The sequence below is a fragment of the Aegilops tauschii genome, chromosome 3 (assembly GCF_002575655.3).
Source record: "Aegilops tauschii subsp. strangulata cultivar AL8/78 chromosome 3, Aet v6.0, whole genome shotgun sequence".
NCBI lineage: Eukaryota > Viridiplantae > Streptophyta > Magnoliopsida > Poales > Poaceae > Aegilops > Aegilops tauschii.
The window spans coordinates 191,853,833-191,998,011 of record NC_053037.3 but is presented as its reverse complement, the minus strand read 5'-3'; positions in this window follow the sequence as shown (position 1 = coordinate 191,998,011).

Below are 144,179 nucleotides of genomic sequence, written 5' to 3'. Positions count from 1 at the left end.
TTGTAATCAGTGAAGAATACATGCTCGCCAAAGAAGGCATCAGTCTTGAATTTTTGCTTCCTGGAGAATGGATCCTTTGGCTTGGGCAGAGGAGTGTCAGTGAGTTGCATCACAACCTCAGGAATCGCAATCTCAGGTTCTTCAGGCTGAGGAATTTCTGGTTCCTCTTCAGTGGCAGCCTGGTTCTTGAATTCTTCATATTCATTTTCTTCAGCACTAGCAGCTGGAATGTCTTCATGAGCTTCATCAGATCCCATTTGAACTGTAGTGACTGGGGACTGAGGAATTTGCTGAAGTGGAGTGAAGAGTGAGAATTGGGGTGCTGACTTTCCCAAAAGCCATCATTCATCACAGGTGTGGTACAGCCAATGTCCACATCTTCATCTTCAATTTCTTCAACGCCAGCCTCTTCAGTAGTGAACTAAGGCATAGGCGAGGAAACAACTGGTGTTGAAGGGATTTGATCCGCTTCAATTTCTTCATCCATCTGCTCTGACGAAGCAGCAGAAGGATTATCTTCATCGGATCTGCTAGGGATCTCATATTCTTCATCAAAAGGGATGGTTTCCTTTGATGGCATGGAGGAAACTGGAACAACATCAATTGGATTAGCAAATGAGCTTGTCAATTTCTTCATCTTCTTCGGTGTAGAAGAATCTGAAGGAGCTCATGCTTTCCTTTTCTTCACAGCTGCACGCTCTGCAGCCTTCGTCTTCTTCACATCTGATGCTGATGGAAGGATTGGAGTTGGAGTAGGTGCAGAAGGAGCAGAGGAATGCGGTTCATTTTCTTCAGGCACAACTGATGCAGTTGCCCTGACCTCCTCATTTTCTTCAGGAGCACCACTAGTGTGTGCCCTGGGAATTTCTTCAGTGGCTGGAATGCAGTCATCAGCCTTGGAACTCACATTGTCTTCAGCAGCCTGATTGTCATCAGCGGTGCTGGCATGTTCTTCAGTTGGCTGAGCAGATGCTTCAGCCGGAGTGACTTCAATATGCACAGCGCCAGCGGCACTTGAAGTGAATGTCTTCGTCAGATTGACGAACCTGACCTTGGCTCCTTTCAATTCAGCATAGTAAGCGTTGAAATCATCGCTGAGGACTTTGATTTCAGACTAGATCTTTACAAGTTCGTCAGTTGTCATAGAGACAACGTTGTTCTTCAGGAACTTCTCCTTCCTGTACTGTGCTTTCTTGAGCTGCCTGGCCTTCTCATATTTCCATTTTTCTTCTTGGATGAAATGGGTCAGCATGTGACTTTGGCCAGGTGTCAACTTGAAATCAGGCATAGGAGTGTTTGGGTCCTTGTGCCAGAGATCAATATAGTCGAGGATCAACTTTGGATCCAAAAGCAGTGGCACATCTATGCCCTTGGCTCTAGCGGCCCTGACTTGCCTATCTCTGATGATCTCAGCAAGTTCTTCATCATTAGCTTTGTCTTCTTCAGACGGCACTTGGAAGGCGACCTGCTTCTTGTGAGGACTTGGGCGAGAGCCTCGTCCAGCAGTGGTCTTTGTCTTCAGCAGAGAGGGTCCTATTGAAGAATTTGGTGCAGCTGAGGAACTAGCTGAAGCTCCTGAGGCAATAGAGATGCCTGTAGTCCTTTGGCACGTGGCGAGATGCACAGGTGCTGAGGATTTTGTCGGAGCAGCTGAGAACTTTGGAGGAGCAGGTGCAGCTTGAGGAATTTGCCGTGAGGGCTCAGCTGAGGAAATTGGCCATGAGGGCATTGAAGAAGAGGCACTTGGCTTGCGCATGTTTCTTTGCCATGGATTTCTTCGGCCTTACAGAGGCCTCAGTAGCAGCAGCAGTGGAATCTTCGTTGAATTTCTTCACTGCATCTTTTGCCTGTTTGGCCAACTTGGCCTGGCGCTTGGCCCATTCTTCAAGAAAATCCTCACCGCGCTTGATGCTAGTGGGATCTGCCTCTTGGCCAGGTGCCAATGGAGGACTTGAGCATGGAGGAGTAACAGTGAATTTCTTCATGTATTTTGGAGTCACATACCTGTACTCCCTCCACTCTTTTGCCCATCTCCTTTCTATCCTCTGACTGTGCACCTTGCGCTGATTCTTATCTTCCTCAGGGGGTGTGCAGTACCCAGCATAAATGTCCTCAGGGATTTCAAAGGCAGTATTGACCTCAGGCCTCTTTCCTCCTTTCTGTGGCTTCTTTCCATCAACCATTTTCTTTAGTTGAGGAATTTGAACAATTGAACTTTCTGAAGAAGTATGCAACTTTTCTTTGAGGAACGTTGCAAATGAGTTAAGTTGATGAGAACCTAGTGATTCAGCAGTGGACATGAGTACCTGTGAACAGAGTATAGTTGCGAGGAATTTTGGAGAGGTCATATGCGTTCTCAGAAGGTTTTTCAAAAAGAACAAGTTTGAGGAATTGACCAGTTGAGTCTTGAAGAATTTCACTAAGCGTTCTTTGTCTTAGGTTCTAGAGTTGTATAGATCGAAGATCCAAACAATTGAGGAATCTTGAAGAAAAATGATGCTTAGGGAAACGAATCAAGAACAGATGAGATGTGAGGTGTTTTGTGTGTGAAAAATTTGAAGAATAAACACCTTTGAAGATTTTGTAGGAATCATTTGAATCAAAAGGGGCAGTAAAAGTAACTTTTAATTACCCTGAACGAAGAACACGACGAACTGGGATGTGGAGAAGTGAAGCTCGTCTGTGCAGATCTTCCACGCCCTAACTTGGCGGAGGAAGACGGCTACGGCGGCGGCGGAGTGAAGATTTCCGCGACTGGCGCGAGTACGGCGGCGACGAGGTCGAGGCAGTGAAGCTCTTCCTCACCGGCGACGATGATGTAGCGGCGGCGCTAGGGTTTGAGAAGCTCGAGCTCGAGAGAGGTCGAGCGGAGTAAAAGAAGTGAGGAAGGGGAGAGGGGGTATTTATAGCCACGGTGAAAAACTGTTTGCCCAAAGATTTTGGACGAACGTGCCCCTGAACCTTCTCATTCGCATGACATGTGTCACCCACGTACTGAGAAGTGGAGATCGTGTTAGCGGAACGGTTTGAGCGGCAAAGCCGAAAATTTGGATAAGATCAGTTAAAAGTTCCGTTCGCAAATTCTTCAGCTGACAAGGACACAGTGAAGATTTTGAACGAGTTTCAAATAGAACGCACATGAAGAATTTGTGAATAGATTGGGTTGAGTATAGCATAGAGGGGGAAGGGTCCGATCACATTGACTTAGCAGAAAAACCAACTTGAAGAATTAGCCATAAGTGAATGATGTAGAGGACATAAACTCATATATCTATATAGCCAATATACCTGGGGGTTGAGCAACATATACTTCTTCCTCAAGCTTACCATTGAGGAATGCACTTTTCGCATCCATTTGATATAAAGTGATATCATGATGGTTAGCATAAGCAAGTAATATGCGAAAAGCTTCAAGTCTAGCAACAGATGCAAAAGTTTCATCGAAATCAATTCCTTCAACCTATGTGTAGCCTTGAGCTACAAGCCGTCCCTTATTCCTCATCACAAGGCCATTTTCATCTTGCTTGTTGCGGTAGATCCACTTTGTGCCAATGATATCGTGTTTGCGAGGATCTGGACGATTGACCAGTTCCCAAACATTGTTGAGCTCGAACGGATGTAATTCTTCTTGCATGGCCTGAATCCACTCAGGCTCCAGAAATGCTTCATCTACCTTACTGGGCTCTGTGATAAAGACAAAAGCATAGTGCCCACAAAAGTTAGATAAATGTGAAGCTTTTGAGCGTGTGAGAGGACCTGGTGCTTCAATGTCATCGATGGTCTTCTCAACTTGCACTTCTTTTGCAACGTGAGGATGAGTTGGTTGTCGTCGAGGAATTTGATCAGCATTTTCTTCAGCACCATTTTCTTCTGCAATTTCTTCAGGTGCATTAGCTCGACGTTCTTCACGTTTTGGAATGAATTCTTCAGCAGATTCTTCGGTAGGAATGACATCCTCAGTAGCCTTGAACTTGATAGTTTCCTCAGGTGCTGGTTCATCTATCACAGAGGGTAGGTGCTCTCTTTGCGAGCCATTAGTTTTATCGAACCGCACATCTACAGTTTCAACAACCTTGTGAAGAACGGTGTTGAAGACTCTGTAGGTGTGTGAGTCCTTTCCATAACCAAGCATAAGACCTTCATGTCCTTTCGGTGCAAATTTAGCATTGTGATGAGGATCTCTAATCCAACATTTAGCACCGAAGACTTTGAAATAACTCACATTGGGTTTCTTGTCAGTGAGGAGTTCATAGGCAGTCTTCTTGAAGAATTTGTGAAGATATACCCTGTTGATGATGTGGCACGTAGTATAAATTGCCTCAATCTAGATGATGAGGCGTCTTTTACTCATCAAGCATAGTGCGAGCCATCTCAACAAGAGTTCTGTTCTTGCGCTCGACGACGCCATTTTGCTGAGGAGTATAAGGAGCAGATAACTCATGAGTACTACCAAGTTCATCAAGATAGTCATCAAGACCAGAATTCTTGAACTCAGTTCCATTGTCACTTCTGATGTGCTTGATCTTCACACCAAAGTTGGTTGAAGCCCTCGAGGAAAATCGTTTTAAGACTTCCTGCACTTCATTTTTGTAAGTAACAATGTGTACCCATGTGTAACAAGAGCAATCATCAACAATAACAAGCCCATAGAGAGATGCGTCATTTGTGACAGCTGAGTAATGGTTAGGACCAAAGAGGTCCGTGTGAAGCAATTGGAATGGTCGAGTAGTGGTCCTGATAGTCTTCGTTGGATGCTTAGCCTTGGTCATCTTTCCAGCTCCACAAGCTCCACACAAGTGATCCTTGAGGAATTCGACATTCTCAATGCCAATGACATGCTTCTCCTTTGCAAGCGTGTGCAAATTCCTCATGCCTGCATGACCAAGTCGTCGATGCCATAGCCAACCTTCTGAAGCTTTTGCAAGTAGGCACACGGCTGGTTGCGGTCCTGTAGAGAAATCAACAATATACAAGTCTCCTCTCCTAAAGCCTTCGAAGACTTTGGAATTGTCAGCTTCCATAACCACAACACAATGATACTTGCCAAAGACAGCTACCATATCAAGATCACAATTGTACATCCACTATCGAGGACCCACTCAGTGGCTTTGGGTTGATCATCCTGCAGATGAATTAGTGCAGCTTACGAACTTCATATACTTCATCAGAGAAGAATATGACATCACAATTCATCAGACCAATTTCATCAAGCAATGCAACAGTTAAAACAATATGAGGACGTGAGATATGAAAGTTCATTTCTTCATGATTAGCCTGCGTCCTTTCAGGCACTCTTCAGGTCTCCAGCAAATTCCTCAGACGTGCAAGCACGTCTGGAGACCTGACCCTGCAGAAGAGATTAGTTCTTTTTCTTCACCACCCACATCTGAAGGGGTGGCAAAGAGTTCATCACTCTGCGAGCTCCATATGAGAAAGGTGGCATAGAAGCCAATCCATTTTGTTTCACATAAGAGAAGTTAGGGTAAGCATATGAATAAGCAGAGAAATTCTTCGAGGACTTATGAACATAATGATTAGAAGAATAATGCTCATATTCATAGCCCTTGGCTCCTCCCTGCGAAACAGAGTTGTTAGCACGATGATGTTCATATGAGGACTTTGATCCTTTTGAGGAATATGATCCATGTGAGGAATTTGGTACGTATGAGGACTTGGATCCATATGAAGAATTTGGTCCATATGAAGAATTTGATCTGGGGTTCCTATTCTTCACAGGTGGTGTCATGAGGACATTCACCTGAAGACTTTCAAGGCACTTTTTGGGAACCCAGATTTTCTTCATAGGGGAACCGTTCCTGCAGTTAGTGCCAACATATCTAGCAAATACTTCACCATTCCGATTTTTGTACAATTTATAGTTGGAGTCAAATGACTCATCAGAAGAATGAGGAGATTCACATATAAAGCCAGATAAGTTAGATGGATCAACTGGAGGTCCCTTTGCAGCAACCCATGAGGTTTTGGGGTACTTCTCATGCTTCCAATATGTACCATCAGCATTGAGTTTCCTCTCAAAGGCAATACCCTCTTTCCTAGGGTTCTTGTTGAGGATCTGCTTTTTAAGCACATCACAAAGAGTCTGATGCCCTTTGAGGCTTTTGTACATGCCTGTCATGTACAATTCCTTCAGCCCTGCATCTTTAGTGATAATAGCAATGTCCTCACATGAGGAATTAATGATAGCAGAGACAGTTGAGGAATTTGTAGCATTAGAAGCATTTGAACATTCAGGTGAAGAATTAGCAGATTCACGTTCAATGCATTTCAAACATGGAGGAACAAATTCTTCCTAAGCAGCGCTGATTTGTTGAGCAAGTAATGAATCGGGCTCCTTTTGAAGATCTTCATAACTCACTTTTAGCTTCTCAAGATCTTGCTTTCTTTGAAGAAATTCATAAGAAAGCTTCTCATGATTAGATAAGAGAGTGTTATGTTGATCTTGAAGGGTGTCATACTTAGTATGAAGTCTCTGAAGACTTTCAGCCAAAGCTTTTGACTGATCCATTTCTTCACCCAACATATCATCGCTCTTACTAAGCATGTTTTGAACCTTTTCCAAAGCTCTTTGTTGTTTAGCGGCAAGGGAAACAAGTTTGACATAACTGGGTCCTAATTCATCATCACTAGATTCAGACAGATAGCATTCAGTTACCTTTTCACCATCTGCCATAAGGCATGGTGAGGAGGATGATGATTCTGGTTCGAATGTCATTGATTTGAGAGATTCCTTGAAGTCCTCAAACCAAGGATCATGACGGGTTCGATGACCTTCATAGACATCAGAGAGACGGTCCCAGATAAGCTTCGCATGATCGAGATGCATGACGTTCCTGAACTGATTTTGAGACAGACAGGAGCAGATGACGCCCTTCGCCGTGAGGTTGAGAAGAGTGTACTTGCGAATGTCATCAGCTTCCGCCGTCTTGCACAGATTGGTAAGACCAATCTCAGTGACGGTCCACAGTGCGCTGTTCATCGCCATGAGGCGCTTCTTCATCATGGCCTTCCACTTGGGATAATCATGACCGTCAAAGATGGGACATGTCACTTTTTTCATACCTGCGGTCGACAAAACTAAAACTCCAGGCGGTTAAACCAAAATCACACAGAACAAGGGAGTACCTTGCTCTAATACCAATTGAAAGTGCATTATATCGACTAGAGGGGGGTGAATAGACGATTTTTATGAATTCTTCACTGAGGAATTTGTGGGTGAGGAAATTCCTTAGCGAAGAACTACTTGCAGCGGAATAAGTACTCAAAAGTATGCATAGCAGAGCACAAGCATAGTCATCACGATGAAATGAAAACAAGCACAGAGTACAGAAAGCGTAAACACAGGATAACACAGGATGAAGACAAACAGACTGAGGAAATTGAACTGAGGAAATTGAGAAAGTCTTCAGTCAAAGTCTTCAAACACAGATATGAACAAGTGCACAACACAGTAATGAGGAAATGAAAGAGTTGAGGAAATAGAACCAGTAAGCTGGGTGAAGACAATGATTTGGTAGACCAGTTCCAACTGCTGTCTCAGTTGTATGTCTGGTTGGAGCGGCTAGGTATTTAAACCTGAGGACACATAGTCCTCACCGTATTCTCCTTGAACTAAGGTCACACAGACCTCGTCCAATCACTCGTGGTAAGTCTTCAGGTGACTTCCAAACCTTCACAAACTCGGTCACTCGGCGATCCACAATTTCCTCTTGGATGCTCTACACCATGACGCCTAACTGTCTGGAAGAAGCATAGTCTTCAAAGGTAACAAGCGTCGGATCCACGCAAGATCAATCTCTTCAGTGATGCTCAATCACTTTGGGTTTGTAGGTGTTTGGGTTTGGGGTTTTCCTCACTTGATGGTTTTCGCTCAAAGTCCTCGGAGGATGGGATGCTCTCAAATGACTAGTGTCAGTTTCTCTCAGAGCAGCCAACCAGGTAGTGGTTGTAGGGTGCGGCTATTTATAGCCTAGGGAGCAGCCCGACATGATAAGACATAAATGCCCTTCAATGATATGAGCGTTAGGTGGGTAGATATTTTGGGACAGCTGGCGCAATGCACAACAACGGTCGGAAATTTGAGTATCAAATTCCTCAGGGCTATCATGTTCCTCATTGTGTAGGCAATCCGCACTGGCGAATTCCTAACTCCTCAGTCAGAACAAATTCCTCAGCGACCAGAAGAACTTCGTCCCTGTCACTGAAGAATATGACTGAACTGTATGAGATTTCCAATGGCTTCACTCGAAGGGATTGGTAGGTGTAGGATTTTGAGTTGAGCATCACATGGAAATTTTTCCTTAGTATTTCCTCGACCCCCTTTAACAGTACGGTGTTTCCTATGACTCAAGAAAGAGAAAATGAAACTACGAAAACAAAAGTCTTCACACTTCATGTTCCTCAAATGAATACCAAGTCTTCAAGGTCACACCAATTTCTTCACTTTCAAAGTCTTCAGAAATACCAAAGTCTTCAGTCGAAGAACTTCATTTTTAGGGGTCCACTTTCTCTGTAAATATCAAACTCCTCATAGACTTATAGACCTGTGTACACTCATAAACACATTAGTCCCTTAACCTATAAGTCTTCAATACACCAAAATCACTAAGGGGCACTAGATGCACTTACAGGTGTGCGCATGCATGCGTGCGTGTGTGCATGTGAGTGTTGCATGCGTGCATGGCTGCGTGTGTACGTGTGAGTGTTGCGTGCGTGCGTGGCTGCATGTGTTCGTGTGAGTGTTGTGTTCATGCAGTTCGTGTGCATGTGTGCGTGTGTGTATAATCACCACACCAGCTCATGTGTGTTAAAATAGACGGCTCATCATACCAATACAAGGCCACCTTGTCCGCTGTGATCGCGATCATGACTTCGAACCACCGTCCAATATATTTTTGGCGTTTGTTTTCATTCTTACTAGCAAGATGCCCATGCGTTGCACGTAATATCAAGATGCATTTGTATGACTAGTTTATCTTGCGAGAGAAAAGGATGAACATGGGAAGGCCTTATTTGCAAATGTGGAGAGGTGTGTGGGTACCTTTTTGCAAAATTGCCATAGTTTCCTTCCTATCCATCAGATATAAATCGGACGACCTATATTGCAGGATGGCAGGCACGCCATCATCACCAACTCTGTTTTTTATAAGAGTGTAGAGTAGATACAAGCCGACAGGTGGGCCCAATGGTAGTGAGATAATGTGATGCAACACTAGAGGTGCCATGTGGAGCGTTTAACTGGTCAACTAGTCGTGTCTTGAGCAAATACAGAGGTGTACGGTGAGCCCGTGACTGTATAATAACCACAAAACGTAAATGGTGACCGTAATGAGTGGATGCTAAAGTCCAATGTACGTATCGTGCTTTCGCTTCAAATACAATGATCTTCATTGTATATATCGCGAGATAAAGATGAAACATGCGTGAATGTGCTGGGGGCGTACTTTTAGAGGACCTGGAGATAGTTTGTGTGCGTACGTGAAAGGGGCGTAGAGGGGGTGTATGCGATGGAGAGAGAGAGATGCTCTTCGTTTCTCTTTATTATGACTAACTTTATATATAGTATAAAAATATAAAAAATCACAATGCGGAATAAATATGGTTGTGGGCACCATGCAATGCAAATTAACGTTCATAATCCTCGATATAACTTTGTAATGTTGTATATATGTAGAAATTCTAAAATAATTTTTTGGCCACACTTTATTCAAAAGGAATGTTGTATGCGAAATAAACGTGGAGAGAGGGATTTTTAGATCAATGGGGTACGTGATGTAAAATGTGTGAATGTGTAGTTGATGTATTTGGCAGGGCCTAGAGAGGTATGTGTGTGTATTACGTATTCGAGCGAGGCATGGATAGAGGGGCCGGCGGGGGGAGGGGGCATGGGAAAGATAGCACGACAAATGAGAGAGGTTTGGAGAGAGAGACGAATATGATGTCACTGCGAGAGATTCCCTTGAGTGTGTATATGCATGGGGGGGATAGAGGCACAAGGAGAATTTGTTTGTGTGGTGTCTGCGTTGGTGTGTGCGGGTGTGAGAAGATAACGAGACCTGGGGGCAGAGGGTGTGTCACCGCGTGAGGTCCGTTGGGCCGAGGTGAGGCCCTTGGTTCGGTTCTGTCCTGCGCCACATTTTTCGGCCCGTGACGCATTTAGGGAGACCCATGGATGACTAGTCGTACAAGACAAAGATAGCAGAATCGTGAAGGACTCTGTGTCCACTGACAAAGCCGGCTAGGATTTGTAACCCTAGTCCTCGGACAAAGGTAACCCCTTATCTCTGTTACTATTCATCCAACCTAACTTTAAGGGGCATCCTACATAATGCTCTGCTAGAATCATACTCGTCGATTAGAAAGAGAGGTGTGAGACAATGCGTGAGAGACGGGCCTAAAGATAATGTGCGTATAGGAGACACATAGGCAGGTCTATGTATATAGAAATGGGTCGATGGGGACTTTGTGAGAGGAAGAGTGCTTGTGATAAAGGTTAGTTAAAACAGTCATAAATGGTTAGGAGACGGAGGGAGGGTTATATCGAGAGCATGTCTACGAGAAAGACATCTCGGGAGAGTGTGTGTGAGCATGTGTGAGAGACCACCAATGGAGAGTGAAACTACACATAAAATACTGTGCACACATTGATTAATGATATAAATTGTATCCAAATATTAGGATGGGATCATGATATTTGCAATTCGCGTAAGGAACGGTCATTGATCCATGAGACATCTAGATTCTATCAAATTTGAGCATGTCTATGTTATTATTTGACATAATTGATCCACATAGTTAGTATTTTGAACTCCAGACAATGCATCGCTTTAGCAATCGAATATAAATGTGACTATAGTTCATGTTGTGTGTGTAAAGCACATTATACGTACGGAAGTTACACAATGAACATTATAAATAGCTATGAAAGTGCGTTATATCGACTAGAGGGGGGTGAATAGGCGATTTTTATGAACTCTTCACTGAGGATTTTGTGGGTGAGGAAATTCCTTAGCGAAGAACTACTTGCAGCGGAATAAGTACTCAAAAGTATGCATAGCAGAACACAAGCATAGTCATCATGATGAAATGAAAACAAGCACAGAGTACAGAAAGCGTAAACACAGGATAACACAGGATGAAGACAAACAGACTGAAGAAATTGAACTGAGGAAATTGAGAAAGTCTTCAGTCAAAGTCTTCAAACACAGATATGAACAAGTGCACAACACAGTAATGAGGAAATGAAAGAGTTGAGGAAATAGAACCAGTTGGCTTGGTGAAGACAATGATTTGGTAGACCAGTTCCAACTACTGTCTCAGTTGTACGTCTGGTTGGAGCGGCTAGGTATATAAACCTGAGGACACCCAGTCCCGGACACACAGTCCTCACCGTATTCTCCTTGAACTAAGGTCACACAGACCTCGTCCAATCACTCGTGGTAAGTCTTCAGGTGACTTCCAAACCTTCACAAACTCGGTCACTTGGCGATCCACAATTTCCTCTTGGTTGCTCTAGACCATGATGCCTAACCGTCTGGAAGAAGCACAGTCTTCAAAGGTAACAAGCATCGGATCCATGCAGGATCAATCTCTTCAGTGATGCTCAATCACTTTGGGTTTGTAGGTGTTTGGGTTTGGGGTTTTCCTCTCTTGATGATTTTCGCTCAAAGTCCTCGGAGGATGGGATGCTCTCAAATGACAAGTGTCAGTTTCTCTCGGAGCAGCCAACCAGCTAGTGGTTGTAGGGGGCAGCTATTTATAGCCTAGGGAGCAGCCCGCATGATAAGACATAAATGCCCTTCAATGATATGACCGTTAGGTGGGTAGATATTTTGGGACAGTTTGCGCATAGCACAACAACGGTCGGAAATTTGACTATCAAATTCCTCAGGGCTATCATGTTCCTCACTGTGTAGGCAATCCGCACTGGCGAATTCCGAACTCCTCAGTCAGAACAAATTCCTCAGCGACCAGAAGAACTTCGTCTCTGTCACTGAAGAATATGACTGAACTGTATGAGATTTCCAATGGCTTCACTCGAAGGGATTGGTAGGTGTAGGATTTTGAGTTGAGCATCACATGGAGATTTTTCCTTAGTATTTCCTCGACCCCCTTTAATAGTACGGTGTTTCCTATGACTCAAGAAAGAGAAAATGAAACTACGAAAACAAAAGTCTCCACGCTTCATGTTCCTCAAATGAATACCAAGTCTTCAAGGTCACACCAATTTCTTCACTTTCAAAGTCTTCAGAAAGTCTTCAGAAATCCAAAGTCTTCAGTCGAAGAACTTCATTTTTAGGGGTCGACTTTCTCTGTAAATATCAAACTCCTCATAGACTTATAGACCTGTGTACACTCACAAACGTATTAGTCCCTCAACCTATAAGTCTTCAATACACCAAAATCACTAAGGGGCACTAGATGCACTTACAATCTCCCCCTTTTTGGTGATTGATGACAATATAGGTTAAGTTTTCAATGGGGATAAACATACGAAGTGTAAATATTGATATTGAGGAATTTGATTGCAAGATATAGAAGAACTCCCCCTGAAGATGTGCATAGTGAGGAATTTGCTTTTGAAGCAATGCCCACTTGAAGAGTTGAATCATGGAGATCTCCCCCTATATCTTGTAATTCATACACGCATTTGACATAATACATGAAGAATTTGAAATGCATGATGAAATATGGTGACTGATGTAATTCAGCATGCGTGCAATAATATTAACGAGGAATAAGCATGCAGAAGAAACAACAAAAGTATCAGGCCACCATAGAGTTTAAGTTTACAACTCGATCGAGCAAAGTCTTCAAAAGAACGAGAGTCGCAACTTTGAAAAAACGCCCATATAAGATAGAGACCCGCTTGAAGACTAACTCAAATTTCTCCCCCTTTGTCATCAAATGACCAAAAGGGTCGAAAATGAGGACTAACGCCCCTAAAGAATATCAAGGTGATGAAGGAGCGTCAGCGTTGTTGGGGTCGTTTGTCGGAGTAGGGCATGCCGGAGTGTCGTCCAAATCTTCATGTTCATTAGTGTCATGTGATGAAGAATAGGAGCTGGCCACCAAGGAAGGAACCTTGACCTTCTTGTACTTCTTCGGAGGAGGTGCAGCCCAGTCAAGATCTTCCTTGAGACCCATTTTCTTCATCTTCTTCACTATAGACGTGAGACAGAATAGCCCAGGTGTGGTTGAGGGTTTCATGAAGGTAGTAGTGGTTTTTCTTCACTGCATTATGGGTAGCAGTCATGTTGTGAAGAATTGAACCAAACTGACGCTTGACCCATTTATGATTGCGATCAACCTTCTGGTGAAGACTGGGGAGAAGCTCACGGTCAGTCATCACCCTGGGTGATGTGCCTTGAGGATTTTGCTTGGGTGCGTTGGCGGCAGAGTCATGGGTGGCAGAGTCATCATTGGTGGAGTAGGATGCAGCCTTGCGAAATTGTCCATCCAATGGACGAATGCCTTCATCAATTACAGCCGTAGCCTTGCCCTTTTCATCACCTAAGGAAAATGTCCGTTTGGGGACTTCGATCGTGGGCAAGTAGCTGCAATGGTTCAGCGTATCAGCTTTATAGTTGAGTGAAGACCTTGTCCTGATGAATCTCATAATCCAAGGTGCATAAGGCTTCAGCTCAAACGGTGACATAGCGACATTGGCCAGAGTCCTGATGAAGAAATCATGGAAGTTGACGGGAACGCCATGAATGATATTGAAAAGCAGATTCTTCATGAGGCCAATGACTTCTTCTTCATTTGAGTCGTGGCCCTTGATAGGACTCAATGTCTTCGTCAGTATGCGATAGACAGTCCGAGGCACATACAACAATTCCTTCACAAGGAATTTTGTTCTTGGGGCCTGACCTGGCTTCAAAGGCTTCATCAACACTTGCATGTAGTGATCGGTAAGTTCAGGTTCATTGTAGACGCAACAAGCACCTTCAAGGGGCGGACTAAGTGGTAAGGCACGAAGCAATTCAGTAGCTGGTGCCTTGTAGTGAGTGTTTTCAGACATCCAGTCCAGCACCCATGAATTCACATCTTCAGAATTTCTGGTGATGTGCAGTGTTGCATAAAATTGAAGAATTAGTTCTTCGTTCCAATCACATATGTCAGTGCAGAAGTTTAACAATCCATCGTCGTGAAGAACACTGAGGACTGGCTCGAAGCACGGCAGAGATTCCATATCCACGTGAGGAATGTGCTCATGATCAAAGACTTTGTGTTTGTTGAACAGCACCGAGGAATAGAAATTTGCCTGGCTGGCAGTCCAGAAATGCCTCTTCCTTATGCGAGCAGAGTCATAAGGGTTGTAATCAGTGAAGAATACGTGCTCGCCAAAGAAGGCATCAGTCTTGAATTTTTGCTTCCTAGAGAATGGATCCTTTGGCTTGGGCAGAGGAGTGTCAGTGAGTTGCATCACAACCTCAGGAATCGCAATCTCAGGTTCTTCAGGCTGAGGAATTTCTGGTTCCTCTTCAGTGGCAGCCTGGTTCTTGAATTCTTCATTTTCATTTTCTTCAGCACTAGCGGCTGGAATGTCTTCATGAGCTTCATCAGATCCCATTTGAACTGTAGTGACTGGGGACTGAGGAATTTGCTGCAGTGGAGTGAAGAGTGGAGAATTGGGGTGCTGACTTTCCCAATAGTCATCATTCATCACTGGTGTGGTACAGCCAATGTCCACATCTTCATCTTCATTTTCTTCAACGCCAGCCTCTTCAGCAGTGAACTAAGGCATATGCGAGGAAACAACTGGGGTTGAAGGGATTTCATCCACTTCAATTTCTTCATCCATCTGCTCTGACGTAGCAGCAGAAAGAGTTTCTTCATCAGATCCGGTAGGGATCACATATTCTTCATCAAAAGGAATGATTTCCTTTTATGGCATGGAGGAAACTGGAACAGCATCAATTGGATTTGGAAACGAGCTGGTCAATTTCTTCATCTTCTTCGGTGCTGAAGAATCTGAAGGAGTTGATGCTTTCCTTTTCTTCACAGCTGCACGCTCTGTAGCCTTGGTCTTCTTCACATCTGATGCAGATGGAAGGATTGGAGTTGGAATAGGTGCAGGAGGAGCAGAGGAATTTGGTTCAGTTTCTTCAGGCACAACTGATGTAGTTGCCCTGACCTCTTCATTTTCTTTAGGCGCACCACTAGTGGGTGCCCTGGCAATTTCATCAGCGGCTGGAATGCAGTCATCAGCCCTGGAACTCACATTATCTTCAGCAGCCTGATTGTCATCAGCGGTGCTGGCATATTGTTCAGTTTGCTGAGCAGATGCTTCAGCCGGAGTGACTTCAATATGCACAAGGGCAGCGGCACTTGAAGTGAGTGTATTCGTCAGATTTACGAACCTAACCTTGGCTCCTTTCCAATAAGCATAGTAAGCGTTGAAATCATCGCTGAGGACTTTGATTTCAGACTGGAGCTTTACAAGTTCATCAGTTGTCATAGAGACAACGTTGTTCTTTAGGAACTTCTCCTTCCTGTACTGTGCTTTCTTGAGCTGCCTGGCCTTCTCATATTTCCATTTTTCTTCACTGATGAAATGGGTCAGCATGTGACTTTGGCCAGGTGTCAACTTGAAATCAGGCATAGGAGTGTTTGGGTCCTTGTGCCAGAGATCAATATAGTCGAGGATCAACTTAGGATACAAAAGCAGTGGCACATTTGTGCCCTTGGCTCCAGCGGCCCTGACTTGACTGTCTTTGATGATTTCAGCAAGTTCTTCATCATCAGCTTTGTCTTCTTTAGACGGTACTTGGAAGGCGACCTACTTCTTCTGAGGACTTGGGCGAGTGCCTCGTCCAGCAGTGGTCTTTGTCTTCAGCAGTGAGGGTCCTGTTGAAGAGTTTGGTGCAGCTGAGGAACTAGCTGAAGCTCCTGAGGCAATGGAGATGCCTGCAGTCCTTTGGCACGTGGCAAGATGCACAGGTGCTGAGGATTTTGTCGGAGCAGCTGAGGACCTTGGAGGAGCAGGAGCGGCTTGAGGAATTGGCCGTGAGGGCTTAGTTGAGGAAATTGGCCGCGAGGGCATTGAAGAAGAGGCACTTGGCTTGTGCGCATGCTTCGTTTCCATGGATTTCTTCGGCCTTACAGAGGCCTCACCAGCAGCAGCAGTGGAATCTTCGTTGAATTTCTTCACTGCATCTTTTGCCTGTTTGGCCAACTTGGCCTGGCGCTTGGCCCATTCTTCAGGAAATTCCTCACCGCGCTTGATGCTAGTGGGATCTGCCTCTTGGCCAGGTGCCAATGGAGGTCTTGAGCATGGAGGAGTAACAGCGAATTTCTTCATGTATTTTGGAGTCACATACCTGTACTCCCTCCACTCTTTTGCCCATCGCCTTTCTATCCTCTGAATGTGCACCTTGTGCTGATTTTTATCTTCCTCAGGAGGTGTGCAGTACCCAGTATAAATGTCCTCAGGGATTTCAAAGGCAGTATTGACCTCAGGCCTCTTTCCACCTTTCTGTGGCTTCTTTCCATCAGCCATTTTCTTCGGTTGAGGAATTTGAACAATTGAACTCTTTGAAGAAGTATGCAACTTTTCTTCAAGGAATGCTGCAAATGAGTTAAGTTGATGAGAACCTAGTGATTCAGCAGCGGAAATGAGTACCTGTGAACAGAGTATTGTTGCGAGGAATTTGGAGAGGTCATATCCGTTCTCAGAAGGTTTTTCAAAAAGAACAAGTTTGGGGAATTTGACCAGATGAGTCTTGAAGAATTTCACTAAGCGTTCTTTGTCTTAGGGTCCAGAGTTGTATAGATCGAAGATCCACACAATTGAGGAATCTTGCAGAAAAATGATGCTTAGAGAAACGAATCAAGAATAGATGACAAGTGAGGTGTTCAATGTGTGAAAAATTTGAGGAATAAACACCTTTGAAGATTTTGTAGAAGTCATTTGAATCAAAGAGGGCAGTAAAACTAACTTTTAATTACCCTGAATGAAGAACACGACGAACTGGGATGTGGAGAGGTGAAGCTCGTCTGTCCAGATCTTCCACGCCCTAACTTGGCGGAGGAAGACGGCTACGGCGGCGGCGGACTGAAGAATTCCGCGGCCGGCGTGAGTACGGCGGCGACGAGGTCGAGGCAGTGAAGCTCTTCCTCACCGGCGACGATGATGTAGCGGCAGCGCTAGGGTTTGAGAAGCTCGAGCAGGAGAGAGGTCGAGCGGAGTAAAGGAAGTGAGGAAGGGGAGAGGGGGTATTTATAGCCACGGTGAAAAACGGTTCGCCCGAAGAAATTGGACGAACGTGCCCCTGACCCTTCTCATTCGCTTGACATGTGTCACCCACGTACTGAGAAGTGGAGATCGTGTTAGATCGTGGGTGAATAGATGAGTATATCGTGGGAAGCGGAACGGTTTGAGCGGCAAAGCCAAAAATTTGGATAAGATAAGTTAAAAGTACCGTTCGCAAATTCTTCAGCTGACACGGACACAGTGAAGATTTTGAATGAGTTTCAAATAGAACGCACATGAAGAATTTGTGAATAGATTGGATTGAGTATAGCATAGAGGGGGAAGGGTTCGATCACATTCACTTAGCAGAAAAACCAAATTGAAGAATTAGCCATAAGTGAATGCTGTAGAGGACATAAACTTATATATATATATATATATAGCCAATGAAGAAAAACGACAGAAACAGTGAAGATTTTGCAAAGTTGAAGAATATGAACAACTGAGGAATTTCAAAAACTGAGGAAAAACTCAAATTGAAGATTTTCAACTTTTGTGGTGGCGTGACCCACCGTATAAGAATGATGATTTCAGACACCGCGTACAATTGTCGTAGGGTTCTGAGAATCAAATTCTTCATTAATTTCTTCACACTTAGAGTGTTATTCTTCATTGATTGAAGAAAAACGTTTCTTCATGTGTTGCACATCTAAGTCATCAATTTTGCATAAGTGTTAGGATGAGTGTCCTTTTCAAAGAACATTCGAAGATTCTAAGATATTTAGCTCACACCGCAACTTGCTAAATCTCCTCTCATCCAAGGGCTTTGTGAAGATATCGGCTAGCTGTTCTTCAGTCTTCACATGCGCAATAGAAATATCGCCCTTCGACACATGATCGCGAAGAAATGATGACGAATCTGAATGTGCTTTGTCTTCGAGTGCTGAACTGGGTTGTGAGCAATCTTGATGGCTCTCTCATTGTCACAGAAGAGAGGCACATTCTTCACGTTGACGCCGTAGTCCTTGAGAGTTTGCTTCATCCACAACAATTGAGCACAGCAAGAACCAGCAGCAATGTACTCAGCTTCAGCAGTAGACAGTAATACGCAGTTCTGCTTCTTCGAGGACCAACCGACCAAAGATCGTCCGAGGAAATGGCATGTACCAGATGTTGAATTGTGATCCACACGATCACCAGCATAGTCAAAGTCAGAATATCCAACGAGATCAAAAGCCAAGCCCTTGGGGTACCATAATCCTAGTGTTGGTGTGAGCTAGATATCGAAGAATATGTTTCACAACCTTATGGTGTGATTCCTTCGGTGTAGCTTGAAAATGGGCACACATGCAAACACTAAGCATAATATCTGGCCTAGATGCACATAAATACAATAAAGAACCAATCATGGAGTGGTATACCTTTTGATCGAAGTCAATACCATTTTCATCAGTGCACAGATGGCCATTTGTGGGCATCAGAATTTTGACGCCTTTGCAATCTTGCATGCCGAATTTCCTCAGTACATCCTTGAGGTATTTCTCCTGAGACATGAATATGCTATTGTGCTGTTGACGAATTTGAAGACCTAAGAAGAATTTCAACTCTCCCATCATAGACATTTGATATTCTTCACTCATCATATAGGCAAATTCATCACTGTAACATTGGTCAGTACAGCCAAAGATGATATCATCAACATATATTTGGCATACAAACAATTCATCATCATATGATTTAGTGAAAAGAGTAGGGTCAAGTGAACCGGGTTTGAAGCCTTTCTTCATGAGGAATTCCTGCAAAGTATCATACCACGCCCGAGGGGCCTGCTTGAGGCCATAGAGGCCTTATTTAGTCTGAAGACTTTGTCAGGATGCTTAGGATCTTCAAAACCTGGGGTTGAGCAACATATACTTCATCCTCAAGCTTACCATTGAGGAATGCACTTTTCACATCCATTTGATATAAAGTGATATCATGATGATTAGCATAAGCAAGTGATATGCGAATTGCTTCAAGTCTAGCAACAGGTGCAAAAGTTTCATCGAAATCAATTCCTTCAACCTGTGTGTAGCCTTGAGCTACTAGCCGTGCCTTATTCCTCACGACAAGGCCATTTTCATCTTGCTTGTTGCGGTAGATCCACTTTGTGCCAATGATATTGTGTTTGCTAGGATCTGGACGATTGACCAGTTCCCAAACGTTGTTGAGCTCGAACTGATGTATCTACCTTAATCCACTCAGGCTCCAGAAATGCTTCATCTACCTTAGCGGGCTTTGTGATAGAGACAAAAGCATAGTGCCCACAAAAGTTAGATAAATGTGAAGATTTTGAGCGTGTGAGAGGACCTGGTGCTTCAATGTCATCGATAATCTTCTCAACTTGCACTTCTTTTGCAACACGAGGGTGAGTAGGTTGTCGTCGAGGAATTTGATCAGCATTTTCTTCAGCACCATTTTCTTCAGCAATTTCTTCAGGTGCATTAGCTCGACGTTCTTCACGTTCTGGAATGAATTCTTCAGCAGATTCTTTGGTAGGAATGACATCCTCAGTAGCCTTGAACTTGATAGTTTCCTCAGGTGATGGTTCATCTATCACAGAGGGTAGGTGCTCTCTTTGTGAGCCATTAGTTTCATCGAACCGCACATCTACAGTTTCAACAACCTTGTGAAGAACGGTGTTTAAGACTCTGTAGGTGTGCGAGTCCTTTCCGTAACCAAGCATAAAACCTTCATGTGCTTTCGGTGCAAATTTAGCAGTGTGATGAGGATCTCTAATCCAACATTTAGCACCGAAGACTTTGAAATAACTCACATTGGGTTTCTTGTCAGTGAGGAGTTCATAGGCAGTCTTCTTGAAGAATTTGTGAAGATATACCCAGTTGATGATGTGGCACGCAGTATAAATTGCCTCAATCCACAAGTGACGAGGCGTCTTGTACTCATCAAGCATAGTGTGAGCCATCTCAACAAGAGTCCTGTTCTTGCGCTCCACGACGCCATTCTGCTGAGGAGTGTAAGGAGCAGATAACTCATGAGTAATACCAAGTTCATCAAGATAGTCATCAAGACCAGAATTCTTGAACTCAGTTCCATTGTCACTTCTGATGTGCTTGATCTTCACACCAAAGTTGGTTGAAGCCCTCGAGGAAAATCGTTTGAAGACTTCCTGCACTTCATGTTTGTAAGTAACAATGTGTACCCATGTGTAACGAGAGTAATCATCAACAATAACAAGCCCATAGAGAGATGCGTCATTTGTGATGGCTGAGTAATGGTTAGGACCAAAGAGGTCCATGTGAAGCAATTCGAATGGTCGAGTAGTGGTCATGATAGTCTTCGCTGGATGCTTAGCCTTGGTCATCTTTCCAGCTTCACAAGCTCCACATAGGTGATCCTTGAGGAATTTGACATTTTCAATGCCAATGACATGCTTCTTCTTTGCAAGCGTGTGCAAATTCCTCATGCCTGCATGACCAAGTCGTCGATGCCATAGCCAACCTTCTGAAGCTTTTGCAAGTGGGCACACGGCTGGTTGCGGTCCTGTTGAGAAATCAACAATATACAAGTCTCCTCTCCTAAAGTCTTCGAAGACTTTGGAATTGTCAGTTTCCATAACCACAACACAATGATACTTGCCAAAGACAACTACCATATCAAGATCACAAAGCATTGAGACAGACATGAGGTTGTATCCTAAGGACTCGACAAGCATGACTTTGTCCATGTGTCGATCCTTTGTGATCGCAACCTTACCTAGACCCAATACCTGACTTTTGCCTTTGTCAGCGAAGATGATATGCTTCAGATGCGATGGTGATAATGGAGCATCAATCAATAGATTCTTGTCACCAGTCATGTGATTTGTACATCCACTATCGAGGATCCACTCAGTGGCTTTGGGTTGATCATCCTTGGCACCCTTTGCCATGAAGCAATAGGTGGGAGCGTAGTCATTATTGCCTTCATCAGCCTTGTTGGTGAGGTCATTTTCTTCAGTGTTGAAGATAGACTTGTTGACGAATGCAGTAGCGAGGGCTAGGCTCGCCACACCATATTCGGAATCCTCAGATGCCTCCTCTTCCTCATTTTCTTCAGATTCAGCCTCAAAGTCCATTTCCTTGCCAATGAATGCCCGAGCCTTCTTGGAGCTGCTCTTCTTGTGAGATGAAGACTTTGAGGATTTTGATGATGAAGATTTTGAGGATTTCTTCTTTTTCTTCGCATCATCAGAACTGTAATCCTTGTACTTCTTCTTCTTTGATTCCTTTTCCCACTGAGGACAATCTTGAATGTAGTGTCCTGGTTTCTTGCATTTGAGACAAAGCCTCTTCTTGTAGTCACTGGATGAGGAATCACTGCTCCTTGAGGGTCTTCCAAAGCGACCACGTCTTGAGAACTTCTGGAATTTCTTCACGAGCAGTGCTAGATCATGGCTCAATTCTTCAAGATCACCAAGGCTACTGTCAGAGTCTTCATCTTCAGACTCAGAAACTGCCTTGGCCTTCAGTGCACGTGATTTGCCATAGCTCGAACCATAGAGATCTCTCTTTTCATCAAGCTGGAACTCATGAGTGTTTAGCCTCTCGAGGATATCAGCGGGATCAAGTGACTTGTAATCAGCACGCTCTTGTATCATCAATGCCAGAGTGTCAAATGATAAATCAAGCGATCTCAGCAGTTTCTTCACCACCTCGTGGACGGTGATGTCAGTGGCACCAAGTGCTTGAAGCTCATTTGAGATGTCAGTGAGGCAATCAAAGGTTTGTTGAACATTTTCATTGTCGAGTCTTTTGAAGCGGTTGAAGAGATTGCGAAGAACATCAACTCGAGAGTCACGCTGAGTTGAGACTCCTTCATTCACTTTGGACAGCCTATCCGAGATAAGCTTAGCAGTTTCCAAAGCACTCACTCTTCCATACTGTCCTTTGCTCAGATGGCCACATATGATATTCTTTGCTTGAGAATCGAGTTGCTTGAATCTCTTCACATCGGCAGCGTTCAGTGAGGGTGAGACAGAGGGAACACCTTTTTCCACAACATACCAGAGATCGTTATCAATTGCCTCAACATGCATTCGCATCTTATTCTTCCAGTAGGGGTAGTCTGTCCCATCAAAGGTAGGACACCCAGCAGAGACCTTGATCATACCTGCGGTCGACATAACTAAAACTCCAGGCGGTTAAACCAAAATCACACAGAACAAGGGAGTACCTTGCTCTGATACCAATTGAAAGTGCGTTATATCGACCAGAGGGGGGTGAATAGGCGATTTTTATGAATTCTTCACCGAGGAATTTGTTGGTGAGGAGATTCCTTCGCGAAGAACTACTTGCAGTGGAATAGGTACTCAAAAGTATGCATAGCAGAACACAAGCATAGTCATCATGATGAAATGAAAACAAGCACAGAGTACAGAAAGCGTAAACACAGGATAACACTTGATGAAGACAAACAGACTAAAGAAATTGAACTGAGGAAATTGAGAAAGTCTTCAGTCAAAGTCTTCAAACACAGATATGAACAAGTGCACAACATAGTAATGAGGAAATTAAAGAGTTGAGGAAATAGAACCAGTTGGCTTGGTGAAGACAATGATTTGGTAGACCAGTTCCAACTGCCGTCTCAGTTGTACGTCTGGTTGGAGCGGCTAGGTATTTAAACCTGAGGACACCCAGTCCCGGACACACAGTCCTCACCATATTCTCCTTGAACTAAGGTCACACAGACCTCGTCCAATCACTCGTGGTAAGTCTTCAGGTGACTTCCAAACCTTCACAAACTCGGTCACCGGCGATCCACAATTTCCTCTTGGATGCTCTAGACCATGACGCCTAACTGTCTGGAAGAAGCACAGTCTTCAAAGGTAACAAGCGTCGGATCCACGCAGGATCAACCTGTTCAGTGATGCTCAATCACTTTGGGTTTGTCGGTGTTTTGGTTTGGGGTTTTCCTCACTTGATGATTTTCACTCAAAGTCCTCGGAGGATGGGATGCTCTCAAATGACAAGTGTCAGTTTCTCTCGGAGCAGCCAACCAGCTAGTGGTTGTAGGGGGCGGCTATTTATAGCCTAGGGAGCAGCCCGCATGATAAAACATAAATGCCCTTCAATGATATGACCGTTAGGTGGGTAGATATTTTGGGACAGCTGGCGCATAGCACAGCAACGGTCGGAAATTTGAGTATCAAATTCCTCAGGGCTATCATGTTCCTCACTATGTAGGCAATCTGCACTGGCGAATTCCTAACTCCTCAGTCAGAACAAATTCCTCAGAGACCAGAAGAATTTCGTCTCTGTCACTGAAGAATATGACTGAACTGTATGAGATTTCCAATGGCTTCACTCGAAGGGATTGGTAGGTGTAGGATTTTGAGTTGAGCATCACATGGAAATTTTTCCTTAGTATTTCCTCGACCCCCTTTAACAGTACGGTGTTTCCTATGACTCAAGAAAGAGAAAATGAAACTACGAAAACAAAAGTCTTCACTCTTCATGTTCCTCAAATGAATACCAAGTCTTCAAGGTCACACCAATTTCTTCACTTTCAAAGTGTTCAGAAAGTCTTCAGAAATCCAAAGTCTTCAGTCGAAGAACTTCATTTTTAGGGGTCGACTTTCTCTGTAAATATCAAACTCCTCATAGACTTATAGACATGTGTACACTCACAAATGCATTAGTCCCTTAACCTATAAGTCTTCAATACACCAAAATCACTAAGGGGCACTAGATGCACTTACAAGCTAGCTATGAACTAGCATACATTTGAATTCAACTTAAGGTGGTTTAAAAAATTTGAATTCAACACGAAGTCCATTCAATTATTTGAATTCCTATATCATGGCATTTGTAAATCATACCTAAATTATGGGGGCACCAATCTTTGTTCTGCTTTTGTACATAATAGCATATATAGTCGTGTACAAAATAGATTCAAATTTAGCTCCTCCATTCCAAAATAATCGTAGTTATTAGGATTTTCAAGTGTCAAAATTTCAAAAAGAAGTGGATAATTTAATGAGGTTTTCAACCCACAAGGTCAAATTTAACGTTGTCTATTTAGGTCATTCCTCAAAGTTCAAGAGTACTCTAAACGTGAATGCTTCTGTTTCAAAATTTTGAACGAAGCACCAAAAGAGCCTCTACTCGCCCAAAACCACGTGAGACCCATGTTTGGTAGAAGGAAATTACTTTTCTAACTCCGACCCGTGAAACCTACTGGCCCGACGTCCCAAGGTCTAAACCGGGGTAGGTTTGTAGCTTCTTCTAGACGCCAAACAACCGCCTCCGAAAGACATTCATACACAATGGCCGCCTAAGCACACATGCGCGCGGCCGAAATCGCTCCTGCCCACTATTTGGGACACCTGGGATTACCATCCTACCCCTGACCCGCAGTAGGTCCGAAATTTAAGAGGGGGCCAAGTTTGTACTTTCCCCAGATTTCAAACAAGCGCGTCCCATCTGTTTAAAAAAACAAAAACAAGCGCATCCCAGACCGAAACATGGTTCTCCCTTAGCTCCCCCACTCCCCCCGTCCGATTCCCTATTCATACTCCGTGGGCGCCAAAACTACCTCTCCACCAGCCGCGAAACCTCGGCGTCCTCCGTCCGCCACCCCATCCCACCCATCAATCGCCGCCCTCCTCCATCACGCGGGAGCCGATACCCCGACGTCGTCGTCTACCACAACCTCAAGCGCAATGCCATCCACGACTAGTAGTTGAAGCCGAGGCCGAGCTGTCCGTACCCGAGCCAGTTCAACCATGCCGTCCTGTGCCTCACCGCTCCCGCTCCAACTTTTCCATCGTCCACCGCACCGGAGTTGTTCCTTCTATGCCGTCCTTCGCCGCCTCGGATCTGCTTCCCCTCCGCCGACATGCGGCCACGGCAACATAGTCAAAAATTTGGCCATGGGTTCGTCCAAGGCCGCACCCTCCTCCAAAATTTCGGTTCCCCCGGCAAAAAGAAGAACATCGCCGCGACATATGAAGGACACAACACTGGCTACCGGAAATGGTACACCTCTTCCCTTATTCGTGCAAATCTTACGTGTCTGCTTGCACGGTATTCATCCCACAGAAGACATTAGTTGACCGCTTCTTCTTGATACTAGATGTTCCTAGTAACTCGCGATGCACTAGGTTTCTCCTCATATACTATTTCACCTTAGCTAGAGGTTCGTCGCCCCCTTGGATTTCAATTCCTGGTTAGTTGATTCCCAATTAACGGAAGCATTCTACGGCGTAACAGGCGCTAGTCCACCTATTACGCCGGGGAAGCAGCGCCTCGGTGTTTATCTTAGGGGCGTGTGGGGCCTACAGCTACCGGCGCCCGATCTGGAGGTCGGCCAGGATTAAAGGGATGGCCTAGGGGCGCTTCCAAGCACGACGGTGGTGTGAGGTCGAGGGGAGGGCCTGGCGGCGGAGGCAGGGATCTATGCCGGTGGTCGCTGGCGGTTTGAGAAAGATCGTCAACAGTGACTGACGGGAGGTAGACGAAGGCCATCTGCCCGTTCCTTATAGATCTGACAGTTGATAAAAAAATTGACTGACCTATTTATTTTCAGTCGACTGTTATTTTGATAGGACCACATGTGGTGGTGTGCTGGAAGAGTACCTGCATTTCCCAGCCATCCCTGTGCTCATATATTACAAAATCATACGGAGTAGAATCTAATTTTGTTTGCCATGCAATGTTGTAGAGCTATCATATGTCGCTTGTCATTTATTTTTCAGCCGCCTGCTATTTGCTACTTTTACAGTGCACTAGTTCTGCACACACTTCACCCATACTCTCACTATTTTGTTTTTATGCAAGGGTATTTCAGACCCTACTGCCGAAGCAGAAAAGAAAAGAGAGAAGTCGCTCCAGCATGGTACGCGGCTAGGCGAGACTCGTTATAGCCTTATAAAGGGTGCAGTGTCAGCAGATGGAGACGGTAAATGTAGCTCTGGAGTTGATGACCTCGCTTGCGATGAACCACCATCCCAGGTGCTTGCTTTAATTTCGCGGTGTCATATGTGGTTGCATGTTGCATATGGTGTCTAGCTTGTATTTGAAAGGCCGAGGTCGGTCTTTATTAAGATAAGGAAAGATATTTTTTACATGAACCACCATCCCGGGAGCACCAGAAGACAAATAGCTAGTCAGGGCACTGGCCGAGCCAGTGACAAGCCCAGCACAGACAGGCATCACCTGGAAGCCAAATAAAAAGCCAATATGGTGGCGAAGCAGCCCGCCTCCCACTAGGCTCTCATGTCCTCGACGATCATGCTCACCACTCCAGCCGGATGTCTAGCTTGTATTGCTTCCAATTTGGTTAAATTGCATCTACTTAGCTTACACATTATACCTTTGAATATGACATGCCTTCCTGTTTTTGGTACATACTAGTACATTTTTATATTAACCATGTTCTTACATCAAACTAATGTTCTTGTGTATCCCTCATCAATCACTTATGATGAGATAGTCACCCCAGTCGGTTACTTTGAGAAAAGATCCTCTTTTGAAGAATCCAATGTCAGCCTCCCCACATGATTCTCAAGAAATAGCAAGGCTAGATGAAGATAGTGAACATAGCTCTATAGATGATGACCGCATTTCCCCTACACCAGCATCGCATGTGCTTTCTCTAACTTGGCAGCGTGATATGTGGTTGCATGTTGCATATGGTGTCTAGATTGTAATTCTTCCAATATGGTTAAATTGCATGTGCTATTCTGCTTAGTTTATACATTATACCTGTTAATATGACATGCCTTCCTGTTTTTAGTACATAGTACATCTGTCTATTAAGCATGTCCTTACATAAAACTATTGTTTTTTGTATCCCGCATGAATCAATATGACGAGACACCTTTAGTATATGCAGTGTAATATTAGTTGCATCTTTCATATGATTTATAGCATGCACTGCTTCTAATTTGTTGAAACGCCATTTATGATGGGACGCTTTTAACTTGGCAGAGTCATATTGGTTGCATATTTCATGTGGTGTCTAGCTTGCATTGCTTCTTATTTGTTGAAATGGCTTCTGCTTAGTTTACACAAACAATTGTTAATATGCCATGTTGTCCTGTTTTCGTACATATTCAAAGTAGTGATTGTCAGTACCATGCACGAATGAGTTCTAAAGAGTGAATTTTATTTCTTTTTCTTATCGGTTTTACTTGACAATTCAAAATCAATAAAGCGGAAGGAAAGTAGCAAGGCAGCAGATATAGGTGCGCCTTCCAAACAGAGGGCCTCGATAGATTCTACTCCGCCACCCCCCCAAGAAGATTTGCAAGACAACACATGCATAGACACTCAATGTAGCTGTGTTGATGATGAGCACGTCTCCCCTAGTGCACCATCACAGGTGCTCCCTCTAACTTGGCATTGTTGTATGTGGTTGCATGTTATGTATGATGTCTAGCTTGTATTGCTTCTAATTTTGTTGAATTCCATCTGCTTACTTTACACATTATACTTGTGAATAAGACACATGTTCCTATTTCTAGAACATACAATATTTGTCTATCACACCATGTTGTTACATCAAAGTACTACTGTTGTGTAACCTGCAACAATCACTTATCATAAGACACGTTGGTCTTGGGAGTGTGATATAGGTTACATCTCGCATTCTTTTCTAGCTTGTACTACTTCTAATTTGTTGAAATGACACTTATGACGAGACCGTTTTAACTTGGTAGAGTGATATTCGTTGCATCTTTCATATGGTGTCTCGCTTTCATTGCTTCTAATTTTTTGAAATGCCTTCTCCTTAGTTTACACATCATAAGTTGTGAATATGCAATGCTGTGAATATGCAATGACACTAATGAGGAGAGACCTTTAACTTGGTAGTGTGATGTTGTTTGCATCTTGCATATGATTTATTTCTTGTACTGCTTCACATTTGTTTAAACGCCATTTATGACGAGACATTGTTAACTTGGTAGAGGGATATTTGTAGCATCTTTCATATGGTGTCTACCTTCCATTGCATTGCTTCTAATTTAGTCAAATGTCTTCTGCTTAGTTTACACATCATAGTTCTGGTTAGCTCATGCCGTCCTGTTTTTTGTACATATTACATCCTCCTATCATGTGGTTGTCTAACATCAAAGTTCAGTTCGTCTATATCACGCATCAATTTGTTCTGAAGAACTAAATTGTTATTCGTTTTTCTTGTCGGCTTGACTTAACATGGCACAGAGAAAGAGGAAGGAACACAGAATGACAGGGAAAAGGAAGCGGAAGAATCCCGCAGATTCTGCTAGTACTGATGGTGCAATAGAAGGTCAAAGTCCAGCGGAAAATTGTACAAATAGGGTATCCCGTGCTACATGAGCTATAGAACAAGCCAAACAGAAACCAATAGCTGCCACCAAACAAGCAGAGACATCCCTAGTTGTTGCAACACCTTCCACAGTACTACCAGCTGCACGAGTTACTCGTTGGTCAACTCAGCTAGCAGCACGTTCCCAAGCTCCCTTGCCACTGGACACTACTTTGGAAGCACTCTTGACACAAGAGGAGTTGGCAAGATCAGATGAACTTTGTAAGCTTAATCAGCAAGAAGGTAGTTGCTGGAGTCAAGTTACAGCTGCATGCTTCTTTATATGTAGTCTCACTGTTTGATGTACACTAACACTTCCTATGTTCGTTGTTGGAATAGCACCTATGCGCAAGAAGAAACAAACATCAGGGATAATGCTCGATAGGTTAACTAAATCTAGAGGAGGAAGAATGGAAATCCGTTTTGAGGCAGGTTTAAAAAGGCCACGTGATGCTACAGAGTCAGCCAAGTTAGTATCAGAGGCAGCGGTTGCCGTTAGGTGTCATGTACGTATCCTCCCAACATGGATTCAGTACAGGAATGAAAAAGACGAAACCCAGTTCAACACCTTCCTCGACCATTTATCTGTAAGTATGGTTATGTATGGAAACTAGTAATATCGTGTTGCTATGTCCCATACTTTCTAGGTTGCTGATAATGAGACTCCCATAATTTTCAACATATGAGGTTCAAGTTGGATAGCCAAGATGATGCAACCAGACAAGCTTGCACCCATGTTTTCAAGTCTGCTCTGCGATAGTATTGATATAACTTGAGGAAAACTCACTTTGAAGGCAAAGCTAACAGTGAACTTGCCCAAACATCTCCAGTGGAAAATATATCGGATGAAGACTGGAGAGGCCTCGTTAAACACTGATCTGATCCAAATTATCAGGTACATTATATATATGTGATCAGATCACATGTTGAAGTCCTATTTACTCATGTGCCTCACAAATCTATCTTCTTGTAGGTGAACTGTTCAAATAACAAGGCCAACCGTACGAAAGTGAAATTCCAACAGACGATAGGATCTAGTAGCTATATTGCACACTGGGAGGCTCTTGTAATTAGCTGCCACTACTGCAGGATGGTCCAAACGCGACACTACGATCAGAGACCCTTCGACGAAACTGTGTGCGATGCCATAATCGCAAACGATGGTGTAAAAGAACCGTCAAAAAGGTGCAAAACGTTCTCGATGGCGGATCCATCAAAAACGGTTCAGATTTTAGTTGCGTGTGCGATCAAGGGCATACGGTTCAGCTCAATGAACTGTTTGCGATGAGGCGGCACAAAGGAAATGGGCAGCCTGATGAAGGCGTGTGCGATATAGAGCATACAGTTCACTCGGATGAACTGTTTGTGATTAGGAAACACAAAAGAAACGGTCAGCCAGATCAAGCTGTGTGTGATTGACGGGAAACAGGTCCGTAATCAGAAATGTGTGCGAAGACCAATAATAACACAGACAATTGCTGCGAATAAGCCATGTGAATTGCTCTGTCTACAGTAGAATAACATGTATATATCTATATATATAACTGAAATAAATATCCAATTACATAAGTGACTATACAGATCATTCGCACACACCTCAATAAACAATTGCATGCATTCTAAAGTAGGAGAAACGATCGTCTAGTCATCTACTTCTTGTGACGCTCCTGCCACTGCTATGTGGCTCGATCCCTCATCTGGGTCAGGAAGAAGATAGTTCCTCATGTCAATGATTCGCCTGTACATCTCGTAGGTTGTGTACGCGTCCATGGCCGCGTACTTGACATGTTGTTCATCCAGTATCTCATGCCACACACTGTGCCAGGCGTTCTTGTCCTTATTGCTCTCTTCCTTCATCTTCGCGTAGTAGGGGTCGATGATGGCCGAGGCGAGGTCAACCAGGGAGTTTAGTTTGGTTTTGTCGCTGCCCCAGACCTTGTAGTGCTGCTGGATGTTGACAATCGGGCATTTCAAGTCGAAACCTTGAGCGCTTTTAGATCGTTGGTGGTGTCCACCATAGCGAAACTGTAGTCAGAGCTGTTGATAAACCTGGAGAAATGCTCGCAAGGCCTTGTGGCAACGTGGTAGTGGTAAACGAGGACGTCATGTCGCACGCACAACTGGGCGACGGCAACCTTCTGCTCGTGCCCGGCACGACCGATGGTGTACTCGAGGTCGAAGCCGACCACTCGGTACTTGTCCTCGGCAAGGAACTGCTCCATAGTTTGGATGGAGCTCTCCACCAAGACCGGATCGTTCGTGTACACCACCGAGAGGGCCTTTCCCCTCACGTGGGTGTCCACTACGTGATGCATGGTGAACTGCCCACCGTTGTCGTTGTCGGCCGCTAGGAGTGCCATTGGAGCCACGGGGAGCGCCATTGGAACCGCTAGATTCCCTCTCTATATGTGTCCCCGTGGGTGTTCTTATTGTGTCATGTGAGACGAGAGATGAAGGTAAATGGCCGCAGGAATAAAAGGGGGCCGGGCAGCATGGATTCTCGGCGCGTCCGCATGGCAGCTTTTGCACCGGGTAACTGCATCGTCGCGCCGCGCCCGACGCAACCGCTTGCACACAAACGTGCGTGATCGTGCGCCGGCCCCAAACACTGGCAGCGCACGTGGAGGGACGAGGGTAGAGCACCCGGAGGGACGCGAGAGCAGAGCGCGCGCGGCAGGACGCGAGCAGAGCGTGCTGTGGCCGCCTGAACCGCAAGCAACCACACGCATAGAGCAGTTGAACATGCAGGAAATGGTCGCCTACAAGCCAACCGACAGTTGCATCGCTGCGCAGAGAGCGGCAGTGTGCTACCACCTCCGTCTAGTCTATAGTCTCCTTTATATTCTGTGCCATACTTTGCCCTCAAATTTAACCAACAAAATGTTAATGCATGTTTTAAAAATTATATAATTGGAAACTATGTTCAAATACAAATCCAACTATATAATCTTTGGCGACATGCATTCGTATTTTATTAGTTAAATCATACTTATAAACTAGGATGGTGGTATGGTAGGTAATTAAATCGCAAACATTTTTTTATTGACCGTATGTGTACATGGCCTTTCGTCCTCCTCTCGCACGTCTTGTCACCCCGCTGCCGCAGACGGCTTACAGCGCAAGCTTGCGCAGCGCGCGGGGGCGTTCTTTTGGCCAAACGGTGGCGCCAATGAATTGTCGGTGAGCCCGTTCCCATGCACCCTCGCAGGTTCCCGCGCAAGCTTCCCGCCCGACTCGGTGAAATCCCCCAAAATCCCAATGCTTACCGGCCTGCTGTAAAAACCCTGACGCCCGGCGAGTCATGCGTCGCATTTTCCCCTCCCTCCCTGTAGCTTATCTCGTCTGCTTCTCTCACAATCGCTAATGGCACCGGTCCATCGTCGTCGCTCAGCCACTCCGCCATCATCAGAGGACAGCTCCAACTGGGAGGCTACACCGCGGCAGCGGCGCAGTCCCAAGCATAGTGTAGTGCGCGTGGCGCCCCTTTTGGGTGTGTGCGGAACACCCACCACACGCTCCGCTGCCGGTGCCCGTCGGCAGCTGTTGCCGGCCGCCGTTGCCGCCACACCACCGTTGAAAGCCAGGGCCATCGCCCGCTCCGCCGCCACGGCCCGAAGGCAGGAGGTGGCTGTCGTGGCCGCCACCCCACTGCCGGCCACTGTGGCCATCACCCGCTCCGCCACCACGGCCCGAAGGCGAGAGGTGGTGGTCGTGGCCGCCACCCCGTCGTCGGCTGCCATGGCCGCCAGCCCACCGTCGACCGCCGGGGTCATCACCCACTCCGCCACCGCTGCCCTAAGGCGGGACGCGGAGGTGGATGCCCGCACGTGCGTCAGCAACCTTGCGCGCTACACCGAGTTACTGCGGGAGGAGGAGGAGCGCCTCGTCGAGCATGGAAAGAGCCTTACCGCCGCCGTGGCCGCGGCACACGACGCCTCAGAGGTGAGGAATCAGGAGATCTACGAGGAGAACCACCACTTCGAGAGGGGTCGTCTGGAGCGGCAGAGGGCGTTCGAGGTGAGCGTCACTGAAGCCGCAACATCGGCAGGCACCGTATTGCGGTTGCCCAGCTCGTCAGTAGGATCCTCCTCCTCTGCCTCTTACTGAGCGCACTCGGCAGAGGAGAGGCAGCTAGAAGTAGTACAAAGCCCCTCCGCAGTAGTAGTAGTATTTAGGGGCTATGTTGTTCAGTTCATCTGACTATAGATGTGGTGGAACTGTACAACGTACTTAAAATTAGCTAGTATATATAGTTGAACTAGCTATTTCAGTACGTGGTTGGCAACAATTGGGGAAAAGTTTGGTCGGTTCAGCTGTCGAGTTGAACTATTTGTATAAATTAAGAACGACTGCTTAATCTATGAATGAAGTCAATGCTTAATTACTGAATTTTAGTTGCGAAAATTAGATACAGCTAGTGATTTTTAGCTTCATATTTTGAAAAATCGTAGTGTTACAAGGATTGACAAATCTTACCAAATTGTTTGTACGTGGTTGCACACGGGTCATCCAAAACAACCGTTTGCGTTGAAGGGATGCACAAATCCTGCGCTGCTCTCAGTTTGCATACGTGTGTTCTATCTAAAATGTTTGCGATCAAGAGCTGGAGAAATCCTGCTCGGCATATTTTCTCTTGGCTTCCTGGGGAAGCTGTCGGTTTACATATGGGTGTTCTACCTAAAACGTTTGCGATGAGTGTTTTATATTAAAAAAATGAATTAAACTGCGACTTGGGCGCCATTAATGGAGATGATGCGAGCAAGGCGGGCAGCCATGGAAGTCAAAGGGCTCGCTTCCCAGTGAGCCTGCGCAGCGTACAGCTCGCACGCTTCCCGGTGAGCCTGTGCATTTGAGGACAACTTGCACGCCTCTCGGTCAGCCTGCGCACCGGACAGCGCTCGCACGCCTCCCGTTCAGTCAAGGTCAAGTAGCTGTCCGCACGGCACCTCCTACATCCATTAAAACGAAGACGCGTGGCGTCACGTGAATGGTTAACAGAACGCACACGGTTTGAATTATACAAACGTTTGAGATATTAAATAGGCAGCTATTTTTTCAAAATGCCTTTGTTGGCGGTCATTATTCTAGTGCGCCTTCTCTCAAAATGGACACGAAAAATACCACAACATGTCGGGTGCCATTCCATGATAGCATGCCAAGTTTCATGAATTTCAGATGAGTTTTGGATTTACTAGAATTTAAAAACCAGGCATCTCAATGTTTTGCCGGCAATCAATGATGCCCCGGTGTTTGAAATTCATTCCCATTTCTTGCATGGGACCTAAGCACGCACCCAAGGACATAGATTTGATTTTTCAACCAATTTATATGCACTAGAGCATGTGCATGTAGTTCAAATTTGAATTATGCACATAAATTCATTGAAAACTCACTTAATGCATAAAAATGTCCAAACGAACCCCGAAAAATCACAAAAATTCACACAACACTCCTGTTGTTCTATGTTGACATGAGAAAAAAATTGAAAGCAATAAGAGGCAATGGATATCATTTCGTCCCCAAAGGTGGGATGTTCCCTACCGAAAACCATCATGCTTGTTGTGAGAATCTCCGCTTTTTGAGAAGCATATACCCAAACCTGCCCCAAATGGGACAAAAAATTTACCACGGCATGTTGATGCCGCTCCATGATAGCATGCCAAGTTTCATGAATTTCAGACAAGTTTTGGATTTACTAGAATTTAAAAACCAGGCATCTCAATGTTTTGCCGGCAATCAATGATGCCCCGGTGTTTGAAATTCATTCCCATTTCTTGCATGGGACCTAAGCACGCACCCAAGGACATAGATTTGATTTTTCAACCAATTTATATGCACTAGAGCATGTGCATGTAGTTCAAATTTGAATTATGCACATAAATTCATTGAAAACTCACTTAATGCATAAAAATGTCCAAACGAACCCCGAAAAATCACAAAAATTCACACAACACTCCTGTTGTTCTATGTTGACATGAGAAAAAAATTGAAAGCAATAAGAGGCAATGGATATCATTTCGTCCCCAAAGGTGGGATGTTCCCTACCGAAAACCATCATGCTTGTTGTGAGAATCTCCGCTTTGTGAGAAGCATATACCCAAACCTGCCCCAAATGGGACAAAAAATTTACCACGGCATGTTGATGCCGCTCCATGATAGCATGCCAAGTTTCATGAATTTCAGACAAGTTTTGGATTTACTAGAATTTAAAAACCAGGCATCTCAATGTTTTGCCGGCAATCAACGGTGCCCTGGTGTTTGAAAGTCATTCCCATTTCTTGCATGGGACCTAAGCATGCACCCAAGGACAAAAATTTGATTTTTCAACCAATTTATATGCACTGGAGCATGTGCATGTAGTTCACATTCGAATTATGCACATAAATGCATTGTAAACTCAGTTAATGCATAAAAATGTCCAAACGAACCCTGAAAAATCACAAAAATTCACACAACACTCCTATTGTTCTATGTTGACACGAGAAAAATATTTGAAAACAATAAGAGGCAATGGATATCGTTTCGTCTCCAAAGGTGGGACGTTCCCTACCGAAAACCATCATGCTTGTTGTGAGAAGCTCCGGCTTGTGAGAAGCATATACCCAAACCTGCCCCAAATGGGACAAAAAATTTACCACGGCATGTTGATCCAGCTCCATGATAGCATGCCAAGTTTCATGAATTTCAGACGGGTTTTGGATTTACTAGAATTTATAAACCAGGCATCTCAATGTTTTGCCGGCAATCAATGGTGCCCTGGTGTTTGAAATTCATTCCCATTTTTTCCATGGGACCTAAGCATGCACCCAAGGAAACAGATTTGATTTTTTAACCAATTTATATGCACTGGAGTATGTGCATGTAGTTCAAATTGAATTATGCACATAAATGCATTGAAACTCAGTTAATGCATAAAAATGTCCAAAGGAACCCCGAAAAATCACAAAAATTCACACAACACTCCTGTTGTTCTATGTTGACACGAGACAAAATTTGAAAGCAATAAGAGGCAATGGATATCATTTCTTCCCCAAAGGTGGGACGTTCCCTACCGAAAACCATCATGCTTGTTGTGAGAAGCTCCGGTTTGTGAGAAGCATATACCCAAACCTGCCCCAAATGGGACAAATTTTGTACCAGGGCATGTTGATGCCGCTCCATGATAGCATGCCAAGTTTCATGAATTTCAGACGGGTTTTGGATTTACTAGAATTTAAAAACCAGGCATCTCAATGTTTTGCAGGCAATCAACGGTGCCCTGGTGTTTGAAATTCATTCGCATTTCTTGCATGGCACCTAAGCATGCACCCAAAGACACATATTTGATTTTTCAACCAATTTATATGCACTGGAGCATGTGTATGTAGTTTAATTTTGAATTGTGCACCTGAAATGGCTAGAAAACCAATTTAATGTATAAAATATTCAAGCAAACCCTGATAATTCCAATTCTTTTACGACATACATATAGTTGCATGTTCACTCCAGATAAAAGGTCTAGCAATTCAAACACCGTCCATTGCCACTGTGACCCCATTCTGTAATTCAAATCAAGATGAAAAATCAAGTAGATTGCACACAGTTTGTTATCAGTAACCGTGTGAGATGCAGCTCAAAATATCCTGGAGCACCGTCGGTGTATAGTACGCCTATGGCTTACGCGAGAAGGTGTGTCGGCTACAGTCCACAGCCGGCGTCTCAAGCACACTAGCTCGCTCCCCAAATATCATCTCACTATTCAATCATCGCCGGTGAAAGATGGGCACGTGGACCCGTGTCGTGAGGGCAACTTCGGTGGCTCACTCCAGTGAGAGGGCGGCCGCAGCCGCCATGCGCGTGCTAACAAGGTGCATGAGCACAGCCGCAATCTATGACCGGGCGGCAAAGGCAGCCCAAATGGCCGATGTTGCTTCTCAGGTGGCGGCAGCAACATCTACCTCGGGGATAGCAACTGGTGAGAGTGGCACAACAGCTGTCCATTCCGCATCGGCGGCCTTAGCCCTGATGGAGGCCGCCCACAACCATGTCGAGGCCGCCCACGCCCAGCTCCTGGCGGTCACCGCACAAAATCGAATGAAGCTTCTCCAACAACGGTCGGCAACCGACGGCTGAAGAGCTGGCAATCGCCGAGAGCGTTCGAGCAGCCGTCCGTTCCTTCGCCGCATACCATGCGACGATGGAGCCCGTCCCAGCCCAGATCGCGTTCGCCCACACCCAGCTCATGGCGGCCTTTTCCAAAGAGATGGCGGACGTGGATGGCGAGATGCTTGCCGAGTATGGTGCCCCAGGAGACCGTCGGGTGTGAGCTAGACATGGAGGCGGCGGCGGAGATCGACGAGCACCAGCCGTAGTAGTACTCTTTGTTTTGTTTAATTAAGAGCGTCGGTCTTTAATTTGTTAGAGTCATGTTTAGGTCAGCTAGCTCTGTTTAACTGCTGAACTTGCTCGATTAAGAAGTGTGGGTGTGCTATAGTCTCCTTTGTGTACCCAAATTATGCAATGATGTGGATGACCATTGTAACCATGGAAATTCAAACCAAAACTTTTGACATTCAAACTCATCACACACGGGTTAAGCTCTCTGCATCGTTTGTGATATCCACATATCGTACACAGTTCTGAATAAGGGACCGTGTCTGATGACACTTTGCACGCCATTTTTTTGGCTGAAGCGATTCCAAATTTTCGGCTTCCGCAGAAATATCTACCTCCCCGCCCCCCTACCAAAAGCCACATTTCCCCTCTTTCCGCCTTCCTTTCCAAGTTGAAACCTTCACTCCTTGCTTGCAGCGCCGCCTCCTCGTCGGCGACCCTCCTTCATGCTGCTCGGCCTCGTCTATCCAGGTAGGTAATCCACACCCGACCCCCATCCTCCTCCTCCTTCCACATCCCTCATGCCCTGACCGCTGGCGCGAGCGCGACACCTTCCACCCAAATCACCGACCCCTCCACCAAATAAGCGCCGCCCTAAGCCATGGTGCACGCAGTATAGCCAGGATCTCAAGGAGCATTTGGCAGCGGAGAAGCAAATCGCGGCCGCACGCGCAGATGAGGTCGCGATGGCTGCCATTCGTGCCGACCCCTAGATCTTGAAGGAGCACCTTGCCATTTGCTAGCTACGCCGGTTAAGCATGCTCGGTTACCCGTTGCGTGTGCTGCTCCTGCCTTTCCTTCACTAATTCTAGTGAATTGTGCTATCTAATTTTACCATGCAATATGTTGCTCTAGTGTATATGTTCTATATGTCGTGCAGTGTGGTGCTCACTTATTAACTGTTTTGTTAATTAGTTGTCGTCTTCAGTTAACTATTTGGTTCAATTTTACAAATGTGATGTTCAATTCTTCAGGCTGCAATTTTGTATTGTCTTCCATGTGAGAAATAAATCAAATTTATCTTTACAAAATACATGAGAACGAATACAATTGCTATATTTCCAAGTTGTCAAGCATGCATGGTTTGGTTATACATTGTGCAATGTGGTGCTTAGTTAACGTTTGGTTCATTTGCGTTGTGGTGTTTAGTTAACTGTTTGGGTCAGTTCTGCAATCCGATGTTCAGTAGTTGTGGGTGCATTATGTTATTGTATACCATGTGAGGAATAAATTTAATTTGGTTGGAGTAAATACATGAGAAATAAATACAATTGCTACAATTGGCTGTAGTTAACTGTTTGGTTAACTGTCTGATCTTCTATTAGGAGTATGTTATATTGTGCAATGTGGTGCTCAGTTAATGTTTGGTTCATTTGTTGTGGTGTTTAGTTAACTGCTCGGTTCAATTCTGCAATGCGATGTCCAATTGTCGTTGGTAGAATTTTGTATTGTTGTGCATGTGAGGAATAAATTGAATTTGGCTGCACTTAATACATGAGAAACATATGCAAGTGCTATATTTCCTAGTTCTTAATCATGCTTGGTTTGGGTAAATGGGTTTCCGTGTGGCTTGAATTAATCTGATGAATCTGCAATGTGCTTATTTTTCATCAACATGTTTTACTGATAGCTTGCGAACCCTTACTTAACCTGATGACTAACTACCTTATATGTGTTGCAGGGAAACAATGGGAAGCACTAAGGTTTACAGTCGAGGTTAGCACGTGCATGGTCCGTTCTCTAATGGCACATTATTGTGCAATTGCAGGAACCATTCTAATATTTTGGTTTTTAACAATTTGGTCTTGCACATGTAGGTCCTGCTGTCAGAGGTTTTGACCCACTGTTCGACCCTTTTTGCATATGGGGAAATGAGTTGTCCATGAATATCAATCAAATCAAGAAACTTAGAAAGATTGTTAGGATAAAGAAATTAGCGACATAAAACAACAAGATCTTTGTCTGCACAATGAAGAAGACATTAGTTCACTACAAGATGGTACTAACTATTATACCTTTCCTTTTTTATTCCTTTGCCCCATTTCCAATATAGAAAAGATCTTTATGCACATCCTTGTTTTCAGGCCTTTCCAAAGCAGTTCACTGATGATTACCTCTCAAACCACCTCTATAGTCAGGAGGCGAGGAAGGTTTTCATACAACACCCACGGTTCAATATTGAAGTGTTCCTGAAGAGGACGAAGGATGGACGGTCAATCATCCATAGGCACTGGCCTAAAGTTGCAAAGACCTTCAACATGAATGAAGGCTCAATATTCCCCTTCCGCTTCAGCAGTTTTCCAGATGAGATGCATCTGTCTATATACCGTCTATGATGCTAATTTCGAAAGGTTTCTACATGTTGCATGTGGAACTTGCTGCTGGTGCAGTTGTCTAATGGGGTAGCTGAGTGCTGAAGCTATATCATGTTGTACTCTGGTGTATTTCAATTATGAAATTCTGCTTCCTTACTGTGGAAATGAAATATATTGTGTGCTTAATATGAAATGTCAATTAGATTAATAAATGGATTATGAATAATCGGATAATTAGGTTGCTAATGGCGAATTAGCCCACTAATTGGATTTTGCTATTGCAAACGGTTGTTGAAAAAATACCATGGGCGATGACCTCAGGCAACGCACACAGTTTCTAGGAATAAACCTCGTTGGATCAATGAACAATCACACACGACTTTCTCTTGAAAACTGTTTGTGTTAGGCCACCTTACACAAACATTTTCGACATAAAACCTATGTGTGATGGACATCCTTTGCCACACAGTTTCTTCTACGGGCCGTGTGTGATATATTCAATAATGCAAATGATTTAACTGGAAAAATTGTGTGTGATGTACCAGTGAACGGAAACGTTTTCCTTGGAGCGACTGTGTGGGATGTACATACAAGCAGAAATGTTTAGCGGGGACTGGCTGTGTGGGATGTACTTGCGACCGGAAACAATTTTGCCACATAATTGTATTTTTTTAGCTCTACTGTACGTATTTCCGTATTTGAGCGCTCGTCGGTCGCACACGACCTCACTTTGCCGAGCGTGTGTGCCAGTAGGGCATATCCCCGACGGTTTCTGGGTCGTGTGGGAAGGATCCCCCTATCTCCCACACTCACTTGGCGACGGTTCGAAATGCTGTTGCGGAAAGGGGTTAAAAACCGTTTGTCTAGGACCGACGCGTACCAGTGTGCTGTTTCACTCTTTTCGCTGTTCCATATTATCATATCTATATTGACTTGTTCCAAATGCAGAGGAAAGCCTGCAAGGACCAAAAAGTACCTGAACCAAATGCCGTGGAAATCTTCAAGGACTGTCACACCGGCAAGACGAAGGGCATGACTACACCAGTCAAAGCCGCTATTGTAAGTCCTTAATCCTTATGCCTTTTAACTACTACTTACTCTGACTTGTGCCTTGAACTGCATGGTTTGTAGCCAATGTCTATTACTCCTTTCAATTTTATACACAATTGTCTTAGCGTATCATTGCACCTTACAAGGTTTAAAAGAGAGGAGTGATGTTCCTTTGATCTTGATCTGTAATCTAGTTCCGTGCTGGACTTGCCCACACAATGTTACAATTGTCTGTTTGTCTGTTCTCAGTTGTTTTGAGATATGAATGATGTCATACTATGCTTACCGTATTATAAACTTTGTCTCTTTATCCTTAGCTGTCAATACAGTGTGAAGAAATAGCAATACATTAGCCATGATACATGGTCATATGTTTGGAACCTGGTTTTATTATGTACTTTGCAGTAAAATACAACTAATGTTTTACATGGGTTCACCAGAATAAGTTCTGTATATAGACCAAAGCTATTTTGTTTGGTTTTGTTGCCTCCTTAGTATCTTCTGTTCTGGAACTACTAATGTAAAAACTCAACTTTTCAGCAAGCTATGGGAAAAATGGTGGAACCGCCACCTTCTGAAGGTGGCAAGGCAACTATAACCACTACAAAAAATGCACTTTTGTGATGATACGTGTTTGTCACAGTAGGTCACGTTTTCTGTCATGCATGTACATCCATGACGATTTTATGACAGAATCAAGATAGTCATACATGTGTTGTTGTAGAAGTGTTCCATGACATTACTAAAATTATCATCACGGAAGTCTCCACTTCCATGAGAATAAATCGCGCGCCATAGAAGTGCTGTCGTCAAGGGTGACCGACACATGGCATCGACCGTAACGTGTCGCCGTTAAGCTATCGGGTCCGGTTTTGGATCCGATAACCCGTTAACAGCCTGGACCGATGGGGATTTTCCACGTGTAAAATTCTCATTGGCCGGAGGAAACACGTGTTGGCTCACCGTTGGGACAGATGTCATCCACTCATTGGACAGGAGGCGCCTATGATACGTCTACACGTGGCACGGCCCAACAGAGGCTCATTCCGGTGAAAAGGCCGGCCCAGCTAAAGGCCCACCATGTTTTTTCACAACTAGTGGGCTGGCCCGTTAACAGCCTGCCATGTTTTGGGTCAAATTGAGGCCCATACCAGATCAGGCCCGTTCACAGCCTGCCGTGTTTTGGGCAAATTACGGCCCATAACGGATCTGACCCATTAACAGGCCACTGTTCTTTTGGGCCCATTCTAAGACAGGTTTGTATTTCAACCTGTTAAATGCCCGTTACCAGTTCGGCCCGATAATAGTTTCGGCCTGTTAGCGGCCCGTGGTGCATCTGGGACGTTGTCGGCCCGGTTTAACTTTAGGCCATTTAATGGCCCATGCAGAAACTGGGCTATTTCTTGTCGAAAGTAACTTTAGGCCTCTTAACGGCCAGTAGTCTTCGTGGATAAATTTCAGCCCAACTGGCCTATCGGCCTGTTAATGGCCCGTGTAATAGTTGGGCCTAATTACAACCCGCGTTGAATCCGGTCTGCTTACAGCCCATTTGATAATGGCCTGTGACACTTTTAGGCCTATGGCCCGCGTAGATACCTTCCTGCTTAAAGCCCATAATTTTATTGGGCCAAACAGGCCTGAGATATATTTTGGCCTGTTAACTGCTCGTCCTATTTGGGCCAAACATGGGCCTTAGGCAGTTTCGGCCTGTATTGGCCCATGAATTTTTCGGCTCAACGCTAGCCCAATATAGGTTTTAGCCTGTTAAAAACCCATGGTATTCTCTGGCCCAGCTAGCTAGAACTTTACTCGGCCTGTTAAAGGCGGGAAACTACTATAGGTTTAGACCTGCTAATGGCCCAAGATGATTATAGGCCAACGTTTTGGCCCATATGTGTAAAGGGCCGGCCTGAAGACCGACAACACTGAGATCCACTAAACGTTCCAGCCTAAATTACAGCATACCGAACAAAGAATAAACCTAGACTATACAATAAACAAATTACAGCATATTACATCCACTGGGAATCAAAGTTCGCTACCGGTGATAATAAAGTGCAACATCACCGCGGATTACGTACACTAGGCATCAAAGGTCGCCACCAGTGCATATAAACACGCCGACAAAAGAATATACAAAACTAAGAGCACTTCAGAAGGCACTAGGCCTGTCCAGGACGGGCCCCGCAAGCAGCCGAACAAGCTGATGAGACCTCAGTTGTGTCAAAGATATATGCTCCATCCCTAGTTGTATTGCACCATACTGCGCAAGGCAGTCCTCTAACATCTTCATTGCAACTTTGACTTCAAGTTGGAGCTGACCTGAAGCAAGCCTTTCCGCTTTAGGTTGAGACTGAAGAAGTCGAACTAATTGAGGCAGCAACTGCACAGAGGTTGTCTCACACCTGCTGGTGAGTAGCTTCAACTCACTGTCTTCATCAAGACAGGACCTTGGGGTCATCTCGATGTCCTCAATATGGTTTGGCTCACTATCTTCCCTAAAGTTCTGCTTGGCATAAGAGATATGACTCTGAAAGAGAAACAAGGAGACGGTAACAGGTTTCACAATTATATAAGCAAATAAATGGATCTGTTCTTCATAAGGAACATGTTTTCATAACTACAATTTAAAACTGGTAGTTGTTGCAAACATCCAATCAGATGTAAACAGCAAAGTAAACAGCAGTGGAGGAAATGATGCGTATCCAAATCTATACTAGAACAAATTTTGAAGGCTTGAGAAGGATGAACTTACATTACATGTTAGCACGGGCTGGACAAAGCTCTTCTCCATGTTGATGGTAGGATAATTCAATAAATTCCCCAAAGAAAATTCTTTATAAGCGTTGCCATTATTCTACATTTTGCAAAGAGTAAATATAGATCAAATAATATTGGAAGAAACAGAGGATAATGAAGCTCAGGTGCAGACTGATGATACATAATCAAATATCAATTAGTCAAGTATAGGGCTACAAGGCAAAAGGTACTGACAAGAGGAATGCAGACATCAACGTGTGAAGTGGCATTGGCTTTATTCAACATTTTGGTAAGAGTAAATGTAGATATGATAATTTGGAGAAAGTGGAGGGCAGGGCAGATAAGATGCAGAGTAATGCTAGACAATCAACTATCTCGCGATGCAAGTATAGTAATACCACCATCGTCCGTTATTACTTTTCGCTCAAATGGATGTATCTAGCACTATTAAGTTCTAAATACATCCAATTGATCAACAATTAATTCGATACAGAGGGAGTACATGACAACAGGTACTTACATGAGCAATCCAAAACTTCATAACCATTGTGTTAATTCTACATTTATCTAAGAGTAAATATAGATCTTATAATTTCAAGCAAAGGGAGGATAAAGAAGCGAACATTTGCAGTGATGCTACATAATCAAACAGCAGTGAGTGTAAGTATGCTGACAAAGGGCAAGAGGTACTGACAAGAGCAATGCAGAGCCCAGTATTGTTGTGAGATCCTATGATCCTTTGAGCAAGGATATTCATATGAAATTAGTTTTAATACAAGAGAGAAGGTAAGGCACATGCAGAAATTTAGGAGTTCAAATTTTGAATTGATATCATAGACAGTACCAGACGCTGGGCTCTCAGCAGTTCTAATAGGGGTTTGGCCAAGGGATGGGTGTAGGATCGAAAGTATGTCTAGAGGGGGGGTGATTACACTACTTGACCAAATAAAAATCTAGCCTTTTCCCAATTTTAAGTCTTGGCAAATTTTAGCAACTTTGCACAAGTCAAGCAATCAACCTACACATGCAATTCTAAGAGTATAGTAGCGGAAAGTAAAACAATTGCACATGAAAGTAAAGGGAGGAGTTTGAGGGAGCAAACGCAATGTAGACTCAGATATTTTTTATCCGTGGTTCCGATAGGTGGTGCTATCTTACATCCACGTTGATGGAGACTTCAACCCACGAAGGGTAACGGTTGCATGAGTCCACGGAGGGCTCCACCCACGAAGGGTCCACGAAGAAGCAACCTTGGCTATCCCACCATGGCCGTCGCCCACGAAGGACTTGCCTCACTAGGGTAGATCTTCACGAAGTAGGCGATCTCCTTGCCCATACAAACTCCTTGGTTCAACTCCACAATCTTGACAGAGGCTCCCAAGTGACACCTAACCAATCTAGGAGACACCACTCTCCAAAAGGTAATAGATGGTGTGTTGATGATGAAATCCTTGCTCTTGTGCTTCAAAATGATAGTCTCCCCAACACTCAACTCTGTCTAATAGGATAGGATTTGGTGGAAAGATGATTTGAGTGGAAATTAACTTGGGGAAGGCTAGAGATAAAGATTTATGTGGTTGGAATGGAATATCTTGACCTCAACACAATTGTAGGTGGTTCTCTCTCAGAAAGTGTATGTTGGAAGTGTAGGCATGTTCTGATGGCTCTCTCCACGAATGAAGAGTGGGTGGAGGGGTATATATAGCCTCCACACAAAATCTAACCGTTACACACAAATCACCAAACTCGGTGGGACCGAATAATGAAACTCGGTTAGACCGATTTAGTTCAAAATGTGAACGTTAGGGTTTTTCGGTGGGACTGACATGTCAACTCGGAGGGGTCGATTTCATTAGGGTTAGGGCATAACATAATATTGGTGAGACCGATTACACAAACTCAGTGACGATTTTGGTAATAGGATAAGAGAGAGTTGGTCAGGCAAACTCGGTGGGACTGATTCGCTCATCTCGGTTGGACCGAAACGTTACGAAGGGGAAACAGAGAGTTTGCATTGCGAACTCGGTGGGACCGATCACTCATCTCGGGTTGACTGAAACGTTACGAAGGGAAACAGAGAGTTTCTAATCCCATCTCGGTGAGACCGAGATCCCTATCGGTGAAACCGAAGTGACTAGGGTTTGTGGCAATGGCTATGTCAGCTGAACTCGGTGGCGTTGGATAGAAAGTTTTGGTGGGGCCGAGTTTGACTTTTGGTTTGCGACATGTGTGGATGTGAGAAAGTGGTTGAGGGTTTTGGAGCATATCACTAAGCATTTTGAGCGAGAAACCCATTAAGCAACACCTCATCCCCTTTTAATAGTATTGGCTTTTCCTATGGACTCAATTGATCTTGGATCACTAAAAGTAAAATGTAGAGTCTTGAGCTTTAGAGCTTGAGCCAATATTTTGTCCTTAGTATTTTGAGGGGTCCACATTTCTAATCCATGCCATGCCAATCATTGAGCTTTCCTGAAATATTCATCTTGAAATAGCATTAGCTCAATGAGCTATATGTTGTTAATAATTACAAAAACCACCCAGGGATAGTTGCACTTTCAATCTCCCCCTTTTTGTAATTGATGACAACATATAGATCAAAGCTTCGACAAATGATAATAAGATTGAAGTACCTCATCGCTTTGAGAAGAATGTGATAAGCAAGAGCTCCCCCTAAATTTGTGCATTATTTAAGATTTGCTTTTGAATGCAAATGCACAATCGATTAGGATCATGGGTTACTCTTCCATGTTACATACATCTTGGTGGAGCGCTCAAAATGTACAAATTAGAAGCATGCACTCATCTCCAAGCAAAGTGAATGATCATACATGGATATAAAGGATAATTTTATCCAAGCAAGCATTAAAGTAGCATATGATCAAACACATGATCATACAAGTATCTCACACAAGGACATAAAGTATAAACCAAGCACACAATAAAGTTCAACCGAAAGCAAGAGAGATAAAAGACAAAACACTCTCTTTCGAAGCCTACGATCTATACATATTTCTCCCCCTTTGGCAACAAGTTACCAAAAAGTTCGAAAATGCATAGTGCTATGCGTCTCTCAGGCTTGGTCTTCGGGAGGTGGTGTAGAGAGAACTCCAAGGACGAAGGCATCAGTTGATGCTGTTGGAGCTGGTGGAGTGGCTGTTGGAGGTGGCACTAAAGCTGTGGCTGCTGGTGCTGATGTGGTGGCTCTAGTGTCAGCCATGGGTACTGCAGCAGACCTCTGACCTCTAGGCACTCGCTGAAAAGCATTAGTAGTTGCCTTCCCTTTCCTCTCTTCTGCTTCCTCCTAGAGATGCTCAACTGCTGTTTGGATCTCAGTTACCTTCAGATCAAGATCATAAAATTTTGTCTCTATGATCCTCTCCAGACTCTCATGATTCTGAGTCAGGGTGGCCAATCCCTTCTCAATCCTCAAAGTAGCTTGAATCAGATATCCAAGCTGGTCTTGTTTGCTCTTTAGGAAAACTTGAGATGCTTCCTCAACACTAGGCATCTTGGCAGCTTTCTCTGCTTTACCTTTTGATCTCTTCTCTTGTGCTTGAGCTGATGAAGGTTCATTCTCATTCATGACAAACTCATTATCTTCAAACTCAGGGAGCAAGGTAAGTGCTCTTTGTCCAACAAGTATATTCCTGTGCCCATCTTAGCATTGATGAGCTCCTGAATATGTGGAGCATACCCACAACTCCTCTTTTGATCAGCAGCTGTCCTCTTGATTGTCTCTACAATCAGGCTCATGACTTTAAACTTTTGAGGGACATCAAAAATTTGCAACATGTTGATGGAATGTCCTCTGATCATCTTGTGATCTCCTGACTTTGGCAGCAATGTGTGCCTTAGAATGGTGTTGATGGTAGGCAAACCAGACAACAAATAATGTACAGACCCAAGCTTGTGTGTCTCCAAAGCTTTATCAGGGATCTCTTTGTACATGTTAGCCATAGTGTTGTGGTCTTTCTTCTTTGTTGCATACACATCGAATTCATCTTCATGTTCCTCTGGGGCATTGATCAGCTTGGCCCATTCTTCAACAGTGGATTGGTACCTAGTACCTTCAGACATCCAAATGATCTTCCCATTTGGGTAAAAGTGAGCAGTAGAGTAAAACTGCATGATCAACTCATCATTCCATTTTGTGAGCTTCTGCCCAACAAATTTGTCAACTCCACATGCTTTGAAGCTGTCATAAACTCCTGGGAAGTAATCTTCATTCTCCTTGATGTATTCCCAATCAATCCATCCCATGTCATAGACAATTGGCTTCTTATCAAGTAGAATGGTCTCATAAAAGTCTTGTTGTTCCTTTGTATGAAACCTATAGTCAACTGCAGTCCTCCTCCTCACAGCATAGGGATCAGACTGTCTCCACAATCTCAGTCCAGCATCCTTTCTGATATGCATGTCCTCAGCCACTAGATGAGCATCATTGTGGTCTGGAATCTTGGGTTTCATCTTTCTCAAAACAAGAGACTCTTCATCCTCTTCTTCAGCTTGAGGCACTGAGACCTCGTTCTTCTCTCCCGTAGGAATACTTCTAGTGTTTCTCTTGGGCTTTGGGGGTTTCTCAGCTTGAGCTTTGGGAGCAGACTTGGGCTTAGATGGAACAGCCCCTGACTTAATTGCATCTCCCATAAGCTTCTGAGCTTTGGGTGCTGGTGCAACATCCTCTTCCTCTTCTGACTCTCTAACCATAGTTGACTTTCCAAGAACTTTTGTAGTAGTTGTTCTTGCCCTTTTCTTTTTCTTGTCATCTCCTGCTGCTTCACCATCATCTGATTCTATGGTGAACTTCATTGTCTCTCCTGTTGCAACCTTCCTTGGCTTTGACATTGGGATTCTTCTGGCAGGTGCCTTCTTGTTCAAGCCTGACTTTGTTGTAGCAGTTGTGCCATACTCCTTCTTCAGCACTTTCTTCTTTGTGGTGTCCTCATCCTCAACAGCCACATAATCTTTATCCTCAGAGTCTGAGGTTCTCTTCTTCATTGCTCTAGTGGCTGCCTAGGGCAAGTTACTAGGTGTGCTTCTACTGCCCTCATCATAGCTGCTTGAGGGATCTGAACCCTCACTCAATTGCACTTGTTCCTCAGATCTGTTCTGACTGTCACTCTGGTTAGACATCTTGGCAAATACACTGACAGCAGACCCTGTGAATAGATGTAGATGAGGTAGAGTGGATGAGCATCACAAAGTGCAGAGGTTTTGTAAAACAGATGACATAAAAACTTAGTTTTAGTTATCCACATAAAGCATTTCGGAGCTACCGATTTGATAAATTCGGTGATACCGAAGCAATTTTTGGAGCCTAAACATGTGAACTCAGTCAGACCGAGTCACAGTTCGGTGGCACTGAGACTGCTAGGGTTTCACAGAGAATTGAACTCGGTCACACCGATGTGCAGTTTTTGGTCAGACCGAAAATGCATGTGCTATGGCCTAAGCCAAATCGGTGAGACTGATTTCTACAACTCGGTCGGTCCGAGATGAGTTCGGCGGAGGTCTAACCCTAAATTTTCAAATCAAATCTAACATAAGGGATGTTTTCAGTGGATAGATTGTTTTCATACTGGTAAAGATCATAGCAAAGCAATGTGCTATGAATCAGAGTTAAAGGAACAGCACACAGAGTCGAACCCATACCCTAGTTCGCCGGAGGTTCGCTATGGCGACAACGGCGGAGCAGATTTCCGTTGACGGCAATGGAAACTAGCGGCGGGAGGTAGCTGGCGGCGAGCAGATGACCCGGAGACCCGAGGAGGCAGAGAAGGACACACGCGCGGGCGAAGGGTTTTGGAGGAATTTCCAAAATTCAACCCGTCGGTATATATATCCCGACCTTGTCGGTGTGATCGAGTGGAACAACTCGGTGTGACTGAAAGGTTCAAATCGGTTGCACCGAGATAGAAAACCTAGATCAACTTAGTGAACTCGGTGTGACCGAAGTGGATGACTCGGTCATACCAAAATGCACAAAGAGGTTTTTGAAGTTTAAGTCTATGACGAATCGGGGACTCCGAGTGCTCCTCACACAGAGTGGTTCGAATCTGACTTGATCAAACTTTGTGATGTAGCATGAATAGAGTTTGAGACGAGAAAAGCATAGATAGCTAGAGGGAGTTCTTAGGCATTCTTGTCCATCCATTTGGCAAAAGAGAAAAAGCCAAACAATCAAAGCAACAAATGGATGTCCTCGAATGAGTAAAATATGCAATCAACATGCTCACACAATAAAATGGCAAATGAAGTATGTGACAAAGCATGCACAAACACTCTAGCATCTATCAAGCAATTGGCGATGACTAGGTCATCTATATATGAGTATATTGACTTAGGAGTCAAATGAGAACATTTGATCATAGCTCATACTCATCGTTTAAGCACAAGTGGGGTTGCCACTTTTACATAAAGCATTGTTGTGTTCACATCATTAGAGTTGCCTTAGCTCAATTGATTAAAGTAAAGGTCCCCCTAGATGTGATATCCCCCCCTAAGAGGGATGAACTAACCTTGGGTTTTGTAGATGATGACTTCATGTAGGTGTTGAAGATGTGGACGCTCAATGTTGATGTAGATCATTTGGAGCAATCCATTGGAGTGAGTTGCACATTCAATACCTACACGGGTTAGTCCCACAAGGAACAAACAAGGATATCCATAGACATAGAGTGATGTACACATAGATGATGTCCATGAAAGCATTAGGTTACCTTGTACCTTGTCTTACCAACAAGAGGGTTTGTGACTCCTTGAACTAGTGCATGATTTGGAAGTTGTTTGCACTTGTCCTTGCCAAAATGATATGAGTGAAATATGTTGGCGGAGTCACCCTCAAGAACTCTCTAGTTCTTCTTCTTCGGGATCCACACCATCTTGATGGGAATCCTTGGAGTTGTGGTTGTACTTGATGAAGTAGAACTTGATGTAGTCTTGGGAACCCACTTGACCAAGGCCTTGGGAGCTTCTTCAAATGCATCAATTTCCTCTTGAAGCTTATCCTTGCCTTTTTGCTTGTGGTCTTGTGGTGGAAGATCATCTTGAGCTTGTGTTCCTTGGAAGGAAGTAGGATCATACTTCTCTTGTTTAGGAACAAACTTTGTCTTGGGGTATTGATCTTCTTCCCACTCAACTCCATTGGCATTGAACTTTCGTTCAAAACCAACACCTTGATTCTTCCGGTGTCTTCCATGCTTGCGTACAATTTCCTCAAATTGCTTACTTCCGGCAAGGCTCTTGTAAACACCTTTCTCTATAATTCCCTTCAATAAGCTATTTTCTTGCTCAAGTGTAACCTGGCTAAGAGAATCATTAGTGGAATCAAGAGAACTACTAGAAGCAACAATATTTGATTTAGCATGATTATTGTTACTACTAGATGAAGAATGTTTCTTACTCTTGTTGCTAGATATTACTTGTGGCATGTAAGTGGACAAGAGTAAACGTTTGGCCATGTAAGAAGAGCTTTTCTTGCGAAGATCATCATTGATTGCTTTTAATAACTCATGCTCTTGCTCAAGGTTGAGCTTTTCAAAGCGTAGCTTCTCATGAGTCTTTAAAAGTTCTCGATGATCTTCCAAGGTAGTTTCATGAGCTAACTTAAGAGTGTTTAGTTCTTTAGTTAGTCGCTCAATCTCTTTCTTATCATCGCCATTCGTTTTATCTTGATTAGCATGATTAATAGCAAGTTCATCATAGTTTTCATCACTAGAGTTGTCAACAAGTAAATCATCATCACCTAGCAAATCATCTTCATCACTTGAAATCAACGTACTGGGGGTGTGATACCTTTGGGCCTTTAGCCATGAAGCATCTTCCAATTTCTTCATTTGGTGATTCAAATATGTCATAGGAGTTGGTGGACACAAGTGGTAGACCGGAAACACCTTCATCTTGAGTATATTCGGAGTCGGAGTGATAACTTATTTCGTAGTGATTATCGGAGTCGGAGTCGGATACCCATTCACCAACATGAGCTTGATGTCTTCATTTTGTGTAGCTCTTTCATGATTTGTCCTTCCTTTCCGAATCCTTGCTTCTCCGAGAGGTTCCTCGTTCATAACAATCATCTCTACTCCTTCTCTCTCTTGGTGGTGATTCTTCTCTTCTACTTCTTTTGGGAGAATCTTCTCTTCTTTTGTAGGGAGCCGTACACTCATTGGAGTAGTGTCCGGGTCTTCCACAATTGTAGTAAATATGTTCACGACTTGAAGATCTTTTGTCATTGTAGGATCTTGACTTGGAACTTCTCTCCTTGCTTCTACTCTTGTAGAGCTTGTTGAAGTTCTTCACCATTAGGCTCAATTCTTCATTAAAGGTTTGTTTCTCACTTGAAGATGTGGGAGCATCACATGAGGCTTTGTAAGCACCACTTGACTTGTTGTGAAGCTCTTCCTTATCCTTGAGTGACATCTCATGAGCAACAATTCTTCCAATGACTTCCATAGGCTTGAGTCTTTGTAATTGGGCATCATTTGGATCAATGTGCACACGGTATGATATTTTCCGTCCAAGGCTCTTAGGATCTTCTTGATGATGAATCTATCGGTCATTTCTTCACTTCCTAAGCCGGCAATCTCATTTGTGATGATAGCAAGCCTAGAGTACATTTCAGCAACACCTTCAGCATCCTTCATTTTGAACTTGTCAAGCTGACTTTGAAGCACATCCAATTTGGATTCCTTGACGGAGTCGGTACCCTCGTGCATATCAATCAAAGTATCCCAAATTTCCTTTGCATTCTCAAGATGGCTAATTTTGTTGAATTCTTCGGGGAACAATCTGTTGAAGAGAATATCACAAGCTTGAGCATTGTATTGCAGCATCTTCAACTCTTCCGCGGTAGCTTCACGGTTTGGTTCTCTCCCATCAAAGAATTCACCTTGCAAGCCAATACACACAATAGCCCAAACAGCGGGGTTATGTCCAAGAGTATGCATTTTCAACTTATTCTTCCAACTAGCAAAATTAGTACCATCAAAGTAAGGACCTCTATGGTGGTAATTTCCCTCGCTAGACGCCATACTCTCCTAGGTTATGAGACCAAGGATATGATCACCAAAAGCTATGGAAATCAAGGCAAATGGAGACCTTAGCTCTGATAACACTTGTACGATTGAAAGTATGTCTAGAGGGGGTGTGATTAGACTACTTGACCAAATAAAAATCTAGCCTTTTCCCAATTTTAAGTCTTGGCAGATTTTAGCAACTTTGCACAAGTCAAGCAATCAACCTACACATGCAATTCTAAGAGTATAGCAACGGAAAGTAAAACAATTGCACATGAAAGTAAGGGGAGGAGTTTGAGGGATGATACGTCTCCAACATATCTATAATTTTTTATTGTTCCATTGTATTATATTATCTGTTTTGGATGTTAATGGGCTTATTTATACACTTTTATATTATTTTTGGGACTAACCTACTAACCCAAGGCCAAGTGCAAATTGCTGTTTTTTTGCCTATTTCAGTGTTTCGCAGAAAAAGATATCAAACGGAGTCCAAACGGAATGAAACCTTTGGGAGAGTTATTTTTGGAACAAACGTGATCTAGAGGACTTGGAGTGGATGTCAAGAAATCAACGAGGAGGCCACGAGGCAGGGAGGCGCGCCTGCCCCCTGGGCGCGCCCCCCACCCTCGTGGGCCCCTCGTAGCTCCACCGACCTACTTCTTCCTCCTATATATACCCATGTACCCCGAAACCAACCAGGAGCACCACGAAACCCTATTTCCACCGCCGCAACCTTCTGTACGCGTGAGATCCCTTCTTGGGGCCTTTTCCGGCGCTCCGCCAAAGGGGGAATCGATCACAGAGGGCTTCTACATCAACACCATAGCCTCTCCGATGATGTGTGAGTAGTTTACCTCAGACCTTCGGGTCCATATTTATTAGCTAGATGGCTTCTTCTCTCTCTTTGGATCTCAATACAAAGTTCTCCTCGATCTTCTTGGAGATCTATTCGATGTAACTCTTTTTGCGGTGTGTATGTCGAAATCCGATGAATTGTGGGTTTATGATCAAGATTATCTATGAACAATATTTGAATCTCCTCTGAATTCTTTTATGTATGATGTGTTATCTTTGCAAGTCTCTTCGAATTATCAGTTTGGTTTGGCCTACTAGATTGATCTTTCTTGCAATGGGAGAAGTGCTTAGCTTTGGGTTCAATCTTGCGTTGCTCGATCCCAGTGACAGAAGGGGAAACGGCACGTATTGTATTGTTGCCATCGAGGATAAAAAGATGGGGTTTATATCATATTGCTTGAGTTTATCCCTCTACATCATGTCATCCTGCCTAATGCGTTACTCTGTTCTTATGAACTTAATACTCTAGATGCATGCTGGATAGCGGTTGATCTGTGGAGTAATAGTAGTAGATGCAGGCAGGAGTCGGTCTACTTGTCACGGACGTGATGCCTATATACATGATCATGCCTAGATATTCTCATAATTATGCACTTTTCTATCAATAGCTCGACAGTAATTTGTTCACCCACCATAATACTTCTGCTATCTTGAGAGAAGCCACTAGTGAAACCTATGGCCCCCGGGTCTATTCTCCATCATATTAATCTCCCATCAACAAGTTATTTCTGCCGCCGTTTATTTTGCAATCTTTACTTTTAATCTTTATCATAAAATACCAAAAATATTATCTTATCATCTCTATCAGATCTCACTTTTGCAAGTGGCCGTGAAGGGATTGACAACCTCTTTATCGCGTTGGTTGCAAGGTTCTTATTTGTTTGTGTAGGTATGAGGGACTTGCGTGTGGCCTCCTACTGGATTCATACCTTGGTTCTAAAAAACTGAGGGAAATACTTACGCTACTTTGCTGCATCACCCTTTCCTCTTCAAGGGAAAACCAACGCATGCTCAAGAGGTAGAAAGGGGGCAAATGCAATGTAGACATGGAGATTTTTTATCCATGGTTCCGATAGGTGGTGCTATCATACATCCATGTTGATGGAGACTTCAACCCACGAAGGGTAACGGTTGCGCGAGCCCACGGAGGGCTCCACCCACGAAGGGTCCACGAAGAAGCAACCTTGTCTATCCCACCATGGCCGTCGCCCACGAAGGACTTGCCTCACTAGGGTAGATCTTCACGAAGTAGGCGATCTCCTTGCCCGTACAAACTCCTTGGTTCAACTCCACAATCTTGACGGAAGCTCCCAAGTGACACCTAACCAATCTAGGAGACACCACTCTCCAAAAGGTAATAGATGGTGTGTTGATAATGAACTCCTTGCTCTTGTGCTTCAAAATGATAGTCTCCCCAACACTCAACTCTCTCTCATAGGATAGGATTTGGTGGAAAGATGATTTGAGTGGCAAGCAACTTGGGGAAGGCTAGAGATCAAGATTTATGTGGTTGGAATGGAATATCTTGACCTCAACACAAGTGTAGGTGGTTCTCTCTCAGAAAATGTATGTTGGAAGTGTAGGCATGTTCTGATGGCTCTCTCCACGGATGAAGAGTGGGTGCAGGGGTATATATAGCCTCCACACAAAATCTAACCGTTACACACAAATCACCAAACTCGGTGGGACCGAATAATGAAACTCGGTCAGACCAATTTAGTTCAAAATGTGAACGTTAGGGTTTTTCGATGGGACTGACATGTCAACTCGGTGGAACGATTTCATTAGGGTTAGGGCATAACGTAATCTCAGTGAGACCGATTACACAAACTCGGTGAGACCGATTTCGGTAACAGGCTAACAGAGAGTTGGTCAGGAAAACTCGGTGGGACTGATTCGCTCATCTCGGTTGGACTGAAACGTTGCGAAGGGGAAACAGAGAGTTTGCATTGCGAACTCGATGGGACCGATCGCTCAACTCAGTTGGACCAAAACAATACTGTAGGTGCATCTAGTGCCCCTTAGTGATTTTGGTGTATTGAAGACTTATAGGTTAAGGGACTGATGCATTTGTGAGTGTACACAGGTCTATAAGTCTATGAGGAGTTTGATATTTACAGAGAAAGTCGACCCCTAAAAATGAAGTTCTTCGACTGAAGACTTTGCATTTCTGAAGACTTTCTGAAGACTTTGAAAGTGAAGAAATTGGTGTGACCTTGAAGACTAGGTATCCATTCGAGGACAATGAAGCGTGAAGACTTTTGTTTTCGTAGTTTCATTTTCTCTTTCTTGAGTCATAGGAAACACCGTACTGTTAAAGGGGGTCGAGGAAATACTAAGGAAAAATTTCCATGTGATGCTCAACTCAAAATCCTACACCTACCAATCGCTTCGAGTGAAGCCATTGGAAATTTCATACAGTTCAGTCAATTTCTTCAGTAACAGAGACGAAGTTCTTATGGTCGCTGAGGAATTTGTTCTGACTGAGGAGTTAGGAATTCGCCAGTGCGGATTGCCTACAAGTGAGGAACATGATAGCCCTGAGGAATTTGTGCCTCAAAATTCCGACCGTTGTTGTGCTATGCGCCAGCTGTTCCAAAATATCTACCCACCTAACGGTCATAACATTGAAGGGCATTTATGTCTTGTCATGTCGGGCTGCTCCCTAGGCTATAAATAGCCGCCCCCTACAACCACTAGCTGGTTAGCTGCTCCGAGAGAAACTGACACTTGTCATTTGAGAGCATCCCATCCTCCGAGGACTTTGAGCGAAAATCATCAAGTGAGGAAAACCCAAACCCACACACCTAAAAACCCAAAGTGATTGAGCATCACTGAAGAGATTGATCCTGCGTGGATCCGACGCTTGTTACCTTTAAAGACTGTGCTTCTTCCAGACGGTTAGGCGTCATGGTCTAGAGCATCCAAGAGGAATTGTGGATCGCCGAGTGACCGAGTTTGTGAAGGTTTGAAAGTCACCTGAAGACTTACCACGAGTGTTTGGGCGAGGTCTGTGTGACCTTAGCTCAAGGAGAATACGGTGAGGACTGTGTGTCCTCAGGTTTAAATACCTAGCCGCTCCTACTAGACGTACAACTGAGACAGCAGTTGGAACTGGTCTACCAAATCATTGTCTTCACCAAGCGTACTGGTTCTATTTCCTCAACTCTTTCATTTCCTCATTACTGTGTTGTGTGCTTGTTCATATCTGTTTGAAGACTTTGACTAAAGACTTTCTCAATTTCCTCAGTTCAATTTCTTCTGTCTATTTGTCTTCATCCTGTGCTATCCTGTGTTTACGCTTTCTGTACTCTGTGTTTGTCTTCATTTCATCATGATGACCATGATTGTGTTTTGTTACATTTATATGTGAGTACTTATTCCGCTGCAAGTAGTTCTTCGCTAAGGAATTTCCTCACCCGCAAATTCCTCAGTGAAGAATTCATAAAAATCGCCTATTCACCCCCCTCTAGTCGATATAACGCACTTTTAGTTATGAAGGGAAACAGAGAGTTTGAAATCCCATCTCAGTGAGACCGAGATCCCTATCGGTGAAACCGAAGTGACTAGGGTTTGTGGCAATGGCTATGTCAGCTGAACTCGGTGGCGCCGGATAGAAAGTTTCGGTGGGGCCGAGTTTGACTTTTGGTTAGGGACATGTGTGGATGTGAAATAGTGGTTGAGGGTTTTGGAGCATATCACTAAGCATTTTGAGCAAGAAACCCATTAAGCAACACCTCATCCCCTCTTAATAGTATTGGCTTTTCCTATGGACTCAATGTGATCTTAGATCACTAAAAGTAAAATGTAGAGTCTTGAGCTTTAGAGCTTGAGCCAATCCTTTGCCCTTAGTATTTTGAGGGGTCCACATTTCTAATCCATGCCATGCCAATCATTTAACTTTCCTGAAATATTCATCTTGAAATAGCATTAGCTCAGTGAGATATATGTTGTTAATAATTACCAAAACCACCCAGGGATAGTTGCACTTTCAAGTAGGGGTAAAGTGTGGTACAGTTGGGCCTGTGTTTTCTGTGGCTGCTGATCTATCTGATTTAACAGGTATCACTACCTTTTTTAAATACCTAGTTTGTACTCCTTGAGGATCTGCACTCACCCTCTTCCTTTTGGACATCTATTACGAAAGAACAACATTTGACTGGAAAAACATAGTATGACAACGCACGGAATAGGTACAGAAAATGGATAGGTATGGCATATACTCATATATGATGCTTAAACTAAGCAGATGGTGTAACAATGTAGAAGTAATGCAAGAGGTCAGATGCAAAATATGTGAGACCAATACAACCTTGCCAAGTTAGAGCAAGCACCTTGATGGGTGAATAAGATAGGCCATCCTCCACCATGCCAAATTTGTTAGCCAGTGGATTGTTCCGCAATATTCCTCTCGTGCGCCCATTCTCATATTCATTTTGATAATGTTCAATACCTGACATGCATGAAAACATAAAAACAAGTGAGATTATCTTTGTAATGCAGAAGTGATTCGAATCCAATACTACCTCCCTGTAAAGCCCTTTGTGCTATCTCTGCAATTCTTCTGAGAGATGCCATGCATGCTATAATTTGGTGTGTGCATTAATATAATGTGGCCTACTACTCAAAATATGAGAGCTCCAGAAGTGCTGATACTTCGCAGATGACAGCTTCAACATATAGTAAAGAAGAACAAGTCGACCTGACCTGAGACATTCAAAATATACTAAGGGAGAACAACTTGACCTGACCAGTCGACCGCAAATGTCTCTGGTACTCTTCCCAACAAGGAACATACTTATTAAAGAAGAGAAGAGGATCGTCTTAAAGAAGAGCAGAAGAGCAAGCAGATTGAAGATATTACAAGTCTTTCTATACATATGTGGCTCACATGCATTTTGAAACTAAAGTAGGAACATTTAGCTGACCAATTAAACATCTCTCAGTTTTATTAATATCAGCATAATATCATATTTGAATTTGTACAACTAAGCTTGTTTAGCTCGATGGGTGGAGCAGTGCTATTACGACACGAACCATGTAGGCTGATTGTGGTCATCATAAAATGGGGAAACCGTAAGCATGATGAGTATAGTGTTGACCGTGGCAGTGGGATGGCAGATCTGAAGCTGCAAACCGCGCAAAGGGTAGTTAGCAACTGATGTTTGCTTTGAAATAAAAACTAAGATTTGGTATGGACAAGAAAGTACAGTCAACAAGTGACTAAGATTTGGTATGGACTTTAGATGGCAAACGGCGGGGTCAGAGGATAAATCTTGTTGCTGTGGATGAGGCGGTCGTAGGAGCGGCAACGTCAAGGTGGACGACGACGCCGATGAAGCGAGAGGACACGATGAAAGGATCCTGGGCCGGCGTCGTGGATAAGAGACGTCCATTTCTTGCAGTGGACGATGGGGTAGGGGTAGGGGTAGCGGCTCCAGCAAGGTGGAGGATGGGGAGGCGGATGGAGGAGGCTGGCCGCAGTGGGGAGGTTGTTGTGGCTCCGACGGTGTATGAATGGGGAAATGGAGGGGGAGGGGGGATCCCAAACTTTGGGACACGCTTGTCTAAACTGTGGGGAAGTTACGAACTTATCCCCTGTTTAAAATTTCGGACATCACGTCGGTTGGGGATAGGACGGTAATCTCGCATCTCCCAAATATTTGCCGGTAGCGATTTCGGGCGAGAGAGGGTGTTTTTCCGCCCACGGTTGCCGCCCACGATGTATGAACAGGGCTGACAGGTAGGGCGGTTATGTCACGTCTGAGGGAAGTTACACATCTGCCCTTATTTAAAATATTTGCCTACATCGATTTCGGATGAGGAGAGTTTGTTTTGCCGCCCATTGTGTATGAATAGGAAATGGAGGGAGAGACACATGTCTTTTGGACGAGCTTGAATCAAATGTGTTTTGCCGCCCATGTTTGGCGCGCACCATGTCTGAATGGGCTCAGAGGCGGTCATGTCACGTCTGATTGAAGTTACTAGTCTACCCCTATCGACAATAGTGTAAATCTGGTCGATAAGGATGTCAAGTGTCAGGGGTAGACAGTATTTTCCATCTCGCAAACACTTGCTTCGGGCAGCCCACAAATGATAGTGGGTGTTTAGCCGCTTCATTCAAAACTTGGGAGAATTAGCATTCACGTTTACCCTGGGCTCTGGCAACTAAATTCAAATCCAATTTGTATTCGATTACGAATATCCACAGATAATTATACGTTTTGTTATTTATTTCCTCAAAACAACAACAAAGATTTATTCCACCTTTATATATGATTATGATTTAGAAATGCTGTGATCTTCGAATTCAGTAGGCTGGATACACTTTGAGTCAAACAGTTATTTCATCCAATACAATATGCTCACACGAAAAACAGTACACCTTATGTCAATTATACAAGTACTGAGGGTTACCTCGCCTAAACAATTCAGATCAGTACAACACATGGACAACATAGGGGGTCTTACAACATAATCCATTCAGAGACATGACACAACATGCAAGTACAATAATCTAATGACAATTTCAACTGGTATCTAAAGAAGAACTGGGATTACCCTGGGCTTTAGATAGCAGAAACAACAGGACCTCCTCCGTCTTCAAATGCAACATTCTTACTTCCTCTAATTCTTTGGTTGCTTGCATAATGCGCGTAGCTAATTGCATAATTTCCAGCCTCAAGATCAAGATTACCTCATTCATGGCAGCCACACCATCTCTTTCTGCCTCTATTAGAGCCTCAAGAACTATAATATCTGTGCTCAGACTGCTCTCCGGCGGTGTTGCCTCTGAACTGCTACCATCTGGTAACATGGATGGCGCACTGCTTCCACAAATAGATTCTGGGGTTGTACATTGTGTCCTAGTGCGAACGGCATCCTGAAAGGTTTCCGCTGGACATAAGTAAGAGATAGTTATCGCATGATCCAGGCAGTAAGCTTACATGGTAAATGGCATACGAATTATTGCCGAGTATGGCAAGCTATATTTAAATGGTCCGAAGCAGCATCAGCCGAAAAGAAATTAAAATGGTAAGATGAAACTAGGGATGTAAGTGGCAAATAAACAACATCCGCCAGTCCCATCTAGTTAGTTTTTGCTAGCTCCCTAGTTCATTTTCCTCAAAAAACAAAAACTCTTTTGAACTATCATACCACTAGTGGACTTTAATCGGGATTAAACGGGACCCAGTTGACATCCCTAGTTGAAAGGGAGTGTACCACCGCTATATTTAAGTCGCCAAGGTATCTAAGCAGTTGAAATAATCTAAGAAAGCACTTAATGGTGTGGCCTCATCTAAACTACGAAGACAGTCTTGTGATGAAGTTCAGAGGAAAAGTTAAGGACTCAAAGGAACTAGGCATGCATTTGTTTACGATAGTACAACAGGCACTGCTGACATATTGGCCAACTCAGGTATAGCCTAACAAGTAACAAACAAGCATTCGAATCAAGCAATAAAGCAAAGCAGACAACTGAACTATTTGTAATTCTATAGGATTACAGGTTGAGGGCACAAGCCAAGAAAGCAGCCCACATGCATTACATTTCACATGTACTAAAACACACTGGCTTACCATATGTTGTTGTGAAGCCTCGCTGCTGTTGCAATGTTCTTTGAAGATATCGTCAGCATCCCGTGGTTGCAAATCTAGTTGTTGTATTTTATTCTGCACCCTCTATTTAGGTAAAATTAATTTTAATCGCATGCATTGGTTCGAATTGATCATCAATGGTTCATCTAAACTAATGAAAGAAGGCTGTGTGCTTACACGACAATATATCTGCTTCACTCTATTTTTATGCTTGTTCGAGGTGCTAGCCCCAAAAAACAAATATTTTGCTTGATGGGGTTGGCAGCTCCATAATTAATAGATGCATCAAATTAGTCATGCAACTTGGGAAGATAAAGAACACACAAAAAAAGTAATGAACAGAGGCTCGGAGCAGTGATGTAATAGCTAGCATCAGAAAATGTAGGGTAAAACGAACAAAAAGCAGCAGAACCACATGCTAGTTTGCTGATGTGTAATTACGCATAGAGAACATGAAGCAGTCTGATGGAACCAATAGGTGGCATCAAAGAAACACCATTATCATAAATATAGCATGCAAGAAGTAAAATAGTAGGCAGTGATATATAGGAAGTACACTAATACTTAGGACAAAACGAAAGCATATTAACTATATGTGCACTGGTATGTAATTTAGCACATGTGGCATGTTCACTGCCAGAAGTATGGCCCTACAGGTGCAAGCGGAATAACGCGTCTCATGAAAAATTGAATGATGCCCTGAAGAAATTCAAAGGTGCGGTGCTTTTGCTAAGAAAGTGAACGTAGGCACCGGCCGTTGGATAATAGTACCTGATTCTCGGCGGCGTATGGGTATCGTTGTCATACTTGATACCTAAGGATCGTCGATGGTGCTCGTGTTGCGGTTGAGTTTGGGCCGGCTGTCGCCGTCGCTGAAGCGGCTCCAGTGCTTTGGTTGCGGGGCCTATTGACATACAAGAAAGCTCATCCGTGGTAAGTGAACAGTTGCACGACAAAGAAGAGAAAAACTGAAGGAGTACAAATCGAAATAACCTGATGAGGCTGAGGCGTCAGTAAAGCAGGGCCAGTGGAGTTGAATATGGCGTCCATGGAGCAGGTCCGGTGAAGTGGACGAAGGCTTTGGCGGGCGCGCTGTACAGTGCTTTCATTGAGGTGGATCTGTTGCGGTGGATGAGGGCTTGTATGAAGGGCCAGCAATGGGGCGGACGAGGGATTCAGTGAAGGGCCTACACTGTGGTGCACGAGGGTGCCGGTTAAGCAGCTCTAGTGCAGTGGACCATGATGGCGGTCAAGGAGATCTGGAGCGGTGGACAAGCCAGTCGCTGAAGCGGCTCCGGTGAAGTGGTGAGTTGGCAGTTGGGGGTTCCAAGGTGCGGAAGGTAGATCCGGCGGGGTGTGAGGTCCACCGCTGCGGCGGATAATTAGATTCGGCGGCCGTGGTCAGGGGGGTCGGGGAGGGGAAGGGGAGGGGCTCTAGGGAAGAATGTTGGGGGCAAAGAGGGGAAAACAATGGAGTTACCAAAGCAGCCCTTTTCCGTTCATGTGGCAGGTGTAAAACAGGAATATCGCTGGGCTAAACTTTCGGGCGCGAGATATTTCGATGTCAGCGGGAAGTTTGAAAGCTTTTGGCGCTTGAAATTATAAGTGTTCTTCTCTTGTACGGCCGAATATGAAATCATGGCCGAGAATTTGTTTGTTTTGCACGCAAAAAAAGTGCAAGTTTTGAAAATCAATGTCTCCAACTCGAAACTTAGATTGTCCATTCAATTCAAATATGGATCATTGAGCTAGTACAAGCAAATACCATCATACAGTCCAATTCAAATGAAATTCCAAATGTGTTTATCCTAAATATGATGATAAAAGCATAAATGTGTATGTGTATGAATAAAGTGGATGGTTATAAAGTGTGAACATGCCCGTATGTGTATATCTCTAGGTTTGACATATGAATTTGAAATCACGAAATCCCGGCTTAAAAAATGTACCTCTATTTAAATGAATTACAAAAGCTAATGATGGAGTTGAATTCCAAAATTCCAATCTTAGGTTTGTAATTCTGGTACATCAAGGTATATCACGCATGTTAAAAAGTATTGTTATCTCATAGTCCAAACTATGAAACAAATTGATGAACCATGAGTGCACACACCATTGACCATATATATCTCAATTACGCTATAAAGTCCCTCAAATATAGACACCTTACTCTTTATCCGAAGCCACCCCCCCCCCCCCGCACACACACACACAAGTCGCTCTCTCCCACAGACACAAACATACGAGCACATTAAGTCCCCCCTCTCTTCTAAAGTCCGGACCCCAATATAGGTCTCTTATCAATTTGTCTCTCGGGCATGCACACATCTCTTCCCCCACTCTCTAGGTCTCCCGGCATCTCTCTTTCCGAAGCACACGCACTATGTAGAGTGTATCTTTCCCATACACACAAAACGTCGCCCCCAAACGTCTATCTCCCTAGTTATGTGGTTCTCGCACACTCACCTCACACACCACCCCCACTACAAACAAGCACACTTTGTCTCGTTCTGCAGCACTCTCCTCTTTCTATCTCTCCCACATGCAGACCTGCCCCAGCTCCTTCCCTGTATGCATATATGCCGTGACTCTTTCCATAGCTCCCTAATGTACCATCGTTCTCAATCTTGCACGTTGTTCTCTACACCATCTATTCTAGATCTCTCATGAAGTCCCTATCACACACACGATGACTCACTTCCCTTGCGTCTCCGTACACAGGCCAATTTCGAACAACATCAACATTGTCTCCCTATCTATACGCCACTTATGGACACAAACGACCCCTCTCTTCCTCTCTCTCTCTCTCCGTCGCTAGCTCTCTCTCTCACCCCTCTCCCACACACACTCGATGTCTCTTCAAAATAGTATGCTCCCCGCCCGCACCCATGCTATCCCGCTACTACACATGGCTTTGTCTCTCTTTGACAGACATGTCACACCATTCCCCCTTCCCTGATACTAGGTTTACATCATTCGTGGTCTCTCTACTCCACATACACACACTCCCGCTACAAAAAAAGACACATCCGTGACATTTTGGGCCGAACGAATTTTTTTCTGTCATACTTATGACACTTCTATGGCGATAATTGTGACAAAACCCGGTATCATCATAGATGTGGTGGGGTCCAACTTCTCTGACAAAAAATCATGACAGAAAATGGGCTTTTCATCCTGGGAGGGCCGGAGACGCAGCTGCATGACATTCTTTGGGCCGTCCATGACGGAAAAAACCATGGTAGAAGCGAGGGCAAGGAAAATATCGGGGAGTTCCCGGTTATGGTGGGTGGTCGGGGGCCGAGCGATGAGCGTTTCTCTCGTACGTACACGCGTGTGTGCGAGGCGTTGCGCTCTAACTAAACCCGAGCGAGGCGTTGGGCTCTAACTGAACCCAAGCGATTGCACAGCAGGCTACGCGTTACTGAACCCGAGCGATTGATCGATCCCTTGCTATTAACTGAACCCGAGTGATTCCTTCGCTACAGCTGCTAACTGAAGCCGATCGATGCTGCCTCTGGATGAACAGTGAGTGTTGTTGGGGGGGGGGGGGTTCGATGAACAGTTCCTGGTGGGGGTTGGATGAAAAGGACCCCGTGGTACTAGAGGTCGTTGCCGCTAGATGAACAGGACCCCGATCGATCGAGCCGGTTGGGGGGTGGATGAACAAGACCCCGTGGAGGGATGGATGAATAGGACCCAGTGGAGGGCTGGTTGAACAGTAGCCGGTGGAGGGCTGGATGAACAGTAGCCTGTGGCGGGGTGGTTCAACAGGACCCCGTGGAGAGGGCTGGTTGAACAGTAGCTGGTAAGGAGCGCGCGGTGGAGGCTGGATGAACAGGAGCCCGTGGATGAACAGTCGTAGGTGGAGGCTGGAGGAGGTCGACGGTGGATGAACAGTAGCCCGTGGAGGTAGTCGACGGTGGAGATGAACAGTATCCCGTGGAGGTAGTCGACGGTGGAGATGAACAGTATCTCGTGGAGTCCCATTTTGCGGTACGCCACACCCCTCCCGATGAACAGGACCACCGTTTCGACCGTAACGCTCCAACACAAGTCCGTTGCCTCCATTTTGGGGTACGCCACACCCCTCCCGATCAACAGGACCGCGTTTCCACCGTAGGAGGTCCGTTTCCTGCGTTTTGCGGTACGCCAGACCCCTCCCGATGAACAGGATCCCGTTTCGACCGTGGCTGGTCGAACACAAGGCCGTTTTCTCCATTCTGCGGTACGCCAGGCCTCGTTTCCATCGGCTGTTCCGTCCAAGCCGGTTGGCTCCCGATGAACACGATGACGCATTCCGTTCTGACCCAGCCGGTTGCCTCCCCATGATCACGACGACGGCGCAGCTTCTGCGTTCTGACCCAGCCATGTACTTGAGCCCTGGCCGTACGTATGCACGAGTAGGCGTTCGAGACCCCGCCCGTATGTACGTACATGGCCGTATTTACTTTCTTGCACCCTGGCTGCTGTACGTACGTGTACATGCTATGTGCGCGCCTCTACTACGACATGTGCCCTTCCTTACTCAGCCACGGTTCATCGCTGCAGCCTGCAGACAGACCGATCGACCAGTATGTATGTACACGTTCGCCACCAGAATGACAATGCTACGTACGCTTCGACCAGGTGGGTTCTGACTATCAGACACTTCCTTGCGTGCGAAGATGTAGCTGGTGGGTCCCAACAGTCAGGGGGGAATGTTTTTTTCGCAAAATACGGTGGCCCGTCCGGTGGGTCCCTGTTGTTAGGTGGAGGAATCATTATTTTCCGCGTAATAAGGAGGCACTTCCTTGCTGTGGCCATGGACCCAGCTGTCAACCTCTCCACATACACTACTCTTCCGATGAAAGTCGGTCGTTGACCACATTGACCACGCTGCACCGAGAGCACCAAGGCGGTGGACGACGGCGAGGCCAAGGAAGGGGACGACGCGGAGCCGGGGAAGACGCGGCAGTGAATGCCCACGCGGAGAGGAGTACGAGGGTTCACTTGTTCAGCTGCGGTGTGAGGCTGCCGTCGCCGCAGGGCCTGGCCAGCGGTGAGAGTAGTAGGGGGCAGTGAGGCCTCCGCAGTAGCACAGTCGGCCACGGGAGGCAGGAGCTGGCGACACGACTGGCGCTGCTTTGGGCGGCCGGAGCAAGAAGACCAGAGGTTGAAGAAGCACTACGGCCGTTGGATGGACGTCGTACAGTCACTGGAGCTAGAATCATTCATATTGACTAAGTTGACAAAGCACTCCATCCCCGTGAACTTAGTAGGTCCACATGTCAGCGTCCCACTATGCTGGGTCCCAGCTAGCAGGGGGAGTATTCATTTTTTTTGTGCGTAATAAGGAGGCACTTCCTTGCGTGCGAAGATATAGCTGGTGAGTCTGACCTGTTAGCGGGGGGATGTTTTTTATGAAATACAGAGGCCCTTCTAGTGGGTCCCAGATATCAGGTGGAGGAATCATTATTTTGCGCGTAATAAGGAGGCATTTCCTTGTGTGCGGCCGTGGACCCAGCTGTCAGCCTCTCCACGTAAAGTCCACGTCCGATGGATGTCGTTCGTTGACCACGTTGACCATGGTGTGCCGAGAGCACCAGGGCGGTGGACGACGGTGAGGCCTAGGAAGGGGACGACGCAGAGTCGGGGAAGGCGCGGCAGTGGATGCCAACGCGGAGAGGAGTACGAGGGTTCACCGGTTCGGCTGTGGTGTGAGCCTGCCATCGCTGTAGGGCCTGGCCAGCGGTGGGAGTAGTAGGGGGCGGTGAGTCCTCAACGGCAGCACAGCCGGCCACTGGAGGCAGGAGCAGGCGGTCTCGCCAGCGCTAGTTTGGGCGGCTGGTGCAAGAAGAGTAGGGATTGAAGAAACAACAGGACCGTTCGATTCAAATCCAATGGTCACTGCTGCTAGAATCGTTTGTTGACTAAGTTGACAAAGCCCTGCATACTCGTCAACTTAGTAGGCCCACAGGTCAGCCTCCGAACCGGTGCGCCCCAGATGTCAGTGGGAGGAATCATTCTTTCGCGTAATAAGGAGGCAGTTGATTGCATGCGGCCAGGCCAGCAGAGGGAGTAGGGTGGGCCAGTGAAGCCTGCGCGGCATGACAGCGGGCCACAAGAGGAGGGAGCAGGCAGTCCCGCCGGCGCTGGTTTAGGCGGCTGGAGCAGGAAGATCAGAGATTGAAGAAGCACGTCGGCCGTTGGATGGACATCCAACAGTCACTACTGCTAGAATAGTGTGTTGACTGACAAAGCCTTGCATAAACAAGTCAACCTCGAAATGTGTGGCGTGTATAGCCCATTTGCTATTGTTTTTATAATTTTTACTCATTTTCTAATTCATATGGAATTTATTGCAGCCCATTTTCCATTTTTAGAATTGTTGCCCATTTTCTGGTCAGTACCAAGGTTAAAAAATTGAACTGAAAATGTGCGAAATTTTGAAAATTCGCAATTTTTTGCTGGGGAACAAAATATTCTTAATCTAAAAATTATTAGCCATACCAAAACAAAATTAAAAATAAATTAGTACCGCATGTTAAAATCTAATGAAATATAAAATATTAGTGAAGAACAAAAACAAAAAAAGGAAACTAATTTTCCCATTTACTTTTAACAGATACTGACCAAACTCTTTGGCCAGGACGGAATGCATCCCTCCTCGTCTTGAAAGATTTGCAGCCCAGTAAGTCGGAGAAAACAAATAGGCGTAGCTTGGGTATTCTTCTAAAAGAAATAGTGGCCTACCTATTTTCCCAAAGAAAAAACTGCTGGGCTGGTCATTTTAGACGGGCCACAGAGACCGCACAACCCAGTTTATAGACTGCTCCTCCGAAAAAATCCTCAAAAACAAAATTGTGCAATTCTGTCGTTAATTGACTATACGTTGAAAATTATGTGGGTCCCAGATATCAGCAGGGTGGATTAGAGTAAAAAAACGATGGGTGCATCTGAGTAGTAAAAGAGGCACTTTGCTTGTATTCGAGAGTGGACCTGGTGGGTCCATACTGTCATACTCACATCTACAGTGCTCTCAAGATTCACTATGTTGACAGGGTCGGACGGCGGCGCCGCGGCGAGCGCACCAAGTCGGAGGATAAAGTGTTGTCGCCAATGTGCTGGGCTGGGTTGGACATTCTTATTGAAAATTAAAAATGGACCGGAACTATTTACGACGTTGACTACGATTTGCATGGGTCCGCTGGTTGCAGGAAGAAAATGGTGGGAAAAAGAAGATTGGTCGCTATCTTCGCCTAAGAATTATATCGACTGAATGCAACGACACTATCATAGGAAATAATATCCTCCTGTTAAATCGTGAATTTAAAGAACTGGTGCGTGAGCATTTAGCTTTATTTATTTATTTACTTATTTATGTTTAGGGGACCATGAGCATGTACCTGGGCCGGATTCATGTGAGAGCCTCCCTTCCAGTTAATTGTGGGCTTTTCTATTGGGCCTTCATTAGTGGGATGCATGTTATCAACAAGTGGAAAATGTGTTCCGTACGAAAAATAGTATGCGCTACGTACGGTATGGGGCACTAAAGGATCGGACCATGCAACGACTTCCAAAACATTGTGTTGTCGTTCTAACAACACATTTATTAAACCAACAGACGAAATATACTACTGATTGTACATTAAAAATAGCAGCAGCAGCAGCAACCAGGGCCGGGGGTGCAACAGAAGCAGTAAGCAGGCCAGAAGAGTAAAGGCGCAGCTCTCTCTTCCAAACCAAACATCAGCCATCATTACAAAAGGGCTACCAAAAAGAACAAGTATATGCATCAAACTAAATAAACATCCTACTACACCAAGTGTACGCATCTAACTAACTGGCTCAGTTAGACGTTACTATTTATTAAGCTGTGGAGATTGGCTGACGGCTTGAACCAGATGGATGCCTGACGGGGGAAACTCCAGCCAGTAGGTCAAAGTCTGATACTTGTGATCCTCTCTCCTACTTTGGGCTGCAGAGCGTGGCGGCACATATCAGGGTATGGTGCATGCAGAGACGCATGGTACGCTGCGTACACACAGTTTTGCCTGATGAACAAAACCGCGCTGCCATCATGATCCTTGTCGTCTGTTATCTCCTAGTTAATCAGATAATTCAGTCCGAGAAACAGAGAGCATTTACCAAGTCTACTTACCAGCTTCCAGTCAAAAATTCTTGAAGGCCCAGAGAAGCTGGGATCCTGCTCAAAGACCTTGCAGTGATTGTGATTGTATTCCGCGAAACAACATGTCCGGTACGTGCGAACAATCATGAATCGTTCGCCGTCGTCTGATCGAGCCAGGAACCACCTGCAACTGCCATGCCGCTTTTCTTTGAAAGGTTCTGGGATTAGGAAGGGTAGGGACACCAGGCGGCCTACAACATCATATCAAGTTGGAGTCAAATAAAAAAGGGCTCTTAATGTAGTCAATCTTAAGAACAACATGTTATGAGCATGAATATTTTTCAGTAAATGTTGACAGTAATATAAGCAAGCCATCATGATATCATAGGAAAGTAACATACTGCTGCAACAGCCATTTGTAGCGATGACTGGAGTAGGCCAGCAATATGTCCAGCCATAGAAGGAGTCGACAACATAAATGAAGCCCTTGTGTTCAATGGCATCAGAGAACCATGGAGGATGTATGATCCTGCGATGGACGTGCAGATTTATCCACTGACCGCAGTGACCTGTCAGATAGGCGAGACCGCGGTTGAAGAATGCAATTAGCCTGAAGTCTTTATAATTCGCAGATCTTGTGGGCACTTGGCAGATTACAACCTTGAGCAAATCAAACTTGGTATCATGTTGGCTACTGTAAGATTCCGAGTATTCTGGGCCGCGGTGCCAAAGCAGTGCAGTGTTAATCGAAGGAAGGGGGATCAATCGCCGGGTATAGATCTCCACGAGCATCCAGCTGCCACCGTCGTCGACGAGCACCATCCAAGACATGTTCATGCCGACCCAGTACATACCGTTAATGTAGTTGAGGGTGACGGGGATCTGATCTCAGTCAAGAGGGTTGATGCTCTCCACCCTACGATAGTTATGCTGCGTGACACACCATTTCTGAAGATCAGGCGGCATCAGCAAGCAAGGAGCTGGCTTAAAAAGCTCTGGCCTGAGGGATTTGAGTAAACGGTATAGCCCCACGAGCACGCGGCGAGAGGCATGGTACTGAGATTGTCCACACGCGAAACAATGAGCTTGATTACCTCTGTGGGGAGCGAATTCCAGCCACTCTTTCGGCGGACGCTGCTCGGTTCTGCCATTGTTAGTGCTTGGGTTTCGGAAGAGGGGGGAGGCACCTTAGCGGGGATGGAAGATTGGACGATTATGTGCGGACAAGGATGGAGAAGCGAATATGTGTTGTGGGAAGTGGACAGGTGATGATAATTACAGCATGCCGCTTGACTTACGAGACACGTACCAGCGGCGTAGGGTCATATCGATGCTAGACAACTTGCTTGAGTGATCGCAGTACTGGTACTCCCTACAGTACCTACTACTACGCCCTAACTTGCTTGACTAGAGTAGTAGTGGAGCAGGACTCTGCTCTACTACTAGCACCGGAGGATTAGTATATTCTAATATAAAATAGTTACAAACTTCAATGCCCGAGCGTGGAACGACTACGAACTGCCATCAGTGCTAACTCCAATCCCCAGCAAACGTTCGCAGGCAGACGTGGCAGTTGCAAACGCCCGTGACGCAGTTACAGTACGTGTGTAAGTGTGGCGGTTTTGTCAAATACTATGGCTTAAAAACAGGCCACCGTCGGATGGAAATCTGACGGTTACGTGGGATTCTCCATGATTGAGCTCATGGCAAACAATCGGTAGATATCATTACAAAAAAGGTTAAAACACCCGGGGCTATAATTTGCACCGGCTGACCACTGATACGTCTCCAACGTATTTATAATTTTTGATTGCTCCATGCTATATTATCTTCTGTTTTGGACAATATTGGGCTTTATTATTCACTTTTATTATTTTTGGGACTAACCTATTAACCGGAGGCCCATCCCAGAATTGTTGTTGTTTGCCTATTTCAGAGTTTCGCAGAAAAAGAATATCAAACGGAGTCCGAACGGAAAGAAACCTTTGTTAACGTGATTTTTGGAACGAACATGATCCAGGAGACTTGGACCCTACGTCAAGAAATAAAGGAGGAGACCACGAGGTAGGGGGGCGCGCCTACGCCCCAGGCGCACCCTCCACCCTCGTGGGCCCCCTGTTGCTCCACCGACGTACTCCTTCCTCCTATATATACCTACGTACCCCCAAACGATCAGAAACGGAGCCAAAAACCTAATTCCACCGCCACAACCTTCTGTACCCACGAGATCCCATCTTGGGGCCTGTTCCGGAGCTCCACCGGAGGGGGCATCGATCACGGAGGGCTTCTACATCAACACCATAGCCCCTCCGATGAAGTGTGAGTAGTTTACCTCAGACCTTCGGGTCCATAGTTATTAGCTAGATGGCTTCTTCTCTCTTTTTGGATCTCAATACAATGTTCCCCCCTCTCTCGTGGAGATCTATTCGATGTAATCTTCTTTTGCGGTGTGTTTGTTGAGAGAGACCGATGAATTACGGGTTTATGATCAAGTTTATCTATGAACAATATTTGAATCTTCTGAATTCTTTTATGTATGATTGGTTATCTTTGCAAGTCTCTTCGAATTATCAGTTTGGTTTGGCCTACTAGATTGATCTTTCTTGCAATGGGAGAAGTGCTTAGCTTTGGGTTCAATCTTGCGGTGTCCTTTCCCAGTGACAGTAGGGGCAGCAAGGCACGTATTGTATTGTTGCCATCGAGGATAACAAGATGGTTTTTTTATCATATTGAATGAATTTATTCCTCTACATCATGTCATCTTGCTTAAGGCGTTACTCTGTTTTCATGAACTTAATACTCTAGATGCATGCTGGATAGCGGTCGATGAGTGGAGTAATAGTAGTAGATGCAGGCAGGAGTCGGTCTACTTGTCTCGGACGTGATGCCTATATACATGATCATACCTAGATATTCTCATAACTATGCTCAATTCTGTCAATTGCTCAACAGTAATTTGTTCACCCACCGTAAAATACTTATGCTCTTGAGAGAAGCCACTAGTGAAACCTATGGCCCCCGGGTCTATCTTCATCATATTAATCTTCCAACACTTAGTTATTTCCTTTGCTTTTTACTTTGCTTTTATTTTACTTTGCATCTTTATCATAAAAATACCAAAAATATTATCCTATCATATCTATCAGATCTCACTCTCGTAAGTGAGCGTGTAGGGATTGACAACCCCTTATCGCGTTGGTTGCGAGGATTTATTTGTTTGTGTAGGTACGAGGGACTCGCACGTAGCCTCCTACTGGATTGATACCTTGGTTCTCAAAAACTGAGGGAAATACTTACGCTACTTTGCTGCATCACCCTTTCCTCTTCAAGGGAAAACCAACGCAGTGCTCAAGAGGTAGCAAGAAGGATTTCTGGCGCCGTTGCCGGGGAGGTCTACGCAAAAGTCAACATACCAAGTACCCATCACAACCCTTATCTCCCGCATTACATTATTTGCCATTTGCCTCTCGTTTTCCTCTTCCCCACTTCACCCTTGCCGTTTTATTCGCCCTCTCTTTTTCGTTCGCCTTTTTTTGCTCGCTTTTTGTTTGCTCATGTGTTGGACTGCTTGTTTGTCACAATGGCTCAAGATAATACAAAATTATGTGACTTTACCAATAGCAACAATAATGATTTCCTTGGCACTCCGATTTCTCCTCTTACCGATACTGAATCTTGTGAAATCAATGCTGCTTTGTTGAATCTTGTCATGAAAGATCAATTCGCTGGCCTTCCTAGTGAAGATGCCGCTATTCATCTAAATAGCTTCGTTGATTTGTGTGATATGCAAAAGAAGAAAGATGTTGACAATGATATTGTTAAGTTGAAGCTATTTCCTTTTTCGCTTAGAGATCGTGCTAAAGCTTTGTTTTCGTCTTTGCCTAAAATTGTATTGATTCTTGGAATAAGTGCAAAGATGCTTTTATCTCTAAGTATTTTCCTCCCGCTAAGATCATCTCTCTTAGAAACGATATCATGAATTTTAAGCAACTTGATCATGAACATGTTGCACAAGCTTGGGAGAGGATGAAATTAATGATACGTAATTACCCTACTCATGGTTTGAATTTGTGGATGATTATACAAAAAATTTATGCCGGATTGAATTTTGCTTCTAGAAATCTTTTAGATTCGGCCGCGGGAGGCACTTTTATGGAAATCACTTTAGGAGAAGCTACTAAATTCCAAGATAATATTATGGTTAATTATTCTCAATGGCACACTAAAAGATCTACTAATAAAAAAGTGCATGCAATAGAAGAAATTAATGTTTTGAGTGGAAAGATGGATGAACTTATGAAATTATTTGCTACTAAGAGTGTTTCTTCTGATCCTAATGATATGCCTTTGTCTACTTTGAATAATAATGAATCTATGGATGTGAATTTTCTTGGTAGGAATAATTTTGGTAACAATGCGTATAGAGGAAACTTCAATCCTAGGCCTTATCCTAGTAATTCCTCTAATAATTATGGTAATTCCTACAACAATTCTTATGGAAATTTTAATAAGATGCCCTCTGAATTTGAGACTAGTGTTAAGGAATTTATGAATTTGCAAAAGAATTTCAATGCTTTGCTTGAAGAGAAATTGCTTAAAGTTGATGAATTGGCTAGGAACGTTAATATAATTTCTCTTGATGTTGATTCTTTAAAACTTAGATCTATTCCTCCTAAGCATGATATCAATGAGTCTCTCAAATCCATGAGAATTTCCATTGATGAGTGCAAAGAAAGAACCGCTAGGATGCGTGCTAAGAAAGATTGCTTTATGAAAGCGTGTTCTTCAAATTTCTATGAAAATAAAGATGAAGATATAAAAGTTATTTATGTGTCCCCTATTAAATCTTTGTTTTGTAATATGAATCTTGATAATGATGGGACTGAATATGATCCACCTTTACCTAGAAGGCGTTCCAAAAATTCGGAGTTTTTAGATCTTGATGCTAAAATTGATACAAGTGGGATTGAAGAAATCAAAACCCTAGATGATAATAAACCCACTATTTTGGATTTCAAGAATTTAATTATGATAATTGCTCTTTGATAGATTGTATTTCCTTGTTCCAATCCGTGCTAAATTCTCCTCATGCTTATAGTCAAAATAAAGCTTTTACCAAACATATCGTTGATGCCTTGATGCAATCTTATGAAGAAAAGCTTGAGTTGGAAGTTTCTATCCCTAGAAAACTTTATGATGAGTGGGAACCTACTATTAAAATTAAGATTAAGGATCACGAGTTCTATGCTTTATGTGATTTGGGTGCTAGTGTTTCCACTATTCCCAAAACTTTGTGTGATTTGCTAGGTTTCCGTGATTTTGATGATTGCTCTTTAAACTTGCACCTTGCGGATTCCACTATTAAGAAACCTATGGGAAGAATTAATGATGTTCTTATTGTTGCAAATAGGAACTATGTGCCTGTATATTTTATCGTTCTTGATATAGATTGCAATCCTTCATGTCCTATTATTCGTGGTAGACCTTTCCTTAGAACGATTGGTGCAATTATTGATATGAAGGAAGGGAATATTAGATTCCAATTTCCATTGAAGAAAGGAATGGAACACTTCCCTAGGAAGAAAATAAAATTACCATATGAATCTATCATGAGAGCCACTTATGGATTGCCTACCAAAGATGGCAATACCTAGATCTATTCTCGCTTTTATGCCTAGCTAGGGGCGTTAAACGATAGCGCTTGTTGGGAGGCAACCCAATTTTATTTTTAGTTTTTGATTTTTGCTTCTGTTTAGGAATAAATCTTTGATCTAGCCTCTGGTTAGATGTGTTTTTATGTTTTAATTAGTGTTTGTGCCAAGTTAAACCTATAGGATGTTCTTGGATGATAGTTATTTGATCTTGCAGAAATTTCGAGAAACTTTCTGTTCACGAAAATAATTGTTAAAAATCACCAGAACTTGATAAAATATTGATTCCAATTTCTGCTGATCAATAAACAAATTGCCTAGGTCGTCCTATTTTGGCTGATTTTTTTGGAGTTCCAGAAGTTTGCGTTAGTTACAGATTACTACAGACTGTTCTGTTTTTGACAGATTCTGTTTTTCGTGTGTTGTTTGCTTATTTTGATGAATCTATGGCTAGTAAAAGAGTTTATAAACCATAGATAAGTTGGAATACAGTAGGTTTAGCACCAATATAAATAAAGAATGAGTTCAATACAGTACCTTGAAGTGGTCTTTTGTTTTCTTTCGCTAACGGAGCTCACGAGATTTTCTGTTAAGTTTTGTGTTGTGAAGTTTTCAAGTTTTGGGTGAAAGATTTGATGGATTATGGAACAAGGAGTGGCAAGAGCCTAAGATTGGGGATGCCCATGGCACCCCCAAGATAATCTAAGGACACCAAACAGCCAAAGCTTGGGGATGCCCCGGAAGGCATCCCCTCTTTTTCGTCTACTTCCATCGGTAACTTTACTTGGAGCTATATTTTTATTCACCACATGATATGTGTTTTGCTTGGAGAGTCTTGTATTATTTGAGTCTTTATTTGTTAGTTTACCACAATCATCTTTTCTGTACACACCTTTTGAGAGAGACACACATGATTCAGAAATTATTAGAATACTCTATGTGCTTCACTTATATCTTTTGAGCTATATAGTTTTGCTCTAGTGCTTCACTTATATCTTTTAGAGCACGGTGGTGGATTTGTTTTATAGAAACCATTGATCTCTCATGCTTCACTTATATTATTTTGAGAGTCTTAAAATATCATGGCAATTTGCTTTAATTAATATCATGAGAAATTTGATGCTTGATAATTGTTTTGAGATATAAAGGTGGTAATATCATAGTTGTGCTAGTTGAGTAATTGTGGAATTGAAAAATACATGTCTTGGAGTTTGTGATTCCCGTAGCATGCACGCATGGTGAACCGTTATATAACGAAGTTGGAGCATGAAGTATTTGTTGATTGTCTTCCTTTGTGTGGCGGTCGGGATCGCGCGATGGTTAACTCCTACCAACCCTTCCCCTAGGAGCATGCGTAGTAGTACTTTGCTTCGAGGGCTAATAAATTTTTGCAATAAGTATATGAGTTCTTTATGAGTCCATGGATTATACGCACACTTACCTTTCCGCAATTTTCTAGCCTCTTCAGTACTGCGCATTGCCCTTTCTCACCTTGAGAGTTGGTGCAAACTTCGTCGGTGCATCCAAACCCCGTGATATGATACGCTCTATCACACATGAACCTCCTTATATCTTCCTCAAAACAGCCACCATACCTACCTATCATGGCATTTCCATAGCCATTCCGAGATATATTTCCATGCAACTTTCCACCGTTCCGTTTATCATGACACGTTCATCATTGTCATATTGCTTAGCATGATCATGTAGTTGATATTGTATTTGTGGCAAAGCCACCGTTAATAATTCTTTCATACATGTCGCTCTTGATTCATTGCATATCCCGGTACACCGCCGGAGGCATTCATATAGAGTCATATTTTGTTCTAAGTATTGAGTTGTAATTCATGAGTTGTAAGTAAATAAAAGTGTGATGATCATCATTATTAGAGCATTGTCCCAAGTGAGGAAAGGATGATGGAGACTATGATCCCCCCACAAGTCGGGATGAGACTCCGAACTAAATAAAAAAGAAAAAAAAGAGGCCATAAAAAAAGAAAAGGCCCAAATAAAAAACTGAGAGAAAAAGAGAGAAGGGATAATGTTACTATCCTTTTACCACACTTGTGCTTCAAAGTAGCACCGTGATCTTCATAATAGAGAGTCTCTCATTTTGTCACTTTCATATACTAGTGGGAAATTTGATTATAGAACTTGGCTTGTATATTCCAATGATGGGCTTCCTCAAATGCCCGAGGTCTTCGTGAGCAAGCAAGTTGGATGCACACCCACTTAGTTTCTTTTTGTGCTTTCATACACTTATAGCTCTAGTGCATCCGTTGCGTGGCAATCCCTACTCCTCGCATTAACATCAATTGATGGGCATCTCCATAGCCCGTTGATTAGCCTCGTTGATGTGAGACTTTCTCCTTTTTTGTCTTCCCACATAACCCCTACCATTATACCTTATTCCACCATAGTGCTATATCCATGGCTTGCGCTCATGTATTGCGTAAGAGTTGAAAAGGCTGAAGTGCGTTAAAAGTATGAACCAATTGCTTGGCTAAAACCGGGGTCGTACATGATATGAATACTTTGTGTGGGGAAGATGGAGCATAGCCAGACTATATGATTTTGTAGGGATAACTTGCTTTGGCTATGTTATTTTGATAAGACATAATTGCTTTGTTAGTATGGTTGAAATATTATTGTTTTTATGTCAATATTAAACTTTTATCTTGAATCATATCAAATCTGAACATTCATGCCACAATGAGAAGAATTACATTGAAATTATGCCTAGTAGCACTCCGCATCAAAAATTCTGTTTTTATCATTTACCTACTCGAGGACGAGCAGGAATTAAGCTTGGGGATGCTTGATACGTCTCCAACGTATCTATAATTTTTGATTGCTCCATGTTATATTATCTTCTGTTTTGGACAATAGTGGGCTTTATTATTCACTTTTATATTATTTTTGGGACTAACCTATTAACCGGAGGCCCAGCCCAGAATTGCTGTTTTTTGCCTATTTCAGAGTTTCGCAGAAAAAGAATATCAAACGGAGTCCAAACGGAATGAAACCTTCGGGAACGTGATTTTTTGAACGAACATGATCCAGGAGACTTCGACCCTACGTCAAGAAATAAAGGAGGAGGCCACGAGGTAGGGGGCGCGCCTACCCCCCAAGCGCGCCCTCCACCCTCGTGGGCCCCCTGTTGCTCCACCGACGTACTCCTTCCTCCTATATATACCTACGTACCCCCTAACGATCAGAAATGGAGCCAAAAACCTAATTCCACAGCCGCAACCTTCTGTACCCACGAGATCCCATCTTGGGGCCTGTTCCGGAGCTCCGCCAGAGGGGGGATCGATCATGGAGGGCTTCTACATCAACACCATAGCCCCTCCGATGAAGTGTGAGTAGTTTACCTCAGACCTTCGGGTCCATAGTTATTAGCTAGATGGCTTCTTCTCTCTTTTTGGATCTCAATACAATGTTCTCCCCATCTCTCGTGGAGATCTATTTGATGTAATCTTCTTTTGCGGTGTGTTTGTTGAGACCGATGAATTGTGGGTTTATGATCAAGTTTATCTATGAACAATATTTGAATCTTCTGAATTCTTTTATGTATGATTGGTTATATTTGCAAGTCTCTTTGAATTATCAGTTTGGTTTGGCCTACTAGATTGATCTTTCTTGCAATGGGAGAAGTGCTTAGCTTTGGGTTCAATCTTGCGGTGTCCTTTCCTAGTGAGTAGGGGCAGCAAGGCACGTGTTGTATTGTTGCCATCGAGGATAACAAGATGGTTCTTTTATCATATTGCATGAATTTATTCCTCTACATCATGTCATCTTGCTTAAGGCGTTACTCCGTTTTCATGAACTTAATACTCTAGATGCATGCTGGATAGCGGTCGATGAGTGGAGTAATAGTAGTAGATGCAGGCAGGAGTCGGTCTACTTGTCTCGGACGTGATGCCTATATACATGATCATACCTAGATATTCTCATAACTATGCTCAATTCTTTCAATTGCTCAACAGTAATTTTTTCACCCACAGTAAAATACTTATGCTCTTGAGAGAAGCCACTAGTGAAACCTATGGCCCCGGGGTCTATCTTCATCATATTAATCTTCCAACAATTAGTTATTTTCTTTGCTTTTTACTTTGCTTTTATTTTACTTTGCATCTTTATCATAAAAAAACCAAAAATATTATCCTATCATATCTATCAGATCTCACTCTCGTAAGTGACCGTGTAGGGATTGACAACCCCTTATCGCGTTGGTTGCGAGGATTCATTTGTTTGTGTAGGTACGAGGGACTCGCGCGTACCCTCGTACTGGATTGATACCTTGGTTCTCAAAAACTGAGGGAAATACTTATGCTACTTTGCTGCATCACCCTTCCCTCTTCAAGGGAAAACCAACGCAGTGCTCAAGAGGTATCAACCACTAACAATGATACTAACATAGTTGTAAAATGGTCAAAGACCGTGTCTACGTGGTGTTTGGAATTATATGCAAAAAAAACTAGCAAGATGCACATGCATTGCACGGAACATCAAGATGCATTTTTTATTAAACACCTGTTGTGATTGACCCATGCAGGAGTAATCCCATGTGTAAAAACTAATGATATCTCGAGAATTTTATCGGAAACATGGTATCTCGACCATTCATCGAAAAAATGATATCTCGAGAAAGATTATAAATAAGGTGAGGAGGAGTGGGCCGTGGTGGTGACTGGTGGTCGGACTGGGCGGAAGCATGGGGATGGACGGCACCGGCAGCGGCTACCATGCCAGATTGTTCCAGAGACTTCCTTTTTTAATTGCTCGGCAATGAGGTTGTGGGAGATAAGGATGAACGAGGCAAGGCCTTATCTGTAAATGTGGAGAGAGGTGCGGGTATCTTTTGTAAAATTGTCATAGTTTGCTTTCTATCCGTCAGATATAGATCGGACGGTCTATTCTATAAGATGGCAGGCACACCATCATCACCAACTCGGTTTTTTCTCTACTCCTAGTCCTATATTACTTATACTTATACTCCGATAACAGACTCAGTTGGTGATGATGGTGTGTCTGCCATCCGCCATTTCTGAACATTAGATCTGCATCTAATGTTGTGATGTAAGTTGTGGCCTTTTGCAACAATTCCCACTTCTCTGCTCCAGTTTACAAAAAACCCCTTAGTATCTTGAAACCAACCACATTCCTCCCTTGCCTCATCAAAATATCCTAAAGAATATATTTGGAGTGAAACATAAGATATTTTTAGTGATATGTATATCAAAACTAAACTGTTTTCTTTCAAATTTGTGAATATGTATTATTCTACTTTGGATCCGTTGGAATGGACGGGCTCATTGCTATAAAGGTTTATCTCCTGCATCGTCCGCAACGAACACCTGGTGTACTGGTCCGGGCCGGATGCTTGCAGCGTGATGGCCTGAGTTCGAATTATGTCCTAAACTGTAGCTTTTTATATTTTTTTATATATACTTCTTTCGCTACTGTACTGGGAGTGGAACCCACAGAGTACTTAGAATACAAGATTAAGTATGGATTCGTCTCTTTGTAACTTTCTGTACGAATCTGTAGCCAGCCTGCAAGTAATGTACACTGTACTGACAGTGGAACCCACAGAGTACTTAGAATACAAGATTAAGGATGCAATTAACTTTTTATAGAGGGAGAATCATACACTCAATTAACTCAAATGGATTGGACGTGACTCTATTATTCTCCAACGGCAACCGGCAAATTTCCTCCCGCGGGCCGGAGTAGGTTTCTCGGTTTGCATGCGGGTTTAACGGAGGGGTTTGATGGAGGCGAGGAGGCGTGTTCAGCCGAGCATGCAGCGGGCGACACAGTACTATTCGATTTGACAACTACTAGTATATTATAAAAAAGAAAGAAGAGTAGTAGATATAGAGATAAGAGTAGAGATAGAGACTAGGGAGGAGCACCATCTACTGCTTCGTGTGCTACTCCTGCGCTCCATTCGGCCGCCGAACCTCCCCTACACCCACTCCCTCCTGCGCTCCATTCCTTGGGCGCTATTGAAATTTGGGGAGCGCACTCTCGCGATTGCTGGCAGCGATGACTTCACCGACGACGACTTCTTCCCCGACCTCGGCAACCTCTTCCTCAACGACATGGGCGACAACCTCAACGCCAACGGTGCTGCTCCCGTTGCACCGTACGTGTTTCTGTCCTTCCTGTTCGAAATCGTGGTAGAATTCATGTTTCTAGTCTGTGTTCTAGATTCAATCTATTCATCTACTATGCTAGTCCACATGATTAGTTTAATATCTGTTATAGCCGTCATGATTTATTTTGTGCTTATTCAGACTAACTCTCGTAGTAACTTGCTCATATATTCAACTGGCGCACCGTCCCCTACAGCCACTCCCGTTTCATGGACGGCCTGGTTGATGCCTCCAAGGAGCCCTTCATCTACTGCTATGAGTGCCCGATGCCGTTTTGGGGCTCGCCGGCGGACATCGTGCATCACCTCACGCGGGCGTCCGTCTATCACTACTGGCCCTTGGCGGAGAACATCAAGTACGATACGTGCTACCCATTCACCGTGCCGGAGTCGCTGGACGATCACCGCCGCCTGCTAGTCTCGGAGGAGGACGGCAGCGTCTTCCTCTTGATCGTGGGCACCGGCGAGGCCCAGGCAAGCCGCCGCCCCGTCTATGTAGTGTGTGTCAGGGGCGACGCCGCTGACGCTGACACTGTCACGAGGCTGATGTACGAGTACGTGCTCACTGTTACTACCCCTCGGAGGTACGTGGGCGGCGACACTAGCTACATCTAGCTGACTATGACTATGCCGAGCTGGGACCTTCCCGTCAATGTGGACATGGAAGATGCATGGTATGATTTGGCCCCCAACATGGTGCACGGGGACTCCAAGGAGGTTCACCTAGACATATGCATTACCAAGTTAAATGTTGGTCATTAGTCTTCGCTCAATGTAATCCGCTATCTAAGCATGTGGAGACTTCCATGCATGATCTTGCTCTATTGGAGTATCGCGCACGAATAAAAGTGTATCCATTTATGGTTTAGTCTAGAATCTTACATGTATGAAATTTTTACTACATTACTGGTGAAAGACTTATGATGAACCATTTCTTACATCTCCTCTTCCCCCTTCCAAGTCATCCTGATTTAATCCCTCCATCTAGGTCTATAAGGGCATGGTTAATACTTAATAGTATACCCAACTGTTGATTATAAGAAAGTGCCATGTCATCTGTAGCCAACATGTATAACAATCGATACTCAAAAACTAATTCTTAAATATCATTTCTTACAAAGCACAATAAGTGTTATTTCTTCACAAGTTTTGGATGCAGGTTGAGCAGTTGAACGCTTTTGTTTGCAAACGATACTTTTTTATCTATTTCACCCGGATGTTTGTGAGCTCTAGGGATGAAATAATATCCGAAGAAACCTATCGATACCCGTTACACATGAGATGGCCCCCACATCCTTTGTCAAAATAAACAACTCCCCGATCAATGCATTTCACTATTCCGTGCAACGCACATGCACCTTACTATAGATTAGTACGACCAAAAATTGAACTAACATTATATATAGTATGATAAATGCTGATGCATGTCACCTAAAATTATATCATTGAAAACTATGTGCAAATACGAATCCAACGATATAGTTTTTGTTGACATGCACTAACATTTTGCCAGTTAAATATTCAGTCAAATTCAATGGGGGACTAATAAACCACGACCGATGTAGTACTAGTGTAGAGGGCGGCGCTGCACGCGAGTCTCACCCCGCTCATGGCGCGGCAGTAAAGCCGTCATATCGCAAAACACAACCACTCCCAGTAATAAGTGGCCTGGTAAAATAAACGGACAAGCAACCATCACATCCCTCCGTCTTTTTTGCATTTCATCTCTCTGCATTTACTTTCTCCGGCTCATCTTGCACACTCGATCCCTAGCTACTACTCCTAGTATCCCTAGCTACCACTCCTAGGGCAAGTTCTTTTGGCGGCTTAAAAAATAAGCCGTCTCTTCCCCAGCTTTTCCCATAAGACTAGTCACAGTGGAGAGTAACATTAAGGCGCCTCACTCATTTATTTGGGCTTCTAAACTACTACTAGTACCTCCGTCCTGGTTTATTCGTCACCATTGTAATTTGTGCTAAATTTTGACCAAAGATTCAACTGATAAAATGTTATTGCATGTGACATATGCACGTACTTACAAAATGCGTACGGATACACAAGGTTTCCAAACTTTTCCTTTTACATACTTAATTAAGGACGCTAATAATTCCTGAACGTTCGGGATTTATCATTTGCGTCCCAAAACTAATGAAATCGTCTTACGAAACTAAATTAAATTCCTAATAAAAGCCACGGCACTCGCATGAGCGCTTGCGGCGCGCCACGAGTGCCCTGGTGCGCGGCCGTTTCCCAGCGCACCAACACAACGCCTTCTTCTCAGCCTCGCAACTCGCGAGGTGCTGATTGGCGGCTTGCCGGTGGGCGAGCGCGATCTCACCGGTGTGGTGATCTGGCGCCAACAGGTACTCCTCCTCGCTGGAAGCGTACAACTAGTCCACGTACCGCCAAGCGTAGATGAGGCGCTTGGGCCCGACTGTACTCAGGGCTTTGGAACAGGCGTCCTCCGCCACCCTCACGGCCCTCGCACGAGCCTTCTGCCAAAGAGCCAATAGCCTGACTCTCTCGGACGCAACATAGGCCTGCCAGGCAGCTTGCCCCGCAGCGCGCTTCTCTTCCTCGGCCTTATTCTTTGCCTCTATTTTGGCGCGCTCTGCCAGAGGCAAAGCCTCCCACAAGGCGACATCCATTTCTTTCCAAAGCTCCTCAAGGCTGGCGGGCTCGGTGGGCGGCGCGGCGTTCTCCTCATAGCGGAGAGCCGACGCGTCCCCCGACGCGCGTGCTAGCGAGATTGGGAACGCCGACGCGTCCACCTCGACGCGTCGCGGCGAGGAGCGGAATGCCGACGCGTCCTCCTCGACTAGTAGCGGCGAGGAACGGAACGACGACGCGTCCTCCTCGACTAGTGGCGGCGAGGAACGGAACGACGACGCGTGACCGTCCGTACGGTGCAGCAAGGGGCACCTAGGGCTTGGGAGGGGCGATGCCATGGTGGTCGACATGAGAGGGAGGGGGAGGAGATAGCGATGAACGTGAGCGTTCTTCCGAATGTTGTGGGAGGCTGCTACCTCTTGAGCATGCTTTGGTTTTCCCTTGAAGAGAAAGGGTGAGGCAGCAAAGTAGCGTAAGTATTTCCCTCAGTTTTGAGAACCAAGGTATCAATCCAGTAGGAGACTACACGCAAATCTCCTAGTACCTGCACAAACAATCAAGAACCTTGCAACCAACGCGATAAAGGGGTTGTCAATCCCTTCACAGCCACTTGCAAAAGTGAGATCTGATAAAGATAATAAGATAAATATTTTTGGTATTTTTGTTGTATAGATTGGAAAGTAAAGATTGCAAAATAAACGGCGACAGAAATTGGCAAGTTGATGATAAACTAATATGATATAAAATAGACCCGGGGGCCATAGGTTTCGCTAGTGGCTTCTCTCAAGATAGCATGTATTACGGTGGGTGAACAAATTACTGCCGAGCTATTGTTAGAAAAGCGCATAGTTATGAGAATATCTAGGCATGATCATGAACATAGGCATCACATCCATGTCAAGTAGACCGAAACGATTCTGCAGCTACTACTATTACTCCACACATCGACCGCTATCCAGCATGCTAAGTTCATAAGAACAGAGTAACGCATTAGGCAAGATGACATGATGTAGAGGGATAAACTCAAGCAATATGATATAAACCCCATATTTTTATCCTCGATGGCAACAATACAATACGTGTCGGTTCCCTTTCTGTCACTGGGATCGAGCACCGCTAGATTGAACCCATAGCAAAGCACTTGTCCCATTGCAAGAAAGATCAATCTAGTAAGCCAAACTAAACCAATAATTCGAAGAGACTTGCAAAGATATTAAATCATGCATATAAGAATTCAGAGAAGAATCAAATATTGTTCACAGATAATCTTGATCATAAACCCACAATTCATCGGATCTCGGCAAACACACCGCAAAAAGTATTACATCGAATAGAACTCCAAGAAGATCGAGGAGAACTTTGTATTGAGATCCAAAGAGAGAGAAGAAGCCATCTAGCTAATAACTATGGACCCGAAGGCCTATGGTAAACTACTCATACATCATCGGAGAGGCTACGGTGTTGATGTAGAAGCCCTCCGTGATCGAATCCCCCTTCGGCAGATCGCCGAAAAAGGCCCCAAGATGGGATCTCACGGGTACAGAAGGTTGCGGCGGTGGAAAAGTGGTTTCGTGGCTCCCGTGGATGTTTTCAGGGTATAAGAGTATATATAGGCGAAAGAAGTAGGTCGGTGGAGCTACAAGGGACCCACCAGGGTGGGGGGCGCGCCTACCCCCTTGGGCGCGCCCTCCTGCCTCGTGGCTGCCTAGTTGCTTCCTTGACTTCCACTCCAAGTCTTCTGGATTGCGTTTGTTCCAAAAAATATCCTCGCGAAGGTTTCGTTCCGTTTGGATTCCGTTTGATATTCCATTTCTGCTTAACACTGAAATAGGCAAAAAAACAGCAATTTGCACTGGGCCTTCGGGTTAGTCCCAAAAATAGTGTAAAAGAGCATAATAAAGCCCATTAAACATCCAAAACAGATAATATAATAGTAGGGAACAATCAAAAATTATAGATACGTTGGAGACGTATCAAGCATCCCCAAGCTTAATTCCTGCTCGTCCTTGAGTAGGTAAATGATAAAAATAGAATTTTTCATGTGAAATGCTACCTAACATAATTATCAATCTAATTCTTTATTGTGGCATCAATGTTTAGATCCAAAAGATTCTAGATAAAGTTTTAATATTGACATAAAAATAGTAATACTTTAAGCATGCTAACCAAGCAATTATGTCTTATCAAAATAACATAGCCAAAGAAAGCTTATCCCTACAAAATCATATAGTTTGCCCATGCTTCATTTTCGTCACGCAAAATGCTCCCATCATGCACAACCCCGATGACAAGCCATGCAATTGTTTCATAGTTAGCCTTTTCAAACTCTTTCAACTTTTACGCAATATATGAGCGCAAGCCATGGACATAGCACTATGGGTGGAATATCATATGACGATGGGGGTTATGTGAGAAGACAAAAAAGGAGGAAGTCTCACATTGATGAGGCTAATCAACGGGCTATGGAGATGCCCATCAATTGATGTCAATGCAAGCAGTAGGGATTACCATGCAACGAATGCATTAGAGCTATAAATATATGAAAGCTCATCAAAAGTAACTAAGTGGGTGTGCATCCAACTTGCTTGCTCACGAAGACCTAGGGCATTTTGAGGAAGCCCATCATTGGAATATACAAGCCAAGTTCTATATTGAAAAATTCCCACTAGTATTTGAAAGTGACAAAATAAGAAACTCTCTATCATGAAGATCATGGTGCTATTTTGAAGCACAAGTGTGGAAAAAGGATAGTAACATTGTCCCATCTCTCTTTTTCTCTCATTTTTTGTTTGGGCTTCTTTGGCCTCTTTTTTTATTTGGGCATCTTTGGCCTCTTTTTTCTCGTCCGGAGTCTCATCCCGACTTGTGGGGGAATCATAGTCTCCATCATCCTTTCCTCACATGGGACAATGCTCTAATAATGAAAATCATCACACTTCTATTTACTTACAACTCAAGAATTACAACTCGATGCATAGAACAAATTATGACTCTATGTGAATGCCTCCGGCGGTGTACCGGGATATGCAATGAATCAAGAGCGACATGTATGAAAGAATTATGAAGGTGGCTTTGCCACAAATACGATGTTAAATACATGATCATGCAAAAAAATATGACAATTATGGAGCATGTCATAATAAACAGAACGGTGTAAGTTGCATGGCAACATATCTCGAAATGGCTATGGAAATGCCATAATAGGTAGGTATGGTGGCTGTTTTGAGGAAGATATAAGGAGGCTTATGTGTGATAGAGTGTATCATATCATGGGGTTTGGATGCACCGGCGAAGTTTGCACCAACTCTCGAGGTGAGAAAGGGCAATGCACGTTACCGAAGAGGCTAGCAATGATGGAAGGGTGAGAGTGCGTATAATCCATGGACTCAACATTAGTCATAAAGAACTCGCATACTTATTGGAAAAATCTATAAGTCATCAAAACTAAGCACTACGCGCATGCTCCTAGAGGGATAGATTGGTAGGAAAAGACCATCGCTCGTCCTCGACCACCACTCATAAGGAAAGCTATCAAAGAACACCCCATGCTTCAAATTAGTCACACAACGTTTACCATACGTGCATGCTACGGGACTTGCAATCCTCAACACAAGTATTTCTCAATTTCACAATTACCCAACTAACATGACTCTAACATTACCACCTTTATATCTCAAAACAACTATCAAGTATCAAACTTATTATAGTATCCAATGCACTCTATATGAAAGTTTTTATTATACCCATCTTGAATGCCTATCATATTAGGACTAATTTTATAGCCAAAGCAAATTGCCATGCTGTTCTGAAAGACTCTCAAAATAATATAAGTGAAGCATGAGAGATCAATAATTTCTATAAAATGAAACCACCACCGTGCTCTAAAAAGGTATAAGTGAAGCACTAGAGCAAAATTATCTAGCTCAAAAGATATAAGTGAAGCACATATAGTATTCTAATAAATTCCGTTTCATGTGTGTCTCTCCTAAAAGGTGTGTACAGCAAGGATGATTTTTTTAAACTAAAAAGCAAATACTCAAATCATACAAGACGCTTCAAGCAAAACACATATCATGTGGTGAATAAAAATATAGCCTCAAGTGAAGTTACCGATAGACGAAGACGAAAGAGGGGATGCCTTCCGGGGCATCCCGAAGCTTAGGCTTTTGGTTGTCCTTGAATTTTACCTTGGGGTTCCTTGGGAATCCCCAAGCTTAGGCTATTGCCGCTCCTTGTTCCAAAATCCAACAAATATTTACTCAAAAACTTGAAAACTTCACAACACAAAGCTTAACAGAAAATCGCATGAGCTCCGTTAGTATAAGAAAAGAAACCACCAACTTAAGGTACTGTAATGAACTCATTCTTTATTTATATTGGTGTTAAACCTACTTTATTCCAACTTCTCTATGGTTCATACCCCCGATACTAGCCATAGATTCATCAAAATAAGCAAACAACACACGAAGAACAGAATCTGTCAAAAACAAAACAGTCTGTAGCAATCTGATTTGTTCGAATACTTCTGGAGCTCCAAAAATTCTGAAACATTAGGACAGCCTGGATAATTTTTACACTGATCTACTGAAAAAAGAATTGGTATTTTATCACATTCTGGTGAATTTTAACAATTATTTTCGTGAGCGTAAAGTTTCTCTCTTTTTCAACAAGATCAAACAACTATCACCCAAGAAGATCCTGTTGGTTCTACTTGGCACAAACACTAATTAAAACATAAAAACACATCTAAATAGAGGCTCGATGAATTATTTATTACTAAACAGGAACGAAAAGGAAGAAACAAAAATAAAATTGGGTTGCCTCCCAACAAGCGCTATCGTTTAACGCCCCTAGCTAGGCATAAAAACAAGAATAGATCTAGGTATTGTCATCTTTCGTATGCAATCCATAAGTGGCTCTCATAATAGATTCATAAGGTAATTTAATTTTCTTCCTAGGAAAGTGTTCCATGCCTTTCCTTAATGGAAATTGGAATCTAATATTTCCTTCTTTCATATCAATAATTGCACCAATCGTTCTAATAAAAGGTCTACCAAGAATAATAGGACATGTAGGATTGTAATCTATATCAAGAACAATGAAATCTGCGGGCACATAATTCCTATTTGCAACAATAAGAATGTCCTTAATCCTTCCCAAAGGTTTCTTAATGGTGGAATCCGCAAGATGCAAATTTAAAGAACAATCATCAAATTCACGGAAACCTAGCACATCACACAAAGTTTTTTGGAATCGTGGAAACACTAGGACCCAAATCACATAAAGCATAGCATTCATGATTTTTAATCTTAATTTTAATAGTAGGTTCCCACTCATCATAAAGTTTTCTAGGGATAGAAACTTCTAATTCAAGCTTTTCTTCATAAGATTGCATTAAGGCATCAACGATATGTTTGGTAAAAGCTTTATTTTGATCATAAGCATGAGGAGAATTTAACACAGATTGCAACAAGGAAATGCAATCGATCAAAGAACAATTATCATAATTAAATTCCTTGATATCCAAAATAGTGGGTTCATTGCTATGTAAAGTTTTGACCTCTTCAATCCCACTTTTACCAATTTTAGCATCAAGATCTAAAAACTCCGAATCATTGGGACGCCTTTTAACTAAAGTTGACTCATCTCCAGTCCCGTCTTTATCGAGATTCATATTGGAAAACAAAGATTTAATAGGATACACATCAATCGCTTTTAGATCTTCATCATTATTATCATGGAAACTAGAAGAACACTCTTTTACGAAGCAATCTTTTGTAGCACGCATCCTAGCGGTTCTTTCTTTGCACTCATCAATGGAAATTCTCATGGCTTTGAGAGACTCATTGATATCATGCTTAGGTGGAATAGATCTAAGTTTCAAAGAATCAACATCAAGTGAAATTCTATCCACGTTCCTGGCCAACTCATTAATCTTAGGCAATTTTTCTTCAAGCAAAGCATTGAAATTCTTTTGGGAATTCATAAACTCTTTAACAATAGTCTCAAAATCAGAGGGCATCTTATTAAAATTTCCATAAGATTTGTTGTAGGAATTACCATAATTATTAGAGGAATTACTAGGGAACGGCCTAGAATTAAAGTTTCCTCTATACGCGTTGTTACCAAAATTATTCCTACCAACAAAATTCACATCCATAGATTCATTATTATTCTCAATCAAAGTGGACAAAGGCATATCATTAGGATCAGAAGAAAGACTCTTATTAGCAAACAATTTCATAAGTTCATCCATCTTTCCACTCAAAAGATTAATCTCTTCTATCGCATGAACCTTTTTACTAGTAGATCTTTCGGTGTGCCATTGAGAATAATTAAACATAATATTATCTAGGAGTTTAGTAGCTTCTCCATTTCCATAAAAGTGCCTCCCGCGGCCGAATCTAAAAGATTTCTAGAAGCAAAATTCAATCCAGCTTAAAAAATTGTATAATCATCCATAAATTCAAACCATGTGTAGGGTAATTATGTATCATTAATTTCATGCTCTCCCAAGCTTGTGCAACATGCTCATGATCAAGTTGCTTAAAATTCATAATATCTTTTCTAAGAGAGATGATCTTAGCGGGAGGAAAATACTTAGAGATAAAAGCATCTTTGCACTTATGCCATGAATCAATACTATTTTTAGGCAAAGAAGAGAATCAAGTTTTAGCACGATATCTAAGCGAAAACGGAAATAGCTTCAATTTAATAATACCATTATCCACATCTTTCTTCTTTTGCATATCGCACATATCAAGGGTAGCGGCATCTTCACTAGGAAGGCCGGAAAATTGATCTTTCATGACAAGATTCAACAAAGCAGCATTAATTTCACCAGATTCAGCATCGGTAATAGGAGCAATCGGAGTGCTAATAAAATCAATATTGTTGGTATTGGAAAAGTCACACAATTTAGTATTATCTTGAGCCATCGTGACAAACAATCAATCCAACAGACAAGCAAACAAGAAGCAAGTGGAAAGAACCGGAAGGAAAAGGGCGAATAAAATGGCAAAGTTGAAGTGGGGGAGAGGAAAACGAGAGGCAAATGGCAAATAATGTAATGCGAGGGATAAGAGTTTGTGATGGTTACTTGGTATGTCTTGACTTGTGCATAGATCTCCCCGGCAAGAGCGCCAGAAATCATTCTTGCTACCTCTTGAGCATGCGTTGGTTTTCCTTGAAGAGGAAAGGGTGATGCATCAAAGTAGCGTAAGTATTTCCCTCAGTTTTTGAGAACCAAGCTATCAATCCAGTAGGAGACTACACGCAAATCGCCTAGTACCTGCACAAACAATCAAGAACCTTGCAACCAACGCGATAAAGGGGTTGTCTATCCCTTCACGACCACTTGCAAAAGTGAGATTTGATAAAGATAATATGATAAATATTTTTGGTATTTTTGTTGTATAGATTGGAAAGTAAAGATTACAAAATAAACGGCGACAGAAATTGGCAAGTTGATGATAAACTAATATGATGTAAAATAGACCCGGGGGCCATAGGTTTCACTAGTGGCTTCTCTCAAGATAGCATGTATTACGGTGGGTGACCAAATTACTGCTAAGCAATTGATAGAAAAGCGCATAGTTATGAGAATATCTAGGCATGATCATGAACATAGGCATCACGTCCGTGTCAAGTAGACCAAAACGATTCTGCATCTACCACTATTACTCCACACATCGACCGCTAGCCAGCATGCATCTAGAGTATTATGTTCATAAGAACAGAGTAACGCATTACGCAAGATGACATGATGTAGAGGGATAAACTCAAGCAATATGTTATAAACCCCATCTTTTTATCCTCGATGGCAACAATACAATACGTGTCGGTTCCCTTTCTTTCACCGGGATCGAGCACCGCAAGATTGAACCCAAAGCTAAGCACTTCTCCCATTGCAAGAAAGATCAATCTAGTAGGCCAAACTAAACCGATTATTTGAAGAGACTTGCAATGATATTAAATCATGCATATAAGAATTCAGAGAAGAATCAAATATTGTTCATAGATAATCTTGATCATAAACCCACAATTCATCGGATCTCGGCAAACACACCGCAAAAAGTATTACATCGAATAGAACTCCAAGAAGATCGAGGAGAACTTTGTATTGAGATCCAAAGAGAGAGAAGAAGCCATCTAGCTAATAACTATGGACCCGAAGGTCTATGGTAAACTACTCACACATCATCGGAGAGGCTACCGTGTTAATGTAGAAGCCCTCCATGATCAAATCCCCCTCCGGCAGATCACCGGAAAAGGCCCCAAGATGGGATCTCACGGGTACAGAAGGTTGCGGCGGTGGAAAAGTGGTTTCGCGGCTCCCCTAGATGTTTTCATGGTATAAGAGTATATATAGGTAAAAGAAGTAGGTCGGTGGAGCTACGAGGGGCCCATGAGGGTGGGGGCGCGCCTACCCCCTGGGCGCGCCCACCTGCCTCGTGGCTGCCTCGTTGCTTCCTTGACTTCCACTCCAAGTCTCCTGGATTGCGTTTGTTCCAAAAAAGATCCTCGCAAAGGTTTCGTTCCGTTTGGATTCCGTTTGATATTCCTTTTCTGTGAAACACTAAAATAGGCAAAAAACAGCAATTTGCACTGGGCCTTCGGTTAATAGGTTAGTCCCAAAAATAATATAAAAGAGCATAATAAAGCCCATTAAACATCCAAAACAGATAATATAATAGCATGGAACAATAAAAAAAATAGATATGTTGGAGACGTATCAAAGGCGCAGTATTTATAGCGAGCAATGGCACACCTACGTAATATATGGACTGAGCTTCACTGACTTAACTGCAGGTCCAGTTGCGTCACTGACATGTGGGCCTGATGCCTGTTGGGCCCACATGTCAGTGACCCAATGCACCTACAGTTAAGTAACTGAAGCAGCTACGTGGGCATATTTGTTGGAGTAAATTATGGGTGAGGGAAGGGGTGGAAATATTGCTGGTCACAACAGATTGGACGACCGCGGGGAGGAGAGTCATGCATGCAGATTTTTTCCACATGGGGTGGAGTGGTGGGACTGCTAGAGGGAGAAGGAGAGTCAAGCAGGCATTCAGATTTCAAGGTGCACTAAATTATTGCATGCGATGATTAAGGCTGGCCATAGTGGTGGTAATGTGGTACTCCCTCCTTTCCAGTTTATAGGGCTTAATTTGAAAATCTCTTCAACAAAGGTAGATGATGAATGGTGGAATTAATTCCGTAGTTTGCAAAAGTACTTAATTAGTACTCTCGTTTTTCTCAAAAATTTGTGTAAATCGATGCATTAATTACACCACATGCATGCATGACCACTCCTAGAAAAATCTCAGTTGGTGGTGATGGTATGTCTGCCTCTGGACAACATGAGTCGTTCGATCTACTTGGAACCAATGGTTGAGATGTGTGTGCATAGAGACATGGCCTTGTCACCGGAGGTACTATATAGCAGATATTTACCCACCTCTACCACTGTATAAAATACGGAACTACTCATTCCAGCCTCATTTCCTTTCTGGTTCATCTCCTTGCATTCTTGCCAGCGGCGGCGAAGGTTCCTGAAGATGGAGTCCAGACTCTAGGAACCACTACAAAAACTATTCCACCGCCTCTATCTTGGTAAGAGTAGGTGAAATTTTTGAACCGAGCCCTTTAAACTAGAAGGGAGGTAGTGGTACTCTAATAGCTAACCTTATTGTGATGACTAGATAGGACATGGCACGCACCTGGACGGAGGAACTAGTCTGCATTGTGCATTTTCATTAAGTTTTGTCTGAAGTCAATGTACCTCTACTTTGACCAAACTTATAGAAAAATGTACATCAACATTCACAATGTCAAATCAATATTTTTATACTCATTATAAAACATAGTTTTTATACTCAATATAATCAGTATTGTAGATATTGATATTTTTAGTATAAATTTGGTCAAAAACTTTGCAAACGGTTGACGGAAGTAAAAAGGACCAGAGGGAGTATCATGCATGCGGAGTAGGCAAAAAATTGTTCATTTATAGCCGGTCAAAGTCTCAAAGGGCGCGACCGCACGACGGAGGGGAAGGTCGTGGAATGCGCGGCGGTTGAGGGGATTAAGTGAAGTTACATCCACGCGCCAGCATGGCGTGCGAATAGGCAGAAGCTATACCGTCAGGCCTACGATATGGGTCTAGTAGGCATGACATCTAGTGGGTCCCGCATAGTACTCGAGAACACTTTGGGGGCTTGCAACCGTTTATCCACCGGGAAAGCCAACAACCCCATGCCATTTGCACGCCCTACTCATCCCCGTCTTCTACCTTACAATAGTTCGCTCCCAGTCGTCATGTCCTTTCACATTACACCAGTTCAACTTCTCCTAACCCTCCTCCAAAATCCATGGCCTCCCAAATCTCCATGGTCGCCGTTGAGTACCAGGTTAGAGATTGCTCGCTTTAGAAGCATGTTCGAAAACTCAAAGGATGAGTGGGTCACTGGGCTAGATGTTGAGTACACCACAGTCCTGGAAAGTGAAAAGATTCTAAAGGAGGCAGAGAAGAAGCCCACTGTGATCCAGGTTTGCGTACATAACATGTGCTTGGCCTACCACATATGCCATGCCGACGTTGAGTGCCAAGATTTTAAGAACTTCCTCAAGGATGAAAGAGTGAAATTCGTTACTATAGACTTTAGGAACGACAGAGATGTCCTGGGTCGGATAGGCCTCGTTGTAGGCCAGCCCTTCGATCTCCAGAAGGCAAGCCTGGTGTCCTCCTCCCAGCCTTCAATGCTGACCCTGCCAGCAGCCATGATTGATCCTTCGTACGCTAAACTGAAGAAACCTCACCACGAGTTTCATCATGCATGGGAGTCGAAGACAATAGATGAAGATCACATCCTGTACGCAGCAATGGATGCCTACCTTTGTTTAAATATCTACAAGGGTTGGATGAAGAAGCAGAGCCCAGTGCCCGGTTCAAGCAAAGAAGCGACAGCGAAGAGGAAGATGAAGAGGGACGAGGACGAAGTCGAGGACGTGGACTCGGACTCCGAGTAAGGTGGCAGTGTCGTCGCTCATGCTGGTTCTACTACAGTGTCAAACGGACTAGTTGCTTAGTTTTATTTCAGGGGCATGTTGTGCTGAGCCCCAAGCAGAACTATGTTTATGTTCTTTCTCGTTATTTGATCTTTATGTTCTTTCTCGTTATTTGAACTCTTTAGTACGTACAGTAGTACTAGTACTATCTCTTACTACTGTTCTTCTTGCAGTTGGTTCTATTGCTCGTATCTTCGTGTTCCTACTGTACTTAACACATTCGTACTAGTAGTATAATTTGGGTCAGTCGATTTGTGAAAGAAGTTCGACGGAGCGAAGGAAGAAGACGGCAGAGAAGCTACCCCAGTATCTATATTAGGGTGGCAGGGTGCCCATGAAGTATCTTATGAGTGTTGGGTGTGTAATGCAGTTCGCCGGAAAAAATGGATTGTGCCCGGGGTTAAACGGATGGTGGGGGTGGGGAGAGCATGGCGGTGGCAGGCGGTTTAGGGGAGGGCGGGGCGGTGGCGGCAGGCGGTTAGGCGTGTGGCGGGCTGAGAAGATGAACAGTGCATCAATTTTGGAGGTTGAAGAAGCCCTTCTAGCCATCCATGTTGCATCCAACGGCTCACAAGAGTCGACTGACCCAAATTGCTCCTTCAGATTGCAGGATCCACGTGGCATTCAAGGTCTCGAAGGTAGATTCCGCGTCCGCACCCGGTTTGTGGGCTCGGCGCGGGCGCGACCGGCTTCCGCCACGACAGCCACCATGCGCGCCTCCTCCGCGCGGGCGAAGACGACAATGACACGCTAGTTCCTCCTCGCGGGCGTGCTGGAGCACGCGCTCATCCTCCTCTTTGTACGTTGCGTGCATAGAGGCGGCCCCACCAACTGCTCGCGTGCTTGGCAGCGCGGCGGCATCGCGAGGAGGGACTGCAAACGACTTGAGCGGGCGAGCCTTTGGCTTCATGGTACAGGGATGGCGGCGACACTGCGGTGATGGGCAAGAAATGGTTGGCCGGAGCAGGCGGGCGCGGGCATGTGCAACGGCGGCGGCGGCATATTGATGAGTGCGCGTATGGGAGCTCAGTTTAGTTTTATATAGGGTTGGTCAAACTTAGAAGAAAAACGTACTAGTACATGTAAACATCGATAATACTACATTCACGGGGACGTTTCAACGGACCACACGGACTGAGGAACATCGCCTAATTTAATTGGCCCCCCTGATTCTAAGTGGTGGGGCCCGTCCTACTTAACTAAATCACAGCCATTAATATTTAATTAGTCCGTACAACCCCCGTAACGTGCCCGTGTGTGTAGCATTACTCCGTGAACATTAGACTGAGGCAACGCTTATATTAGTTACCATACCCATGATACGGAATCCTGTGCAAGCGCGTGAACTGCGGCCGCGCGATCGATCGAACAATGCGTCACCATGTCGCGCTCGAAGGACACCCACCGAACCTTTATGTGTGTGTGAAAACAATCCCCGAATATTACTCAACTTTTTTTCCTGGAAAAGTTCTTGACGCTACAATATTTCCATATATTTGAATTTAGCTCCACTTTGTGTTTATTTGGATTTGGACGTTTTAGGTGCGCCCTAGTTTTTTTAATACTGATTTTGTGTGTGTGACTGAGAGAGAACGTGTGTATGTGTCCATATGTGTGTTGTGGCGGAAGGGCAATGTGGAGACGGTGTGTGTGTGATAGAGACATAGAGAGGTGTGAATGTGCAAATGATCATGCATGAGTGAGACATAGACAGATGCCGATACGTTGTGTATACATGAGAGAATGGTCTTCTATTTGTACTTGTGTGTGTGAGAGAGAGAGAGAAATAGAGAGGAGCATCCGTAACACAACAACCATCTCTCTCGATTCGTCCGTCCCTCGCATGATCGCATGTAACACATGCATCAACGCACACATTTTGACACCCTCACCCGGCCCCTGCCCACCTCAAGGCCCGCACATCGCTCTCTATCTCGCACGCACAATCTCTTCGTGAAAACCCTACTTAGCATGTAGCTTTCTATCACATACACACACATTTCTCTCCATAGGCTTGATTTCTCTCAATACCTGACACACACACACACACACACACACACACACACACCCCGCACACACTCCCCCTCCCCCGAGCACACAATTCATCCCCATCCAAGGCTATATGGAGACCACTCTCGCTTGTGCTTCTCTGCACCCCAGCATGCACAACACCTCAACCTTCAAAGAGGGCATTGAGGAGATCGAAGACGGCGACACACTGCACTAGAGAATGCGGGGCCATTTGGAAGCAGGATGATGTGACGACGGCTGACTGACTCCTCCCCACTCTCTCTCCCGCACAAAATTACCAATCCCTCTCTCTCCCGCACAAAATTATCAATCCCTCAACCGACGAGATCCTTCCCCTCTCGTCCATGTCTTTCCAGTTCTCTCATCAAACCTGTTGTCTCTTCTCCTTCCACGTCTACAGAATCCGGATGCACGCACATCTCACGTATATTACATGTCTCCATCTATCTCACAGACCTAACTTCTTCCTCTATCTCTCTCTCTCTCCTACTGTCTTGTCCACATACACACAATCTTTACCGCCCTATCTGCTCCATCTTCGCAAGCTCTCTCTACAAGTTTCATTCACACATTGGGATGTGTTCAAAATGTTGCTTTTATAATGGATGATGTAGAGTTCTGGTTGGTTTTATTGCATCCTACAAAGTAATAACTATGAAATGCATTTAGATTCTCATTTGATTGGGATTATGTGAGTTTGAGCATATTGAGAAGTACTATAGACCTCATATACATCATGGAATTCAACAATGATTGTAATTATTGAATTGTATAGACCATTACATTTGAAGTCAGTAGCCTAATATATTTATTTCACAATAACAAATGATTAATTCACTACAAACTAAGAAAACAAATGTGTACTCCCTCCGTTTTTATTTAAGTCCGCGTATTAGCATTGGTCAAAGTCAAGTTTTGTAAACTCCCAGAAAGTTTATAACAAAAAATATTAACACATACAATAACAAATAAATACCATTAGATTCATTATGGAATGTCTTTCACATCATACATATTTGTTATGGTAAATGTTTATATTTTTCTATAAGCTTGGTCAAACTTTAGGAAGTTTGACATCGGTCAAACCTAATATGCAGAGTTAATAAAATCGGAGTGAGTACTAGTAGTTACTAGTACTACTCGCTAGTTGCTTAGCCCAATCACCCAACACGCCACACGGGGAGTTCAGTGTCACAAAATTTTGAGGTCGGTGGGAAAATCTCTCGCGACCCTGATTCGAGCAGTGCAAAGTTACCATCATAACCTTCAGAAGAGGTCTACGGATTATGCTTGGTAGGGGCCTGTTTTTGTAACTTTAGGTTCACCCTACCCAGCCAACCCCACCCCGGCACCCAGAGTAGTACACCTGAATACTCCCCATTTTCTATCCCCACACCAAAATAGACTTCTCCATGGCACCGCAGCCTTCGTGCTCCTTCCCTTCTCCATCGGCGCACTCGTCCACCACAGCACATCTGCCTCATCGACGACCTCGTACGCCGCAGTGGAGACGGTCCACCGTCATCATCGTACATGGAGCCTCTTCCCCGGCACCGTCTTCCACAGTCTCGGATCTGCTTCCCGGAAGCCGACGCCAAGCATAGAAGCACCACCGTCGTGGACAATGAACTGACTCCCGTTGCTGACCATGATGCACAGAGACCTCCGCGACCATCGCTCTCCTCCTCGATTGGTAATGTGTGTATTGAATCACTTAGCAGTACATGTGCAGTTCCAATTTTGTTCATACCTACCCTTCAAATTTCCTGGTTGCTATTGTTCCCGTAAAAGTAATTGGTTATAGCCTCCATTGTCCAACATAATATCAGCTTGTAATTGTGCGTCACTCCTGTATCACGCTGTGCTTGGGTAGGTTCTTCATCTGCAACAAGTAGTGTGGCAAATGATGGAAAGTTTTTTAGAACTAGCAAGATGTCCATGCGTTGCACGGAACATCAAGAGGCATTTGTATGAGTAGTTTATCTTGTAGGAGAAAAGGATGAACGAGGGAAGGCCTTATTTGCAAATCTGGAGAGGGTGTGGCTATCTTTCTGCAAAATTGCCATAGTTTCGTTCCTATCCGTCGGATATAAATCGGACGGCCTATATTGCAGGATGGCAGGCACACCATCATCACCAACTCTATTTTCTAAAAGAAAAAAGTGAAAGTAGAAAAAAAGAGTAGAGAGTAGAGAAGTAGAGATAAATATTAAATATAAAAAATATAACAGTAGAGAAGAGAATAGAGATAAATATTAAATAAAAAAATATAACAGTAGAGAAGAGAGTAGAGATAGCAGGGACGTCAGGAAAGGATCGCGCGCGCGCGAGAAGAAGCGGCCGGGCTCGTGCTAGTTTTGGCGCGCGGCGTCCGGCGCGCTTTATAAAATCCAACGCCCTCCCACCGCTCTATGCCTTGCCACCGCTCCCTCCCCGCTCCGCGCCTCGCCACCGCTCTCTCCCCGCTCTTTCTCGCCTCGCTGCCGCCGCGCCACCATGCCGCCGCGTCACCGGGAAACTTGGGGATGCCGCGACATCTGCGCGCGCCCCTCCGGCGGCTTCTCCGCCGAGATCCGGTTCCGCGGGATGCGCCTCGGCCTCGGCAATTTCAACACCACCAACGAGGCTGCCCGCGCGTATGATGTGGCGGCGTGGCGCCTCCGATGGCCTTATAGAACATTGAACTACCCCAACGTGCCGACGCAGGAGCGGGTGCAGGAGCTCGCGCCTCTGCCGCGGCTTATCACCGACGAGGATCGTCGTGACAACCGGAGGCGGGAGCACCGTCTCGGCATCGCCGAGATGGACGAGGAAGCCATGGCACTGTGGCACCAACGCTTCCCGCAGGACATCATCAACGAGCGTGAATTCTATGCGCAAAGGAGGGCGGAGAGGGAGAAGAGGAGGGCGGAGCGAGCCGCCTATCGCGAGGACAAGCGTACGCGAAAAGAGGACGCTCAATTGAACATGAGGCTAGGAGCAGCGTCGCCCTAGGAATCCGACGACGATCGATATCTTCACGCCTACATTGAGACGTTGGAGGAGGACATCACCGAGGGGGAGTCGGATGAAGAGAAGTAGTTGAACTATCTACTTTTTATCTATCTATGTTGTATCTATGCTGAGAACCATCTATGTCTCTACTCTCTAGTCTCTACTCTCTATCTCTACTTCTCGATCTCAGCACTGTAGACACTTTTTTAAAGCGCCGCGTGTTGCACTTCTGGTGGAGATGCTCTAACATGGCAGACGAGTGCTTTAATGTTGCCCACAAGATGCGTGAGTATTACTAGTATATTTTTCTTGCCATGTTGAGATTTTAAAACCACGAGTGCGAACATGCAGAGGAGCAACGAAGACCAAACACGGGATATTGGGGACATCTTCAAGGAGCATGGCAAGTCAAAAAGGAGCTGCACCAAACCTGTAAAACAAGCTTTGGTAAGTAACACCCTTTCAATTACTTTCGTTTAGCCTCATGTTCTTCGATGTGTATATGTTGTAGTTTCTGTTTCTCTTAGCCTCGTGTTCTTCATGTGTAATAAGAAGAGTCTTAATCGTCCTACTGCTTTCGCTTTTAACTTGATGTAGGAAGTGGGCATTCTCACCTGTAGTCTATTTTTATATTTTTCCTTTTGAATTCACTTCTCCGAGTCCTGTTTATCTGGCTTCTACTAAATGGATCTGGGTTGCTCTGAGTATTGATCTAAAAAAGAAGTAACTTCATGTCAGGATGCAGTTCCTGTGAGGAGGGAAGTATGGTCAACCTCGAGATCATGTTTCCAAAATGAGGCTGGAGTACACAGAAGGTGCCAGTTCCCTAATGATGCTGGATTAGACACAAGGTGCAAATTCCTAGATGATGTTGGATTACACGCAAGCCAGGTGGAGTCGTCAACTGTTCATGTCCTCGTGGCTCTGGTAAAGGCTGAAAGAAAGCGTGCAGCAGCTCTTGAGAATGTAGCTGAGTTCTTGAAGAAGCGAAAAGAGCAATCAGATGCTCTCTTCACTCAAGCCAAAGAAGAGATGGAAGAAGCCAGAAAGAAGCTAGCAGAGGCTGAGCAGGCTAGGCATCTCCTGCTATCTAAAACTATTGTCAATACAAGTTTTCCTTCATAATAGCTAGGTTCAAATGTTTATCTAGTCAGCATGCCTGTTGTGATGTCCGTGCATCTACTGATGTGGCACAAAATAATCTTTTTAGGGTCATGTAATAACAACAATTACTTTCCAAACAATAACGGATGAAATATTGGACATGGTATAGTTCACGCGCAAGCCCAACATTCCAAGTTCAACTTCCACATCAAACTCATGTTCATAGATATATGCACATTCATAGATAATGTCCACAACCATGATTCACTTCAAAGCCAAAAAATGTGAGGAGAGTTATAAATAAAGAAAAACCTCTAGTTCATGCTACCAGTGCGAGCACAACAAGTCAAGACCATGCGTAATTAATTATATTTTGATCATTTTTTGTGTTCTAAAATGCCGGCCGGCTCGCGGAAGGATGTGTTGCCGGCACACGCGCGGATTCAATGGAGGCAGGCGGGGCAATCTGAAGCCAGTTGCATGCGGCGAGGAGGCGTGTTTAGCCGGGCCTGCAGCTAGTGGGGCCCTCTTGGCCGGCGCGCTGGTTCAATGCCTGCGCTATGAGAGGTCGCGCCCTGTCAGAGCAATCACTCCCTCCAGTCCTTTTTTGTTTGGGTATAAAAAAATCTTTTTTCCATTCACATTTTACAAGTAAAATTCATGGACAAACTTTGACCCAAAATATGATGGGGACTAGTAAACCTGGACGGAGGTAGTAGTTTTTTTTATCAAAGAAGGGTTTCCCCCTTCCGATTTTCATTACTGAAAACCAACATCTAAACAATAGTATTTGCCCTAGAACTACCAGGTTCAACATCTCGCAACATAAACCCATACAACCATACGCCAAGGAAGTAGTAGTAGTTATGAATTCCATTTTCGCTCCATACCAATCATTCTAAAAACTACTTAAGTACTTAACGCGCCCTTGAAAATTGGAACTCTTACCCCGCTAAAAAATGATAATTTAAACATGGCCACTCGATCTGTGCCAACTGGCGAGCCACCGCCTCCAGGTCGTTCACCTGTGGTCCCGACCATCAACACCTACGAATGAAATTATCACGCGAGCTGACTATTCCTACAAAGGTGCGCTCCACCACGTGCCCGGTACCCGCGGATGCAGCAATCGTGCACCTAGGGTTTTAGGGTTTATTTATTAATAGTGCCTTTATGTAATTCTCATGTGTATGAGACAGTGAGAGACCGACTGCGTGCGTGCGCCTCTTCTCTTCATATATGTACTCCACCGTTTGTCTGGGTGTCCAAAAAATTAAACAGTAGTAATAACTACTAGCAATGTTCCAATGCGTTGCCACACGATCAAAGTAGATTAATACATATTCACCGATTTGATAGAAAAAAGAGTCTAGTTTTGAAATACGTGTATCACTAAAAATATCTTATGTTTCACTCAAAATATATTCATTTGGCGGTTTTGATGAGATAAGGGAGGAATGTTGTTGGTTTCAAGATTCGAGAAGTGGTTCGTATATCTCTAATTTCTATTCTTACTAGCAAGATGCCCATGCGTTGCACGAAACATCAAGATCTTGTGGGAGAAAAGGATGAACGAGGGAAGGCCTTGTCTGCAAATGTGGAGAGGAGTGCTGGTAAATTGCCATAGTTTCCTTCCTATCCGTTAGATATAGATCGGACCACCTATATTGCAGGATGGCAGGCACACCATCATCACCGACTATGCTTTTTATAAGAGTAGAGATAAAAAACAGAGTTGGTGATGATGGTGTGCCTGCCATCCTGCAATATAGACCATCCGATTTATATCTGACGGATAGGAAGGAAACTATGGCAATTTTGCAAAAAGATACCCACACCCCTCTCCACATTTGCAAATAAGGCCTTCCCTCGTTCATCCTTTTCTCCCACAAGATAGACTACTCATACAAATGCATCTTGAAGTTTTGTGCAACGCATGGGCATCTTGCTAGTTGTTGCAAAAAGCCCATGTGTGTGTGTGTGTTGTGTGTGTGAGAGAGAGGGAGAGAGGAGGAGGACGGAGTGCATGTGTGACAAAGACACAAAGAGTGTGTGTGCAAGAGGTATCAACTTAAAATGAGGCGATAGTGTATGAGTGCACGATCGAGAGGGCGTGTCTCAAGAAGGGACAAAAAATCTACATAGATACAAGGAGCACGAGAGAGACATGTACGCGATAGTGGAAGCACGAGTGTGCGGGTGTATAAACCTATCTGGAGGCTAGTCGATCAATGATGTGAGAGAAATATGAGTCGGGGGTGCGAAGTGAGAGTTTTGTGGGTGTGAGAGAGAGACAATAGTCGGGAAGGGGAGTGGAAGCAGGAGCTGTGTGTGTGAGAGAGAGCGCGCGGGGGGGGGGGGGGGGGGAGGGGGCTTATCTGATCGGTAAACAAATGAATAATGTCAGTTTTATAACTGGGATGGAGACGGAAAGGAGACCGCAACAAATGTTGTGCCTGCAGGAGAGAGTAATTTTAGTGGTATGATTCATATCTAGAGACATATAGGGTGTGTGAGAGAACCCCATAGAGAGAAAGACAAAGTGAAAGACGAGTGAAACTGTGTGTGTGGCGGTGAAAAAGAAAGCTTAGGTACATAGTGATACCAGAGAATGGTAGAGACGTGAGAGATAATGAAAACCATGTATTGTATAATGATAGGGAGAGTGTGACACTTCTCAAGGGAGACGTCGAGAGACCATGTTTGCGAAGATAGGAGAAACATGAAGTGAGCGTGCGGGTGAGCTGGAGAAAAGAGAATGACAGCTACATGAAGGAACATGCGAGAGAGATGGGCGTGAAAGGAGTCAACATAAAAGGGATTCAAATATTTGAATTCGAGATGATGATACATGTAATTCACACTCGAACCAAAATTGATCTATCAAACATGCATACTCATATGAATTCACGCACATCTATGTTAGCATTTAATATGTAGATATTACTGATCCATACATTTTAGTAGAACATAATTTGGTTTAATTTTTTTTTGAATTCAACCTTATGATTTTGAGATCATTGTATTTGTAAATCATATTATATACATATAAAGGAGCAGAATTCTTTGTCGTGCTTTTGAAAGTATATATAAAAAAATGATGTATATAGAATTTTATTCCAATCGCAAATGGATCCCGCCCGAACAAAAATAGAATACAAACTGGATTCGAATTGAGTTGGCACGGTAAACGTGCACTCTTGCTTTGCAAAAATTTGAACGAAGCGGGGAAAGTCATAGTAACCGCCCGAAACCAAAATCCGCGAGATGGAAATTACTGCCTATCCCTGACACGCCAAGCCTATCGGCTCGATTTCTATAGGTTTCGATAGGGGTAGGTTTGTAATTTCACTCAAACGTGACATAACCGCCTCTCACCTGGATTCATTCACGGTGGGCGCCAAAACACAGTGTCGCCTCGGCCGAAATCGACTCCCTCCCCGATTCATACACGGTGGGCGCCAAAAACAAACTCTCGTCGGCAAATATTCGGTGTATGCGAGATTACCGTCCTATCCCCAACCGACTAATATTGCTGTGATGTAGGAAATTTTAAACGGGGGCCAAGTTTGTAAATTTCCTCGCATTTGAGACAAGCACGCCCTGAAGACACGGTTCCCCCTTCCTCTCTCCCTCCATTTCCCCATTCGTACTCCGTGGGCGCCAAAACACCCTCTCCACCCCAGCCTCCTCCGTCCGCCACCCCATCCACCACCGTCCTCCTCCACCATGCCGGAGCTGATACCCCGACGTCGTCGACCATTATAAGAGATCGACCTCTCTCATCCACGGCTTCAGACCGGGATCCTTGCATCCCATCCTCTCGCTTCATCCCCGCCGTCGTCCACCTTGTCGGCGCCGCTCCTACGACCGTCTCGTCCACCACGCCCCGCCGCCACCGTTTACCCTCCTAGATCTGCTTCCACGCAGTCGATAGCCATCGCTACCGCAGCATCGTCAAATTCTCAGCAGATGCATACACGGCGCCGCACCATAAACGGTACTCTTTCATATATGTTAACTTATTTATCACAGCAAGAAAATAGATCGCCACTGCTTTACTCTGATTTCTTGTCCATCACTTACTTGCTAGTTGAAAGCAAACATTGGTTGCGAAGTTGCCTTTGTCCGGTTTGCACCTTCAGATCCGCCATGACACGCTCAACACTATACTCACAATGCTTATGGTTTTCCCCTTTTATATTCCACACTAGTTAAATAATAGTAGACTAAATTTCAAAATTGGGTCAGTCGATTTTTGAGAGCTCGCCGGAGTTCGCCGGTGCGAAGCAAGGGGCTCGGGTGGGGATGGTGGTTGTGGGGGACGGTGGTTCGGCTGGCGGCCCGTGCAGTGTTCTGTATGGGAAGAATCAGAGACGGGGAAGAAGAAGGGTTAGGAGACGTAGGATCTTCATCCAACCGCCTGAAATGGTCGACTGACCCAAATGACAAAAGTCACGCGACTTGCATGCATACATGCCTTTATATTCAGTACCATCATCGTACATGCTTAGCACTGCTCCTGAATCCATCAAGCTAAACAACGTGCCACTCATAATTCCAAACTTGTTGCTCAAATACGAATCTGATATGATGCTGATATTACTAAAACAGATAACGTTTAATTGGTCAGCTAATGTTCCTACTTTACTTTCGAAAAGCACGTGCACCACATATAGAGAGACAGCGGGGAGTTGCATTCTTAATGAGCTCTGGTTCATCATGTGTGGGCACTGCGCAACGAACATTTTATTATCCAAAATATGCTTGCTCTTCTTTAGCTTGTTCCTCTTCCGTTCTTCTTTAGTAAGTACTCTCTCCGTTCCTAAATACAAGTCTTTGTATAGATTCCACCATGGACTACATATGGAGCAAAATGAGTGAATCTACACTCTAAAATGTATTTGTATACATTTGTATGTGATCCATAGTGGAAATCTCTACAAAGACTTATATTTTGGAATGGAGGGAGTATGATAGTACTACAGTATGTTCCTTGTAGTGAAGATGAGCAGGGACATTTGCAGTGTAGAGGTCTATACGGTCGGTTGTGATGGACACTTTGAACTCTTCGGGCCTCTTTGATTCGTAGGATTTTGTAAACATAGGAATAGGATTTGTAGTGGCCTGCCCACTTGAATCCTATAAGATTAGCAAGGAAATGCGGGGAGCTGTGTCGCCTTTGAGAGTTACACTGATATTAACAGTACCACACCTTCAGTTGAAGAGAGCTGGTATTCGAAAGCTTTCTAGCCGTACCGGCAATACTAGCACATATATTCTAGCAAGTTCCACTTTGCTGATTTTACTCCTGATGCTTACGGTTTTCTCGTTATATCTACACTATGATCTGTGTAGCTGCTATGTGTCGCACTAGCAGCAGTCCACTCTTGAAGCTAAACAACACACCAATCATAAGTCGAAAGCTTACTTCTTCAAATACGAATTGTGATATGATACTGATATTAGTTAACAGACACACATTTAATTGGTCAGGTAATGCTCCCACTTTATTTTCCAAATGCATGTGGCCACATATAGAGAGACAGCATGGAATTGCATTTCTTTGGACGCTATGATTCATCATGAGTGGGCAACCAACATTGTATGCAATGAAGCGGAACCTCAAGAATATGCTTCCTCTTCTGTTCTTTAACATGTTCCTCTTTTGTTATTCTGTATTTAGTACGTGCACTATGTTCCTTGTCCGGAAGGGGCAGGGACATCTGCAGTCAACAGCTGATAGAGCTGGCCTGTACGTGATCGATAGGCTTTCAATTAGTAGCGGCAATTCAAAGCCATATTTTCCAGCTAGTTCCACTTTCCCGATTTATATATCGTGGTTATGGTGTACCCCTTTTATGTACACTATGATCTTCCTAGTTGTTGTGTGCTCTTGTTATCATGGTTTGGCAATAAACTCTCTATACAGTATATTATGAACCTATCATCTGCCAACTATACTTACTTCTGGCACCTATTTTTGTGTACTCGTGCCAGATTATATTAATGCACGCACCATATTACAGCACACATGGGCTCTCTCATCAGAATCCAGTGATAGCACACAAGCGTTTACAGGGGCGCCCCTATATTAGAATATCCTCTTCATTACAAAGATAATCTCACTACTATTTATGTTTTCATGGTTCTCAAATATTATACGTAATTACATTGAATATCAGAATCCGCGCATCGGAAGAAACACTGCAACGACTTACAAAATTGGCACCAACGCATTGAGTGCCATTCTGGATGCAATGAGACTCATACGCTCCCCACCAGTAGATTTTTGTTCAAAATATGATCCTAATGACTATTCTAACCTCGAGGAGTCAAAGGCAGATGGCCTGTCCTGTTCACCCATCAAGGTGCCTGTTCTAATTTGGCAAGGTTTTATTGATTGCGCGTATCTTGCATATGTTGTCTTGCATTTCTTCTACTTTGTTGCACCGCCATCTGCATAGTTTACTCATCATATATGTCAAGATGCCATGCCCATCCATTATCAATGCATATTCCATCTATCATCATACCATGTTTTACCACTCAAATGTTGTTCTTGTGCATCAGACATCAAAAATGAAGAGGGTGATTGTCGAACCTGAAGGAGCACCAGCAAAGTCCTTGAAAAACGTGGTGGTGCCAGAGAAATCAGACAGCACCCCACTTATATTGGCTATACAACTAGTGACACAAAACGTAGGACCGACTGCAGCAGACTGTACCCGTACTTCACTGGCCACACCTCTAGCCCCACCACACAGGACCTGCACTCCAGCAAAAGGTATGCCGATTTCAGTTGCCATAGCACCAGCCGTACCACAGAAAAATCCCACTCCAGCAAAAAGTATAGCAAGTCCACCGGTCGAAGACCTATCCTAACTGCAGAGACGGCCAATTCCTGCAGATTGGAACCCCATTTCAGTTATTCCCAGTTTTAAAGACAATGCTTTCAATGTTGTTAGGGACTACATGCATATATTCCCATCATGGGAAGATTGTAGTGAAGACAAACACCATTTTCACATCTTCATGTCCCACTTACGTGTAAGTGCTATTATTCATGGTGATTATTTTCTTGTTTTCTGCTGATTGAACACATCAACGATTTACATTACATTGTTGTAAGTAGGCGAGGGTCAATCTGGATAGTCATGACGAGCAAAGCTTGCTTGCGCTTTTCAAGGAAGCATTGCAGCAGTATCGGTGTTACCTGAGGAAATCACACTTTGATGGCAAGTCTATAAATGAATTTCTGGTGATGTCTCCTGTGCTATATTTAGAAGACATTGAATGGAAAAACCTTGTTATGCACTGGTCTCATTCCCAGGATGAGGTACTGTCTATGATATCACATGACAATTTGAACTTCTACTTTTTCGCATGTGCCTTACGGATCTTTTTGCAGGAAATCAGCTCAAAGAAGAATTCCGGTTTGAAAAGAATGACAGGATATCGCAAATATGCTGCCCGCTGCTTTGCTCTTGTTAGTACCTGTTGTCCTGTATCACTGTACTTGCATTCATACCTGGTTCATTATGTGACAACAGTATGCATGATAGCTTGCTTATGAATTGTTCGCTCCAAATTATCTGATTTGTATGAATGGTTACATTAGTGTAGAATGTATCCAATGGCAATTAAATTTTTTAGCTCTGCATTGTTCTTGTAAGTACCTGTTGCCTTTATCATTGTACTTATATTGACAGGTAGTTGTTCATGTATGATCACTCTGCAACTTATTTTCCTTTGCCCTCCATTTTCTACGCATCAGATCTATATTTACTCTTACCATACGGTTGGATAACACCGATGGTCCTGAAGAAGATTAGCTCTCCATTGCTCTTGGCTGTACCTTTTGCCTGTATCGCTGTACTTACATTTATAGCTACTTGGTTATGTAGCATCACTCTTCATCTTATCTTCAATATTCTCCATTTTTTTATATTATCACATTTATATTTACTCTTAGCAAAATGTAGAATAAAGGCAATGCTTATGAAGAAGATTTTGTGGTAAACTTCTTGAATTGCCCCCCCCCCATCAGTATGGACAAGGGCTTTATAGAGCCTGTCTTCATCAATAATGTAAGTTTGTCCTTCTCAATCCTTCAATCTTTGTTGTGCATATTTGGTTAGGCATGACTGCAACAGCTGTTTAGTTTTGGTGTTTGCATCAAATTGCATGTTTAAAGTTTATTATGTAGTTCATAAACAAAAGTTTGTCCTTCTCAATTTAACTTTTCAGTTGTACAACCAAGTTCCTTCTTCATACCATGTAACTTAAACTATACATAGCAAGTGATCTTCTTTTGCACTGCATGTATGCTTCTGTTCTTGATCCGTAATCCAGTGGTGTGGTGAACCTACCCACTACAGCACAATGTCATATTCTGCAATGTCTTAACTATGAACAATGCCATATCATTCTACTATTATTTAAACCATCTCTTTATTTGCCAATCTGAAATGGGATAAATTGACAGCACACTAACCATTGATACTTATGAGTTCTTGATCTGTAATCCAGTGGTGTCGTGAAGCTGCCAACTCCTTCACAATATCATGTCCTGCCATGTCTTAACCTGAACAATACCATATTGTGTTAATGCTATTTTAAACCATGTCACTTTATTCGTTAGTAAGAAATGTGATGAATTGTCAGCACTGATACTTATATGTGCAAAACCTGCCATATGTCTGTTTGTTTATCTTTCAGAGTGAGGAGGATATAAGTGTCAAACAAGTGCAGTCTCATCAGCTTGCTCGGCTGCTTGCGTTGCAGCTCCCGAGCAGGGCTAACCTTTATTGAACTCTATTGAAGTGCTGTCGGTTTTGTATATTATTTTGTCGGTGTGTTTATTTGTACTGGTGGCGATCTTTGATGCCCAGTGTATGTAATCTGCTGTCTGCTTGTGCTTTATTATCATAGTGGTGAACTTTGATGCCGAGTGGATGTAATATGCTGTAATTTCTTTATTGTATAGTCTAGGTTTTTTCTTATTCACGATGCTGCAGTTGTTTTACTGTATATATATCATGTCTTCCCAGTAAACCGGCCAAACCGTAAAATTATGGTACATAATCGGGCCGTCATGCAAATCACTACATAATCGTTCCGTTAACAAGCCTAAATGTAAACTAGCCCACTAGTAGATTTGGGCCTCTAATAGGCCAAGTAAACCGCCGGCCCTATTTTGGCAACAAAACTCAATGGGATTTTAGGAGACTAAAAAGTAGGTTGGGCCTGAAACGTGCCGAATAGCTCACGGGCTGGCAGCAGGCCGAAATAGACCCCGGTCCATGATTGTGCCAATCACATCACGGGTCGTTAACAGGCCAAAATTGTCTCGTCCTTGTTTGGCCCAATCAGATTATCGGCTATGAGCAGGCCGGATGCAAACCGGGCCGTAGTTAGGCCGAACTATATGACGGGCTTTTAACAGGCCAAAATAAATATAGGGCCGAAATGCTAAACAGGACTTTAACAGGCCGAAACTAATATCAGGTCGAATTACTAAATGGGCCTTTAGCAAGTGGGCCCAAAAGCATAGCGTCCAGTTGACGGGCCGAATTTGATATGGGCCATAATTTAGCCCAAAGCCTCTTAAAGGGTCAGATCTGATCTAGGCAGTAATTTGGCCCAGAACGTGGTAGGCTTTTAACGGGCCGGATCTCATATGGGCCTTTATTGGGCCCGTAACATGGCATGCTGTTAACGGACTAGCTCAAATATGGGCCGACATTTGGCCCAAAACATGGCAGCCTGTTAACGGGCCGACCCATTAGTGTCCTCAAAATCTTGTGGGCCTTTAGCTGGGCCGGCCCATTAGTGTCCTCAAAATCTTGTGGGCCTTTAGCTGGGCCGGCCGTTTATGGTCGGCGAAATCTTGTGGGCCTTTAACTGGGCAGCCCATTATGGTCGGCGAAATCTCGTGGGCCTTTAGTTGGGCCGGCCCATTTAATCTTTATGGGCCACTTTTGGGCCGGTCCACGTGTCAACATATCATACGCGCATCTCGCCGATTGGATGAGTGACACCTGTGCCGACGCGGAGCTGACACGTGGTTCCGTCGGCCAATGAGAATTTTACTCATGGAAAATCATCATTAGTCATGGCTGTTATCAGGTTATCGGATCCAAAACAGAACCCGATAGCTTAACGGCGACCCGTTATGGTGGATGCCATGTGTCGGTCACCCTTGACGAAAGCACTTCCATGACGCGGCATTTATCGTCATGGAAGTGAACACTTCCGTGATGATAATTATCGTAATGTCATGGAACACTTCTACGACAACACATGTATGACTATCTTGATTCTGTCATAAAATCGTCATGGATGTACATGCATGACAGAAAACGTGGCCTACTATGACAAACACGTATCATCACGGAAGTGTCTTTTTTTGTAGTGTCCCTCTCACACACAAACGCGCACACAAACACACACAGACACACACAAACACCCATCTATCTGGATCCTTCTTTTAAGACACACACCCTTGCATATTCTCTCCAGCTCTAGGTATGTATATATCCCCCCTCTCTCTAGCTCAGAGGCACTCCAAAATTCTCCATCTCTCTAACTCACACATCTCTCCCCATGTCCGCATGTGTATCTCACATACTCACTCTCTGATTATGTCTATGTGTCTCCACGTTACACAACACAAAGCCCCATGTACATGTCTCTCTCTATCATCCACACACATAGACACAAAGAATTTCTTATCATTGCCTCAGTCTCTAGACATATCACACACGCACACTGTCTCTCTCTCTCTCGCAAACACGCTCAACAAGGGTTTCCCCGTGAATAACTTACCGTATATTCATCAACAGTCGTGGCAGTACGGCGAACACGAGACGTGAAAAAGAATAAATCTACACGTGCGTAGACCACCTAGTATGACTACTAGGATTAGAGTAAGCTGAAAGCGCGCCGCCGTCACCCCCTCCTTATCGGCGACGGGAAAACCTTTGTTTTACACAGTCGAGAAGTCATTGTGCTAATGCCCCACATGCCGAGCCGTTGAATAGAATGTAGATCCTAGTTTATGGAAACAAGTATCGATAATACATTTGTATATCCATACTTATATTTCTTCTTTTATAAAAAAACCGAGTTGGTGATGATGGTATGCGTGCCATCTTGCAATATAGACCGTCCGATCTATATCTGACGGATGGAAATTAAACTAAAAGATACCCGCACCTCTCTCCAATTTGCACACAAGGCCTTCCCTCGTTCATCCTTATCTCCAACAACCTCATTGTTGAGCAATTAAAAAAGGAAGCCTTTGGAACAAACTGGCTTGGTGGCCACTGCTGGCGTCGTCCATCTCTATGCCTCCGCTCAGTCCGACCACCAATCACCACCACGCCCCACTCCTCTTCACCTTATCTCCTCTTTCTCGAGATATCATTAGTTTTTACACATGGGATTACTCCCGCATGGGTCAATCACAACAAGTGTTCTATAAAAAAATGCATCTTGATGTTCCGTGCAATGCATGGACATCTTGCTAGTACTCCTACAGAAGACTAAGTTGGTGATGATGGTGTGTCTGCCATCCGTCATTTCTGACCATTAGATCTACATCTAACGACGGTGAGGTAAGTTGTTGCCTTTTTCTCACCAACATCCCACTTCTCTACCAGTTTGCATAAAAACCCATAATTAGTATCTTAAAACCAACCACACCCCTCCCTCACCTCACCAAAACAGCCCAAGGAATATTTCCTGATTGAAACATAATATATCTCTAGTGATATATGAATATCAAAATTAGAGTGTTTTGTATCAAGTTTGTGAATAAGTATTTTTCTAATTATGATCCGTTGCAACGCACGTGAACATTGCTAGTATTTCCAACCATGCAAAAAATGCTAGTATTTCCATAGTTTCGAGTTTTCCATCAAGTAGTCACTCATTGTTGATATTTACTTTCAATCACGTACACATAGGCACTATGTAACTAGCCTTGCTTATTTGCTTCCAAATCTTAACTTTCACTCCTACTTACAGTATGTAGAGTATTTAACAAAAAACTACCACTTTCAACCAGCCCTAGGAAGAAACTATTGTACAAAAAATAGCAAAAAAATACCCAAAAATTCTTAATCCGCGCCAAAAACTACTACCTAGTGCCGATTAGACTCGATTAAACCCGTTTATGAAAGGGTTGGCCCACACGTCCGTGCTGGCGAGGTAGCCTAAACCAACACATTTTGTTTGACCGTTGACACGAGGGACCCACATCTGACCTTCTATCCTGTTATTCCCCCTCAAATCATTATTTTTCCTAAACATTACTTCAAACAGTACTGATGCGTGTTCGTCGGTGGCGCCGGTGATGAGCGAGTTGGCCGCCGCTCCGCCGGACGGACCGAACGCCACGCTGGCCTCCGCACTGGTTGGCCTGACGCCACGCTGGCCTCCGCTGGACTGGATGGGCTGAACGCCACGCTAGACTCACGCGTGAGCAACCCGCCGCGCTGGCCTTCGCTCGAGCCGGATGGCTAGCCTTAGCACGGTGCACGCGACCAAGCCACCTCGCCCCCATGCCAATCTAGCTAGCAAACCTTGCAGACAAGCAGCTGGACGGAGCTATCTTGGCTAGCTAGCAGCCGCGAGCGCTGGACGGAGCTGGCATCCGAGCTGCCGCAAGATGGGCTCCGCACCGCCGGCGGTTTTGACCTCGCCTTCTGCCGGCGGCGGTAGCTGCGTCCCATGGCCGAGGATGACTAGGTGGACGGGCCGGAGGTAGGAGGTCACTCAGGGATTTTTGTGCAGACTGACATGTAGGTGCCACAAGTCATAACGCCTAACTTGTCCGTCGAATAAAAGGCGTTGACTTAAGGGGCGACATGGGTTGAAACGTGCCTATAATGGCACTTTGTAGAGTAGTCGTTTCTTGGTAGGGCTGGTTGGTAAGGGCATGTAGTACAATGGTTGATAAGGTAGTCTTATCTTAAGTCTACCACGTATGCAAGTGGTAGTAGTTTCTTGGCATTATTAGTGGTTTCTTGGCATTATTAGTGGTTTCTTGTAAGGAAGAATGTACTACTAGCGACAAAAGGCGATTCTAGGATGTGTTGTACTCCAATGAGTACTACTAGTGGTCGCGGGAGTGTATACCTCGTTTTGTGGGTTCGAACCCGGCCGAACGCACGGCGGCCTTTTTTTAAATAGTAACTTCGCTGCGAGCCAATATTGTACACAGGTAGTTTGAGTTTTGAAGTCGAACGGACGTGTCGCGCCACAATCTGGGTGCACTGGATAGCCCAGCCACGTGAATGGGTTTTCCTTCCCATCATCTCGTGGCTCGCGTGCTCGCCCTAGCCACACCTCGCTTGCAGCTTCCTCATTAGCTAGTAGAGTATTTAAACTAGCACCTCCCAATTAAGCCAGAGGAGCCGAAAAAGCCTAGCGCGGCATTGGGAACTATGCAACATGGCTCTGTACGTAAAGTGCTAGTGCTCTACTACTCTGTAGCTTGTGGCATTGCACGCATGGACTTCACTCCATTATCGAATCTATAAAAGAAATTCCTCTTGACTCGATTTTTTTTAAACGGAGGCAAAAGCTTTTCCTCATCTCATTCATAAAAAAGGAACTACTAACAAAGTTCGACGAGATCCATTACACCTTCACAAATGGAAGCGAAAAGCCTAGTCTCAATGTATCAAATAATTCAAATCTTCTGCCCCGCAGTAACCGTTGTTGATAAACAGGCTGCTAGTGTGTGCGTGAGAGGAGCGACTGAGTAGGCCAGCTACGTGCTTGAATAGAGCACCGAGAGTACCCACTACGCAGGTGTACTTTCCCCGCATTGATAGTACAGCGATGGTTCTAGAATAGTACTACCCTCCACTTCCAAGTGTAGCTCCTTGGCCCTGAGATTCAAGAGTTCAAAACTGGTGCACTATACTAGAAGTACAGTACATCGCACTACTAGTTGAGAAAGTAGTACTAGTACTGCTACAGTACGAGTACGTAGTAAATAATAGCCTCACCCCTTCGCTAAGGAACGATCGAGGAGCTATAGTTGGAAGGTATGAGGCCCTGCGGTTACTACACTCTTATCTCCTCCTCGCCAGTTCCCCTCCCCCCGAAGAGAAGGCAGTTCGTCGCTGCTCCCATGGATTCGCCAGGCGGTTCTCCTCCTCGTCGGGGCTGGGAGACCTTGGACGACGATCCTCTCAGAGAAATCGCACGCCGCTCTGACGTCCTCACTGCCGCAAGACTCGGTGCTTCCTGCACCAACTTTTTCAAGATGGTGCTTAAAACAGGCTTGGGAAAAGGCCATGCTTGTTGGTCTTCCATGCGTCCTCGAGGAGAAGGTTCTTTTATGGGACAATCCTTCGAACAGTCCACCGCTCCCTGGCCATGGTTGCACGTTGACTCCGCTAGAGTTGCCGATGTTGAGAGGTAGTTGGATTTTGTCCGATGAGCAGGTCAGTCATGGAGTTTGATCATGTAGTACATAGTTATTCCATTTCCATCCCATAATTTCTCCACTGCCCACCGTCTTATATATAGGTCCGGGTCGGTGCCAACGAAGATTAGCTTGCATACCTGCGGCCGAATACCACCATCATTTTGCACAACATCCACAACAGTGCGGCCATTCCCGTAGACCCCTTCTCCACCATTGGGATCGGCCTTCCGGACTGGCTGGGCCTGAATACGTATGATGATGCCTACATGAGATTGAAGAAGATAGCAATTGCGGACCTTCCGACAAAGCGACGCGGCTACGATGATTACTATCTCATCGCGGTGTTCGACATAAGGATTGCCAACAATTCAACAGGAAGTAACGACAGAGGCTAGCGCATCTTGGCTACTGCAGATTTGTACCCCTACACGCTCGAAGACGCCGTGTGCCATCTAGGCTGCATCTTCGCGGTGACAAACCAGGGGACTTGTTTCATCTGGTTGCCATCCTACGATATGGGAAATTACAAACGAAATGCACAAACCATCATTTGCATCTCTAACGGTACTCCATTATTTTGCAGGGACTAGTCATCCCCCGATCAAAACAAGATCGCTGATCCTGGATGTGCATTTGCATCCGTGATTCGGTCTAACCTAGAACCTTGTAGCTGACTATTGCATATTGGGATCAACTATCTTAGCAGTCGTTACCCATGGTACGACTGATGTGCAACATGGTCACACAATCTACCACGATCGGCCCTTGAAGACATGAACCCGCTAGCTGCCACCATTTTTGTTTTTCCATGTCTTACAATTTCATCCATGTAGCCAAGAGTGGCTATATATAATAAGCCGGTTATTTTACTTCCTCTATACCGGAGTAGTTATTTGCTGCACAGTATTACTGACGCCATATTTGAGCACAACATTATTATGCATGGACCTTGACTATGTACGTCACCATGTGTCCAGATCTTAGATGCCGCGTGTACCAGATGAATGGCGCCGAGTTCGACCCCCGTGATGCTACATGGGTGCCGAGGAACACTCTTGGAGAGTACTCGCTTTTCATTGGGGACAACTACCACATTGTGAAGCGGATGCCACCTTCAGTGCACGACACCGAAGGCCTGCCGTTCATGAAGCATGGTTGTGTCTTCAGTGCACACCGCCGGATGAACGACATGCTGGGACACGCTATCCCTGATTTATGCCTCTTCAGCTTGGATGAGTCTCCATCGTGTGGAACCGGACTAGAAAGTTGCGACAATGATTCCCGTTGACCAGCGCTATGGATCGTGCCATCCATGAAGAACACCTGGGACTGGAACCTGGAGGAGGACATGTAGCCCATCTATAACGTGTAAGTGCAGTATGGTAAATTGTGAACGGTAGCGCTGTGAATATATGTAGACTAGTCGTGCACCTCCACAAATTTATCACATGAATTGGATATCAACTTGTGTGGCATACTAGTATTTGTCCTTTAGAATTTATTACTAGTAAATGTGTTATGTGTACGTGCAACTTGTGTGGTTGTTGCACGGGCTCCAATGCACTCTTTGAGAAAAAAAGGTGGCACGGCTTTGGATATAGGTAACGTGGCGGCATCATACAGTAGCATCGTTCGCTATAGTTGTAGTATACTCCTACTAGGACGACAACTCCTATAAAACCTTGCGCTTGGCTCTTTGCCTCTTCGGGAGGTTCAACAGTTCGTACTTGTGTGAACCTTGCACTTGGCTCTTCGCCTCTTCGGAAGGTCCAACAATGATGATACTACAATACAATATGCTTCTGGCAATCTGACACCAATTGAACTGTTGCACGTCCACCGCGAGGGCGAGGGCGAGCGATAGGGAGAGGGAGAGGGCGCTGTAGTCAAAACCCTCTCCTCGTCCTTCGAGCCACCGCGCGCGTGGGCGAGGGAGAGGTGTAGTAAGCAAGCTTCTCCTTGTTCGGCGAGTTGACGGGACACACCAAAGCAGTACTAGTACTAGTCCATACTGCATCCTTTCCGGATAATATGGCTTAATTTGAAACGGAAAAATACACTAGCGGTCAACGTATGTAACAATACACTCTTTACGATCACTATATATGGCTTTGCGGTGATTATACGATCGCTAGCTCATCATCGAGCACTGTATTGCACCCTACTGACCGGCCATATTGTTGACATGGCACTTTGTTGACTGGATAAATTGTCACCTAGTTTTTGGGTCCCACCTGTCAGTTGGCAGAGCAAAGAAATAAGTTAAACAAAACTTTGCGCAGGCGTGACAGAAGTCCAACCCTTGCGCGCGAACCACCCTGGCTGTGTATGTGAGTGCATGCACGTGTACTCCCTCGGTCTTCCAACAAAGAGTGTACGTCGGCTAAAAAACAAAGAGTGTACATCTACACTTCCAATGCATTTAGCCTTTAATCTAAATCGATATTGATTGAGTAATGCACCAACTTGTGCTCTAGCTATAGGCTACATGTCTATCCTTAATTACAGCATGCAACAACCTTCATTTAATCTTCTTCTCTCAATAGTCGCATGCATACATAAGTCTGCTACTTTTGGGCATTAATTATGCCCTAGTCAATGTGTAAATCTCTAAATGTACAGTCTTTCACGGACATAGGGAGTAGGTTGAGCACTTTAGCGTGAGCGTGTGTGTTGTGTCGTGTGCTGTGTGCTGCATGGGTGCGTGAGTGTTGCGTGCGTCCATGTGTACATGAGTGTTGCATGTTTCATGCATGCATGAGGCTTTTACTCCCTCCCATTGACATGTTCATATTTCAAGCTTCCTCTGTTCCCTCCATATGGTGATACTCCCTCTGTTCCCAAATACGGAGTAAAAGCCTCCCTCTGTTCCCAAATACGGAGTATTTGTCTTTCTAGAGATTTCAACAAGTGACTATGTATGGAGCAAAATGAGTGAATCTACACTCTAAAACATGTCTACATACATCCGTATGTTGTATTCCATTTGAATGTGTAAAAAGACTATATTGAGGAATGGAGGGAGTAGCAAATAAACATTAAGTTCTCTTGTTTTTCCCTCCTTGGTCACGGTGCACAACCAAAGATGACTTATTCACCTGCATGGAGGGAGTAGATGGTCAAAGTTTGACACAAAATAAATGCATTGGTAAACATAATTTTTTGAGGAAAACGAGCGCATTAATTGAATGTTTTTGCAAACTACAAAAATTATTCCACCACTCATCATCTACCTTGGTTGATGAGATTTTTGAATTGAGCCCTATAAACCGGAAAGGAGGTAGTACTAGTACTCCTACATTATTGGCGCCGGTTGCCTTGGCCAATGTTTCATCTTGTTCGACCGGATGAGCGTACAGGCATAGGGATACTGTAGATAGGAAGTCTTCGCAATCCATTATTCCCCATCTCGGTCGGAGAGAACTATTCAACTAGTCTTCAAAGTGAAGTGACAATACACGCTGCAGCAGATGGGACACTTAATTAATAAGCTGAACCAGCGCGTTGGTGTTACTAAATCAGCCTTACACAGTACTGCCATCATGTATGCTAGTGAAGCACGCTTCCGCAAATACGCCTACGCACCTCTCTCCTCCATTAACTAACATATGGGCCCTCTTGAGGTAGACCCACATGTCATCGGCATGACTATTTACACTGCGAAGGACGGTTTATCCTGGTAGTAGTACTAGTAGAATTGAGATTTAATGCACTTTCTTCCCCATCTTCCACTCTTCTTCCTCCTCTCTTCCCCGTCGTCGGCCGCACACCATTTCCCCCCGCTCACTACTCGCCCTCCTGCGCCATCTTCCTTGGTAGCTCGCGCGTACCGTATCCCCCCGCTCACTGCTCGGCCACACACACCATCTTCTTCGCTCTCCCGCCCGAATCCACTTCCCCGCTGGCTCGCAGGCACCAAAAACCTCAATCAGTCAGTGCCCTAAAAAACCATATGGCAGAATCGACTGACACACAGAGCCGCGATTGGAATTCCCTCCCCAATGTTCTCTTGGAGCAGATCTGTAATCATATGGACCTGCTCAGCACCGTCCGTCTGGCCGCATGCTCGGTGTCTTTGTACCGTCTACTCGTCTGCAACCGGACGGCTCTTTTCAAGACACCCTTCTTGCTGATGCCCGATCCTTGTAGGTGGCCCAGACACTGACTTGACGATCCTACGGAGGTTGTCGTGGTGCCCCTCGACGTGCTACCACTACCCGTCCACCTGTCCTTCATGTGCGGCCACTAGTGGGCAGGCATGAGGGCCAACTGGATCGTCCTCATCCACCAATCCGGTAGTCCGTGGCGTCTCGTGGATATCTACACCCAGCGAGAGATCACCCTTCCATCATTGGATACCGCCTCCATTGAGCCTCGCAGCCCGCCGGACACTCCTGCCTACTGCACACGAGACGCGTCGAGCTTTTGGCTCGACCTCTGTTTGCTGAAGGTTGTAATCTGCGAAGTGCCCACACCATCAGAAGACTACATGGATTACAAGCTCATTGCCTTGTTCAACATGGGATTAGTCTATCTGGAATCCGGTCGCCATACATGGTTATCGCACATCGTCAATCCTCATCAGCCAACATTTCTGTCTGATGCTATAGTGCACAGTGGCATCGTTTACGCGGTCGATGCACAGATTGACTGCCTATACTGGTGGAATCTATCGTCGTGTAATTGTTCTATCTCATCTCATCTTTACCTTATGAATACGACTGCTTGTTCATTGTTACAAATTTAGAATATATAGTATGTCTATAACCACATCATTGCTATGTGTTCCTCTCATTTCCTAGATTTTTATGACCACACATGTTATTGTTAGAGTTGATATGGGGACAATTGGCATCTAATGATTGTTAGAATAGATATTATGAGTATAACCTCATGATTGCTATATGTTACTCTCATTTCCAAGATATTTATAACAACGCATGTTATTTCTTAGAGTTGATATGAGAACAGTAGTAAGTGCTATGGTAGAATATGAGTAGGCCCTGTCATAGCTGTTTTCCTCTCATTGTTACATGATGTTTGAACCATGATATATTGCTAGAATATGAAAGTCATTGGCTTATTTTTTTAACTTGGGGTATGATTATGACCACGACATTGCAATTCTCTATCTATGATATGTGTCACTGTTATAATAATCTTAATTCCACACATACTCTGAGCATGATTGTTCATTTTGTCCTTTTGGTCTCCAATTTGAATTGTTGCAGTAGACGCAAATGCGCTGGCCTTCATGATTCCAGGACCTGGAATCATACCAGCCAATGGGTGGTGGTTTATCGCTCGTTCAGCTGACGGCGGTCATTTGATGCTCATTTGCACGTACCAAATTGACCAAACCATTACATCAAACCACATGTAGTACAATGCCTGGGGCATTTGTGACATTGATGGCTATGGTTGCTTCATGTTCGAGAAAGACCACAGCTCCGTTGGGCCAGGCGTATTCAACTGGAGGCGGGTTTACAACCTCGGCAATCACTCCATGTTCCTCGGGCTCAATTATCCAATCATCCAACCAATCATCGATAATATCACCGGCGATGATTACCGTGCTATGCAACTTCCATTCGCCAGGGGGAACTGTGTTTACACATCATACCATGGGTTTCATGAATCACCATATCCAGAGATTCCTCGACACAGCTTGTTGCCAGATAATCTTCAGTGTGTGGAAGGCATCAAGCTTTGATGCGATGGATGACTTTTGCAAACCCGACATGCGGCGATGTGGTTCATGCCAATAGCAAATATGCACAACTTGATTCGTACTGATATCTAGACTGAGCCATGTATCCTACTGCTGTAGCATCACACTCTTTTGTTCGATATTATGTACTGTTGTTAGTTTGAAGCACTCCTCTGGTTTGAAGGATAGATACCTTTCTGAGATCAAGTGCATCCTAACTCACCTGCATAGGATGTACTGATAATGATGATGGACATGTTGTGCAGAAGCCATATATATATATATATATATATATATATATATATATATATATATATATATATATATATATATATATCAATTAGGCTTCAAGTGCGTACTTTTTGGGTAAAGTGTTGTCCAATGGGAATTATATTTTGTATTACTCATGTAGCCTACAAAGTCTGTCGCACAGCCTTGTAACTTCTTACTCCATTTCCAAATTTGTACTAGTCCTCTATACCGTATATTGCGCTACTCGTACTACTACCTCCCTCCTGGTTTATTGGGCCCCTTCGCAATTTGTGTCAAATTTTGACCATAAATTTCACTAACTAAATGTTAATGCATGTCACAAAAAATTATATTGTTTTATTCGTATTTGAACATAGTTTCCAATGGAATAATTTCCGGTGAGATGCATTAACATTTTGTTAGTTAAACCTATGGTTAAAATGTGACACTAAATACAACTAGTAAGTATTCAGTACTACTCGCTATATGTCGGTCAAATTATTCATCATGTCCTCACATTGAATTGACGTGACAACACGCTACGCGTGAGGTGACACAAGAATCCCGACGGCGTGTTCTGGTATTGTGGACTTCAGATTTGGAGTACTACCACTAATCTGTCGAAATCTTTCATCATTCACTTAAAACAGTCGATTGATCATACATCGAGTACCATATAACTGGAATTAACCGATGCAACTCAAAGAAGGATTGGCCGGTGCTGCCGGCTGGCGTCAAGTTCGATCCCATGGATCAGGAGCTGATCGAGCACCTTGAGGCCAAAGTGAGTGCTGACAGCGCGAGATCTCACCCTGTCATAGATTTGTTCATACCAACCATCGACAGCGAGCACGGCCTATGCTACACCCATCCTGAGAAACTTCCAGGTAAGACACAGATCGGCCGTCTACTTGCACAAACATATTCCTTTGTTTATAGCTCTAGTTTCCTTTTTAGACGCAGACCTAGTGAAGCAATTACAATTTGACAGTTAATAAAAAGTGAAACAAGTGACTGCAACATGCCAAAGATGTTATGAAAATGCCAACTACGTACACTAAAACCTGTATTCGACAATACTGCAGGTATCACACTAAGTGGCCTAAGCAAGCATTTCTTCCAGCGCAATTCCAGGGCGTTCAAAAGGGGCACGTGGACGTGTCGCAAGATACAGTCAGAGTGCGACATGCACATGATGTTGCACAAGACCGGCAATACCTTGCTGGTGATGGTCAACGGCCGGCAGATGGGCAGCAAAAAGGTTCTGGTGCTGCACACCAACAAGAACTTCGACTAGCAGAGGACCAACTGGGTGATGCACCAGTACCACCTCGGGGACCTAGAGCAAGAGAAGGAGCGGGAGCTGGTCCTCTGCAAGATTTTCTACCAAACGAATACTAGGGCCAGGAGTCAAAAGATTATAAGTTAGTTTGGTATTGGTACTTGTACTACCTTGTCGTCCGCAAGTTGGTATTGTTGTTAACGATCTTTTGGTATGAACTTGGCATTTGCTTCCAACCATCATGCCGAGGGTCGACGTGGATATAAAGCTAAATCATTTGTTTCGAAACAAATTTTCAGGCACATGATTTTTATTTGATGGGTAGCATAAGCACCTGCCGTTCGAATTCCCAGTTCTCCAAATTTTTCGAAACAAGTGCATGCACTTATTATCACGATGAAAAAACAATATACCTGCTGCATCGAAGTTATCAGTCTGTACTTGCAGAATTCTCTCATTTATTGAGCAGGTATATTGTTTTTTTAGGTCGAGCAAGTTTCAACTGGGCTGTAGACTGGCCAGCCTTGGTTTTGTTTTTAACAGGCCCGGCCCACGACAACAACGGGGCACAAAGATCCAATAGGTATCTACTGGCCTCTGGGCCGCTAGCGTTAGTTATATTTTATCTTACAACATCCGCAGGCAGTTTTTTTACTGAATCGAACACACAGCCCAGTTCTATTTTCCTCTTGAAACGCCATGTCCTACTTCTGTTTTCTAATCTCAACCTATAGTTTTACTAGTTCATATACACGTATCATTATAGTGAAAATACATAAAGTTCCCTTTTCATATTTACATCCTTATTTTTGTTGTTGTTTTCCCTTCCAGCGCTAATTTTTTTACCACTGGTTTTCCCTTAAACCAACTCAATTGTCCCACGTCTTGTTTGCTTACGAAAACAAAACAATTTTTCGGAAAATCAATAAGTTCTTAAAAAATGTTTATCATTTTTGGATTACAACAGTTCGGACTCCACCGGAATATCCAAAATAAGGTTGAACTTTTTGACCGTGGTCCTGGGCAGAAAATGGGATGTAATAAATTACTTAAGAATTAGCAAATGGGCTGCAAATTATTAAAAGTTTAGCAAATGGGATCTATGTTGTCTGCCACAGATTTGGAGGCTGACTTGTGGGCCTACTAAGTTCATGCGTATACAAGGTTTCTCAAAAAAAGAAACTTAGTCAACAATCGACTCTACCAGCGTCAGACCGTTAGATGTCAATCTAACGGCAATCGTGCTTCTTCAGTCTCTGATCTTCCTGCTCTAGGCGGCGGAACCGCCTGCTCCCGCCTCCCGTGGCCGGCTGTGCTGCCGGGCAGGCCTCACGGCCCCACCATATTCGCATCCCTGGCCTGGCTATCCCTCTACTCACCCACACCTCCTGTTATTTTCCGGCGACGGCAGCCGAACCAGTCAACCCTCATACTCCCCACCGCGTGGGCAGCCACTGCCGTGTTTTCCCCAGCTCCGTGTTGCTCCCTTCGTAGGCCTTGCCGTCGTCCACCGTCCTGGTGCTCTCGGCGCGGCGTGGTCAACATGGTCAACGAATGACATCCGTCGGAAGTGGACTATACGTGGAGAGGCTGACAGCTGGGTCCACGACCGCACACAAGGAAATGCCTCCTTATTACGCACAAAGTAATGATTCCTCCACCTAACATTTGGGACCCACCGGAAGGGCCTCTATATTTCGTGAAAAAAATGTTCCCGCCGCTGACAGCTCGGACCCACCAGCTATATCTTTGCACGCAAGGAAGTGCTTCCTTATTACGCACAAAAAAAATGAATACTCCCCCTTCTAGCTGGGACCCACCATATGGGAGGCTGACTTGTGGGCCTACTAAGTTGACGCAGTCAATATGAACGATTCTAGCTGCAGTGACCGTACGATGTCCATCCAACAGCCGTAGTGCTTCTTCAACCTCTGGTCTTCTTGCTCCAGCCACCCAAAGCAGCGCCGGTCGTGCCGCTTGCTCTTGCCTCCCGTGGCCGGCTGTGCTGCCGCGGAGGCCTCACCGCCCCTACTACTCCCACCACTGGCCAGGCCATCCCTCTACTCACCCACACCCCCTGTTATTCTGCGGTGACGGCAGCCGCACACCGCAGCCGAACTAGTGAACCCTCGTACTCCTCTCCGCGTGGGCATCCACAACCACTTCTTCCCCGGCTCCGCATCGTCCCCTTCCTAGGCCTCGCTGTCGTCCACCACCCTGGTGCTCTCGGCGCGGTGTGGTCAACGTGGTCAAGGAACGACTTCCATCAGAAGTGTACTGTACGTGGAGAGGCTGACAGCTGGGTCCATGGCTACAGCAAGGAAGTGCCTCCTTATTACGCAGAAAATAAAGATTCCCCCACCTGACGGCAGGGACCCACCAGACAGGCCAGCGTATTTCATGAAAAAATGATTCGCCCCCTGACTGCTGGGACCCACCAGCTACATCTTTGCATGCAAGGAAGTGCCTGACAGTCGGGACCCACCCGGTCAAAGCGTACATAGTGTTGTCATTCTGGTCGCGAACATGTACGCACATACTGATCGATGTAGAGGGGCGCACGTAGCATGTACACGTACGTACAACGGCCAGGGTGCAAGAAAGTAAATACGGCCACGTACGTACATACGGGAGGGGTCTCGAACGCCTACTCGCGCATACGTATGGCCAGTCCTTGTGTACATGGCTGGGTCGGAACGGAGAAACTGCATCATCGTCGTGTTCATCGGGAGCCAACCTTCTTGGACGGAACAACCGATGGAAACGAGGCCTGGTGTACCGCAGAACGGAGGAAACGGCCTTGTGTTCGACCGGCCACGGTCGAAACGAGATTCTGTTCATCGGGAGGGGTCTGGCGTACCGCAAAATGGAGGAAACGGACTTCTCTTGGACCTCCTACGGTCGAAACGGGGTCCTGTTGATCGGGAGGGGTGTGTGCTACCTCTTGAGCACTGCGTTGGTTTTCCCTTGAAGAGGAAAGGGTGATGTAGCAAAGTAGCATAAGTATTTCCCTCAGTTTTTGAGAACCAAGGTATTAATCCAGTAGGAGGCCACGCACGAGTCCCTCGCACCTACACAAACAAATAAGATCCTCGCAACCAACGCAATAAAGGGGTTGTCAATCCCTTTAGAGTCACTTACGAAAGTGAGATCTGATAGATATGATAAGATAATATTTTTGGTATTTTTTTGATAAAGATGCAAAGTAAAATAAAAGGCAATAAAAATAGCTAAGTGTTGGAAGATTAATATGATGGAAAATAGACCCGGGGGCCATAGGTTTCACTAGTGGCTTCTCTCGAGAGCATAAGTATTACGGTGGGTAAACATATTACTGTTGAGCAATTGAAATAATTGAGCATAGTTATGAGAATATCTAGGTATGATCATGTATATAGGCATCACGTCCGTGACAAGTAGACCGACTCCTGCCTGCATCTACTACTATTAGTCCACATATCGACCGCTATCCAGCATGCATCTAGAGTATTAACTTCATAAGAACAGAGTAAAGATTTAAGTAAGATGACATGATGTACAGGGATAAACTCATGCAATATGATATAAACCCCATCTTGTTATCCTCGATGGCAACAATACAATACGTGCCTTGCTGTCCCTGCTGTCACTGGGAAAGGACACCGCAAGATTGTACCCAAAGCTAAGCACTTCTCTCATTGCAAGAAAGTTCAATCTAGTAGGCCAAACCAAACTGATAATTCGAAGAGACTTCCTAAGATAACCAATCATAGATAAAAGAATTCAGAGAAGATTCAAATATTGTTCATAGATAAACTTGATCATAAACCCACAATTCATCGGTCTCAACAAACACGCCGCAAAAGAAGATTACATCGAATAGATCTCCACGAGAATCGTGGAGAACTTTGTATTGAGATCCAAAGAGAGAGAAGAAGCCATCTAGCTAATAACTATGGACCCGAAGGTCTGAGGTAAACTACTCACACATCTTCGGAGAGGCTATGGTGTTGATGTAGAAGCCCTCCGTGATCAATGCCCCCTCCGGCGGAGCTCCGAAAAAGGCCCCAAGATGGGATCTCACGGGTATAGAAGGTTGCGGCGGTGGAATTAGGTTTTTGGCTCTGTATCTGGTAGTTTGGGGGTACATAGGTATACATAGGAGGAAGAAGTACGTCGGTAGAGCAATGTGGGCCCCACGAGGGTGGAGGGCGCGCCCAGGGGGTTAGGCGCGCCCCCCTACCTCGTGCCCTCCTGATTGCTTTCTTGACGTAGGTTCCAAGTCCTCTGGATCACGTTTGTTCCAAAAATCACGTTCCCGAAGGTTTCATTCCGTTCGGACTCCATTTGATATTCTTTTTCTGCGAAACTCTGAAATAGGCAAAAAACAACAATTCTGGGCTGGGCCTCCGGTTAATAGGTTAGTCCCAAAAATAATATAAAAGTGTATAATAAAGCCCATTAAACATCCAAAACAGAATATAATATAGCATGGAACAATAAAAAATTATAGATACGTTGGAGACGTATCAAGCATCCCCAAGCTTAATTCCTGCTCGTCCTCGAGTAGGTAAATGATAAAAACATAATTTTTGATGTGGAATGCTACTTAGCATAATTTCAATCTAATTCTTCTTATTATGGCATGAATGTTCAGATTTGATATGATTCAAGATAAAAGTTTAATGTTGACATAAAAACAATAATACTTCAAGCATACTAACCAAGCAATTATGTCTTATCAAAATAACATAGCCAAAGCAAGTTATCCCTACAAAATCATATAGTCTGGCTATGCTCCATCTTCTCCACACAAAATATTCATATCATGTACAACCCCGGTTTTAGCCAAGCAATTGGTTCATACTTTTTAACACGCTTCAGCCTTTTCAACTTTTACGCAATACATGAGCGCAAGCCATGGATATAGCACTATGGTGGAATAAGGTATAATGATAGGGGTTATGTGGGAAGATAAAGAAGGAGAAAGTCTCACATCAACGAGGCTAATCAACGGGCTATGGAGATGCCCATCAATTGATGTCAATGCAAGGAGTAGGGATTGCCATGCAACGGATGCACTTAGAGCTATAAGTGTATGAAAGCTCAAACAAAAGAACTACTAAGTGGGTGTGCATCCAACTTGCTTGCTCACGAAGACCTCGGGCATTTGAGGAAGCCCATCATTGGAATATACAAGCCAAGTTCTATAATGAAATTTCCCACTAGTATATGAAAGTGAAAAAATGAGAGACTCTCTATCATGAAGATCACGGTGCTACTTTGAAGCATAAGTGTGGTAAAAGGATAGTAACATTGTCCCTTCTCTCTTTCTCTCTCATTTTTGGGCCTTTTCTCTTTTCTTATGGCCTCTTTTATTTATTTATTTAGTCCGGAGTCTCATCCCGAGTTGTGGGGGAATCATAGTCTCCATCATCCTTTCCTCACTTGGGACAATGCTCTAATAATGATGATCATCACACTTTTATTTACGTACAACTCATGAATTACAACTCAATACTTAGAACAAAATATGACTCTATGTGGATGCCTCCGACGGTGTACCGGGATATGCAATGAATCAAGAGCGACATGTATGAAAGAGTTATGAATGGTGGCTTTGCCACAAATACAATGTCAACTACATGATCATGCAAAGCAATATGACAATGATGAAGCGTGTCATGATAAACGAAACGGTGGAAAGTTGCATGGCAATATATCTCGGAATGGCTATGGAAATGCCATAATAGGTAGGTATGGTGGCTGTTTTGAGGAACATATAAGGAGGTTTATGTGTGATAGAGCGTATCATATCACGGGGTTTGGATGCACCGACGAAGTTTGCACCAACTCTCAAGGTGAGAAAGGGCAATGCACGGTACAGCAAAGGCTAGAAAATTGCACAAAGGTAAGTGTGCGTATAATCCATGGACTCACATTAGTTATAAAGAACTCATATACTTATTGCAAAAATTTATTAGCCCTCGAAGCAAAGTACTAGTACGCATGCTCCTAGGGGAAGGGTTGGTAGAAGTTAACCATCGCGCGATCCCGACCGCCACACAAAGGATGACAATCAATAAATACCTCATGCTCTGACTTCGTTACATAACGGTTCACCATACGTGCATGCTATGGGAATCACAAACTCCAACACAAGTATTTTTCAATTCCACAATTACTCAACTAGCACACAACTATGATATTACCACCTTTATATCTCAAAACAATTATCAGGCATCAAATTTCTCATGATATTATAATTAAAGCAAATTGCCATGCTGTTTTAAGACTCTCAAAATAATATAAGTGAAGCATGAGAGATAAATAGTTTCTATAAAACAAATCCACCGCCGTGCTCTAAAACATATAAGTGAAGCACTAGAGCAAAACTATATAGCTCAAAAAACATAAGTGAAGCACATAGAGTATTCTAATAAGTTCCAATTTATGTGTGACTCTCTCAAAAGGTGTGTACAGAAAGGATAATTGTGGTAAACTAAAAAACAAATACTCAAATAATACAAGACGCTCCAAGCAAAACACATATCATGTGGTGAATAAAAATATAGCTCCAAGTAAAGTTACTGACGGAAGTAGACGAAAGAGGGGATGGCTTCACAACACAAAACTTAACAGAAAATCTCGTGAGCTCCGTTAGCGAAAGAAAACAAAACACCACTTCAAGGTACTGTAATGAACTCATTCTTTATTTATATTGGTGTTCAACCTACTGTATTCCAACTTCTCTATGGTTTATAAGCTATTTTATTAGCCACAGATTCATCAAAATAAGCAAACAACACAGAAAAAATAGAATCTGTCAAAAACAGAACAGTCTGTAGTAATCTGTAACTAACGCAAACTTCTGGAAATCCAAAAAATCTACCAAAATAGGAAGACCTAGAAAATTTGTTTATTGATCTGCTGCAATTGGAATCAATATTTTATCACGTTCTGGTGATTTTTAACAATTGTTTTTGTGAACAGAAAGTTTCTGGAATTTTCAGCAAGATCAAATAACTATCATCCAAGAAGATCCTATAGGTTAAACTTGGAACAAACACTAATTAAAACATAAAAAAAATCTAACCAGAGGCTAGATCAAATATTTATTCCTAATCAGAAACAAGAAGCAAAAAAACAAAAATAAATTGGGTTGCCTCCTAACAAGCGCTATCGTTTAACGCCCCTAGCTAGGCATTGATAATTTTAATGATGCTCACACAAAGACAAGAATTAAAGCACAAAGAGAGCATCATAGAACACGTCATAAACACATCTAAGTCTAACATACTTCCTATGCATAGGCATTTTATAAGCAAACAAATTATCATACCAAGCAAAAATTAGCGTATGCAAGGAAGAAGAAAGAGACGATAGCAATCTCAACATGACGAGAGGTAATTTAGTAACATGAAAATTTCTACAACCATATTTTCCTCTCTCATAATAACTACATGTAGGATCATAAGCAAATTCAACAATATAGCTATCACAAAACATATTCTTAACACGATCCACAAGTATGCAAAGTTGACACTCTTCCAAAATTGTAGGATTAACATTAACTAAAGTCATGACCTTTCCAAACCCACTTTTATCAAAAACTTCATAAGATTGATCAAAATCCAAATATGTGGGATCTAAAGTTGACACTCTTCCAAACCCACTTTCAATACTATTGCAAACATTATTATCAATCTCATATTCATCATGGGGCTTAAATAAATTTTCAAGATCATAAGAAGAATCACCCCAATCATGATCATTGCAACAAGTAGTAGACATAGCAAACTTAGCATCCCCAAGCTTAGGGTTTTGCATATCATTAACACAATTGACATTAATAGAATTTATAATAACATCATTGCAATCATGATTTTTATTCAAAGATCTATCGTGAATCACTTCATAAGTTTCTTCTTTCAACACTTCATCACAGTTTTTAGATTCACGAATTTCAAGCAAAACCTCATAAAGATAATCTAGTGCACAAAACTCACTAGCAATAGGTTCATCATAATTTGATCTCTTAAAGATATTAGAAAGTGGATGAGGATCCATAAACTCTTAGAAAGCAAAGATGCAAGCAAAAAGAAGGCACATGGTAACACAAGATTGGATGGAGGAAGGGTGAATAAAACGGCAAGGGTGAAGTGGGTGAGAGGAAAACGAGAGGCAAATGGCAAATAATGTAATGCGGGAGATAAGAGTTTGTGATGGGTACTTGGTATGTTGACTTTTGCGTAGACTCCCCGGCAACAGCGCCAGAAATCCTTCTTGCTACCTCTTGAGCACTGCGTTGGTTTTCCCTTGAAGAGGAAAGGGTGATGCAGCAAAGTAGCGTAAGTATTTCCCTCAGTTTTTGAGAACCAAGGTATCAATCCAGTAGGAGGCCACGCACCTACACAAACAAATAAGATCCTCGCAACAAACGCAATAAAAGGGGTTGTCAATCCCTTCACGGGCACTTACGGAAGTGAGATCTGATAGATATGATAAGATAATATTTTTGGTATTTTTATGATAAAGATGCAAAGTAAAATAAAAGGTAAAAATAGCTAAGTGTTAGAAGCTTAATATGATGGAAAATAGACCCGGGGGCCATAGGTTTCACTAGTGGCTTCTCTCGAGAGCATAAGTATTACGGTGGGTAAACAAATTACTGTTGAGCAATTGACAGAATTGAGTATAGTTATGAGAATATCTAGGTATGATCATGTATATAGGCATCACGTCTGTGACAAGTAGACCGACTCCTGCCTGCATTTACTACTATTACTCCACACATCGACCGCTATCCAGCATGCATCTAGAGTATTAAGTTAACAGAGTAACGCTTCAAGTAAGATGACATGACGTAGAGGGATAAACTCATGCAATATGATACATGCCTTGCTGCCCCTGCTGTCACTGGGAAAGGACACCGCAAGATTGAACCCAAAGCTAAGCACTTCTCTCATTGCAAGGAAGATCAATCTAGTAGGCCAAACCAAATTGATAATTCGAAGAGACTTGCAAAGATAACCAATCATACATAAAAGAATTCAGAGAAGATTCAAATATTGTTCATAGATAAACTTGATCATAAACCGACAATTCATCGGTCTCAACAAACACACCGCAAAAGAAGATTACATCGAATAGATCTCCACGAGAATCGTGGAGAATTTGTATTGAGATCCAAAAGAGAGAGAAGAAGCCATCTAGCTAATAACTATGGACCCGAAGGTCTGAGGTAAACTACTCACACATCACCGGAGAGGCTATGGTGTTGATGTAGAAGCCCTCCGTGATCAATGCCCCCTCTGGTGGAGCTCCGGAAAAGGCCCCAAGATGGGATCTCACGGGTACAGAAGGTTGCGGTGGTGGAATTAGGTTTTGGGCTCCGTATCTGGTAGTTTCGGGGTACGTAGGTATATATAGGAGGAAGAAGTGCGTCGGTGGAGCAACGTGGGCCCCACGAGGGTGGAGGGCGCGCCCCCTACCTCGTGCCCTCCTGATTGCTTTCTTGACGTAGGGTCCAAGTCCTCTAGATCACGTTTGTTCCAAAAATCACATTCCCGAAGGTTTAATTCCGTTTGGACTCTGTTTGATATTCTTTTTCTGCGAAACTCTGAAATAGGCAAAAAACAACAATTCTGGGCTGGGCCTCCGGTTAATAGGTTAGTCCCAAAAATAATATAAAAGTGTATAATAAAGCCCATTAAACATCCAAAACAGAATATAATATAGCATGGAACCATAAAAAATTATAGATACGTTGGAGACGTATCAGTGTGGTGTACCGCAAAACGGAGGAAACAGACTTGTGTTGGAGCTCTACGGTCGAAATAGGGGACCTGTTCATCGGGAGGGGTGTGGCGTACCGCAAAACAGGACTCCACGGGATGTTGTTCATCTCCACTGTCGACCTCCTCCAGCCTCCACGGGATACTGTTCATCCACCGTCGACCTCCTCCAGCCTCTGATAAACCAAAAGTATAGGGGATCAATTGTAGCCTCTTTCGATAAGTAAGAGTGTCGAACCCAACGAGGAGCTAAAGGTAGAACAAATATTCCCTCAAGTTCTATCGACCAATGATACAACTCTACACACGCTTGACGTTCGCTTTACCTAGAACAAGTATAAAACTAGAAGTACTTTGTAGGTGTTTTTGGATAGGTTTGCAAGAAAATAAAGAGCGCGTAAATAAAAGCTAGGGGCTGTTTAGATAAAGACACAAAAATGTAAATATAGCGAGTGTGGAAAAGTGGTGGTAGGAGTTGCGAAATTGTCCCTAAGCAATTGACTACTTTACTAGACCGATAGCATGTTTTATGTGGGAGAGGCCACTGCTAGCATGTCATCCCTGACTTGGAATTCTATGCACTGATGATTGGAACTATTAGCAAGCGTCCGCAACTACTAACGTTCATTAAGGTAAAACCCAACCATAGCATTAAGTTATATTGGCCCCCCTTCAATCCCGTATGCATCAATTTCTATGCTAGGTTGAAGCTTCTGTCACTCTTGCCCTCCAATACATAGTCCTATCAACATACAACTAACCCTATGGTGTGATCCACGCGCGCGCTCATATGATGGGCACCAAAGGACAGCAACATAACCACAAGCAAATTATATCAATCATAGCAATTTATCAACCACCGATAGGACAACGAAAAGCTACTCAGACATCATAGGATGGCAACACATCATTGGATAATGATATGAAGCATAAAGCACCATGTTCAAGTAGAGGGTACAGCGGGTTGCGGGAGAGTGGACCACTGTAGATAGAGGGGTGAAGGTGATGGAGATGTTGGTGAAGATGGCGGAGGTGTTGGTGTAGATCGCGGTGATGATGATGGCCCCTGGCGGCGTTCCGGCGCCACCGGAAGCGAGGGGGAGAGAGCCCCCTCCTTCTTCTTCTTCTTTGGCCTTCTTCCTAGATGGGAGAAAGGTTTCCCCTCTGGTCCATGGTCTCCATTGCGTGGGAGGGGCGAGAGCCCCTCCGAGATTGGATCTGTTTCTGCGTTCTCTGATTCTGCCCTGGGACCGTATCTTTTATATCTGGAGATCCGTAACTCCGATTGGATTAAAACCTTTGCCCAGATCTTTTTCCAAAAATTAGCTTTCTTGCGGCCAAAGTAGAGCATCAACCGCCTTACGGGTGGCCCACGAGGGTCAGGGGCCTGCCTGGAGTGGGCGTGGGCCCCACCCTCGTGGCCACCTCGGGCACCGTCTCGCATTGATTTTACTTCCCAAAAATCACAAATATTCCAAAATAATTCTTCATCTGTTTTTATCCCGTTTGGACTCCGTTTGATATGGGGTTTCTGCGAAACATAAAACATGCAACAAACAGGAACTGGCACTGGGCACTCGATCAATATGTTAGTCCCAAAAATAGTATAAAAAGTTACCAAGATTATATGAAAGTTGAATAATATTGGCATGGAACAATCAAAAATTATAGATACGACGGAGACGTATCAGCATCCCCAAGCTTAATTCCTGCTCGTCCTCGAGTAGGTAAATGATAAAAAGATAATTTTTGATGTGGAATGCTACCTAGCATAAGCCTGATCATGTATCTAGTCATGGCATGAATACTAAGACACGAGTGATTCAAGGCAATAGTCTATTATTTGAAATAAAAACAATAATACCTCAAGCCTACTAATAAAGCAATCATGTCTTTTCAAAATAACAAGGCCAAAAAAGTTATCCCTACAAAATCATATAGTCTGGCTATGCTCCATCTTCACCACACAAAATATTCACATCATGCACAACCCCGATGACAAGCCAAGCAATTGTTTCATACTTTTGATGTTCTCAAACCTTTTCAACTTTCACGCAATCCATGAGCGTGAGCCATGGACATAGCACTATAGGTGGAATAGAATATGATGATGGGGGTTATGTGGAGAAGACAAAAAAGGAGAAAGTCTCACATCGACGCGGCTAATCAATGGGCTATGGTGATGCCCATCAATTGATGTTAATGTGAGGAGTAGGGATTGCCATGCAACGAATGCACTAAGAGCTATAAGTGTATAAAAGCTCAAACTGGAAACTAATTGGGTGTGCATCCAACTTGCTTGCTCATGAAGACCTCGGGCATTTGAGGAAGCCCATCATTGGAATATACAAGCCAAGTTCTATAATGAAAATTCCCACTAGTATATGAAAGTGATAACTCAAGAGACTCTCTATATGAAGAACATGGTGCTACTTTGAAGCACAAGTGTGGTAAAAGGATAGTAACATTGCCCCTTCTCTCTTTTTCTCTCATTTTTTTGGGCCTTCTCTTTTTTTGGCCTTTCTCTTTTTTTTCTCTCTTTTTTATTTTTTTCGTCCGGAGTCTCATCCCGACTTGTGGGGGAATCATAGTCTCCATCATCCTTTCCTCACTGGGGCAATGTTCTAATAATGATGATCATCACACTTTTATTTACTTACAACTCAATATTACAACTCGATACTAGAACAAAGATATGACTCTATATGAATGCCTCCGGTGGTGTACCGGGATGTGCAATGATCTAGCGTAGCAATGACATCAAAAAACGGACAAGCCATGAAAACATCATGCTAGCAATCTTACGATCATGCAAAGCAATATGACAATAAATGCTCAAGTCATGTATATGATGATGATGGAAGTTGCATGGCAATATATCTCGGAATGGCTATGGAATGCCATGGTAGGTAGGTATGGTGGATGTTTTGAGGAAGATATAATAAGGCTTATGTGCGACAGGGCGTATCAGATCACGGGGTTTGGATGCACCGGCGAAGTTTGCACCAACTCTCGAGGTGAGAAAGGGCAATGCATGGTACCGAAGAGGCTAGCAATGATGGAAGGGTGAGAGTGCGTATAATCCATGGACTCAACATTAGTCATAAAGAACTCACATACTTATTGCAAAAATCCATTAGTCATCAAAACAAAGTACTACGCGCATGCTCCTAGGGGGATAGATTGGTAGGAAAAGACCATCGCTCGTCCCCGACCACCACTCATAAGGAAGACAATCAATAAATACCTCATGCTCCAACTTCGTTACATAACGGTTCACCATACGTGCATGCTACGGGAATCACAAACCTCAACACAAGTATTTCTACAATCCACAACCACCCACTAGCATGACTCTAATATCACCACCTTTATATCGCAAAACTATTGCAAGGAATCAAACATATAATATTCAGTGATCTACAAGTTTTATGTAGGATTTTATGACTAACCACGTGAATGACCAGTTCCTATCATCTCTCTAAATAGATATAAGTGAGGCAAGAGAGTGTAATTCTTTCTACAAAAGATATTCCCACGCTCTAACAAATATAAGTTAAGCAAAAGAGCGTTCTACAAATGGTGGTTGTCTATGTAAAGAGAAACAGGCAATCCAAACTTCAAATGATATAAGTGAAGCACATGAAGCATTCTATAAAGCCATACTCAAAAGATATAAGTGAAGTGCACTGAGCATTCTATAAATCAGCCAAGGACTATCTCATACCAGCATGGTGCGTAAAAGAAAAATGAAAACTAAATGCAAAAGAGGCTCCAAGATTGCACATATCGCATGAACGAAACGAATCCGAAAACATACCGATACTTGTTGAAGAAAGAGGGGATGCCTTCCGGGGCATCCCCAAGCTTAGACGCTTGAGTCTCCTTGACCTCGGGCATCCCCAAGCTTGAGCTCTTGCCTCTATTCCTTCTTCTCACATCGAAACCTTCTCGATCATCGAACACTTCATCCACACAAAACTTCAACATAAAACTCGGTAAGATCCGTTAGTATAATAAAGCAAATCACTACTCTAAGTACTGTTGCAAACCAATTCATATTTTGTTTTTGCATTGTGTCTACTGTAATATAAATTTTTCATGGCTTAATCCACTGATGTAAATTGATAGTTTCATCAAAACAAGCAAACTACGCATCAAAAACAGAATCTGTCTAAAACAGAACAGTCTGTAATAATCTGAACATTCACCATACTTCTGATACTTGAACAATTCTTCCAAAATTAGGCAAAATAAAAAATTTGTATAGAAAGACAGTGCAAAAAGAATCAGAACCATTTGATGTTACAGTTAAAAATGTAAAATTGCGCACTACAGCCAAAGTTTCTGTCCTGCACCGTACAAACCAACAAGCATTGTAACCATCCTAAAGGCAAACCTTGGCACATTATTTTTATAATACAATGGAATTGTACAAGGGGATAATTATTTTTTTTGAAAAGTTTCTGTAATCAAGATTGACAAAGTTTCTGTGAGCATGAACAAAGTTCAAGGCTAGCTCCCACTTCAACAATGCTCGTCTTTCTCACTTTCGCTTTCCTTTTTGAAAAAGTTTTGGGTTCCCCTCTTTATTTTTGTTGTTTTTAAACTAAATGAAAGCACTCAACAGAAATAAATGACTCTCTAAAACTTCCGGGTTGTCTCCCTGGCAGCGCTTTCTTTAAAGCCATTAAGCTAGGCATATAGTGCTCAAGTAGTGAATCCACCCGGATCCCAAGGTATATCAAAGCCAATTTTAATTAGCAATGATTTGTAATTTAGTAGTGAGCACAAAGTATTATATATCATGTAATGACGAAGTCTAACTCTCTTCCTATGCATCGGCATGTCATAAAAGAACAATTCATGCACACCTAGTAAAGGCCAATGTATAGTATAAACAGTTTCTTGCAATTTTATCGTGTGGGAAACATAGAGAGGTGGAGATATAGTTCCTCTATCATAATAATTGCAAGTAGGAGCAGCAAGCGCATGCATATTATATCTATTAAAATCATCATGTGTAACAGTAAAAGGAAACCCATCAATGTAATCCTTAATAAGTGCAAACTTCTCCGATATAGTGTATTCGGGAGAATTCAAAAAGATAATAGGACTATCATGCGTGGGTGCAGTAGGAACAATTTCATGTTTAACATAAGGAACTATAGCAAGTTCATCTCCATAAGCATAATTCATATTGGCATCTTGGCCACAAGCATAGCAAGCATCATCAAAAAGGGATATTTCAAGAGAATCAACGGGATCATAACAATCATCATAGCAATCATCCTTCGGTAAGCACGAAGGGAAATTAAACAATGTATGAGTTGAAGAGTTACTCTCATTAGAAGGTGGGCACGGGTAGCTAATCCGCTCTTCCTCCTTTTGTTCTTCGCTCTCCTCATCATCTTTTTCATCCAATGAGCTCACAGTTTCATCAATTTCTTCTTCCATAGACTCCTGCAAAATATTAGTCTCTTCTTGGACAGCGGGGGAGTCCTCAATATATGGTTTAACATAAGCATTAGAAGCATAATTATCATAGCAATATTTAAGTGTGGCAAATTTTTTAGATTTGTAAAGAGTAGCACCATACTTTTCAATCAAAGAAGCAAGTTCATAAGCACCCTTAAAAGCAACAAATTCTTCAATTTGTTGATCATCATAGTAATTATAAACACCCTTAGCATACGAAGATACGATTCCATTATCACTAAACTCACATTGGTAGGGAAGGTGTTTCTTAGGGTTTTCAGAACAACAAGTAAAATCATACATATAACATAAATTCCAAGCATAGCATTGCAAACGATGTATTTGACCCAGCAAAAGTTTCCCTTTTTCAAATATACGGTGTTGCACATAACAGGCATGCTCATCTAAAGATTTGCCCTCAACTAAGCTAGTTGGGGTTTCAGCACGAGCACATAGGGATCAAAGATGATCCAAGTAAAAAGCTTCAGGAGTGTGATAGATTTTGAGTGGTTCTTCAACCATTGGTTCAGTAGGTACAACTATTTTTTTGGTATTTTGCGTTTCCACCCATAACTAAAGATAGAAAACAACTAAGAACAGCAAATAAAAATTACTTAGTGATAAAGCAAACAAGCACACACGAGAATATTCACCCCACGCTATTGCTCCCCGACAACGGCGCCAGAAAAAGGTCTTGATAACCCACAAGTATAGGGGATCAATTGTAGCCTCTTTCGATAAGTAAGCGTGTCGAACCCAACGAGGAGCTAAAGGTAGAAAAAATATTCCCTCAAGTTCTATCGACCAACGATACAACTCTACGCACGCTTGACGTTCGCTTTACCTAGAACAAGTATAAAACTAGAAGTACTTTGTAGGTGTTTTTGGATAGGTTTGCATGAAAATAAAGAGCACGTAAATAAAAGCTAGGGTCTGTTTAGATAAAGACACAAAAAAGTAAATATAGCGAGTGTGGAAAATTGGTGGTAGGAGTTGCGAAATTGTCCCTAAGCAATTGACTACTTTACTAGACCTATAGCAAGTTTTATGTGGGAGAGGCCACTTCTAGCATGTCATCCCTGACTTGGAATTCTATGCACTTATGATTGGAACTATTAGCAAGCGTCCGCAACTACTAACGTTCATTAAGGTAAAACCCAACCATAGCATTAAGTTATATTGGTCCCCCTTCAATCCTGTATGCATCAATTTCTATGCTAGGTTGAAGCTTCTGTCACTCTTGCCCTCCAATACATAGTCCTATCAACATACAACTAACCCTATGGTGTGATCCACGCGCGCGCTCATATGATGGGCACCAAAGGACAGCAACATAACCACAAGCAAATTAAATCAATCATAGCAATTCATCAACCACCGGTAGGACAACGAAAATCTACTCAGACATCATAGGATGGCAACACATCATTGGATAATAATATGAAGCATAAAGCACCATGTTCAAGTAGAGGGTACAGCGGGTTGCGGGAGAGTGGACCGCTGTAGATAGAGGGGGGAAGGTGATGGAGATGTTGGTGAAGATGGCGGAGGTGTTGGTGTAGATCGCGGTGGTGATGATGGCCCCAGGCAGCGTTCCGGCGCCACCGGAAGCGAGGGGGAGAGAGCCCCCCTCCTTCTTCTTCTTCTTTGGCCTTCTCCCTAGATGGGAGAAAGGTTTCCCCTCTGGTCCATGGTCTCCATGGCGTGGGAGGGGCGAGAGCACCTCCGAGATTGTATCTGTCTCTCTGTCTCTCTCTGTTTCTGCGTTCTCTGATTCTGCCCTGGCACCGTTTCTTTTATATCTGGAGATCCGTAACTCCGATTGGTTGAAACCTTCGCCCAGATCTTTTTCCAAAACTTAGCTTTCTTGCGGCCAAAGTAGAGCATCAACCGCCTTACGGGTGGCCCACGAGGGTTAGGGGCGCGCCTGCCTGGAGTGGGCGTGGGCCCCACCCTCGTGGCCACCTCGGGCACCGTCTCGCGTTGATTTTACTTCCCAAAAATCACAAATATTCCAAAATAATTCTCCGTCCGTTTTTATCCCATTTGGACTCCGTTTGATATGGGGTTTCTGCAACAAACAGGAACTGGCACTGGGCACTGGATCAATATGTTAGTCCCAAATATAGTATAAAAAGTTGCCAAAAGTATATGAAAGTTGAATAATATTGGCATGGAACAATCAAAAATTATAGATACGACGAAGACGTATCAGCCTCCACCTGTGACTGTTCATGCGCGGGCTCCTGTTCATCCAGCCTCCACCGCGCGCTCCTCCACCGGCTATTGTTCAACCAGCCCTCTCCACGAGGTCATATTCAACCACCCGTCCACGGGCTATTGTTCATCCAGCCCTCCATCGACTACTGTTCAACTAGCCCTCCACAGGGTCGTCCTATTCAACCAGCCCTCCACGGGGTCCTGTTCATCCACCCCCCAACCGGCTCGATCGATCGGGGTACTGTTCATCCAGCGACAACGGCCTCTACTACCACGGGGTCCTGCTCACCTACCCCCACCGAGAACTGTTCATTTACCCCCCAACAACGCTCATTGTTCATCCAGAGGCAGCAGGTTCGATCGGCTTCAGTTAGCAGCAGTAGCGAAGGAATCGCTCGATCGGGTTCAGTTAACAGCCATCGATCGATCCCTCGGGTTCAGTAACGCGTAGCCTGCAGTGCAATCGCTCGGGTTCAGTAGGCGAACACCTCGCTCGGGTTCAGTTAGAGCCCAACGCCTCGCACCCACGCGCGTACGTGTACAAGAGAAACACGCATCGCTCGGCCCCCGACCACCCACCGTAACCGGGAACTCCCCGATATTTTCCTCGCCCTCGCTTCTACCATGGTTTTTCCGTCATGGACGGCCCAAAGAATGTCATGCAACTGCGTCTCCGGCCCGCCCAGGACGAAAAGCCCATTTTATGTCATGATATTTTGTCACAGAAGTAGGAGCCCACCACATCTATGAAGATACCGGGTTTTGTCACAATTATTGTCATAGAAGTGTCATAAGCATGATAGAAAAAAAATTGTTCGACCCAAAATGTCACGGATGTGTCTTTTTTTTGTAGTGAACCGCAATGTCAGCTCTTGCTGCAGTGGGTCAGTACCTGTCCACTAATGAGTTGTGTTCCGTATTATAAACTTTGTCTCTTTATCCTTAGATGTCAATACAATGTGAAGAAATAGACAATACATTAGCCAAGTTACATGGTCATATGTTTGGAACCTGGTTTTATTATGTACTTTGCAGTAAAATACAACTAATATTTTACACAGTTTCACTAGAATAAGTTCTGTATATAGACCAAAGCTATTTTGTTTGGTTTTGCTGCCTCCTTAATATCTTCTGTTCTGGTACTACTAATGTAAAAACTGAACTTTTCAGCAAGTTATGGAACAAATGATGGAACCGCCACCTTCTGAAGGTGACAAGGCAACTATAACCGCAATGTCACCTCTTGCTGCAGTGGGTCAGTACCTGTCCACTAACAGTACCAAAAGCATGCGTAATGTTGGATGTGTTGTTAAGGAAATCTCGTCCAAACTGCCTCATGATCAAGATATGCAAGCTCAAAACCATGTTATATCTGCACTCCGGACACAAGTCCATTCCCTAACAGAGACCCTTTGTGAAACAAGGACAACCATTGTTCGATGCCGTCAAGATATGCATGGTTTTGAAACCAGACTATCAGACATTTGCTATGTTGTTCAGGAGCCTAGGAGAAATGAAGGCGCAGGTTATGGTGCTCCATCGGACAATACATCATGAAAACGTAACAGACAGGTCAAATGAACTGAGCTTCTGAACTTTTGGTGGTGCATTTATCTGCCAGACTGTTAACTTTTATGCCAACATTTTGTTTTATAGTTGTAATTTGTTTTGTTGCGATACAAAATTTGTTCTTTACGGGCAGCCACCGGCTGAAGAAAACGGCAAGCCATTTTTGTATAGTGTAGGGTGTTCCCTATATTTGCACTGGTGGCGATCTTTGATGCCTAGTGGACGTAATCTGTGCAATCGCCTTAATAGCCTAGCGTTAGTTTCGGTCTTATTTATTTCCTAGTCTTCTTTTTCCCTGGTTTGCTAGTGGCCGCAACAACCATGGGCCATATACGGACCGTGGTAACCTTGACCCTGCTACAAGACGTAGGATCCATGGGCCTCCTACGGGCCGTCGATAAATGGGCCTCCAACAGGGCCATAGAATCGGTGGGCCTCGGGTCGTCGGATAAATGGGCCTACATGGGCCATGAACGGGCGTAATTGGTATCGGCCCAGCACGATAACGGGCTGTTAACAGGCCAGAGGACAGAAAAGGCTTAATTCTATCACAGGCATAATGGGTCGTTAATGGTCCAGAATATATGACGGGCTGGAAACGGCGCAACGGGTTAGCAGGCCACAAACGGGCCAACTCTGGCCACGGGCCGAATTTGGCCCATTAGGTTAACAGAACAGTAACGGGCCGGAAGTAATCGAGGGCCGGAAAGGAGCCTAAGAATGTATGGGCCGTCTATAGGCCGAAAGCTAACACGGGTTGGAAACGGCCCTTGTGAATCATGGGCCATTAATGGGTACAAAGAAATTTACTGTTCATTATGGGCTAGAGTCACGTGGGCCTCTAAAGGGCCTAAAGATACGAAAGGCCTCATATGGGCCGAAAGACGTCATGGGCCATACGTGGGCTGAACGTGAAATGAGCTGGTGTTATATTCGACGGCCCACATCACGTTCTTGGGCCGATTTCGGGTAGGCCCAAACGGGTCGTGAGTTACCGGGCCGTAAAATGAGCTATTTGCAAAGAGACCGTTAACAGGCTTTTCATGGCCCAGCCCGCGAACTTTTGACCAAGTCAAACGGGCCGGCCTTTGTAAGCTAAATGGGCCAGTGGTGGGCCGTCGCATGTGTCAACATATCATAGGCGCCTATCTGGCCCACTGACGAGCTGACACGTGTTTCCTCCGTCCAATCAGAATTTTACACGTGGAAAATTCCCATTGGTCCGGGCTATTAACGGGTCATCAGATCTTAAACCAGACCCGATAGCATAATGGCGACCCATTACGGTGGATGCCACGTGTCAGTCACCCTTGATGAAAGCACTTCTGTGACGCGTGATTTATCGTCATGGAAGTGGACACTTCCGTGATGATAATTTTGGTAATGTCATGGAACACTTCTACGACAGCACAGGTATGACTATCTTGATTCTGTCATAAAATCGTCATGGATGTACATGCATGACAGAAAATGTGACCTACTGTGACAAACACGTATCATCACGGAAGTGTATTTTTTTGTAGTGAAAGTTCCTATCTAGCGGAGAACATAAGAATAAATTGTTTGTAGGGTGCGAAACAACCTCAAAGCTATTCTTTCTATTCGATCTATTCAAGAGTTCATACTAAAATAACACAAATCTATTCTTTCCATTCGATCTATCCTAGAGTCCATACTAAAATAACACCAAAGCAAATTCATATTAATAATACTCGATCCAACACAAAGAACTTCAAAGAGTGCCCCAAGATTTCTACCGGAGAAACAAAGTCAAGACCGTGCATCAACCCCTATGCGTAGATTACCCCAATGTCACCTCGGGAATCCGCGAGTTGAGTTCCAAAACATATATCAAGTGAATCAATACGATACCCCATTGTCACCACGAGTATTCATATGCAAGACATATATCAAGTGCTCTCAAATCCATAAAAGAATTCAATCCGATAACAACGAAATCTCAAAGGCAAAAACTCAATTCATCACAACAAGATAAAGAGGGGGAAACACCATATGATCTGACTACGTTAAAAAAGCCCGTGATACATCAAGATCATGACATCTCAAGAACACGAGAGAGAGAGAGAGAGATTAAACACATAGCTACTGGTACAAACCCTCAACCCCAAGGGTGGACTACACCCTCCTCATCGTGGTGGCCGTCGGGATGATGAATATGGCCACCAGAGATGATTCCCCCCTCCGGCAGGGTGCCGGAAAGGGTCTAGATTGGTTTTCGGTGGCTACAGAGCCTTACGGTGGCGGAACTTCTGATCTAGGTTAACCCCTGATGGTTTCTCTATTTATAGGATTTTTGGCATTGGTTTCACGCTAAGATGGGCCTCGAGGTGAGCACAACCCACTGGGGCAAGCCAGGACCCCCAGGCGCGCCCTGGTGGGTTGTTCCCTCCTTGTGGCTCTTCTAGTCCTCACACGATGCTTCGGGGGTCTCTTTTGTTCCAAAAAAATCATCAAAAAGTTTCAGCACATTTGGAGAACTTTTATTTCTACACGAAAAACAACACCACGGTAGTTCTGCTAAAAACAGCGTCAGTCCGGGTTAGTTCCATGCAAATCATACCAAAACCATATAAAATTGTTGTAAACATGGCATGAATACTTCATAAATTATAGATATGTTGGTGACATATCAGAGAGGCACCAATGGAAGTGGTGAACCCCTCCGTGATGGTGTCTAGATTGGATCTGGTGGTTCTGGACTCTGCGGCGGCTGGAATTGATTTTCGTCGACTCCCCTAGGGTTTCTAGAATATTGGGGTATTTATAGAGTAAAGAGGCGGTCCGGGGGCACCCGAGGTGGGCACAACCCTCCCCTTGGAGCAACCCCAGGTGCTTTTTTGGCCCACTGAATGTCTTATGGTCCAAAACAAATCTCCAAAAAGTTTTGCTGCATTTGGTCTCCATTTGGTATTGATTTCCTGCGATGTAGAAAACAGCAACTTGCACTTGGCACAATGTCAATAGGCTAGCACCAAAAAATGATATAAAATGACTATAAAATGATTATAAAACATTCAAGATTGATAATATAACAGCATGGAACAATAAAAAATTATAGATACGTTGGAGACGTATCAGTAGGGACAAAAGGTCGTGCTCACTAAATTCATCAACTTCATACCTCTAAAAAATGATCCATTAATAAGGTTGATCAAGTCTTATTAACAA